Source organism: Eublepharis macularius, chromosome 1 (assembly GCF_028583425.1).
Source record: "Eublepharis macularius isolate TG4126 chromosome 1, MPM_Emac_v1.0, whole genome shotgun sequence".
NCBI classification, from domain to species: Eukaryota; Metazoa; Chordata; class Lepidosauria; order Squamata; family Eublepharidae; genus Eublepharis; species Eublepharis macularius.
In genome coordinates, this window is record NC_072790.1 from 221,873,073 (window position 1) to 221,983,106 (window position 110,034).

The 110,034-nt window shown below is 45.0% G+C and overlaps 1 protein-coding gene and 1 non-coding gene across 2 annotated transcripts; both read right to left on the reverse strand.

Annotated features, from left to right (window-relative positions):
• Positions 1-4,818: 4,818 nt before the first annotated feature.
• On the reverse strand, positions 4,819-80,192 carry EPHX2 (epoxide hydrolase 2). The gene is made up of 19 exons (XM_054988761.1): positions 80,025-80,192; positions 69,664-69,748; positions 67,654-67,813; positions 66,583-66,773; positions 65,055-65,177; positions 61,477-61,548; positions 60,720-60,815; positions 58,398-58,476; positions 55,650-55,684; positions 54,758-54,784; positions 33,720-33,805; positions 32,358-32,469; positions 24,248-24,322; positions 23,260-23,308; positions 21,056-21,158; positions 13,911-13,980; positions 11,240-11,320; positions 10,093-10,151; positions 4,819-6,866 (listed from the first exon to the last, which is right to left on the reverse strand). Exons 1-19 carry the CDS (start codon positions 80,129-80,131, stop codon positions 6,782-6,784), a joined length of 1,695 nt encoding a protein of 564 aa, XP_054844736.1. The 5' UTR covers positions 80,132-80,192; the 3' UTR covers positions 4,819-6,781.
• Positions 76,391-76,463, reverse strand: TRNAA-UGC (transfer RNA alanine (anticodon UGC)). The gene has a single exon. It is a non-coding gene; the product is annotated as a tRNA-Ala (tRNA).
• Positions 80,193-110,034: the final 29,842 nt, after the last annotated feature.

Sequence of the window (110,034 nt, forward strand, 5' to 3'; positions counted from 1 at the left end):
CGGGAACAACTAACTAAGGAATCAGCTTTAGAATCATGTTATGTTTTGTTTGTTTGTCTTTTTCACAATAAAGACAGGAGGAAGCTTGGCTCCCCCACTAGGAGAAAAACAGTAGGGATGTCATGATGTTTGCTGTGAGTAAGTATGACAGTTTCTGAGCTCCATGATTTGAAAAATGTAGGGAGCTGAACCTGAGATTTGCTCACACCTCTCAAATTACTTGCATCTCAAAATTTCTTTGCAAAACCTTTCCTGCATTGTGAAGTGATGACAGAGAGGAGAATGCTGCCCTTTCCAGGCACCTGCCACAGAGTCTTCTGGCTCAGCGGTATAATACAAATTGACTTAGTATGACGGTAATTTTTTTTAAAAGCATGCACAAATCAATAAAGCCCACAATCCATTTTCATAGGCTTCACAATTCAGGAAACACTCTGCTAGCCTAAGCCAGTCTTTTGCATTAATGATGACCCAATGCTACACTGTACCAAGGGACTCGTTCCCCATGGTCCCTCATTTCCCCATTCTCTTGCAAGTTCTGGGAGGCCTGCTGACAAGGTAGTCAGTTGACAGTTACCCCATTTGATCACCTCTAGCTGGATCATGGGTTTATTTCCACTTAAATATATCAATTTTAGCAAGATTCAGGTCCAGTAGCCCCTAAAAGACCAACACGACTGGACTCACATTTTGCTCTTCTACTATAGACGAACATGACTACCTTCCTGAAACTATATCCATTTTAGTGTGCATGCAAAGCATATACATTTTGGTTTACAATCTTCAGCAAATCTATACAATGCTGTGGTCGTGTCACAGGCCAAAAAGAGTCGTTAAGATTATTGCTCTGCCAGACTCCCGTTGCTGCAGCCAAACATGCCACAGCAACTCATCACTTCTTGCGCACGCTCCTCTCCCCTCTACTGGGCTCAAATTTTGTTCTGCTACTAGACTAACACGGTCACACACCTGAACCTATCCTCTCCCTCTAATGTTCCAGCAGCATGACTCCGATTGAATTAAATGCTCAATCTCACAATGTTTTGTTTTCAGTGCCCTTGGATGAAAAAGCATCTGTACATGAACATGTTCCAGCTGCTAGCTAAAAACGTGCCAGAAAAAGCCCGATCTTGAAGGCTGACTGATGCAAGGAAAATCTATCAACTCTTCTCCCCTCCCTCTTTTAGTGCATGCAATTTCTAGAGCCCTCTGCTCCTTCTCAGGCATGCTACAAGCAATGATGGAGAATGATGATTGGGATGCATATTGCCCCAAGCCAGGAGTCAGGGACTCCGCATCCCGAAATTCAGAAAATGTCAGCCAGTGATACCAACACAAATATCTAGGACCAAAGGGTTGGATAGCATGACATACAGAACACACACACACATATAGAAAACTACAACTGATATGAGGTGGGAGAAAAAGGCAGGGGGAAATTATATGAAGCAGGAAATTTAAAACTTAAAATTTTGGTAGGAAGTGATCTTACAGGAAGGGGAGTAGTTGGAGGGGCTGTCCTTTGACCTGAAAATGACATCACAGCTCCCTCCATTCCACCATATGCTCTTAAGTCTCCAGGCATTTCACAAGCCAGAGATGGCTTGGAAGTTGGAGATTGGGAATGACCTGGAAATTACAGACCTGTTAGTCTAACAGCTGTACCAAATTAATAGAAGCTATAATCAAATATAGAATTATTAGGCACATAGAGGAACAAAGCCTGTTAAGGAAAAATAAGCATGACTTCTGCAAAGGGAATTCCTGCCTCATCAATTGTTTGGAGTTCTTTGAGAAAGTGAATAAGCATGTAGATAACAGTGATCTGAAAGACATTATCTGTTTGAACAAGGTTTCTCACCAAAGACTCCTGTGAAAACTTAATATTCATGGGATAAGAGGATGGATTAAAATTGGTTAAATGATAAGAGACAAAGAGCAGAAATAAATGGACAGTTCTCACTGTTCAATGGAGGTAAACAGTGATGTCCTGGAAGGATCAGTATCAGGCCAGTACTTTTTAACTTGTTTATAAACTGGCTGGAACTGGTGTGTGTGTGTGTGTACAGTATAGTGTCCATGCTTGCAGATGACATGATACAAAACTATTTTCTTCATTTTATACCCTATTTTTCTTCTCAATGGGGATTCAAAACAGCTGATGTTATTCTCCTTTCCACCATTTTATTTTCACAACAACCCTGTGAGGTAAGTTAAACTAGTAGTGTGTGATGGCCCAAGGTCACTCAGCAAACTTCCATGGAAGAGGGAGATTGAAACTAGGGTGCCCCAGAGCCTAGTCCATCACTCTAACCACTACACCACACTGGCTTTCACAGATGGTGGAAATGAAAAATTACTGAAGAGCTTCAGGAGGCTCTCCACAAATTGGGTATGTGGGCAACATTGGGGCAAATGAAGTTCAATGATGGCAAGTGTAAGGTGATGCATATGGGAACAACAAATTCCCAACTTCAAGCATATGCGAATAGGGTCTGAATTTGCTGAGGGGAAAAGAGACCTTGAGGTCGCAGTGGATATCTCAATGAAAGTATTTACTCAGTGTTCTGCAACAAAAAAAAGGGAAATTCTATGCAGGGGATTATTAGGAAAGAAACTGAAAATAAAACAGCCAATATTATAATGTCCCTGTATATGTATCAATGGTGCTGCCTCATTTGGAATGCTGTGTGAAGTTCTGGTCACTGTATCTCAAAAAGGACATTATAAAGCTTGAAAATAATCAAGCTATTTAGGGGGATGGAACACTTTTCCTATAAGGAAAGGCTGCAGAGTCTGGGACTTTTCAGTTTAAAAAAAAGAGATGGGGTGGGGGTTATAGAGGTTTATAAACTTATGCACAGAGTAGAGAGGGTGGAGAGAGATAACTTTTTCTCCTCTCATACTATAAACGCAGGGGCATCCAATTAAACTGATGAGTAGACTCACAACAGACAAAAATACTTCTTTACACAATATGTGATTTAAGAAGAGGAATCCATTGCCGAATGATGTAGTGGCGACCACAGGGAGAGTTTTAAAGGGGGATTACGCAGAGTCAGAGGACTGGTCTATCTGTGACAACTAGCCACGGTAATTAAAGAGAACCTCCACATTCAGAGGCAATAAACTTTTGAATACCAGTGCCAGGAGGCAACATCAGTTGAAGGCCTCAGCCTCCATGCCGTTGTTGGTCGCCATAGCAACTGGTTGGCTACTATGTGAGACAGGATACTGAACTAGATGCACCACTGATCTGATCCAGCAGGGCTCTTCCCATGTTCTTAACCTTTCTCTGCCTTTGATCCTGAAGAACTGCCCATCAGAGGAGACCGCAGTGGGCAAGATAGATGTATGGTTGTGACACGGGATAAGGCAGCGCCATCTGCAGCCCTAACCCCTCACAGGAACAATAGAACCAATCCCTACAGCAAACCACGCTAAGAAAAGGGTACTATCCCTAAACTCTACTTTCCAGTTTCTTCCTTGGTCCCAGCACAAGACTTCCCAATATTACAAAAATGCCATTTGTAAACTTTTAATCCAGTTACTGGGTTTCCAAAGGAAAATTGGGTATGTGGGGATACGTGGGAAGGCCTTGCAATGGCTGGTCTCCTTCCTTCATGGTCAGGGACAGAGGGTAGCGCTTGGGAAGCAGATGTCATGCCACCCCTTGGTGTGTAGTGTCCCTCATGGGGCAATTCTCTCCCCAATGTTGTTCAACATCTATATGCACCCCTCGCCCAGATGATCCATAGTTATGAGCTGGGTTTCCACCAGTATGCTGGACACCCAGCTATATCTGTTGATGGATGGCCAACTGGACATCACACCAGACACCCTGGCCAAGGGGTTGGATGTCATGGCAAAATGGTTGAGACAGAGTTGATTGAAGTTGAATCCTCTGAAGACGAAGGTTCTGCATCTGGGATGATGGGTAAGGGGATCCAGCCCCTGCCATTTGACAGAGTGCAGTTAATGCCTACGTTGATGGGTGAGAAGCCTGAGTGTGATCCTGGATGTTACCCTGTTCATGAAGGCCTAGGTAGCAGCAGTTGCCAGTTCTGCATTTTTTCATCCTTGGCAGGTCAGGCAGCTTGCCCCCAATTTCTCCTCACAGTGTTCCATGCAACAGTCACCTCCAGACTGGACTACTGTAACTTGCTGTATGCAGGGCTGCCCTTAGTCCTGACCCAGAAACTGCAGCTGGTCTAGAATGCAGCAGCACATCTCTTTACCTGGACCTTGCTTAGGGCACATATCCATCTGGTGCTGTCTCCCAGGTGAGTTACAGATCCGGTTCAAGTTTTTGACATTTAAAGCCCTTCACGATCTGGGACCAGTATACCGCCTCTCCCCATATGTCCCTCAGAGAATTCTGCATCCTGCCAACAAGCAGTTACTGGTGGTCCCCAGCCTGAGGGACATTCACATGACCTCAACCAGGGCTAGAGGTTTCTTGGCCCTGGTGTCAGCCTGGTACAACACTCTTCAGGTTGAGATCTGGGCCCTGCAAGATCTGTTGCAGTTCTGCAGGGCCTGTAAAATGGAGCTGTTCTGCTGGGCCTTTGGCTGAGGTGATTTGTCCCTCCTCACTGCTCGTGTCCCACCATTCCAGCCCTGGATATTAACTTGCCAGCTGCACTTTACAGCTTTATTCAGCCTTTAGTTGAAATGGACAGCAGACACCTCTTTGTATCTGCAACTGTTAATACTTATATGGTTTGTTTTAACGTAAATTTGCTTATTTTTAATATTGTTGTGACCCACCCTGAGCCTGCTTGTGGGGAGGGTGGGCTATAAATCTAATAAATGACATAAAATGAAAATATTTTATTAGCAATAAAAGCAGTTAGCAGGAACTTGCCTGAAATGAAAAACCCAAACACCCAGAAAGTCCCATGTTCTGCAAGCACTTGGGAGCAATTGCACAGGGGATGGTGTTACTTTGTACATAATAAGGAGAACCCAAGTTCAACATCCAATATTTCCAGTTAAAGGCTGGAAGGTACATTAAGATTCTGAAATCCAGATTCTGCACTGAGGAAAACTGAATTCAGCTACCCTCATAGCCACACCCATTGTGAGCGTCTTTTGATGCATCTAGACAGGGAGAGAGGCAAGTTCGTCCCAAATTACTGGAAATCTTATTTGGCAACTCCTCTGACTGCTGAGATATCAAACACAAACTACTTCTAATGTTGATTGCGAAGAAAACTTGCTGCCGTTCAGTGCTAGAAAACTTTCTAATAGCCGAGATTGACCAGAAACTCAATTCTTCGTTGATTACAACGCTCTTGGTTCCTCCACATGCTCAGCAAAGATCCCAACCTTTCTTCAAGGAGCTCATAGTTCTCCCCTTTATTTTGTCCCCACAACAACCCTATGAGGTAGGTTAGGCAGAAATGACAAGCCCAAGGTCATCCAAGGAGCTTTGTGGCTTAGTGACCATCTTCAGTAGCAATCCATCCACTTAGAGCCCCTGCCCATAGTAAGAAGCAAAATTCTTGGCTGGATAGACCAGTGCAAACTAGATGGGATAGCTAGAGATCTGTGAATGGATTCGGGGGGGGGGCAGGGGTTGCAGCCACGGAGGACACGATCAAGTGCCCTTTGCTCTAGCTTGAGAGTCAATGTCGTACGGTGGTTAGAGTATCAGACTAGGATCTGGAAAGGGTGATTTCAGCTCCTCCTCGTGCTAGTAATGCACTCTCAGCTTCACCTACTTTAGAGAGATGCTGGGAGGATAAAAGAGGAAAAGGAGAACCTGTATGCCTTGAGCTGGGGGGCGTGGGGGGGGGATTAAAAGGCACTAATAGGCAGAGCTGCTACTTCTCCCATGGAAGAACATGTGTGCTTGTGCATGTGATTCCTTTGTGTTTCCTACACAGGGCAAACCGCTGAGATGGGGATCAAAAGTTCAGAAAATAAAGTAAAAAGGTTTAAGCCCTTCCAGCTGCAATGGCGGCTCAAAAAACCCATGCATGCATGACACCTTCATAGATCTCCCACCATCATGTGCAGTTTGGTCACAGCACCTGTTTGCTGAACTCTGGCTTTCATGGCAACTCTCTTTCTGTCCTTCCACACTATGCAGGAAGGCCAGTGAGGAGGGCTACTCTGTCCATTTTCCTCTAGGTAGAAGAAAATGCACCTCTGGTTAACTGGCTAAGCAAACAGCCAGATCTAGACGTTAGTACTGAGCTTAGCAAGAAGGCAGCAGCGCCTGTTCCTTGTTCTTTTTAAGAAAAGAGAAACTGCAAACCAGTGCAGAAAGAGAAAGGCTCTCCTTCACAGAACCCAACTGCATTTCCCAAAGCATTTCATAGACACCGACTTCAATGATGGCTAAAATATCTTGCTGGGACAGACAATTCTAATAAGAAATATCATAGATTACCTGGGATGATTTTCTTAGTTTCTCTTTGGCCTCTAAACTTATTAAGCGTCTAGGAACAAAATGAGCTGATGAGGTCTAGGATTGGTCTAAGATATTCTGTTATCCCAAGCAAGGTGTACCCATTACTGCTCCTAGGTCATCAATGGCTGGGAGAGAGGTGAGCTGAGAATGGGCGTCCTCCCTGAACCTCCCCAAGGACTGGCTTGGGTGGCTTGGTTGGAGAACAGCTCCTGCTAGGGGACAAAAATCTAATCTATATAAAAATACATTTCACTTATGTTCACTGCTTTCAGAACAATTCTCTATAATTCCCCCAACTCCCCGACAGTTCTCAGAATCAACCAGTGAGAATCCAAGCCAGGTGGGTCCTGGGAGACTTGCTTAGAGCTTGGCAGAAGTTTGCGGAGAAGCATTCTTGTGAACTTCCTCCAGCCATCCAATGAGGATTTTGTTAAGAGCTGCAGGCCTGTGGGGGAAAATACACCATTGGCAAAGGAATTATTTTTCTGTATACAGAAAGGCCTAAACTGTGTGCCCAGAGTATATACTACATGAAGGCACATGATACAAATTCATTCCATGCTGTGTACATTTTTAATGCTGCATTTCTCATTTTGAACTGTACCCTTTAAAAAAAGAATATTTATACAATATACTAAGAGCTGGTAAAGCTTAGCAGCTAAAAGTGGGACCTGCAAGAATCGCAAGGTCCACAGATCAAATCCTGCTCTGCTCTGGGTTTGCCAGGTAGCCTCTGGCCTCAGCGACTCTGGCTAAAGTAGGCAGGATACAGCCATTGCCCTACATTACAGGACTGCTATAAGAATTGTTAAGAAAGATAGACCAAGCTGTTGGAACACTTTAAAATGCTACCTAAATATTAGCTATGATGAATTAAATATCTTAATTATGATGCATGTCATCAACAATTGCATAACAAATATATTATGGAAATGACTAGGGATTTGATACTAAGTACAACCAGATAAGCCAGACCATTAAAAGTGTCTATGCTACTAGATTATACATTAGGCAAAAAAAAAATCTGAGATGTATTTGGAAATCTGAAACGTACAAAATATGCAGTTTGCACACACTATTCTGAACTCACCATTCACGGTTTCGTTGGATCCGGATATCTTAAATTTTGCACAGAACGGTACAGTGGGTAAAAGCAAAGATCGAGCCAGAGGCAGGTAGATCACAAAAGCCTGGAATGGAGTCTGCACTTCCACTGCAAGTGCCTTTCTCAGCCTGCGTATTTTCAAACCCTTTCTCTGCAGCCATAAAGGCCAAGGAACTTCTTTTTTTTTTTTAAGTGGGAAGAATTCTGACCCTTATGTCAATTCTCAACTCAGCTCCACATCTCTGGTAAGGGGCAAAGTGTGACCACTAGGATCTGAAGCAGAGATGGGCAGACTTCTCCAGGTCCCAAACAAAAGCAGACCTACTATTTTAAGACCCAACCTTTAGCCAGAAAAGCATTTGAGGCTGGAGGCAGGCAGGAGGGCAAGACTGATTTCCTTCTGTGCTTGCACCTGAGTGGCAAACTAGTGACCCCACAGCCACAAATATGGAAGAGAGAGAAGAAAAGTTCTTTGGGAGACAGAATAAAGAACAGACTCCAGTAGTCTTGTCCATATAAACATGAAAAGGCTTTCTGTTACCTGATTTTACTTTAAATTCTCAAGCTGCGAACAGCACATGGGATAAAAGCCACCTGGGCCACAAGGGCAGCCTTATGCTCCTAAGTACAAGGAACAGCCCCGGGAGCCTGTAGTAAGCCTTGAACTGGTAGAACTAAAAGATGCCACCAGGCAAGGATTACAGATGTGCGCTCCATCCTACATGCTGCTGGCCAAAAGGAGAGGGTCTCTCAACACCAGCATGTCAGGCAATATGCACTGATCTCCGTTAAAAACTTCAGACCAGGCTTGTCCACTGGTCTGAGCACATAGGAGTTGTGCTGGTTCTTGCTGACTACAGACTGCCTTGACCTCCCCCCCTCCCCTTCCACAAGAAGGCACTTCTTTACACAGCACATAATAAACAAATGGAATATGCTGCTACAGTATGTAGTGAGGCTGTAGGCTTTTACAATTTAGCCTCACTTGCCCATTAAAACAACCTCCAAAGTGGGCCCCACAAATATAAGAAGGATATATTTATTAACAGCTGTTAGCCAAATGGAACCTCCATGTTCAGTGGCAGTATACCTTAGAACAGCAGGCGCTAGGAATGAATGACAAAGGAGGGCTGCTGCCCTCGAGCCCCACTAGTAGTAGCCCTCCTAAAAGCAGCTAGCTTGCCCCTGCTGGAAAAAAGAAGTTGGACTAAGCAGATCTTTGCATGGACTATTCTCATCTTTGTTCCATGGGGTCAGACTCACTAAGCTGGGATGGAAGCATCATTCCAATCTTGATCAGGAGGTTCCAAAAGAATTCCTTGCTTGCTCCGTAACATGGAATAAGAACAAGAGCTGCACAGCCACGTTGGATGGAAATGACACCCCCCCCCCCACCCAGGTTCCTCCCACACTCTGCTTATGGACATCACTCAGTTCTCAGTATTATTTTCATGTTCTGGGGTATCTCCTCTGCCTTTGGATTAACAGTTCTACCCTTTACCGCTCCGTTCTCCCCTGTTCATGTGCCATAAATTCAGGACAAAATTCCAGTGGTAGTTTAACCAGCAAGGTTTTAGTCTTCCTTGTAAAATGGGTTTTCTGAGTGTATGTTTGAGTCTTTACCAGGAGCCAGACTACCTCCCCGGCAGTCTTATTTATTTATGTCTCTGTTGGAATTTATCATCCCTTGTGCAGGACGGTGCTGAAATGCAATTCCACCCAGCAGCTCATTTAACTGCCTTTCAGCATATCACTGTTTTTTTTAATGGCTGCTCTGACATTAGAACAAGACAGAGATTGCAAGAAACACAGATGAACGATAGGGCAGAGAGAAGGCGGAGGCAACGAGGCGGGCAGTTTTATGGAGGTAATGAAGTGCTGCTCTCATTTACACATGCATACAGGGAAGGGCTTGATGCACAGAAACTTTAATAAGTGTGGAGCTAAAGGGTCTTAGTACAATTTCCATGGGTGCCTTTTGTTTATCCATCTACGCATTTTTATTCTGCCATTCCTCTAAGGGGCTTGGGGGAGGGGACCATGCAATCTGCATGTACATGTGCTTCTGAACGTGCATCCTGTCCAGAGCAATGCAGCCAGGACAGACTGCGTTCTCCCTCCCTTGGAGGAATCTGATGATCCGCATCCAATAATTTTACTGATATGTAAGAAGTATCTCCATTGCTGGATTCTGCCAATGAACTATAGCTTTCATTTGTTGCATGGCTTTTTCTGTTGTGGCACCTGGAATACAGAACCCCCTCCTTAATGAACTTTACCTTTTCATGGTCAACTTTAGGTGCCAGATGAAAAGTGTTTTATTTTTAGTTTTGTCCAGGCTTTTTTGACAGTCGGTTTGGACTGAGGACATTTGTATCACCAAAGTATTTTTATTTCTTGATGCAGAACTTTTAGCAAAGAGTATGAATGATCTTTCCTGCATGCTTATTAGACTCTTTCATCCCTCCCCCTTCCCCCTGAGCAACCTGCAGGTATTTCTTTGTCACATGCTTTTAAGATATTCCTATGCCTCTCCCATCCTTTCCCAGTAATCAACACGACATACCTCTCCATCTGTGTAAAATGCCCACACTCCTCAATGTGGCCACGGGTCAGGTGAGGGATCTACAAAGGAACAGGTTAAGGTCAGATCCAGCCCAGATCATTCAAGAAGTATGTACTCCATATCACAGAATCATAGGGCTGGAAGGGACCTCCAGGGTCATCTAGTCCAACCCCCTGCACAATGCAGGAAACTATCTCCTCTCCCCACACCCCCAGTGACCCCTGCTCTATGCCCAGAAGACGGCAAAACACCGTCAGGATCCCTAGCCAAACTGACCTGGGGAAAATTGCTTCCTGACCTCAAAGTGGCAAAGGGGCTACGAGAACTAAGCACTGATGTAACCATTCCTGCCCTCCCTCTCATGACCTGCCTAGTTCCACAGAATAAGCATTGCTGTCAGATGATCTTCTAGCCTCTGCTTAAAAACCTCCAAAGAAGGTGAGCCCACCACCTCCCGAGGAAGCCCGTTCCACCAAGGAAACGCTCCAACTGTAAGGAAGTTCTTCCTAATGTTTAGCCAAGAACTCTTTTGATCTAATTGCAGCCCGTTGGTTCTGGTCTGACCTTCTAGGGCAATGGAGTGGAGTGCATGTTCCACACGCATAAAATCACTGGCTCACCCCCTAGCACCCTCTGGGAAAGGCCTTTACTCAAAAAGCTTTGGAGAGCCACTGCCAATCTGGGTAGACAACTGCAGGATTTTTAAAAACAGAAATAGCAGCCATGTGGTGCCCTAAGTTGGACTTCAGCTACATTGGAGCAGAGAGGAAGGGGTTTAACTCTTTCATACCAAGCCCCCGCCTCGTTTTGAAAGAAGAGTCCTTCCTACCCACTACTTTTAGCCTCAGCAAGAAACTGACAATCACAAGGTTCTTTTAAGACCAATGCTAGCGGAGGAGGAGGAAGTAAGAATAAAGTTGGTTTCAGCTGGAGAAAACATGTAGCTGCTACTTTGGTTTTAAAAATGTTGGGACAATCAGTTCATGGGGCTTCTAGTGTCCTGTCCAGCTAGGCTTGGATCTTTCAGTGGGGACTCTCTTCCAAGGGCCAATAGGAAGGCACAGTTCGGTCTGAATGACAACTAATTTTGTGTATTCCCGTTGAGTGTCAGTGGCTGCTATAAAGGTCAACAGCACAGTTCACTTACCCATTCCTCCATGTTTTTGCTCATTTCTGGATGCAGAACTCTGTCTTTACCAGCGGTGACCATCAACGCCGGCACTCTGATCTGTGGATTTAAAGAGACGACAAGAGCGGAGATAGTTCGTTGCAGAGAAAAGCCAACCATTATTCTAAGAGTTGCCCACAGAGGTCAGGAATAATTACACTGGAGAAGTGCAGGGCAGAGAAAACTTGTGTGAAGCTACTAAATCTTTTGCAAGCAACCATCCCCGGGCACAGAAATGAAGTTACATATATGGGGGGAAGGCAGCCCCACTGTAAATCAAAGCATTAGGGCTATGGAGGCAAATCCCAGTTATGCTAGTATCTTCCTGCAAAAATCTTCCTGATTTATTGTAGATGCATTTTTGCCAGAGGCCACAGAGTATAAGGATCCTTCCATAAAACCCAAGAAATATTCAGGGACTGGTGGTAATTGTCTTTCTATACCTAGGAATAGATCCTACCCCCCTGATGTGCATGGCACTTTGACCTGGAGAGAAGGAAGGCAATTTTTTGCAAATTTCCCCCTCTTGCTGCAGATCTCTACATCACCCCTCTTGGTGTTTCTTGGTATCCACTGACCCATGGGGCATGATTTCAGGCACCCCATCGGCTGCAGCAGGAAAGCTCTCCATCTAGCCCAGTTCAGCGTGCACTGGACAGGATTCAATCCTATAAAATCATTATCATCAAAAATGATTATGTCCCGCTTTGCAGAACTACTGCTGCTCTTTACATGTCATAGATCCAGAGGAGTTAGCCGTGTTAGTCTGTAATAGCAAAATCGAAAAGAGTCCAGTAGCACCTTTAAGACTAAGCAACTTTACTGTAGCATAAGCTTTTGAGAATCACAATTCTCTGTGGTTCTCGAAAGCTTATGCTACAATAAAGTTGGTTAGTCTTAAAGGTGCTACTGGACTCTTTTCGATTTTACATGTCATGTCATTCTGGACTCAGAGTTTACCTTTCTTTTGATGCCCTGGTAATATACACCTCTAGCAGCTGGAGCTAATCTATGCCATAATTAGTCTTTTAAGCTGAGACACTAGACATTCATTCAGAGGGCTGGTAGTCTTCTGTAGGGGCAGTGCCCTACCCAATCACAGCCATGTGCTTTGGCTGGGCTATCTTGATGTAGAGAATTTAGATTTTATTTATTGTTTAAATACAGAGTCCACATGGCTCTAGCTATCAGGATAGAAACAGAAACAGACATCCACAGCAGAGCCAGTGTGGTGTAGTGGGGAGAATGTTGGACAGGGGAATCTGGGGTTCAAATCCCCATTCATGTAACACTTTAAAAATATATTATTATTATTTATAGTCTGCCTTTTTCACTGAGCTCCAAGGCAGACTTCACAGTGCAAGTGAAATACAATATAATCAACAGCTAGGACATTCACTGAGCAAAGTACAACAATGAACAGCAGGACATTCAGTGTAACAGATACCACAGGGTACAGTGGCAGAAAATTTGAAAGCTAGCATAAAGCCAAGCACAGAGATAAAGTCTTTCTGAAAAAAAGCATAACTAGATTACATGGTACATTTAGCAACATTGAAACTCCCTAGTAGGAGCAGTACCCAACAGCACGGTGTATAGTCCCTGTCCCTACCAAGGCATCTCTTTGAGCTACTTCTTATGACAGTCCTATAATCAGGGTAGAAAGCTCTCCTGAATAAGTCAGTTTTGCGCAGTATATGGAAAGCCAGGAGGGTGGGAGCTTTCCCGACATCTTCAGGCAGGCCATTCCATAAGGTGGGGGCTACCACAGAGAATGCACATGTGTGGGCAGCTGTTGATTTTGCCCAAATTTGCAGAAGTGGCATAGAAGTGGGATAAATAAAGAACAGGATTTTTGTTCATATGACTGAGATCGAATCAGAGCATTGTCCAAAATACACAAAGCAGTAACCTAAAAAGCTAAGATGGTCACTGCATGTTCTCCTATCCAGGCACTGACTTCAGGAAACCTCCCATCTATGTACATGCCCTTGAGTCCCATAGAAGGAGGCCTGGGTATAAATCGAATATATTAAGACAGCAATGTCTAAGTCAGACACATTCCAAGGGGACAACAGTCTTCTTTCCTTCCTAGACATTCATCATTTTTTTTAATCTCATCGGTCTTCCAAGCAACTCTAGACAACACAGAAAGTTGCCCCCTCCCCATTTTATCTACCCAACAATCCTGAAAAGTAGGTGAGGTTACCAGCTCATGGTTATCCAGCAACCTTCATGACCGAAGCAGGAATTGGAACCTGGGGGCTATCAGTTCTAGGGAGGCGCCAGCATGAACCCTGGAGTAAATCTCTGCCAACAGACTGGGTTAGGTCAGCGAAAAAGGACTTGCTCGCCTTCTGCTGCAGCCTCAAACTTATTTATTTACACTGTTTATTCTCAACGATCTCTCAAGTTGTGCTCCTAGGCAAGGACTCATCCCAGGGAAAAGCATGAGGGAAGAGTCAGAACAGGAAGGGGAAAACGGGCAGAACCTGCCCCTTCTTCCATTAGTGGAAACTTTCCACATCACCCAGCCCACTCTAACCACTATGTGAGAAGAGGAGAGAATCCCTTGGGAAAAGGGCAGGATAAAAATGCATAGACAGTACAGACTTCTGGAATCCCAACCCCCCCACCCCTCCCACCATACCTTTCTGCCTTGTGCAGACGCATTCCAGCTCCAGTTTGCCTCCATGTTCCGGTACCAGTTCACGGGTCCCCTGAAAGAAAGAAAGGGCAACGGCCAAGTGGATTGGCAGCCAAGAAGTTCTTGCTGCTGCTTATACCCTTGTCCAACACACAGCCATGAAGCCCTCACAGAACAGGCTACCCAAGCATAATAAAGCCCTGCCGGGTCAGTGGAGAGTCTCCCTCCTTGCCTGGCATCGTTTCCAGCAACAAAGCTCTCTCAAGCAGGGCATAAAAGAAACGGACATCCTGAGTTCGCCCCAAGTGTCTAGCATTTAAAGATATAGACAACCACTATCTTATGGCTGCAAATGCCGTTCAGATAAAGGTCCATGAGGAAGTAATTCTTAAGCCAATATGCCTCATAGGCATTCAGCCTCAATGGTAACCACAGGAAAGGGGCAAATGTAACCTCTCTTGGGCATCTGCCTGGCCCAGTGGCAACGGGTGCATCAGCTTCTTTGGTTAGAAGATTTATTTTTTTTTTTGAAAATTTTTTTATTGGGTTAGAATCTGTTATTTTTACATTTACATTCAATTTCCCCCAAATTTTACATTTCTAACCCCCTCCCTTTCCCCCCCTTTTATTGACTTCCAACAGCTTTCCAACCCTTTGTCCCTTTTCCCTTACTTCTATTAAATTCCTCTATCTAAAACAAATATATATTCTCCATTATACTAAGCAGTACATCCTTAACTACTTTTCTTATAGTATACCCAAACTGTAAGTCTTTGTTTCCATCTTAAATAAACAATTTATCCCATTTTCCAATTTTAAATATTTCTATATATCATAAACCATAAAAATCTTACACATTTTAAATCAAACAATTTGACTTATTCTCTATATATTACTCATTCTATCTTTTTATGGTAATTCTATATAACTCTCGTCACATAGTCAATCAATTTGATTCGTCTGTACATTCAGTTTGGTGCATTATACAAATCTTATCAAAGAAAGAAAATATTGTTGGTTACTCAATCCTTATATTTAATCCTTATCATTAATTATTTTCTATCAATATTCTATTTATTAACCTATATATATCTATATATATATCAATCTGTTAATCTAACTGCTTATAAATTCACATTTATCTCTTCCCCCCCCCGGTAAAGTCACCCCCCTCTACATTTTATTATACTTCAGTAGTTCTCAAACTGCCACAGTTTTCCTCCCACCTCCCATTTCTTCTCCAGATATTGTTTCAGCTTCTCCCAGTCTGTGTTAAACTGCCCTGAGTCCAGATTTCTCAGTTTTCTTGTCATCTTGTCCATTTCTGCCATGTACAGCAATGTGTAGATCCAATCTTCAATAGTTGGCACTTCTTGTACTTTCCATTTTTGCGCATATAAAAGTCTGGCTGCTGCTGTCATATAAAATATCAACGTCCTATGATGGGCTGGAATTCCCTCCATTCCCAAGTTTAGCAGCAGGAGTTCTGGGTTCTTATTTATTTGAAATTGTAAAATTTCACTCATTTCTCTTATTATTTCCCCCCAGTACTGCCTAGCTACCTCACACGACCACCACATATGATAGAGGGAGCCCTCATGCTTCCTACATTTCCAGCATTTATTAGAAGTGTTCAAATTCCCTAGCGCAATCTTCTTTGGTGTCATGTACCAACGATAGATCATTTTGTAGATATTCTCTTTAATATTTGTACATGTCGTTGTCTTCATTGTAGTCTTCCACAAGTATTCCCATGCCTCCATTGTTATCTCTTTGTTAAAATTTATAGCCCATTTCACCATTTGTGTTTTAACTGTCTCATCCTCAGTATACCATTTCAACAGTACTTGGTATACCTTGGATATTCTTTTCTTGTCCTCCTTAAGAAGGGTCTGCTCTAGTTCCGAATTCTCTATTCGTATACCTCCCTTTACAGAGTCCGAGTTATACAAATCTCTGATCTGTCTATACTGGAACCAATCATAGTTCGGTGATAGTTCCTCTTGCGTCTTTATTCTAAGTTTAGATGCTTCTATTTTAGTTATTTCTTTGTAAGTTAAACATTGTCGTTCGTTATCAACAGCTCTCGGGTCTATCACCTCATATGGAACCACCCACCAAGGAGTTCCTTCTTGTAGGTAAATTCTGTACTTCTTCCAGATTGTGTATAAACTTCTCCGTACAAAATGGTGCAGGAACATCGAGTTGACCTTTACTTTGTCATGCCATAGGTATGCATGCCATCCAAATATTTTTTTATATCCCTCTAGGGCTAATAGTTTCTTGTTCTTTAATGTCATCCACTCCTTCAGCCAAACTAGGCAGATTGCATCGTGGTAAAGTCTCAGGTTGGGCAGTTGCATTCCGCCTCTTTCCTTTGCATCTTGTAAAACTTTCATTTTCACTCGAGGCTTCTTGCCTGCCCATACAAAATCTGATATTTTCCTCTGCCATTTTTCAAATTGTTTAGAGTCTCTGGTGATTGGTATTGTCTGTAGCAAAAACATCACTCTTGGTAACACATTCATTTTAACTGCTGCAATCCTACCCAACCATGACAGATTGAGCCTATTCCATTTGATCAAGTCTCTCTCAATCTGAGTCCATAGTTTTTCATAATTATTCTTGAACAAATCTATATTCTTTGCAGTCAGTTCAATTCCCAAATATTTCACCTTACTTGTTACTTCACAGTCCGTTGTTTCCATTAACAATTGTAGTTTCTGCTTAGTCATATTTTTGCATAGTATCTTTGACTTCTTTTTATTAATAAAGAAACCTGCCAAATCTCCAAACTCCTTGATCTTATCTATCACTTTTGGCATGTTCTCCAGTGGGTCCTCTACAATTAACATTATGTCATCCGCAAATGCTCTGACCTTGTATGAATAGTCCTTTATTTTTATTCCTCGGATTTCCTCGTCTTGTCGTATTTGTATCATCAGAATCTCCAATACTAAAATGAACAACAGTGGAGACAATGGGCAACCTTGTCTTGTTCCTTTGCTTATAGTCAATTTCTTGGTCAATTCATCATTCACCACAATTGCTGCAGTCTGGTCTCTGTAGATTTCCTTAATTGCTCTGATGAATCTTTCTCCTAATTGTAGCTTTTCCATAGTGGCAAACATAAAGTCCCAGTTTAAATTGTCAAATGCCTTTTCAGCGTCAACAAAGAAGAAACCAACCTCTTTATCACAACGCTTATCATAATATTCAATAGCATCCATCACTGTCCTTAAATTGTCTCTTATTTGTCTGTCAGGCAGAAAGCCTGCTTGCTCCTCCTCTATAACTTCCGAAAGCCACCCCTTCAGTCTCTCCGCCAGTATCTTCGCAAAAATTTTATAGTCATTGTTGAGTAACGATATAGGTCTGTAATTTTTCACACTAGTCAAGTCTTGGCCCTCTTTTGGGATCAATGATATGTTCGCTTCAGACCAAGTGTCTGGAATCTTTTGATCCCTTAGAACTCCATTGATCACCTCCTTTAGGAATGGTGCCAGCTCATTGGCCATAGTCTTATAAAATTTAGCTGTAAGTCCATCTGGCCCTGGCGCCTTTCCTAGATTTGCAGATTGTATTGCCTTACTTATTTCCTCATCCGTTACTTCACTGTTCAGTTTATTTCTCCAAGCGTCCGAGATTTCTGGAAGTGTCATTTTCTCCAGATATGACGCTATTGAATCTTTATTTACTTCTTTCTTATTATACAGTTTAGCGTAGAATTTATAAAAGGCTCTACTAATGGTATTCTGTTCCAAATACATTTTGTCATCTTCACAAATTTTATTTATTGTTTTCTTTTCCCTTCTCTTCTTCAGTTGCCATGCCAGGTACTTCCCAGGTTTATTTGCACCCTCAAACACTTTCTGATTCAACCTTTTGAGATTCCACTCCAATTCTTTATTACTCATTGCTGTTAGCTGTTCTTGCAGTATTTTAATTTCCTGGTATAATTTCTTTTTCCCTGGTCTCTTTTTTAACTGTATTTCTTTAGTTTTTATTTTCTCCTCAATCTCTTGTCTCTTCTCCTCTTTCTTCTTTCTTGCTCTACCATTTAAGTCCATTAGTATGCCCCTTATAACCGCCTTATAAGCATCCCAAACTTTATCAGTTGGTACTTCTTTATTCACGTTGTATTGTATGAAAAACTTTGTCTCTCTTCTCAATATTTCCATATTCTCTTTTTCCTGTAACAAATCCTCATTTATTCTCCATGCTTTCCTTTTTCTCCTTTTCCCTAGCTTCCACATAATTGGGTTGTGATCTGAGCCTACCATCGGCATTATTTCTACATCTTTAGTCCATAACGCCAAATCTTTTGAGGCCCAGATCATGTCAATTCTTGATAATGTGGAATGCCTTGCAGAATAAAAAGTAAACTGTCTACTTTTAGGATATTCTCTCCTCCATACATCTTCAAGAGTCTCTTGTTGAATCAACTCAAAAAAGAGCTTTGGTAATAGTCCTCTTTTCTTTTGTGCCATTGTAGTCTTTTTATCCAGTTCCAAGTCTGTCACTCCATTGAAGTCTCCAGCAAGAATTATCTGGTCATATGAAAGATCGTCTAAATGCTTCCTCAAATCCTCAAAGAAGCTCTCTTTTGCACCATTAGGTGCATAAATTCCGACTACCAACACTCTCTTTAAATTCCAAGTACATTCCACTGCTACAAATCTGGCTTCCACATCTTTCATTATGAATTTTGGTTGTAGCTCCTCTTTTACATACAACACCACTCCTCTTTTTTTCTTACTTGAGGTCGCTACAAAATCCTTGCCCAATTTTCCCAGTTTTAAATATTTTACATCCTGTTTTCGAATATGAGTCTCTTGCAAACAAACAATATCACATTTTTGTTTTAGTAGCCAGTGAAAAATATTTTTTCTCTTGTTCAGTGAATTTAGTCCATTTACATTCCAAGATAATACTTTACACTCCATGTTCATAATCTTGTTGGTAAGTCTTTTTCATTGTCCCTTATAAATCGCTCCATCTCCCGCTCAGATCTGATACGCTTTTTGGCACCTCCAAATTCGAAGGACAAACCCTCTGGGAGCTCCCATCTGTACCTGATTTTCATGTCCTTCAGCATCTGGATTAGCGCTTTATATTTTTTCCGATCTAGTAACACTGATCTGGGTAGTTCCTTCATTATAATAATTGTCTTGCCATCGATCTCCAATGGATCTTGAAACTGTTTAGTCACAATCTTCTCTTTCATGTTTCTTGTTGTAAATTGTACAATCACGTCTCTTGGTACTTTTCTCTGGGTTGCAATTCTCGAGTTCACACGATATGCCACATCTAGGATAGCCACAACTTCCTCCTCCTCCTTCCCCAGGTATTCAGCTAACACCTCGGTCATCTGTTCTTGCGCTGACTTTCCTTCCACTTCTGGCAAGCCGCGAAAACGTAGCTGCTTCTCCATGTGTTTAGTTTCTGCAACTGACATTCTCCCCCTCATCAGTCTCATCTCTGTTTGTTGCGTATCTGCTAAGTTCTCCATCGCGTCTTCTACTGTTTTAACTCTCTGCTGCGTCCCTTGTAATTCATTTTGTATTGTTTCCATACCTTTCTTCACTTCTGACAGCTCCGATTTTACTTCTGACAGCTCCGATTTTACTGTCTGTTTGACCTCTTTGATCAGCTCCAATTTCATGTCTTTAAATTCTTTAATCACCTCCAAAAGTTTTTTATCCAGATTTTCTATTGCCGATTGCCACTCTTTCTTCGACATCGTGGGGCTTGCTTTGGCTCGCTCCCACGAGTCCGCTCTCTTCCTTAGCTCCGTGGCGTTAAATTTAGTACCTTTTTTATTTCAAATGTCCCGGTCTTCTTGCATAAATTAATTTTAAAGGGTCCAAAATGTCGGGCGTCTTTTCTCAATGGTCTCTCTATGATTTTATAATCCAATATGGCCTACTTCCTTTTCCGCTGAAGCCGCGACCCTTCCCCTCTCAAAGATGGCGATTCCCTTCTTCCTGCCCTCCAGCAAGGGCCGCTTCTCTCCAGCCGCTCTATTGTTGTTACGCACTTCCTGTCTCCCGTCTTCCCACAGCAGGTCTCGCGATGGTGTCTTTTTCTCACAGCTCCAAAGCCACAGGTATTCAAAACAATAATCCGATTTCTTTAACAACTTCTTTAAACTTAGTCTCTTTTCTAATACAACTCCTGCCGAAGCTTCCCCTCCTTTTCGCTAGTCTGTTGCAGTTTAAAAGTCTACTTTTTTTCCTCTCTGTTTTTATCAATCTGTCCCGTATCGGAAGATAGTGATCTTTACCTTCCCTTCACTTTCCTCGGGTTGTAATCGCTGTTTCGATTTCAAATTCTCCTTTCCACTTCTTCCCCCAATCGAAGCTTGGGTATGTAGGTCTTATGCCAGCCGAATGGGCCCCAAAACTGCCGCAGAGATTGTAGCCGACCCGTCGCAAGGTGGGACCTCAAGGATCGGGAGGGGACCCGTTATGTAGAGCCCCCCCTCGTCCGAGATCTAACTCACCCTAGGGTCTTGAGCGTTCTTTGCCTGCTCTCCGCCTGAGAGCAGTCGGCCGCGGGCTATTTTCACCCCGCCGGCCGCTTAAAACGGCAGTCCGGTCAGCTCCGCAAATGGAGCTGCGTTAGACCTCCATGAATCCCAAACCGGAAGTCCTTTGGTTAGAAGATTTATGATACATATTTGTGTGTTTCAAGGTGGTGGTTGATCTTTTAATGGCGTTTTAAAATGTGCTTTTAGTCTGAGAACTATTTTAAGCAGCTCTTATGTTCTGTTTCTCTTGTGTCACATTTTGTATGCCGCCTCAGGCAGGTTCCCTGGAGATGAGGCATAAACATTTTCTAAGTAAATAAAATATAACCTGTCTGATTGTTTTTATGCTGTGAGCCACCCACGGGCCGTAAATGTGCTACACAAACGTCATTCATGTAACTTATAAAATGAATTTTAAAAAACTAAAAAACAGCAGGACAAAAGCAAGTAAAAAAATATGAGGGATAAAATTTGAAACGTAAAATCAAGAGCCAGTGACCAGATCTATGGAACAAAACCACTGCAGGGAACAGAAATGTCTCAGTCTGCCTAGACTCAATGAAGTCACTTTCACATTTACTCAGAAGGCTCAACGAGGGGCCATTTCTGCACCTACCTGAAACCAGATTTCTTATACTGCTGGATGTAGTACTGGAGAACAGGCTCTGGCAGAAGGGAACTTGGAGGAGGGTTTTCAGGAAGTCCCACCAGCAGCCCTCCTGCAGCACAAGGAGAAGGGATTACAATACAGCCGAGATCAACGTTCTCCATGTTATTCATTTATTTGCATTACTTATAGCCTTCCTTCCTCACTGAGGCACCAGGTGGACTACGCAGTGTAAATCAACAGGAGCAACATATTCAGAGATTTGAAAACAAGCAGAAATTCGATACAGAGCTGAAACACTGAGCTCCGCCTCCTTTATGGTGGAAAGGTGGCTGATAAATGTTTTAAATAATTAATAAACCTGACATTAAAGCAACAGACAGTATACAATAATACAGTCTACAGTCCCTATCCCTTTACCGATGCATCTCTTTGAACCATTTCCTTACAGTACAGCGCTCCTACCTGTGTAAAAAAAAAGGCCTCCTGAGTAATTCAGTATTGCAATGTTTTTGCAGGTGCCACTTCAAGTCCAATTTTCTTCTTGTCTAACATTCATAGCTTTTTCCTACCCTCTTTTGAATGACCAGTGTCTCTCACTTTTTTCATTCTTCAGGGAATTCCAACCAATCAGGAATCATGCTCTGGTTGTATTGTCGCAATGCTATGCAGCCAATCAGTTCCAGCTTTTTGCTGACATCAGTAAAGAAGCTTATTTACAGTGTGGCCAGGACTCCCTAAGTAGCTATCCCATGGGGGAACTTAGTCAATCGTGAAACAAAACATTTTGGCATCACGTTCATATTATCACCCTAAAAACATGTCTATCTTCATGATGATGTTTGTGAAATGTCTGGACTTGTCATAAAGTAAAGTAAAATTGGGTCACAAATTCATATGATAATTCAGAAAATTTTGAAGATTAACTTAAACCAGAAGTATTTTCATTGGGAATAATGGACAAACAGCTGGAAAACAAGAATGGCACCTTTTTTTATATTATATGACTACAGCAGCAAGGCTTTTATACGCATAAAAAATGGAAAAGTACAGCACTGCCTTCAATAGATGACTGGATTGTGAAAATGATGGAGTTAGCTGAGATGGCTAAACTTACAGTGTTGATTAGAGACGGAACATTGTCTACCTTTATAATGAATTGGAAACCCCTTATTGACTTTCTGCGGGAAACGGAAAAAAATTAGCTGATGATCTGTGGATCTGACTTTTAAGAAGACAATTTGGGGAAACTTACAAAGGGGGGGATACATAGAGAAGGTTAAGTTTATGTATCAATAAGACTACAAAATATTGTTTATAAAGATGTTATACTTGTCGTAGAGAAAACTGAAAATGGTCTATTATATATGTATTTTTATTTCTTTATTTATTTCCTGTTTTTTTCTTCTATAGATATCATAGATAGATATCAGAGAGAGAGAGAGAGAGAGAGAGAGGTATAGGTATACATACATACAGGGCTTTTTTTCTGGGAAAAGAGGTAGTGGAACTCAGTGGGTTGCCCTCGAAGAAAATGGTCACATGGCTGGTGGCCCCGCACCCTGATCTCCAGGCAGAGGGGAGTTGAGACTGCCCTCCACACCGCTGGAGTGGCGCGGAGGGCAATCTAAACTCCCCTCTGTCTGGAGATCAGGAGGCGGGGCCACCAGCCATGTGACCATTTTCAAGAGGTTCCAGCACTCCGTTCCACAGCGTTCCTGCTGATAAAAGCCCTGCATACATATTCTTTCCCCTTTAATGGGATTTTAATTTCTGTATTAAAAATAAAAAATGTTAACAATCATGAAGATGTTTGTGAAATGTCTCAACCCAGCCTCAGTCCTAACTTAGTTGTAATGAATGCACCACTGCTGCCATAATCAATTGCACATGGCAGGGCCTGGGGCTTTGAGCAGGAACATTTCAGACTGGGTATACAGCTGCACATTCCCCCACCAGCTCCCATCAACTCACACATTTCATTTGCATCTGTTTGCAAACTGTCAGCATGGCACTTTCTGAAAACTGCTGTCTCTCTCTGAATAATTTTTTAAAAACTGTACTATGCTCTATGTGCAGGAACAGTAGACTGTACTGATCAGCATAAACAAGGCACACTCTTCTCAAAACAAATGAAATGGTTAAGGACCAAATTTAACCCTACAGCGATGGGGGACTGGAGGTCCTCTCCCGTCTCTAGTCAACACTCTTACCTCGTTCTCGTACTTTGCTGACATCAAGCGAAACTCCCGGCAGCCGATCCTGTAAGGAAAGCAAATTGAATTAAAGTGGGATTAGCAGTCAGGTCAGTTTACAGGATGGGATGGTGGGGAAAAAGCTGTGTAGCTCTGCAGACTGTTTAGTGGATCTAAGGGATTTGGAGTCTTTAAACTCAGCAGCTGAAAAGTGAAGATCACAGTGAAGGACAGTGGCTATAGAGTAGCCAAATATCTAAGGGAAGAAGGAAGACGGGGACTTCAGATCAGGGAAAACTCTGGCAACTTTGGAAGTTGACCCTCTAAAGAATTCATGAACTGCTACAGGGAGTCCAGCTGGATCAGCATTCTCAGGGCTGTCAGGAACCCAACGGCAACAATTAAAAATTTGGGAGCCAAGATAATCTCACTTTGTGCCAATATGGGCTGAATTCTGCAACTGGCAGGAATTGCACAAATTAAGTCACTTTGCATTCATTTTCTTAGTTTGAATACTTTTGTGTCTGCTTCTGCTAGTCACAGAACAGAGTTCTTCCTCTTGGAAATCCTATGGAGTTTTCACTCCAGTTTCAGGAATATTGTGCACACATTTAAAGCCCGTCTCTACCCCCCCATAAGGAGAACAAACTTGATTCGCTTTTTTCTGTTTTTAAAAAAAGCCAAAGTTCTCATTTCCAAAACTCGGTACTCTCACTGAAATTTGGAAGGCTTTCCTCTTTAGAAACTGTACTTCCTGAGCTCTGCCAAAGCACATCCCTTACTATGGACTGTGAATCTCCTTGTGTCTGGAGGGGATCCGGTGTGCTTAAAAACAGTGCCAGCAACAGAGGAATCCACCTGAAGGGTAACTACAGCCATCTCCTACAGAACGTGGGTAGAGGTGAGCGACAGGTGCCTGCCGTAACGTCTTCCTCCTTTTAAGCACTGACCACCACTGCGCCCTCTCTTCCCTCTCTGGCCACAGCCATCCATGGAGCCCACTGACCTCTTTCTTGGTTGTCCGGATCATCATTGTTAACGTCCGGCTCAAGTTCTTTTCCAGTTCAGCCTCTGCCACACCCTGTCGGGAGAAAAGTCAAATAGAAAGAACTCAAAAGGTTGTCCTTGAAGCTGGAGGCAGGGGGCTGCCACCAAGAGAGCTGCCACTAAGAGAGCACTGTTGATCACACAAAGCCATCAGAGCACTGTTGATCACACAAAGCCATCAGTTCTTCAAGGTCAATTCAGGACAGGAAGCAGCTCTCCAAGGTCTTTTGCCATGATTTACTACCTGGTCTTTTTAACTGGGGAACTGTCTCTCCAGTTGCAAGTAGAGGTCTTTTTGACATCATTTACTACCTGGTCCTAGGATTGAACCTGGGACCTTTCACATGCCAAGCAGATGCTTTACCACTGAGCCACACAGCCCCTCCCTTTTTCTCAACCCATCACAGTAAGATTCTCTTTCCTTTGGCTGATATAGCCAACCCCCACCTCAAAGTCACCACAATAGTTATGCCAAGTTCTGCCCCACAGCCTCACTTGAACATCTCACGCAGTCCATTCTCAGTGCTCAGATTTCCTCCTGGAATCAATTTTTGCTTACTGTGAGCCACAATGGTTCACGGGGTGTGCGCGCGCGCATGTGTAAGAATTTAATATGCATCCAAAGCTTCAGTTGATTAATTACACCCATTAAATGGATTAAAGCGGAGCTAAAATGCTGAATGACTGGCCTGCCTTTCTGTCTACTTAACAGGCTCCAATTCTCTGCTACATTCTCCCCTCCCAAATCAGGGCATGTAGGGCCTCTAGTTCAAGGAAGCAGCGAGAGACTTTGTGGCCCCGTCTCTCTTCACTTGGGCTTTGTTCAGCTGCTCTCTGAGAAGAAGGAGCATTTTGTCTTCCTGCAATTAAACTGCTCTGCTGATTCCGTTTTGTTTTTAAGTGACTAAAGAGAAAAGGAAACAAAAGAAGAAAAATGTGTGTTTCCGGAGATACAAATGTCTCCATAAAGCAACCCAGAAGTTGCTCTCAGCCTTGGCGCTTCTATTAGTCACGCTGCGTTGTGCTTTCCAATTTCATACACTGGAGCAGCTTTTTGTATCATTTTTGCTGTAGAAGGATGCCACAAGCTTGACTAATTTTTTTAGGATAATACTGACTTGTTAATGGACAGATATTCCCTCCCCTGTCAAGGGGAGGAGGGGCCTAGGGTTATTGTTTTTCTTTTCAAAAATTTGTACTCCTGAAAACTTCAGTAAAAGGTTAAAGCGGCAATCTGGTGGCGCTCGCAATTGGACTGAGATGGAAGATCACAGCTTGAACGATCCCCTATGCTGATTTCTCCACAAGTAGAAAACCAGCAGAGAAAACAAGAAAGGGAGTAGAACCTTCCTAACAACTGTGCTAGATTTCTGCTTGTATGGCATTTTTTTAATGCTATGGAACATTCAAAGTCAACTCCACCGCCTGTAGCCTCAAGCTTCTATGCAACCACCTCAGTATTTTACCACCTCATTCTCGCATGCAGAACGCATGTCTGATAGCAGATGTAAACACTACTTATCTTAAAGGGGACAGAAGTTTAGACTGAACCACTACAGATGAAAGGGACAATCGCATTTTTAGATGTACCTTTAAAAGATCCCATGCAAATGGTAAAGGAGAGCATTAAATTGAAGGGCCTAATATAGTCTTCCCCTGATGTGTGTGTTAGTACATAGGAAGCTTTTTATTGGTGGGAAGAAGCAAAGATATGAACCCCTCCGCCCACATAGTAGAGTGCAGAAGTTCTACCACCTCATTCAGTGTAATATCTTTACTGGCTCTTAATCCAGTGCACAAGTAGATCCAGAATGCTGAGAAAGTTATTCTTACACAGCAGAAATGGAGGCATCCTGCTGATTGTCAGCAAGAAATGCAGACTATAAGTACAAACAGATTAATAAACAGGGGCCATAGCACACACTTTTTATGACTATCCCTAGAATGTGTAGCCTTTGGTCTGATGGAGCTGTCTTTTTTTCTCAGCGCAATTCCCTCAGTCCACTTTTCAGTCTACAGTTCAAAAGGGTACAGGCTCTCTTAACATTTATATTAACTAGCCAGTATGCAGTGATCCTGAAAATGTCCCTCTGTGTGAAAAGTGCCCGGCTGGCTCTGACCCAAGTCCATCTAGCCCAGCATTTCCCCAAAGATTCCTGGTATTTAGTGAACCAGCAGAAACCGGCCAACAGCACCACCACTGGAGGGACCATGGTTTACTTTCTTCCCACCCCTGGGCCAGAGGCCACTTCCTCATATGCAAGAACTTCCTTTCAGGTTGACACGTCTATGTAAACCATCTGCTATTTGGATGTGGTGGGCAGGGACAGGTTGAAGTCAAAGAGTACACAATAACAACAAGTCTTCCTGGGGCATGTGTCATAATATACAGTTATATACAGTTTATACAAGGTATAATGCAACAAGTGCTTTTGGTACACCCAGATCTATTTTGTAATTTAATCTGGAATGTTTCTGTAAGCAGAACTGACTCCTGCTCTGAGTCCTGCTCCTACTGAAATCTGAAATGGTGTCCTTCATAGGATGCAAAATAGCAGAGTCCAGTAGCATCTTTAAGACTAACTTTATTGTAGCATAAGCTTTTGAGAACCACAGCTCTCTTCATCTGACAAACAGAGTTGTGGTTCTTGAAGGCTTATGCTAGAATAAAGTTGGTTAGTCTTAAAGGTGCTACTGGACTCTTTGCTATTTTGCAACTACAGACTAACATGGCTAACTCCTCTGGATCTATCTTCATAGGATGGGCGCTAGTGTTGTCAATTCTCAGGGTGTGATCTAAAACTTGAGAGATTTTCCCATCCGTCTCAGGGGTCTCACAGGAACAGAGTAAAAGTCTTAGGCCAAGTGGCCCAGAACTAAGCAGGGATGCTGCATTCTGCTTACCTCAATGGAACTTCTACTGTTTCCTTTGCTCTGAGCCTCCCCTGTCCATCCTCAAGGCACAGGAAGGCTTTCTACCTAACCAGGCAAATGCCATTTTCTGCGGCTCGCCTGCCCCACCAAGCTCCCCTCCGCGCTGAGTGTTATGAGACCCTTTTTAGGTGGGTAACCATGTTAATCTGCAGTAGAACAGCAGGATTTGAGTCCAGTGGCACCTTAGAGACCAACAAGTTTTTCAGGATGTAAGCTTTCGAGAGTCAGAGCTCCCTTCTTCAGACATGGCAAACCTAACAGAGCTAAGGATACTCTGTTAAAGGTTTAATGCCCTTTGGGTGTGCCTGACACCCAACGGATCCTGCAGTTGATCCTCAGCTGAGCTACATACCAAGAGCTGTGGGTGTGTGTGTTATGGTATATTACATGCACCCGCATTCTCCTTATCTACTCTATTTGTTACTAAGAAACAACCAAGCGTCATTTAACATGGTCTGATTCAAGTCCAGTAACACCTTAGAGACCAACAAGATTTCCAGGGTATAAGCATTTGAGAATCAACGCTCCCTTCGTCAGAGTATTGAAAGTTTGCACCCTGAAAATCTTGTTGGTCTTTAAGGTGCCACTGGACTCATGTTTTGCCATTTTATTGCAGACTAACATGGCTACCCAACTGAAACTGTTAACATGGCTTGCTTTAACCTTACAAAAAGCCTTTCAGACATGTATTTCAAATAAGTCAGACTGTGCAAGGAACAGTCTGCTCCAATTTCCAATTGTCTGAATGTACCTAAACCATCAAGCCTGCTGATCCCTGCTCTTGCGAGGGTAATGGAGCCCTGCTTCACAAAGCTAGATTGGATTACTGCTATAGTCTGCTGCAGTACTAAGCCCCTCAACACTATTTCTTCCTCTACTGGAAGCCAAACTGCTGATCAGCTGGTTGCACCTAATTTGGACGATTGCTGTACAACTCTGTACAGATTGATCAACTGTACTCTAGGAGGTAGGTTTTTAATGGGTGCTTATGCCAAAAGTAATTTTTTCTCCAGCAGTGAGAGGCTTGGCACGTGGTCACATGAATTTTTTTTTTAAAGCACCATAATTCTCTTGACCTTTCACAGAAGATGCCAAATTAGGGTTGCCAGGCCAAGCCTGGCTGCTGGCAGGAAGGTTCAGAGTGGGGACATGGTAAGGGGCCAGCATTGTATGTGTGATGATGTCACTTCCAGGGGAAAGCTGGAAGTGACGGTGGTAGCTGGCAATTCCTAGAGCTACCACCATTGCTTCAGGCTTTCCCCGGAAGAAATGTCATTATGCACATGATGCTGGTGAGTTTTTTTATCCTCTCCTGCTACCACTCCAAGTGGCAGTGGGCAACAAGAGGTAGGGGGCAGCCCTTGCTCTGACTGGGGCTTGGTTTTGCAGGTCAGGATACAGTTCTTATACAACCGTTATACAGTATTTTGTTGCTTCCCCCAAGGCAAAGAACAGTCAACTTCCATATTGAGAGGGAGGCCAGTGTTGTCTTCAGGCAACTGCCCTGGGGACCAGAAATGTGGTGGTAAGAATTTGGCTAGCCCGATCATTTGAAATACTAAATCAGAAAGAGCAGTCAAAGTCTTGCCGAAAGGTTACTGTTTCTTAAGCACTATGATCCCCTGAACAGATACTGACCTACAAGCAAGGACAGAGAGGCTGTGGGCTCTGCAAACACGTAAGAAATAGCTGCTTTGCACATAGACAGAGGAGGACAAAGAGCGGCTAACTGAAATGAGGCTCAGTCTAGGGAAAGGGCTTCTGCTTCTGCACAGGTTGCTGTCTGGGGATCTGATTGCTTCCGGTATCATCTACTTGCAGTGATAAGCAAGTTAAAACAAGTATTGCAAAGATACAAAATTTACAGTGTTCTTTCAATCGAAGGAAAGCACACATGGGAGCATTGTGCTGGGAACTTCTCAGTGCATGGAGGGGAAAGAAAGTGAACCCTACAGTATCTTGTCACCCAATGGTCAGATTCTATTATAAGGGTGCTCTCACATAGCAGTGAGGGCACCACAGATATGGAACACACGTGAAAGTGTGGCACTTCATAAACATATACAGCGTCTTGCTGCTTCTTTAAAAAGTTATTGCCTAGGTCATTTTACAGGCATATCCCCCAGAGAAAACTTATCCTTACAATTATAGCCATGGGAAAAAAACTTTTTATCGCCCCTTTGGTAAGGTCTCAGAGGGTCAGGCTCTGGCCTACATGCTGTCCATCCCTCTTAAAAATATTACCATTCAAAGTGACCACTTAAGATTCCTGGTGCAGTTGGGTCAGCCCTGATTATAGCTTTTTCCAGTGCCCTCATCTGGAGTAAGTGGTATCATTTTAAAGGCCTTCTTACAGTGAGACCCACCCTCCTGCTGCCCCCCCCCACCCACAAATGAGAGTGAAAACTAAGAAGGAGGATAATTTGGGGGGGGGGGATGCATTTACATAATCAACACCTGCCAAAACAAGCCCTGGAAAGCAATAACCTTGAGCGGCAATTGGGCAATTTCAATAATTCATCCCTTTAATTAGAACTACAAGCCTAGCAGGAGAATGACAAGAAAATGCACTCTCTATGCCCAGAAATCCCTTTCAGCTGTGCTGGTTTTACCTCAATGCAGCAAAGCAGCCAACTATTCCCTGCCCAGTGTGAGAAAGCCTCAAGACCTGGTGTGTCTGGATAATGTAAAGCCATGTTCCCCACTGCCAGACTGGGCACAGCCCCTGAGGCAGAAGCAGGGTTGGTCACTGTTCACAGGCAAATGCCTAGTTACAGACACACACACCCCTTTAGCTTCTGGCAAAGAAAACAGCTCTTGTGGTGGCTCCGAGAGGGATTTACAAAGCTAGGGTTGGGCTCAGAGACAAAGTATAGCTCTGTATACTCTGCAGTACATTTTTAAAAGTCTAAATTGTGCAAAAGTCTAAAAGGCAAAATTCTGCAAAGGAAAAGTTTTCCTAGCGTTTGGACAGGAGGACACCGTTCAATGGCAAAGCATCTGCTTTGCATCTAGCCCAGTCTTTCAAACATCTCTTTGTTCTCTGCCTTGAAAAAAAAGGGGGGGGGGGCTTGCAAGTTCCAATCAGTGCCAGGAACCAATAACGACCACATTTGGGTTTTAGGTTTCTAAAAGAGCTGTCAATGCTCCATTTGCTTTTCTGTCCTGGTATGTCTCAGAGTAATTGAAGACCTCATCACACAGCAAGGTTAAAAAATGATTCTGCCAGGAGTGCCTTTATTTCATATCCCATATGAACGCGGTGGAGTTCCGGAACCTCTTGAAAATGGTCACACGGCTGGTGGCCCCGCCCCCTGATCTCCAGACAGAGGGGAGTTTAGATTGCTCTCCGTGCACGGAGGGCAATCTAAATTCCCCTCTGTCTGGAGATCAGGGGGTGGGGCCACCAGCCATGTGGCCATTTTCTCCTAGGGCAACCCACTGAGTTCCACCACCTCTTTTCCCAGAAAAAAAGCTCTGTCTAAAACCATATGTCCTGTATGCTCAGCCAAACTGCCTCCCTAAACTGCTTTCAAATCACACCCACAAATCTTCAAAATAGTTAAGACTATCAGAGCCTTGCTACAAGTGACATTTTACACGTGAAGGATAAAGGATCATTTTCGCAAGTCTTTCTGGGAACTGAAGTTCCTCTCCCCCACCCCTTTTCCTTCTGTTCCTTCTCCTCGCTGGCTGAAGAGAGAGAGAGAGAGAGCCTACGGCAACATCAACTTTTGCAAATCGTCTTGCTGGGGTGGGGGGAATGCTCCGGAGAAAGCTGAGAAAGTTGCAGCTGCCTGCCCCAAAGATAGAGAGCAGGCTTGTGACTGGAGAAATGATTTGCAAAAGTTGCTGTTGCCGCAGGCTTTCTCTGTCTCTTCAGGCAGCGAGGGGAAGGAACAAAAGGAAAAGGGGTGGGGGAGAGGAACTTCAGTTCCCAGAAAGACTTGCAAAAATGATGCTTTCTCCTTCACGTGTAAAATGTCACTTGTAGCAAGGCTCTCAGTGCCCTGACCTAGGTAGCCCAGGCAAGCCCAATCTTGTCAGATCTTGGAAGCTACACAATACCAGGAAACCACTGTAGCAAATGTAAATATATTCCTATCCACATATAAAAGTGCAAAGTGCAAAGTGCGATGTGTTCAAATATACAATACAGGAATACACAGTACAATTATATAAAGCACATATATCATTCAACCAAGTCTTTACAGTCCGTATAGTTCCTTGCTTTCATTTAAAGTGCAACATGCAAAAATTTTTATACGGAAGCCCATGGAGAGAATCACGGAAGATGTTCTAACATTCCCAGTCCCAAAATTCAAGATTTGTCCAACAACGCCGACGGGGATGTGCAGGCAATTGTCATTAACCCGTTTCGTGAGAGAAAGCTCACTTCATCTTGGGCATGAAAAAATTTCAGTTTCCTCAGTCAGTGGCCCATGTTTAGAAAAACGAACAACCCTTTAAAGCACTCTCCTCTTCTGCCTGTCTTTTTCAGCACAGTCTGCAAGCCTCGATCTCCCAAGCCCAAGGCTGGTATTGTGTGGTCTCTTTGCAACAGTTGTTCCAGGGCCGCCCGTGGTTTTTCCAGATCTTGGAAGCTAAGCAGGATCGGCCCTGGTTAGTAATTGGATGGGAGACTTCCAAAGAAGACCAGGTTTGAAGAGGCAGGCAAGGGCCTGCCTCTCTGTTAGTCTCCTTCCTTGAAAACCCCAGCAAGGGTTGCCTAAGCTGGCTATGACTTGATGGCACTTTCCTCCACCACCACGGACTATCAGTACCCCTGTAACAGGCAGAAAGAAAGTTTCTGTTTACCCAATATAGCAACAGCTCTGAGGCTCGATCCAGGAATCTTATTGGCTGAAGCTGGCCCACAGCCCAAAGAACTATCCTGGAGGTAGGCCATACGAAGCCTCTGGTTCGGCCAAGCTGGTTCTATAACTTGGGAGTGCGGTCCTGCCTCCTTGTTCGCCTCTTCAATTTCCTCTACTTTAGGTTCCAGCTCGAAAAGGGCAGTTGCAGCAATGGACAGACGGGATTCTGGACTGAAAACACTCTTCCCAGGTTCAGCGTGGGCACGGCTTTGGCCTGGGTACCGACACAGTACAAATCCATTGGCTTTATATACTCACGGGTTCCTGAAAATAGAGCTGATAATCGAAGACAGGAATAGATCTGATGAGATCCATTACATCAACCTTAGGATTTGCAGGCCTGAAGGGTGTATTTAGGCTGGCCACGGCCCTAAATCACCACAGCAAGAAAAAAAATCAGAAGGGGATGAGATGGGGAGGGAAGGGACCGACCCAAAGATACAAACAGGCAAGTAATTTCACACTAATATGCCACTTTTTTAAAGGGAAGAGGGCTGTAGTAAAATAGAATGGTTCAGGAGGGTGCTTTGATGCTTGTTGTTTATATACTGTCTTTCTCTCTTACTGTGCCCTGACATGGATAGCCTAGGTAGACCTGATTTCATCAGAAGCTAAGCAGAGTCGGCCTAGGTTAGTAATTGTATGGGAGATCTCAAACAAAGACCAGGGCTGCAGAGGCAGGCAATGGCAAAACACCTCTCTTAGTCTCTTGCCTTGAAAACCCCAATAGGGGTTGCCATAAATGACTTGACAGCACTCTCCACCACCACCTGTGCTACCCTGGTTAACCCAGTCCTTAAAAGATTTATAAACACAGAAATGGAGAGGCAACCAAAATTAAAGAGATGAATGGTGGGAAGAGGCTTACAATAAAGTCATGGAAGGTTTGCAGTGAATATGAGGAACTACTTCTTTACATGACATGCATAATCTGTGGCCTTTACTGCTGTAGGACAACATAGGACAACAGCCACTGGCACAAATGGCCTACATAAGAGATTAGGACTACATGGAAGAAAAGATGATCATCATACCAAGAGGTATGATACCCCAAAGGGTCAATCCTCCATGTTCAGAGATAATAACCTAGAGGTGCCAGGAAGGCTAATGATGAAGCCTTGATGTTTGTGAGCTCTTCTCCCAAGACTTCTGATTGGCTACTGTGAAAAAGAGGAGGATTCCAAAAAAAAAAGTCAGAGCAAGTCTTTATTTAAACCACTAGACCTCAACAGGTCATGGCTTGCAAGTGGGTCACGTGTCTACAGTTTTCTTTTTTCTTTTTTAATTTCAAGACAGGAGGAAAAAGAAAGGGAGAAGAATGGAGGCAGACAGAAAGATAGGTGTGGACAATTAAAAGTGAGTGACATACTGGAATCAAAAAGATGGGCTCCATGTCTGAAAAGGCTTTGAAAGACATTATTTAAACTATAAGAGGCACTCGAGAGAAGATCGGCAAGACAGCCAGAGCCTGCATGTTTATTCCTAGCTAAGCACTGAGCATTATTTTGGTTCCACCTGATCACCTGAAACTCTGCTGCCCAGTTAGCAGATTCCATGGAAGCCATAAAGCTGACATGTCCATACCAACAGGAGTTAATCCAAGAAGAACAACCTACTTACCTAACTCGTTCAGGGTAAAAGAGCGCCATGTTCCACACGGTTGCCCCACCCCAGTCATGACCAATGAAGACTGCCTGGGAAATTCCCTGAAAAAATAAAAAAAGGGGAGACAAATTAAAAAGGTAGGCAGAAGCAAATAGCATTTTCTTGAAAGTACTAGCCTTTAGCTAGTGGGGTGCAACCTTTCTGAAGAAGGACTGTGGGAGTAACAGCCTTTTGGAGAAAGGAAGAGACAGGCAGACTTGAGTTCCAGACAAAACCAAAACAGATTGCCACCTGGCACAATGGTCCCTAGACTTTTCAGACTACCGCTGGAGGGTACATGGTAGTATAACTCCCGTATATGAAAAACTTTTCTGAAAAATAAATGTCATGGAAATGCCTAACTCAGACTGCAGAAGGTATTGAGGCTGCAGGACTGAGCTGGTGTTTCCTTTGGCACTGTATGTGAATGGGGGTGGGGGCAGGAGCAGTCTCATTCTTAAGCATAGTTTCCTAAAAAGTGACCCATCCTGGATTAAGGCTACTAAGAAGGATCACTTCACATCTGGCCACAGTCATTTCAGATCCAAGAGGACGCTCTGCCAAGGTATCTTGAAAAGAGGGAGGAAGGAGAGGGGCAGGGAGGAGAGACAGGAAATTAATTCCACGTGGCCAGGCTCTTGCGTAACTTGAAAAAACGGTCCGACCCTTTCAAGTGCCATCTGTTTGCACAAGATACAGCTCCAAACCCAGAACTCTCTCTTCCAACCTCTTGCCTTGCCTCTTCCAAAAAGCCACAGGGAAGAGGCCAGTTCCCATACCATGTGGTGCAACATAAGACTTTAAGTGCTCCAAAAAGCTTGGCTGCTGGGCAAAGTTGGGATAGGTCTGAACTGAGCAACCATCTTTAACAGGAGGCAGGCCTGAGCATCTGCCTAGGGCCAGTCCTCAGTCAGGGACAAGCATTTTGCTAAAGCTTCCCCCCCCCCCAAGGGTTGGATCCAAAGCAACAGACCAAAAATGTTCCTGCCCAACCACCGAAGGCCAAACCACTGAATACCTGCCTTTTCTGGTACAGACAATTCCTTCTCTGTAAGATTCCTTCTGACCAACTAAACTCCACAGAGCCTGGTCCCACAGCCTTCCTCCCTAGTCTGGGTCAGCCTATTCACCTTTTGGTGTCCCAGTGAACAAAAGCAGAAATCAAACCCCGGCATTTTCACTTTAAGCGGCTTAGGCATTGGTCCATAATGGTTTGAAATTAAGCTGGCCACCACAGTTTCCTCAGTAATTATACTTTCAGAGCAAATACACCAGTGTCCCAAAGAGGAGCAATACCTCATCCCTTCACTGGGGAATGCAAAGATACATTTTTGCTCATGAAGGTAGTTCCAGGTGGGTAGCCGTGTTGGTCTGCAGTAGAAGAGCAAGATTCAGGTCCAGTAGTACCTTAAAGACCAACTAGATTTCCAGGGTATAAGCTTTTCAGAGACATCTGTCCTGCTACAGTGCTGTGGATCTGGGAGCACAGGCTATATGTCCAATGCGGAATATATGCTAACTGCCACTCCGAGGACATGCGTTACCATACAGCCAGGCTTGGAAGCTTGCATCAGCTTCTAGCTGCGTGTGTCTGAGGATCTCAGCTTCTCCCTGTGACTGGGCCCCAGTTTACGCCTCCTCGGCTAACGCTGTCCCAGCCAAGCCTGGCGTGGCAAGTTTTCTGTTGTTGATGATTGAACAGGCTTCTTTGCTTAGTTTGCCTAAGCCGTGTGCTGCAAGCGAGATGTGTCTATCTTCTGCAGCAACAGCAATAAAAAGAAAGATCAAAGGCAGCCAGGGGAGAAGAGAAGCAGGAGGAAGCTCAGGCTCCGGAAGATGGAGAGCTTCACAAGAGCCAGCCGGGAGGGGGGGGGGGGAAACATAGCAAATGTACCCTTTCCTTAAAGATCTGTATCCCAGAAGTTCTCCAAGGCCACTTTCCAGAGAATGAGTTTACATGGTAGAAAACCATCCATAAGAACACTCTTCACATATTTCATGACTTTAAAAAAGGACACAAGAACCGACATTACATTACAGTGTTCAATAGCAGATTGAACAACTGTCACGTTTAACAATGGACAGCCAACGTCCAGTCAGCAGAATTTGAATCCAGTGGTACCTTAAAGACCAACAAGGTTTTCAGGGTATAAGCATTTGAGAGTCAAAGCTCCCTTCTCCAGGTCTGGATTCAAACCCTGCTGTTCTACTGCAGACCAGCATGGCTACCTACCCGAAACCTGACTGCTCAACAGGTATCCTGAACTGGCAGCTGCTGTACTTAAGATGGATCCAAGACCACAAAACGGAGTCAAAAAAGTACTGAAATGGAATTCATTCACAAATTCAAAACAAGGGACCCACTGCCCCGGGGGCTGAACAGAGATTTAGGATTCCTATTTCATTACAGATGCTAAGTTCTACTCTAATCTAGTTGCATTGTACCTTTACATCCTGATACCTTCCCTTGTAACACCCCACCCAACTTCAAGCTGGGATATAAAGGCTCAGGGATCTCAGTTCCTACTTGTGTCTGAAGAAGGGAGCTCTGACTCTCAAAAGCTCACACTCTGAAAATCTTGTTGTTCTTTAAGGTTCCACTTTTTTTACTAGGGCTGGGGAAAATGGGCTGCCATCTAGAATAGTTTTTATGGCTGAACTGTTATTTATTGTGGTTTTAATGTTTACAACTTTAATGTAAATGTAATTTTGATGTTATCCTCTCTGAGCCCGTTTGCGGGAAGAGAGGGCTACAAATGTAATCAATCAATCAAAATCACTGGACTCAAATCCTGTGCTCTACTGCAGAGCAACATGGCTACCCACCAAAAACACATAGCGTTCAATTTTCTTTATAATGGAGGCTGAAAATTTATTTTATCGTTGAGACATTTATAACCTGCCTTTCCAAACATGCTCACAGGAGTCATAAGAATGATAAAATCATTGTTAACCAAACTTGTAACATCAACAGGAACAGCTCTATTTTGACCCCCCCTCCCACAGACCTTGATTAAAAACAAAACAGAACCTGTATGAGAACCTCGCTTTAATGGGCATGAGAGCTCAGCAGTGGGTCAGATGCTCTCAAAGGCACAAACATATCAACCAGCCTTATACAGAGCCAGAAAATCTGCTTCACCACAGTTTCATCTGATGGGCAGCATACACCCCACTCACCAGGGCCCTAGGCAAGGAAGGCCTTCTCCCAGCACTTGGCATTTGAGAGCCTTTTAACAGGAGATACCCAGAGGGCCTGGGTATCTTATCCCAGGCCCTCTGGCATCTTCCACACACAAAGCGCATGCACTATGCCACATCCATTGCTAGCAATGTGCATGCTTTAAAGGGCAGCACCCAGCACCTTGGAACTGGGCCCAGAAAGTATAGGATGGATAGCCCAGAAAGCAACACCATGACAGCTGGTAGGTTCAGGCATGCAAGAGTACGTGCAGTCTTTAAGGGTAGCCTCACAAGGAATGTGATGCTGCGGTCCATCCGAAATGTTACAAAAGGGCATGATTAATTGTTAACGCCTTACAGTCTACGCAATACATTCACTGCATCAGACTGAAATCACTCCTGTCTATCTGATGATCTAGGAGAAGCCATAAACCCACCAGTACACTCAGACCATCTACCTGTCCCAATAGCACGTTATGCTCTCCACTGATAAGAGGCAAACCTCCTTTCCGAATACCTTTCAGCCAGTATCACTTCTTGTCTTGCCTTGAGTCATCATCTTCAGCGGGATCACCCTCTCCCACCTAATCTGGGTGTTGGTTTAGTCCTGACAGCGATAACTAAATATGGTCAGGTGGTGTCATCCACATACAGATCCTAATGCCCTGGACAATCTCCCCCAGCCAGGCTTTGCCAAAATCACTCCGCAGGACAAGTGCCCCAGCCTTGGCCAAGGGCCTATACAACACACTTGTTAGATGAGGGAAGAGAGGAAGGGTTTCTTACGTGGAGCTGCTGAGATCTGGGCCAGGCAGCAGCATTACAATTAAGTCCCAGTGCTTCCAGCATCTCCAAAGCCCAGCACAATATAAGCTTCCTCCACATTCTCAGCCACGCTTGGAGGACAAGGCATTCTTCCATAACAATGCCTGTAGAGGCACACTATAGCTGATCTCCCCCCCCCACCACCACACACACACACACACACCGTTCTTCAGCAAAAAAATAACTGCAAAGGGAAATTCCAGAGGGAAACGGATGTATTAGAATTCATCAAGAAATCCAATAAAGTCTCCTGAGGGCTTAAAAAGGATTTGGGGTTATTCAGTCATTACAGGTGTGAGCTAGTTTAGCAGAGCCAGGAAGATTAGCAATCACTGCCATTGTGAATGGTCTCTGCACTTTTCTTGATTACATTTGAATTTTATGTAATTACATCTCACCCTGTATTTCCTGCATACTTATATGGGCTAGACTACTAAGATTTTATCCCATGAAAGCAAATGCTAGAATACAGCCCACTCACATGCACTTTACATAGGAAAGTTAAGAACATTATAGAATGATAATTATAAGGGAAGAGCCTTAAATATATCCATGGAGGGCCAACACCAGTGGCTACCCTCTACCACCCACATGTGTTTTCCCAAACAATGCTCAATGCTGTATCCAACTTCCTTTGAGGTAAATCTAACAGATCACAATGTCAGAAGGGCAGTAAACTTTAGTTGATTAATCACACCACTTAATTGATTTAAAGCTTGAACTGCAGATTTTAACAAAAGCATTTCAGTTAATTAGCCAAGTCACTAGCCTCCATCCCTGCGAAACACATTTACATTTTTCTTTAGCAGAAGAGTAGGGAGCTGAGCCAACCTCTCCCCTCTCCGCACCAAGGCCTTGTAAGAAAAGCTGTTTAGAGAGCCAAGATCGCAGGCTTGTTACATGGGCCTCTCCACACGGCCTTTGTCAGCAAGGGGATGAGTCCAAACTCACAACTGAAGAAACCCGCCTGGCAGGAAACAGATAAAATGCTAACACCATCAGCTTCTGGGACCGTAGCTGGAGTCACAGCACTTACTCGGTTTTCTCTAGAATATAGCCAGATTTGTGAAGAGCAACTCTGCTGGGTCACACTAAAGATCTATGAAGTCCACTAACCTGTTCCCCACAGGCGACAAGTCACCTGCAACTGGGAATCAAAGGTACGGTACTGTCATGACCCTCTCTGACCAGCCCTGTGACCCGGACGGCTCAAAGGAAGAGCCTGAGGAGCCAGGGCCAAGGAAATAGCAGGACCAGTGTGGTCAAGGAGGGCGTGAGGCTGCAGAGGCCTCTGCTGACCATACTCCAGCAATGCCCGAGGCCGCCCTGCCAGAGCCTGCAAGTGAGCCCCCCGCTGCTGGCTTCTGAGATAATCAGTAGGCCTCTGCCAGGTAGGACCCAGGCCAGACCTCCCAGGACCTTCTTCCACTCCACAGAAACAGCGGCGACCCAGGCTGAGGTGGCACAGAGATGGTGAAGTGCCAGGCTGGTTGCAAGACACCTTCTGCAGATCCACAGCAGAACACGGAGAGTGGCAATTCCATTCAGGATCCTCAAGAGCCTCTCAGCACCTGCCAGCAGAGGAAGCGGAGCCCCATCACCGCGTAGTCTATTTAGGCTGAGGCTTGAGAAGGCGGCATTGCTGGATCGACCGGTTCAGAAGGCACAAGCCCAGTGCTCCGAGCTCCAAGTGTCCAGCTCCCAGCGTAGGCCCACTGCACCTCTGCACTCCTGAGCCTAGCTGGCCAAGCCGGTGGCTCTACTCCAGCGTAATCCAGACCAGGCCAGCTTGTAGGGAGTACTAATTTGCTTACTACCAGCGCAGTGTCCTCCCAAATTTTGTATTAATCTGATAGCTAGCCACCTTGCCATATAGATTTGTTAATGGCTGATGGTGCAATGTGTGTATGACGGTTATTTTACTGCTTTTTAAATTTATGCTACCATGTTTTTATTCTATTGATTATATTACTGTGATCCTCTGTGAGCCTGCTTGCAGGGAGAGCAGAATATAAATTCAATTAAATACATAGTGAATTAAATTAAATAAATAGTGCATATCAAGTTCACAGCTGCGCTGGTCACCTTTGTTGGGCTTCAACAATTGCCCTTTGGGGAATAAGTGATACGAACCTCAAAACCTTCCTGAAACTCCAGGCTATAGAGGTAGACTGTACCTGTGGGCAGGCTGTCTTTCTGGGAGTTTACTTTATCTCTATTGCCGTTATTAACCTTCTTGTTCATAAACTTGCACATTTCATCTTTTTTATTACTCTGGTGTACTAGACACACAGTGGAAAGTGCCTGCATCATTCGGCAAAAACAAATAAGTATAGGATTCTTTACCTCCTGTTTGCAGCCAGCATGCAAGGAACCAATCAGGCCGGATTTTTGCAGGAAAAAGGTAAGAGTGGGATGTTTAATCTTTCTCCTGCTCACTATTAATTTAATTTACTATGCATTTAATTAAATTTATATTCTGCTTTAAGCATCCAATCCCATGCTCCTTTCCGTGGAAACATCTGACCCACTTTGCACATCGGTGGCAGACACTGTTGGAATATATGTTGCAAGGTCTGGCATTCAGTCATTATGGGGTTAACGTGTTTACCTAGTGTTTCTATTGTTTGTGTTGACCTGGAAGAAAACCTGGCACAGAGCCAATAGTCTTATCTATTGCAAAGCCGTGTTTGTAAACTGTTACTGGTCAATAGGTCAGGTGACTTCTTTCCCAAAAGGTCAAGAAGAAGAACAACAACAAGAAAAAGGATCTCCATTATCCAGGCTTTTTAAGTTTGTACTCCATCATGTCAAGATGTAGCTTATAGTTTCTCATTTTGTAGGAACCCGCGTGTACCTTTTTCCTTTAGAAGTAAACTGTTTTTAAAAGCAAACAGGCGTCTGACCCTCTATTGATTTAAGATTCATTGCAAATCAGAGTTTGAACTATTTTTAACCCATTTTTTCCCAACAGACACATGTAGAAGAGCCAGTAGATCTAAACACACCAATCTACCCGGATAATGAAGGAGAGCACCCCGGTTCAAATCCACACTGTGTCGCCAAACTCACTGGGTGACCTTGACCAAGTCACTCTCTGCGATCCTTTCAATGAGGATACCTGAAGAGGGGAGAATGATATAAACTGATCTCTGCAGGAAGGATAGAAGTGGGACAGACAATATTTTATGCACAGGAAATCATATTGAGCAGATCTGCTCAGCGAGAATTCCGAGGGCACAGTAGGGAGTGAAAGAGTTGCAAGTACACCCCGATGCTGAACTGGGGGCTTATCAACATTTTAGCACTATACCTTGCTTGCAAAATACCCTCTGAAAATGGAGGGGAGGGGGAGACCTGGATTCTTCAAAATAAAGAGAAGCACCCCTCTCATCGTGTTTCATTCAGTGCGATGCTTCCATAAATGGTTAGTGCCAAAAGCAAACTTCGTTTTGCAACCAGCAATATTTCTGAGGGAGGAGGGCCCTCTCTTGGCAGAGCCCTAAGCTATACTGTGGGAAATTTATGGCTGAGAGACAGGGACTCTCTTTGCCAAGAGGCACATCAATATCAGCTCAAGCCACCCCAGAATATGAAGCAGGGAGGGCTGCCAAGATTTATTCCAGCCTCTTGCGAGGGAGAGAGAAGATAAATTCACTGGATGAAGAACCCAAGAACGTAGTTAAGAGAGCTTCCTACTTTCCTCGCAAGCCACAATGAGCACGTCGTTTAAAAGGTCACTTTAAAAAGACAGCCCAAATTGGCCCTCTTACATTGCTTCACACCCAGCAGTCTTTCTAGGCTCACCCCCCCCAATCATTTCTGCATTGATCTAAGCCAATGACTACCTAACAGCACCCACAGAGTTGCTCTGAAACACACAAAGGCCAGTCCGTGCTCGAAAGAGACAGGATGGATTCAGACAAACAAGAGTCAGAGATTTCTAGGGGAAAAAAAGACACTAAGCATATGCTATTTCCCGCTACCCCAAATGCTTATCTGTTCAGATTTTGCTTTTACGCTTTTGTCACTTCTCTTCCACTCAACTATCTCCATTTTCTCTTTCAAACTGCTCCTCTGCACCCACTTATGAAGCAAAAACAGGAGGGGAAAATGTCTTGTTGCCCTGTAAAAATGAACTCCTTTTTACCCTCAGCTAATTTTTGGCAGAGTAAAGCCCTCTTCAGAGACAAGGTACCTAGTCAAGAATTTTCTGGAACAGCAGAACATCATGTGGAGATCTTTCATCTTTCACCTAGTCCAAAGGCCACTGGCTAAGTGTAGGGCAGTTGGTGGACGCAACACCCCAATACGAGGCAGGCTATTTACACTGGTCCAGCCAGCCAACTCATTCTCACAGCTGCAACTTTTAAAAAGTCGATGTGAAGCATCCCCTAACACTATGGCCCTGTGCAGCATTAGAGTACAGACTGGTGGTCCACAGCAGTCCAGGTTGAACAGGTAAGAACAGCAGTACCTGCAAAAGGAAGGGGATGACTGGGCCAGATAAACATTTAATGGGTCTGGTAGGTAAAGAAAGTGATGTGCAAAACTTTCTGGCAGGAATTTACATTTTGTTTTGGTGCAGCACTTAGTAGAAATTTAAGCACTTGACAGCAACAACTGAAGTTATTTTTAGTCCACCTTTCTCACTGAGACTCAAGGCGGATTATACAGTATAAGTCAATATGATCAAACATTTAAAAAACAAACACAGGCTATGAATTGCAGAAATCTGAATACAAGCAGAAGCTAATAAAGAAATGATAATAATGCTGAAGAAAATCATAAGCAATTTAACATGACATATTAAATGATGCAGAAGCTACTCAGTAGGTAAACAGTAATATAATCCATAGTCCCTGTCCCTTCACCATGTATCGCACGATTTCCTTACTGGAGTTCTCCAACCTGTGTAAATAAGTCCTCCTCAATAATTAAAGTTTTGAATAGTTTGTGGAAAGCCAGGAGAGTGGGGGCCCCCCCTAACAGCAGCAGACAGGCCGTTCCATAAGGTGGGGACCACAACAGAGAATCTGCATTTACATACAGTTGTTGATTTTACCCCTTTGCAGCGTGGCACCTGCAGAAGGCCCTGTTCAGATTAGTGAAGCTGCCGTGAAGCTGCATAGGAAGAGAGGTGGTCCGGTAGATATGAGGGACCAAGGCCATGAGCAACTTTATACATGATAGCCAAAACCTTGAACTGAGCCCTGAAACTGATAAGTAGTCTGATAAGTAAATAAATAAGGGACTTGTTAAATTTCCGCTGGGCCTGTAAGACAGATGTTCCGCCAGGCATACGGTGAAGGCTAGGTTGGGCTCCCACTGGCCACACTAAAGATCTGTCCACCACCCTACATATGAGCCAGGGCTTGAAAAGCAGTATTTTATCATCGCCATCTGAAGAGAAGCTGTATTGTATAAAGTTGTTTTAACGTTTTTTGTATTTAATGTTATTTATATACTGTTTTAATGTTTTTTGTATACTGTTTTATCTGTTTTTAACTGTATTTATGTAAACTGAAATGTTGTACTCCGCCCTGAGCCTGCCTGGCAGGGAGGGCGGACTAAAAATCTAATATAATAAATAAATAATAGTCAATAGAGTGACTGCAGAATGGGAGCAATATGCATGCTACAATTCGCTCCTAATGATAACTGAGCTGCGGCATTCTCCACCAACTGCAGTCTGAGTTTCTCAAGAGGAGACCTATGTAGAGTGCATTACAGAAATCTAGTATTGATCCATGGTACAAGCAAACCTCGCATGCTTAAATTTCCCACTTTAACAAGTGGAAATCTTTGCACCCACACACAAACCACCTCTCTCCATCCAGAGATTTTGGAAGGGAAGAAAAAAAAAAGCTGCCTCCCTACACCAGAGAGCATAGAGCTGGAGGCAGAACATGAATGGCTGCAATGGCCATCTATACAAGGCTGAGAAGAACCCCAGAGGGGCCCTGCAGAAAGCACCAGTGATACATTGCACCCCACTAATTAAAACCAGCAAATGCCATTTGTAAACAGTTCAGAATTACTCACCCCCAAAAGGAGATTTGCTCACTCAGCTCTGGGAGTTGAGCAAAAACAGGCCACATTAATTAGCAGACTAATTACTAAATGCACACAGAGAGGCAATAAATTAGCACTGATTTTTTTTCCAAGACAGCTAATGTTATTTAACAACCACCACCAAAAAGTATCTATGCTATTTAAAGGCTTTAAAATGTTGTCTCTCACGAAAAGTTAAGATTTAGAGTGCACCCTGAATGCATTGTTCCCCATGAATCCTCTCCCAGGACCAGGGTCACCGTTCTCAGCATCCCTCCATAATTATTGCCAGGCAGCAGATGGGGTGAGGGACATGGAATCAGCAAGTAAATCAAGCCACAGAGGCGCAAAAGCGCACTTCCCTACAAGCGGGCCATTCACACCAATTCTTCTTGTTTGCACTTATAAAGCGCTTGCCACGTTCAAAGCCTTGCCCTGGAAAGTTAATTTATTTCATTTAAAGCTGGCTCCTGCCAGAGCACAGGCACTGAGAAAAGGGAGATGGCGAGGGAAAGAACCGTAAGGAAAGATATGCTCATCCTGCAGCAAAGGACACTGAACAGTGGAGTGAAAAGGCAGGCCACATCAGGGCCGAGAGCGCCTGAACAAAAATGCCACTCTTTATTGTACACAGACACTCGATGCAGCCAAGTCTCCATCCTTAAAGATGCTGCACAAGTAAAACCTGATCTATTGGCCCCAACTATAAATTTTTTTACAGCTACACAGGAAGAAGCAGGCAGGGGCATAGCTGCATCTGAATGAGCAATAGAGAAGGCATCATCTCTTCCCATCCTGCACTAGCCAGGGAAGATATTTCCAAGAGCTAAAAATATGACATATTTTAACAGTAATATCTTTATATTGTCGAAGGCTTTCACGGCTGGAGAACGATGGTTGTTGTGGATTTTCCGGGCTGTATAGCCGTGGTCTTGGCATCTTAGTTCCTGACGTTTTGCCAGCAGCTGTGGCTGGCATCTTCAGAGGCGTAGCACCAAAAGACAGAGATCTCTCAGTGACACTTTTGGTGCTATACCTCTGAAGATGCCAGTCACAGCTGCTGGCGAAATGTCCGGAACTAAGATGCCAAGACCACGGCTATACAGCCCGGAAAATCCACAACAACCATCAGTAATATCTTTAATGGAAACACAGAATATTTAACCATTTACGACTTTCTTGTGAAAGGTGCAAACAAAATCTGGGTTTCAGTCACTGAGTAGCTCAGGCTAAAGGGGCTTTGAGAGTAAGACTGGGGAAGGTCTTTCCCCACACAAGGCTACTCCGTATAAGTCAGTGTCACATGTTTATAGGGCTGTCTCTTGGGATAGCATATAGAAATGGTCAGATACATGACACACTCAAACCAGGACATGTTCTGAAATGTATTCTGATGCTACAGCAAGAAGTAGGAATGTTGCCATTGAGAGCTTTTGCACATCTCAGATGAGTGCTTGGAAAAGCTTCGGAAGTTGGGTACCCAACAAGCACACAACCATGCTAGATTTGCAATATCCAAAAGAACCAGTCTTTTTTACAGGACTGTCCCTAAAAACAGAAATCTGCAGTTATTTCTTACAGCAGGATTATGAGAATACACACACATTTGCGCGTGCGCGCACACACACACACACAATTTAGCAGAAGGCAAAACAACAATAGCTCATCAGTACCCCAACTGTGGTGAAGTCTGAGCCAACAGCCACAGGCTGTTTTGAAGCAGGCGGAAGATGTGGAATGATTTTCAAAAGCAAGGGAGCAGGAAAAACAGCCAGAAAACAAAGAGAAGTTAAAGGTTTTCAATTGTACTTGCATTCTCTGCAAAGGCCTGGTCAACACATGCAGCACAAGAAGGTAGAACAAACTGTGCTATTGTCTGAAAAATACATATCTATATTGGTGATGTGCCATGACCTGGATAGCCCAGGCAAGCCCAGTCTTGTCAGATCTCTGAGCTAGGAAGGGTCAGCCTTGGTTAGTAATTGGGTGAGACCCCTTCAGAGATGACCAGGGTCACCCTGCAGAGACAGGCAATGGCAAACCACCTCAGTTGGTCTCTTGCCTTGAAAATCCCAGCAGGGGCTGCCATAAGTGGGCTGCGACTTGACAACACTTTCTACCACCAATGCTCACATACGTAAACTACTCCCTGAAATCCAATACTAGCAGAAAAGGGAATGACACACTAACTTTTTTATTTGCCGGGAGAAGAGCATTAAAAATGTGACAGCCCCCTTCACTCACTGCCTGAATTTAGCAATTATTCCTAAACTGAAGAAACGCATTTCCAGAGCCTGTGGTGCATCTGTTCAGACAACGTCACCACAAGCATGCAAAGAGCTTTCAGTGGCAATAATTCCACCTCTTCCTCCAGCATCAAAACAGATGTTTTGCAGATCAAGGTCTCAGTTGCCTTGTACAACACTGAAAGACTGCTAGGTAAGATCTGCAAGAGATCGCTTACCTGGATTCATCTGACTTCACTTTGGAACTGAAATGGTCAGCGTCACCCTAATTATCTCCATTAGGAGACAGAGGAGAGTGCCGTTCAGTTTGGTTTTTCTGGGTCTCTCAATAGCATTCAATACCGTCATCCATAGTATCCTTCCAGACCAGTTGTCCAAGCTGGGAATCAAAGGCATCCTGCTTGGGACGGGTATCAGAAAACAGTGCAAGGGGAGGGGACTACTTGGGCCCTTGGGGCTTGTCCTGCAGCATCTTGCAGGGTTCCTTCTGATGATTGTCCTCTCCAGCATCTCCACAAAACTACTGAGAGATCATCTAGAGATTTGGAGTTGAATGGTATTGATCATGATGACATGATGGCTTTCCTTCACAACAGAGTCCAGTGAGACAACGGATGCTCTCTCAGTAAGATTATTGATCTTTTATTATTGATATGGGCCTGAATGTTCTAACTTGGGCGGGGGAGGGAGGAAGTGTGTTTATTTCTGATATGAAATAGACTTGCCACTGTTCTCACCCAAGAAAACTTGGAGCTGCCCAGACACCACAAGCTCAAGCCGCTTGCTGAAGGAAAAGTTAGGGATGCTTGAGTCCAGGGAGGGTTTATTTGAAAGGAGCCTCATGAATGTCTATTTCAAGAAGGTTAAGACTGACCCTTCCCTTTAGGAAATACTAACAGCTCCTAAGACCTCACCCATGGGTAATTAGCCAGGATGGGCAAGGCAAAGACCTGGTGCATATGGCACACTGTCACAAGCAACTGGTCCACATCAGCGGGCTGAACTAACAAAACTCATGCAGCTAGCTGAAGTTTTCAGACTCTTACCATCAAGCTCCTGACTTGCTAAAACAGCGGCCCAAGTTCTGCTAGGTAAGACTTTACCTGTGAGACTGCCTTGATTATTTAAGGTCACATTGTTTTATTTTACTGCATTATACCTCATTTTTCTCCCCAATGAGAACCCAGAGTGTCTCACATCCCCACCCTACTCCACTGTATCCTCACAGCAACCCTGAAAGGTACGTTAGGCCGAGTGAGCGTGACTGGCCCAACATCACCCAAACGAGCATCGATGGCAGCATGGGGATTTGAACCTGGGTCTCCCAGATTCTAGAATGACACACTAACCACTACACCAAGCTGGTGCTCGGCTTCAGTTGCCTGTCTCTTGCTCCTTTGGTTCTGCTGGCCATGTTTATTACCACCCTTGATGGTGGTATGGTCTTAACTCTGGCTCCGCCTCTTCCTCTCATGTGACTCCATCATGTACTTGCAGCTAGGGGGTCCTAAGCTGCTGGGCTGAAAGAGGGATCTGGGTCTGGAAAGACTGGAGACTCCAGCAACATTCGGCCATGCTTCAATACAAACTGAACTTTAGACATATGGAGCATCACTGGGGCAAACCAACTTCTCCACTCCGGTCTCCAAATGTTTCTCACTAAATCACACATCTGAGCCACCAAAATGCTTCACAACAAATTCAAGGTCATAGCATGAATTTGACATTTAACTCTGAGATAATTGTTTGTTTGCTTGTTAATTCTATTACTGCCTTCCCCTACTCCCCAGCATCAGGGGAAAGCAGATGCCTGAAAGTCCTTGATGTGCAGTTGCTGAACCTTCACTCCTCTAAACAAATTATTCCAGCATCCGGTCACACCAGCACGTCTCATTCATTCTCCAACCGCCTCTGAACAGCTAATGTCCTTAGCAAGGAGGTGCACAAACAGACGTCAGAGAACGCTTGCTATCACCGGGAGAGGACCCAACATTGAAGGAAACAATTCCATGCCATGGGGGTAAGCTACCAGGTGGCCAGAGACAGAGGCAGATGGATACAAATGAGGAAAATTATAAAAGCTTCCAGGCAAAGAAGAATTCTCACAGATTTTGGACCTTCCTTCCCAGTTCCCAAAAGTTCAGGGTCATGGACAAGCTTGAGAAACAGGGAGTTAAAATGCTTTATGCTGGTCTCTCGAAACACCCTACTAGCCCATTTGCTAAGCAGCAAATATGAAATGGATTTATACTGCATCAGTCCAGAAGCCAGCAAGTTAGACAAGGGCAGACTCAGAACTTCAGGATCTTAAGCTGCCACCACCACCCCTCCTTTAAGATGGTAAGGTATGCCCCAGAAGTTAATCACAGAATAAACATTCAACAAGCCGTCTCATTGCATCTTACCGGCTTCACAGATAAAGGCACACCGCCATATAACAGGATTCAGAGCTTATTTACTCCGAAGCAAATTCTACTGTGCTCCAAGGGACTTGCTTGCTACAGCCTGCTTCTGAGGCCCCTCTGTTGAGCCTGTGAGCCAGGGCCCAGGAACCTCTGCTGCAAGGTTGGATCCAGATTGCATTAGTTCCACTGGCCCCTCTATCCCAGGGCTGTCTATTCTACCCAACAACTTGGAAACCCACTCCTAGCCCAAGATGTTTTCCAGAAGAGACCCTAGACTTGGAGTTATGTATGGAAAAATGGTACAGGGCTTGTATGCTTGCCCTAGGTAACTGCAGACTCAGAACTTCAGGGCCCCACAGTGTGGTTGTTTCAGGTTAGGAAAATTTCAGAGGGGGGAAGAGTTCATTGCTCCTTTCCCCAGGCCCAAGCTGTGCCTGGTCCTGTGTGGTTCTCTCTTTTCCTCATATTTGCACAGGATATACGTAGAACAGACAATAAGAGAGAGTCTGCCATGCATGGCTCTTTTCTATCTGCAAAAGCAGCCTGGGTAGAAAGTTGGGACAAATGAAGCCTCCACTGCCTCCGTGTACACACAGAAGCCCTTTTCCATTCTCCTAAACCTTTTTGACAGTGAATGCAGTCAAATGTTAAATTTGAGTTGGGGTTCCCACCAATCACATGCCGGTTTAGCACACATGTTAACTAGACTCTAGCTACTTAAAAAGGAAAAAAAAAATGCTGGCAGCTCCAGATAATTGGAATGCCCCACATCTGATCAGGTTTTGCATTCAGCCCATTTGTGCTAACTTTGCTCTGGTGGATGAAAGCTAAAGCAGCTCTTGTGGGTTATTTAGCCACACATTTAGCAGTTTCCTGCCTTGCCTGTAGGAGTTTCTTACTAGCTGCTTATTATAAAGAGAAAGGATGCCTTGCACCCACCCATTCCTCAAGCCAAGGTATGGCTGGAATCACTGGGGCAAAGGCTTGGGGATGTACTGTGGGTAGGGGAAAGATGAAGCATTTCTCACCATTCCTAGAATCGGAAGGGTTTGAGGATGCATCTTGCCCAACCCCAGGGCTGCAAGGTGGGATAATCTACTCATCTCTTATCAGCTTCTGCAATCCAGACAATGAGGCACAAAACATTATTAAAACAAATCCTACACTAAAAGGCACCTCTATGAACCCCTTTCAGGAGAAGTGGTGAGCAACAGTAGTTTAGTCGATGGTTGCTGTGGGTTTTCCGGGCTGTATTGCCGTGGTCTTGGCATTGTAGTTCCTGACGTTTCGCCAGCAGCTGTGGCTGGCATCTTCAGAGGTGTAGCACCAAAAGTGCTACACCTCTGAAGGTGTAGCACCAAAAGTGCTACACCTCTGAAGATGCCAGCCACAGCTGCTGGCGAAACGTCAGGAACTACAATGCCAAGACCACGGCAATACAGCCCGGAAAACCCACAACAACCATCGTTCTCCGGCCGTGAAAGCCTTCGACAATACATCAGTAGTTTAGTCATTGCTCTAGGGTGGGCACAGGGTGAAGCTCTCTCAGCAAAGATCCCATTGCTAGAGAGATGCACATGATCTCTTTTCCAACAGCTCGTCACTGCTCAGTCAGAAACTCACAGATTTTTGCTTCTCTCCCCCCCCCTCCCCCAGTTATGCTGGTCTCATGAACCCTAGGCAGGACAGAGCCTGTCTTCATAAAAATGGCTCGTGCTGTGTAGTCAACGGAGGTGGCTTCAGAAATATTGTAGGGTGGGGGGGCCGGGGGAGTCAACAGTGTTTTACCTGGCTTTAATGAAATTTCTTTCTCTTGTTCTTCACCTTCCTCCCTGCCACCTCTCACTGTGCTCAAAGTTAAAAAGATTCCTTGGATGAACAGAAAATATGGGGCACTCTATTCTAGTTTCTGGGGCTCACTCTTTAAACATAAACGGGAAGCAAATGATATTTTCCGGCAGTGGGGTATTCTTGCCTCTACACTTGTTCCATGTTTGGTTCTGCTCATTTTGCCTTTCTAGAGTTCCACAAAGCCAAATACAATGCTGAAAGAGAGAGGATGGCAGGAGTCTGTCTACACGAGATGCCTGGGAGCGTGTTCATCAAGTGCCGGGAGATGCAATGTTAGCAGGGAGGCGTAGTTTTAAATGACAGAGCCAGCAGAGATTGCTCCAGAGAGGATGGTTTCTCTCACAACCTTCCACTGCCTCTGGTGTGCCTGACTGTCTTCCCTTCCAAAGCCTTTGCCTTGCCGCCCTCACTGCTTAAAACTTCAAATTAACCAAGCCTCAGTAGGGCAAAGGCTCCAGAAGGAGACAGTCCAGCATGCCAAAGGTGGTGGAGGGCTGAGAGAATCCGTCCCCTCCAGAGTGATCTCCGCCAGCTCTGTCATTTAAAACTATGCTTCCCAGCTAACATTGCATCTCCTGACACATGAAGAACACATACCAAAAGTCTTGTGTAGAGAGACTCTTCGCGTACCAAAGAGCAGGAATCAAAGATCGGTTCAAATGAAACATGCAAAATTCAATTCTCATCCCACCAGGCCTCTTGAAACCAAAGTCTCAGCCCAAGGCTAAGAATATATTTGCAACAGCACATTTGAAAGAGATTTGTGTAGCGTGTGGACTGTCTTTTATTTTAAGATAAGAACTTCAAGAAAGGCCTCCTAAATCTCTTGCAAGATTTTATGCTTCAAAAAGAAAATTGCAAAACCTGCGAATGCTGACATTGCAGCATTCTTCCCCTTCCCCACACCAACACTTTAAAAAGCTCTCTCTCTCTCTCTCTCTCTGCCTACCTAATTTTAATAAATCCTGAATTGATTCCATTCCTTTCATTGGGGCAGACAAACTGAACTACAGCTCTAATTATATTGTCAAGCCAGATTAATGTCCTCAAAGAGGTTAAAGGAGGAATTGTTAGTTTAACGTAGGGAGGTGAGGATCTGGTGACCTCTTTCCGGCTTTCTGTTTGGGGACTTGACCATTTATCAGAAGAGTAAAAGGGAAACCATTTTGTCAGGAAAGGTCAGGAAAGTGGGGATCTTGGAGGAAACGGATTCTTGGAGGAAATTCACTAGTTTGATCAACAACATCTTAGATCGGGAAAGCATTACTAAAACAAATTTGAGAGATAAAAAGAGGCCCGGTTTTCATGTGGAGAAAATCCCATCAAGAATGAGTGTCCTTCACAGGAGAGTGCATTCAAAAGGAACATAGTGTCATCCATGCCATACTTAATGCAGACCTGTTGTTCTGAACCAATGTTTCATGCTATAACTTGATGTCATATTGCCAATGCCATAACTGTTTCCTTTCACAGGCTTATTGAAGCTCCAGATGCCTTATCTAACGGACTGTAGAAACTTTCAGTGCTTCTGACCTTGTATACTGCTCACTATCATGCACTGCTATGTCTCAACTCTGATCTTTTGCTTTCTCAGTGTCTTGACTTGATAGTACAAATATGTGAGACGTTCTCAGGACGAGTTCGTGCCAAAAGTCCTGTTTTACTGTTGGGAGGGGGAAGGAGCAAATGTGTGGGTTAAGAGGAAGGATTTTCCCACAGGTCACTATTCCTGTCAACCTGTTCTCACTGCTTAGATGCTTACTTTACTTCTGAGTAATTCTATGGACATATCTGTGGAAATGATCTGATTCCTGAATAAAGCCATTTAACCAAGAGCTTGGATTTCTTGTTGCAGTGGTACAGGGATCTACCTGCCATAGCCTGCCATCCATAGCCTGACACAGTCATAAAAACAAGGTAATAAAAATACTCTCAGAGCAACTTGATATCAATAACAACAACAACATTCAATTTATATACTGCCCTTTAGGACAACTTAATGCCCACCAGAGTGGTTTACAAAGGGTGTTATTATCATCATCAAGACATGGATCAAGTTAAATTCATTCATATACTGCTTTTCCTGTTCACTCAAGGCAGTTTACACAAAAAATTATGGCAACATCCAATAATCAAAATTGTAAAAAGGCTCCAAAACCAACAGCCACTATTTATACATACAACCGAGCCTAAAAATGCAAGCACAGAATCTATAGAGTGAACCTTCAACATTCACAAAGCCCATTTGATTGATCAAAAGGCTTTGAGACCAAAAAAAAAAAAGTTTTACTGAGAGCCAAGCTACAAGTGACACCTTACACAGGTTGGACACTTGTCAGCTTCCCTCAAGTTTTGACGGGAAACGTAGGCGTCCTGGTTTTACAGCTTGGCTCTCCATTATAGCTGCAAGACCAGGACGCCTACATTTCCCATCAAAACTTGAGGGAAGCTGACAAGTGTCCAACCTGTGTCAGGCGTCACTTGTAGCTTGGCTCTGACTACCCAAACATGGCAGGGGAGGTGGCTTTTCAGATAAAGCTTTGCAAATTAAAAAAAAAAAGGAAAAAGAGGAAACCCACAAAGGAAAAGCCTTTTTGGAAGGCCCTCATGGGCTGAACTGAATGGGAAGCAAGGGGATGCTATGCAGTCTTTGCGCCCCATAACTGCCTCAGGAGGGAGAAAAGCCCAGCCCAGCCGAAGGACAGTAAATAGCTGCAACTTTAGAGTCCATTAACCGCTCTTAATGGGCACGTGGCAATATTCAGCTTCAGGCATTATTTCTCTTCTGCATTGTCTTTGTTTTCCTAGCCAGTCTTCTGTAAAACCATAAGCATCAAAGCCACCTAGGCACAACTAACAATAATCAATGCAAACAGCTATTCCAACTACCATTATGAGAGTTAATTTGACTCTGCTTAGATCATATATCAGAAAGGCCAGTGCAGTGAAGTACTTAGAAAGGTGGAGTTAGACTGCAGAGATTAAGCTGCTGTTTTTATGATTCTATTGTCTCTTTCCTTACTGCCTTGGGTTGAGGTTACCAAATAAGCTTCGTGACACTCACTGGATCCAGCCGCTTTTTCACTCAATCTTGCTCAATTCCTCCTTTTGCTATTTCCCCCATTCCACAAACCTTTTATACATGCAGGTCCCATTATAGTCTTTTTTGGTAATCAAAAGGGACCCCCTCCTTCTGTCCTCGCCCATAGAAAAAGCTGGCTGGATCCAGCCCACTCTATGTCAGCTCTGCTTCACAGAGCTTCACAGACCTGTTGACCTGTTCACAGAGCTTCACAGACCTGTTGAGAAGACGTCACAAGCATTGATGGAATATACCTCTTTAAGAGGTGGTAATTTGAACAGATAGCTGATCCTGGGGAATGGAGCAAGATACATAAGCATATTCAAAATCGAGGGCTTAGGCAGCACAAATGTCAACACACTGTGAAAATCATGGTTGCTAGAAGGGAAGGTGGTCATAAGCAAACCCCCTCAACATTGTGTGTCTGACCAAGCATGAGCGAGCATGAGAGCACACGCGCAAGCATGTGCACATTATGTGCCGTCAAGTCACCTCCAAACTATGGCGACCCTATGAATAAAAGACCTCCAAAATGTCCTATTGTTCACAGACTTGCTCAGATCTTGCAGACTGGCCCCATCATTATGCTGGGATGAAATTGGAACAGGAACCTCAGAAGCAATCTAATTTTGTAGCTCCAAACAGACCTAAGGTTAGTTACAACAGGATATATGTAAGCGGGGGGGGGGGGGGGGTAGTTTTTGGTTGGCTGACTTGACTCTTTTATCTCTTACATAAAGCATCCCTCTCCTGATAGAGAATGCTTCTGATATGAAAGCTTTAACCGAGAGATAGAATTGATTAAAACATTCATTCCCGTGGCTTGGCAAGTCACTGGGGATCTTCTTTTACTCCTCCTCCCCTCCCAAACCAAGACACACTCCAAAATTACAAGGCCGAACTAATAGCATTTCCATTTCATTTGCCATCCCTTCCTAGACAGTTCTAATCAGAGGATAAAGAAAGAACATGCCGAACTGCTAAAGGTAAAAAGAAAAAGAGATGCTGATGTAAACAACGGCACTGATCGGAGTCACAGAACATGGGACACCAGAACTAACCTGAAAGATTTTTTAACAATGTTTCTTCCTTCTTCAGCCCCAAATCAAAAGTCTGGGTAAAGTAGCTCCCCATCCCTTTACAGGAGCACTGAAGAACCCACGTCGACCGCCCTGTGGGTCCAGACCATTTTTGTCCCATTAGCATCACATTCTGCTGTGCCTCATAATAAAGAAAGGCAAGTGGGTGAATGTGACTAGCAGAGAGGAAATGATCCGTGAAAGCATCTCATATTTTTAAACGAGACTGTCACGGAGATGCACTGCCCAGAATATAAACAAACATGCTTAAAGCTTTCCAAATGCATACCATTTTGTCCAGGAAGACCACCAGATCCTAAAGGAGGAAAAGGAGAAGAGATGGTCACAGCCCTTCAAGTCTTTTCTAGCAACTTGCTGCCTCTTGTGTTCTGCAGCCTCTCTAGTAGCTTCACATAGGTCAGCACAGATGGTGTCTGGCATCGAACCTGCTGGGGCTACACGGGACTATTAACGGAATTAGGCCACTTCAGGGAATGACTGGCTTTCCGAGCTCATTAGGGCAAACACACGCACACGGGGAGGCCGGTGATCCAATGACCCCCAGAGCCTTCAGCCCCTCAGGCTTCAACTCTGATACTTCCTCCATAACTGGAACAGCCCGCCCCCCGCCCCCGCAATCACTGCCTTTCAGAGCTCTTTCACTCAACCACCCAGGCCTCACTCTTGCTCACTGCTAGTGCCATAAAAAGAAAAGCGGCAGCCACCTCGTCTGTTCACTTTCCTCGCAGCCACACAACAGCTGCAGGGAATGTCATTTTAGAAACCGACAGGAGCCTTATTTGACTTGTAAGCGTGGTGTGGGGGAAGAGGGGCTTCTCCCCCTCCCTGCATTTTTCCAGGCTGAAATGGCTCCACGGGGAATTATTCCCCCACTTTTTGCAAAGAAATGCAAGTGGCCCAGTCTCTTTAAAAAGCACTGCGTCTAGTTTGGCCCTCAGAAATACTCAATTCAACAGTATTCCCTGAGGCGGAGATTGCTGCCAACGTTAAATGCCGAATATTCACTTATACATCCTTAAGCCCTCCCTTCACCCAATCTCATCACATTCCCACATCCAAGCTTATGGCCACTTTTAAGTGTTTGGGCAGGACCGCTGCGAGAGAAAATACATCTGGCATATACAAAACAGAGCACATCCTGAGCAGCGCCACTGACCTACCTTGCATATTTCTTCCTGGGAATATTCTTTTATGTCTGCAATAACAAAATGAATTATGTAAGTCATTACAGCGTCCTTAAATTTATTTTTAATGTTCAAAAGCTGCCATGTGCCTCTTTACATCAACACCACACATTCCACACAATCTGCAGGAGCTGCTTAAGCAGCTGGATTCCCTGTTTTCCATGGAAGTGCCTGGCACTGTGTGAAAGGAAGATGCAACTACGGTCCCCCCAGAGGTACTCTAGGGGTCAACAAGCAACCACAAGAGGGAAGCAAAATGCAAGGCACGGTGCCCTTGAAAGTGGAGGCTCCATGAAGCCCTTATTCATAGATAGGCCTGCCCCCTACGATGTGGCTGACCTGTGTTGCACTTGTGTCTGGTCCTTCTAACATCCTAGGATCACATCTTTTTAGGCAGCTTGTCTAGATCAGGAAGCAACATTTGGATCAAAATCTTCCCTCCTTATCAAATCCAGCAACATGTAGCATGCAAGTGCGTGAAAGTGCCAACCTAAACACTAAAAGCAGTCTCTGGAGGCTGCAATTTTCAGTTGAGAGGTGCTACTCCAACTGAAAACTGAGTGCAAAATTTCCCCTCCCAAAGTCCTTGCCCCCTGAGTTCTTTTCCTCCAGTAAGGTTCCAAGATGCAGTTTTGTAAATTAGCACCAAAAAACCCCAAAGGGAGAAAAAGCAGACAGGGCCTGAGCAAGATTTTGAGCCAAAAAAAAAAAGCTACTCACAAAGAAAGGGTTAAGCATCCCCCCCTTCTCCTCTGTTCCATTCATAACTGCAGCTCCCCAAGGCTTTTTCTTTGTTAAAAAGAAGCCTGCCAGGACTTGTGACTGCATTTACATGCAAAGTGAAACTTGCCCTAGGCAGGCAATCCCATAGTCATCAGATATTATAAACCAATCTTCAGTTATAAACGTCCTCTCCTCAGTCAGCTATTTCTCTGGATACAAGCATGCGCACATGCATAAACTTCAATAGCCTTATCCAAGGGGGCAGTAGCTAAAGATGCTGAAGGTTTTCAGAGCAACTGTTTAAGCAAGCTTGAGTATAATGCACGTCTCCTGCACCACCCTGAAGGAGCTTTCTGGCACTCAGCTACAGCCAGGGAGGTTGGATTCTGGGGCAGCACATTTTGGATTAAGTTTCCATTTGGGATTAGTCCATGTGGCAAGCCTAGGAATTATGAACTCAGATCCTGTTTGTTGTGCATCCAAGCTCAAAGTGCTCCAGGCTTATTTCAGCTCTGCTCTGTTTGCGAAAGGCATGCAAGCCCCTGGTATCAGAACAGGCTCTTGTGGACAGAAGTGGAACCAGATCCAATAGGCAGAAGTGGGAGATAAAAGACTGGATATGACTGCCTTGCCTTAGCAGTGAAACATAACCTAGTACTGGGCTTTGCTTTCCATGAGAAGCAAGCCAAGGCACTAGGAATCTTCATGTCACAACTGGACAGCTTTACCCAGATGTTTATTCCCAATCACAGTCTATTTCCCCACCCCAAGAGCAGCAATTGCTGCACATGAAAAGCTGTTCCATTTGATAGATTCTAGCAAAACCAAGAAGGGAAAAGCCCAGTGCAGGACAGTACTAAGAGGGTTGGCTTGCTTTTCAGATGTTCCCACTGTATTCTATGCCTGGGTTGAAGAAAATGCTCATTTGCATCTCACCAGGGACTTCAAGGTCACCAGATATTAGGAGTTATCACAGTTAACCTTAACAGCCCTGCAAAATAGACAAGGCTGACAAAGAAAGGGGAGGGACTGATTGATTGTCCAGGGTCTCCTAGAGAGCTTCATGGGTGATCACAGACTGGAACCCAGAGCTACACACAATACAAGTGACTGTCAGAGACACGGGTTTGAATTCTACTGACAATTTCCAGATACAAGGATTTCAGTCTGCAGAGCATGACTTCCCGGTCTCCTCCCTTCCACTGCAGCCCAAAATGCCCCAACAAAATGCTGCTCCTGGAGTGGGGCAGAACAGCTTTGGAGGAGAGACTTGAACGTCTGCCATAGGAAGGGAAAAAATCAACAAAATTTCCCATGGAACTTGTAGGCTGGACCCACATCAAAACTTCTTCTGTTACACAGCCTCACCTGCGGGCATCCCTCCCTGCACCTCACAAGTTGCAACTCCTCTTTTGAGCTTTAGGTCCCAAGGGAAGACAGTCTTATGCTCCCAGGCATGACCAATGTCTTTTAAGAGACAAAAAGTGACGAGCACCAGAGGACTGCCTCCACAAGGAAGAGACAAAGGGGAGCCCAAGCAGAAAGAAGACATACAATCCAAGCTCTAGAAGTCTTTACCGATGTGCATTTCATCAAAACCTCAGCTTTTAAACTATTCATATTAATTATGCCCTAAGAAAACAAGATCTCAGAGATAGAAAATTGAGTAGCAGTTGTGCCCAAATCCAGACACGTTGTTGGAAACTAGCAGTTCCTGGGGGTAGCTGTGCCACGATACTGCAAAAGCCAACAAAAGCACCGCGCAAAGCAAACAGTGCTCCCACGGATTTTCCTGGCGTTGCGAAACATCCCAGGACACACCTTTCAGGCTATAAGTCTGCCTTGAAATGATCACAGAAAGAAACAGAGCTGCACTTTGAACACTGGAAGGCTCTGCAGAGAGCCGCTTCCTGACCATACCCAGCTAAGTGGAGCAGTGGTCTAGCTCTGTAAGTGGCAGCTTCAGGAAAAGCCCGTTTCAGGAGCAGAATGTCACTTCACCTGGTGGTGCTGTGGAGACCCCATAGCCTTTCATTTCCAAGGCCAGGACACGGAAGCCGGCATCAGCAAGCGCTGGGATCTAGGGAGGAACAATAGTGCAACAGTTGCCACAGAGGGTATCAAAGCTGGATTCCTTATTTCTCCCAGCACCTCCACCATGCACTGCCTGGCTTCCTCCCAAGCCCTAAACCCATGCCCACAACCATTTCACACAGTTTGGCCTCCATCTCCAAATCAAGTTATCAACATTCATTGGTTACCTGGGGTTATAAGTCTCGTTGCAGACCAACCACTGTACGGTCATGTCTAGCAAGACAAAGCGCATCCTAGATGTTGAGTTTAGCACAGAACAACAAGATCCCACTCACAGGTTCCATGCAACCTTCTCCAGCCCCGCCCCCCTTTGCAGGTATCCAAAGATGCTCCCTTCATCGTTCAACTGCTCCTTCCACTGTTCCTCTCGTCTCAGCCGAGTCCCAACTTAACCTTCCAAAGTGGTTGGGAAGCAGGAGTCGATCACTATCACTGGGAAGATCCAAGTGGCCACCCGAAGAACACTTTCTGGGGAGTAAGATCCAAGGAATACAATAGGACTTACTTCTGAGTAGGCCTGCTCTTTTTTTAAAAAAAAAACCACTTAGCATTGCATTGACTTAGGAACAGGAAAAGCTGGATTTAAAACCCTTACAGTGCTAAGAAGCTCTCTGGGCGATTGCAGGCCACTCAAGCTGTCTCAGCCCAAACTATTTCACAAGGTGGTAATGAAGGTAAGAAATCCAACCGCATATGCCATCACAAGTGTCTTGGAAGAAAGGCAGATAAAAATGTAATAATTAAAGCTTTCTCCAGACTTCATCTTTACTCTGCTTTTCGGCTACCTGACCTGCTCAGTCATGTTCTTGTCTTAAGCTCCTCCCCCTTTTGCCTGTTCCCCTGCTCTGTACTACTTCCCTGTTCTTCAGACATCAGTGCAAAGACATACAACACAGAAAGCTCTCAGACACAGTGACAGATCAACAGTCCACTTCAGCTACAGTTTATCCACACTGCTTAGCAACCCTCCCAAGACTCAGACAAAAACCTGCTTTTCAAAACCCTTTAGCTGGAGATGCTAGTGCAGGATTCCCCGCAACGTGGCATGCACCAGCACCAGTACTTGTCCTGGTGCCAACTGAGCTTTTCAGAAAGTAGACGGGGTCGCTCTAAGGCACAGCTTCTTATTCCTTCTTTTCATTTTTCCTTCTCTTTCACCCTTCCCTTCCACCTCAGGGTTCCATTCCCTCCTTTTTATTCCTTCTATGATTCTTTTGCAAAGTGAGAAGAGAGCCACTTGAGGTTTGCCTCCACCTCCTGTAGCAGCCCCATTCTGGGGTGGCGCTCATCCCCCCTCAAAATCCCAAGGACGCCTGCAGGCTCAAAAAGAGTGAGGACCCCTGTGCTGAAACTCTCTCACTGGAGGCAGGGGGAAGCTCGCAAGCAAGACTCAGACTGTCATATAGATGCACAGACTGAGCTGTGCCCAACCCTAATCCACTCTTCTCAGATCAGTTAACTCCCTTCCCTCCACCTCACCTCACTACCAGCCTCCCTCTTGCTGCTCAGTAGCTACATATTAGCTGAGCTTCTTCAATAAGCATGAGGAAGTCCTGACACTAGTTCAAGATAAGTCCGGACCTGGGCATTATGTGGACACCTGTGAACTCCACAAGGGAAGCCCTTGCCTGGCCATATGCAGATAGAGCCAGCCAGATGAGTAGCAGGAAGGAGGACAGGTTAACCATGGTGAAATGTTCTTATTCTGGGAAAGAGGCACCTGGCCATTTGTTTTCCCCTGAACACGTCCTCAGGAAAGCGTCTTCAATGCAATTTCAAGCATCTACTATTTTTGTTTCAGGAGCAATTCTTCCCCTTCCATGTAAGAAAAAGGGGTTATTAGTTACACCCCAATGTCTTCTAGATCAGAGTAACTAACATATGTTGTTATCCGCCCTGAGCCTGCTTGCGGGGAGGGCAGAATATAAATACGATAAAATAAAATAAAGAAATCCTCTCCCCCCAAATAGGGGCTCTCCCTACCTGCGGAGCTGTTGATTTCCCCCCCCCCTACTTGTCCACACTTTTTTGGCCTCCTGATCACCCTTTTCTGAAACACACATGAAGCTGCCTTGTACTGAGCCAGACCCTGATCTATCAAGGTCATTACTGTCCATTCTGAGTAGCGTTGGACCCCCAGGGTCTCAGGCAGAGGTCTTTACATCACCTCCTACCTGATCTTCTTAAACTGGACATTGCCCTCCTCTCCAAAGGCACAAGCTGTCTCACCTGGTATCGCCAAGAAAACCAGGATTCTGGAAAGCCATGGCAGAGGCAAATTGCAGGGCCATTTCCCATCTCTACGAAGTGAAGCTGGGTACCAGGCTGGGAAAACAGAAGACTTGGGTCATACCTGTGTGATGCCAGAACCACCCACTTCCGCAGGTCTCCAGGTTAGTTACAACATGAAGACGGCAGATATGTATGAAAAGTCTCCCAATTCAAAGCTTATGTTGCAGTCAGAATTAACAACAACAATAAGAATGGTGAGGGATCAATAATTCCAGCCCAAACATCTGGTAAACTGGAAAATAGAGATGATGATGATAATAACAACAACAACACAGTATCTTTGGTGAGCCCTTGAATTTCAGATTTCAGTTGATTCTATGTGGAATGAAAGCACTCAGTACAAGTAGCACCAACTAGTTACAAAATGGTCTGTAAGCCCTAGGAAAGAGAGGGAGACGAAGACAGGTACAATACAGACTCTTCCCTTTCCCCTTCACTCAGGGTTTAAATGCACCAAATTAACAGTGTCAGTTACTGCTATGCAGCCACATCTCTTACAAAGGAGATAATTTAGAATAATTTTCCTCCACCACTAAGCATGCTTTAGCACGTGGCAGAGGCAATAAGGAAACTCAGCTTTCTCCCGTTTATTTAAATGTACGTGGCAAAAATGCATTATCAGTTTGGTCTGTTAAAAGTTCATCCATACAAAGAAGATCCAAGTACAAAGATCCAGCTTAATAACTGCTCTTACCTTGATGGTCACATAGCCATGGACCACATTTTCTGGCTCACAGGCAGGTGGCAAGTGTTCTTGGCCAAGAAGCTGCGCAATGGACAGTTTAAAAGAGAGGGAGACACATTTCAGATGTCATTTGCATACTACAAGAGATACAGTGTTTAGCTACTGTCACCATGAGCTATTTACGCTAAGAAAGGGAATGGTTTCTTCTTGGGTTCCGTCTCTTCCAGACAGCACGGGTTGGCAAATGCTCTGCTCAAGTATCCTCTCGCAGAGAAGATCTGCACATGGGTCACTTTTGGGAGAGCAACTGAACTTGGAGCAGAGAAGGAACTGAACCTATGCAACTGTGTTATCAGCTTACTGGCCCTGCCAGCGGGCAAGAGAGGACGCCCGCAAGATCCTGCTAGCTGGCAAACAGCACCTGAAGAACATCTAGTTGAGTTTGTTTCTGCTCCGCTTTAGGAGCTTACAGCCTGGCTCCAGGGCCCCTGCTCTTAGCCTGGGTGAGGAAGCCTACAGTGGGCACGAAGACCTGCTTGCAGAAGTGGGAGGGAAAGACCTGTTCTGTATTTTGAAGACTTTTCTCTTCCTCTCCTATTAGTTTGTGTTTTAAGCTGCTTTAGCCCCCCCCCCCTAGGGTGAAAAACAGAATATAAATTAGTCTTTATTTACTTCATTTACACCCCAACAGGGACTCAAAAAGCCTTACATCGTTGTATTGTCGAAGGCTTTCACGGCCGGAGAACGATGGTTGTTGTGGGTTTTCCGGGCTGTATTGCCGTGGTCTTGGCATTGTAGTTCCTGATGTTTCGCCAGCAGCTGTGGCTGGCATCTTCAGAGGTGTAGCACCGAAAGACAGAGATCTCTCAGTATCTGTGACACTGGCGAAACGTCAGGGACTACAATGCCAAGACCACGGCAATACAGCCCGGAAAACCCACAACAACCACCTTACATCGTTCTTTCCCGTTTTATTCTTTAACCCATCCCAGGAAGGGTTAGGCTGAGGGCACAACTGGCCCGAAGTCACCCAGCGAGTTTCCATGGCAGAACGGGGAGTCAACCCTGGACCACCCAGACCCGTCCGCTCTGCCTGCCGTGACAAGCAATTACTGCCCCACCTCCCAGATCTCAGGCACAGATCTACTCCAATGCTGGAAATTAAGCGAGCTTCAAAGATCATACCCACAACAGGACGTTTAATACCCACGGAGAAGGGGAGCGATCTCCTCCTTCTATTAAAGTTCTTCTACAGGGGCCCTGCTCGGTGTGCTGCCACCTTCAGAGATAATGAGGCTGGCGACCAGAGCCAGGGTACTCTCTGTTGTGGTACATCTGCTTTGGAGGGCCTTCTTCAACTGGCCACCCAGTTAAGACTTTAGGCACCAGGTGAAAATATGGCTCTTCTAGCAGGCACTGGTGACTTTTCTTTCCTATTCTATTTAATGTGGCTGTAAGTCATTGTTTTTGCAGCTGCTGTATTGGAAAAATGCTTAATTTCATTTTCTGCCAGTTTTAGATTCTGTTGTGATCCATTATGTGTGGTACATAAATGTATCAAAGTAATGGTAATAGTTGCAGCTGCTAAACAGAGACTGGAACCCAGGATTCACACACACAAAGCAGCCTTATACCAAGTCTACTCCGTCTGGCAGTAGCTCAGGTAGAGGTCATGATTATAGGACATGCAGGGAGGGGAAGGAGACTAGAAACGATGAGCTTCAGGAAAGGTGAGTTAGAGAACTACTTTCAATGCATCTGCAAGAGGCCGTGGTCATGCAGAATACATACATTCCAGCCCTGGGCACATTTCTGCAATCACGGAATTTCTGTAAACATTTACACAGCCATGAAGTCTGAAAGCTGGCTTTTTTAAGAGAGAGAGAAAGATCATGGTTCCATTGAATTCCACATTAAAAATTCCCTTATTGGAAAATAAACAGTGCAAGATGATCCAAAGGGCTAGACTTAAATGTCCTGCTCTACCGATGCCTATTAACCAGGAGGACCAAACAAAGCTTCCAGGTTCAGGAGGAGTATACCTGTGAATAGTCATCGCCTTCATTTCCTGTTGGCCGGCTACTTCTGGGATGCATCCCTCTGGCCACTTTGGGAGACAGGATGCCAGTCGAGTGATCCAGCAAGGCTCCTGGGAAGCCAACAATCCTGCCATCCGAAAGCGCCCTTGGTATTTGTTTTAAAGAACGTAGCACAAACCCCTGCATTTCTCAGAATGCAAAGGCAACGCTCCTTGCAAAAGAGCCAACGCTTCCACCGCTGAGTGAATGATTAGCCACAGAAGTGAGTTCTTCAGAAAAAGCAGAAGGCAGAAACCAGCAGCGGGTGGAGGAGTGTGGAAAGGATCCACTTTCAAAGAATCAGCGGGTACGTGAGCTCCCTTTTACAGGCAGAAAACACTGCAGCTTATTAGGCTACCGGCAACGGAAGTGCTCCAGACAGGCTTCGTTCTAGCACAGTAACAAGATCCCGGTAGGCTTCCGTCAGCTGGCCAGAGGGGAACATTTGCAAGGTTAAGCTGCCAGGCCCTGCTGCAATCAGCAGTCCCATCCAGCCCTATGAAGCAGCTTCCCCCTTACTCTCTACAGAGTGCCCAACCATTAACCTCTTCCCAGGCTCATCATGACATTCTTCCTCACAGTGCTTGAGACACTGGTGCTAACCAATAGGCAAAAGGTGTATGTTGCTGAATTTGTGTGCAGACACGACACAGAACTCTTCATCAGCAAGATTGGGGGGGGGCAGTTCTCATTTACACAGAGTAGAACTGATTACCAATAGGCATTTTACTGTCAAATAGTTCAAGGCCATGACTGTTTTATATTGTAGTTTAAATATATTTACATGCCATGTTCAAATGCAAGAGCATCACCAGAAGATCAGACCCAAACCTAATCCCGCCATCCCACTTCCCAGAGTGGTCAGATGGACATATTTGGGAAGTCCAAAAGCAGAACACGAAGGCAATAACCTGCGTCAGCTGATTCCCAGCTGGGGCAACTGGTACGAAGGGGCAGACTGCTTCTGAACCTGGACATTTCTTTTAGTCAACATGGAGTACTTATTGGTAGGCCTCACTAATCCCTTTTAGGAGGTATCTAAGCCGGTGGTCATCTAATTCCATTATTTTATCTCAGCTTGCGTCAGGAAAAGTATCCCCATTTTGCCTGATCTGAACCCAATCGATCAATAATATGGAGGAACACGCAATGCGACCCTAAGCAGAGTTCTGCCCTCCTTACGCCACTAACTCCAACAGTCTTAGAAGAGAGCAACTCTGCTTAGGACAGCCCTGTTAGAGTTTTAGAACTATGACAGAAAAAAAATGTTTATTCTCTTTACGATAATATATTTACAAACCTCTCAAAAAGAGACCCCTCCCCTACCCCGTCAAGACTGCAGCCCTTAAGCATTGCAATTTCTTGATCATTTTAATTGCTCCTTTCCCTCCTTCCTTCAGGATCTGGAAAGGTCCCCCCCGCCCCGCCTCAAGCTACTACCTGAACCAATCTCGCATAAGATCCAAAGAAGCGTCTCCATACTCAGGGCCACGCACTCCACCCACTTACCTGAACCCCGGTCAAATCTTGCAGCTCCTTTACAGCAGAGTCAGCGTCTTTCACGAGGATGGTGGCTATTCCCATCTCCCGAGCAGGCTTCAAGTTTGCTCCAATGTCATCCAGAAAAATAACCTGGATTGAGGAAGCAGTCAAACCCCGTCATGAGTTGACAATCTTCCCTGAACCGCTATACAGTGGGCTTCCTTAATGCACATTATTCAACGCTCACATAGTCCAAATATTGCACTTCAGAAAACTGATTTCCTAACCTGTGTAAGTGATAATTTATTGTAATTCATCACAACCACTGAGTCTTCTATGCGAAAAATGGGAGAAAGGCATCTTTAATTCAATAAATGATCCAAGGAGCCCTTCGGGTATTTAAGCCTTCCTCCCCAGCCCCTGGATTCGACTCCAGTAGCACCTTGAAAACCAACAAAATGTTCAGGGTGTAAGCTTTTGAGAGCCAAAGCTCCCTTCGTCAGATTTGACGAAGTGAGCTTTGACTCCTGAAAACTTGTTGGTCTTTGAGGTGCTAATGGATTCTAATCGTCCTGCTCAACTGCAGACCAACATGGCTATCCACCTGAAACTCTCCCCAGAATTTTATTCTGATATCCTTTCAGCTTGAGATATCAGTAGACTTTGCCCACAAACATACAAGCCTATGCTGTTAAGCCACGAGGACTAGAAACTCACTCTTTTTTCAATTCAAGTTTTCCAAGAGGCTGAAATAGATAACCCAGCCTTTTTTGGCATTTCTGTAAAACCAAGGAATATAGTTGACAATAGCCAACTAAATCTCACTACAAGAAACGGAGAGGACATCTTACATAGGCCAGGGTCTTCGAGAGTCTTGAAGTCAGTCATTACTATGCAATTTTACAAAGGGGAACAGGCAAAGCTGGCGCTGCAGACTGACATGGCAGGAAGCCCGACTGCAAGCACTGGGTGACTCCACCATTTCACAACAGGAGAAACTCCTAATAGGCGTAGAGGAAGCAAAATCCAAAAGAGTTGCACCTCTGCCCTCTTCTTTGGGCACCCTTCCCAGGCAGCTCAGAGGCTTCTGGGATGATCTCCAACTCCCCATAAAGAGCAGAGCGGCAACTCTTCCACACTTTTTTGGCAAAAGGAATGTGAAAAAGTTGCACTCCACTTCCTCCAGGGTAGCTACAACTGAGATGCAGGTAGAATCATGTAAACTACTTTGAGCTGCTTGACACTAAACAAAGATAGTTATAAGGAAAAAGCCTATGGACACTCTGGAAATAACAGAAAACATACAGCCAGGACATACACTTGACAGGAGGATTTGAACCCAGATCTCTCATCCACAAGCCCTGTTCTCTGCCCAGCAGTCCACAGTAGATTCACTCAGGATCTCAAGCCATTCCTAAAAGTTTATCTCCCACTATATCTCCCACTATACTTGTTTCTTATGAACAACTCCTTGTAGCCAAGTCACCCAGAAAGGTGACCCACCCCGACCCCATCTTCAGGAATAAACTTTGACCTAAAACAGCATGGAACTTGCCTCCTGGGGTTTTGCCTTCAGCACCTCTAGGGTGTACTCATAGATCTTGGGATCTGGTTTCTGCAGGCCAATACGACAGGACTCAATCACTGCGTCAAAGTACTTCTGCAGCAGACAAAAGATGCGCCCCGTGCTGTGTCGCTGCGGGCGATCATCAATCCAGTTGTTTGTAAGGACAGCAATCTTGAAACCTGAAGGAAGCACAGTCAGCAATTCAACAGAAATGAAGGACTGGGGAAGTATACCCAGGGTACTGTGCAATCTGGGAGACCGCGCATTCTGCACCATAGAAAAGGTATTGTTCTTGTCATGTATGCACATGCAAGGTGTGCTATGCTATGTTCTAACTGCACATCTTGCATGTAGGTGCATATAAACTATACAAAAAAACACCATGATGCAACTGAACCACACCTCTATTGCATCTTCAATATACGTTTTATCAAACTGTTATGCAATTGTTTTTTTATAACATTTCCAGAGACATTATATTACATAAACCTGCAGTTTACTGTATTGCCCCACAGTGTAAACAACTGCTTTAGCACCATCAGTCAAATACAATTCCTTGATGATAAAATAAACAATTTTTTTTACCTGCAACTAAGTGCCAATAATTAAATCGTACAGTTGAAAGTTCTTGTCTGAGCTGCAAGTCCTTGTTTCATTGTAAACAACTTGATTCCAATAAAAAACTTGTAACTGACTTGACTCGATTCTACGAGCTTTGGGTTAAAGCTCGTTTCACGTGTGTCTTCCTTGGAAGTTTTTTCGTTTGCTTTATCATCAAGGAATTGCAACCTCCCCAACCAATAAGTCAAAATTCAATACATATCCTGATCATATGAGGAGGTGTCAAGAAAGACACCTAAACCACTAGAAAAGACTGAATGCAGAATAGTTTATACACCTCTTGTTCAAAACTTCCACAACACAAATGTCAGCTTATAAAAAATCCTCTTTGCATCATTATGCCTGTACTCAGAATAATAAAGGACAAAATACCAGAAGACCCCCCACCCCCACCCCAGCTCTCCCTCTAGCAGCTCCTTCTACAATGGAAACCATTACCATTGTTCTTCAGAGTAAGGGCAGCTTGCAGAAGAGGCGTGTTCAGGATTTCTTGGTCTGTTATCTCCTCAAAAGCCTGAGCAACTGAGAAATTGTCAGGGAGGGAGAGTCCAGAGGCAGCAGCTGCCTTCTTGCAGTCTTCATCTAACTCGGCGATTAGCTGAAATAGGCACACCAAATTAAAATCCATGAGAACAAACAAAGAAGTGGTGGGAGAAATACAGGAAGGTCCATTCTCAGGCATTTTTAGGTTAGGAATAATGACTTTAAATAATAAAGTTCTACACAAATGGCATGGCCAAGCAAGAATGCCACGCAAAGACTTGCAAACACTTTGAAGTTTTTGCCATGAACTACATGACGACACTGACTTGCCATATGCTACCATGTCCCGGCTCATCTAATGCATAGCTTTCGAAAAGGCCCTAGGAAAGGTATGCAATTGCTAATATCGGAAGATCAAGGAAAGAGAAAGTGGGATTTCCCTCAAAGACAATAGATCTTGTATGTTTTTCATCCTGTTCTTTCACCAGGGAGCTCAGGATGGCATACTTCCTCTGTTTCTCACCCCAATCTATTTCAGAGCATTGTGAGAATAAAACATGGACACGATCTAGACCAACTTTCATTAGGTGTTTGAATCCTTTTATTGAACTCTGGAAATTAAACACTTCATCGAAATATTGATGTTTATAACTGGGCTGTCCTTATTTTAATTGTAAATGGCTTGTGACCTCTCATTCCACTGAGCAAATTCTGAAGGTTTCCTCCAGCTTAAATGGCTCTTCCTCTAATGGAAGGAAGTTCTTAGTCTGGAGCGAAGGCTCCTTAGGGTAGAAATGTTCCTCTGTCCTAGATACCACCCATGTGTTTGAAATGTATATATTAATGTTCTGATTTTATTATATTGCATTCTACAAAATCAGAATTTAAGCAAAGGTTAGGCAGAGAGAATGTGACTGACTCATGGTCACGCGGCAAGGTTTATGGGAGAATAGGGATTCGAACCCAGGTTTCCCTGATTCTAAATCAAGCATACACTGGGTCTGTTAGTGGTATAGACCTCACCCAAATATCACTATCACAGGCGTTCCCAACCTTCTGGAGCTGGTGGGCACCTTTTGAATACTGACACAGTGTTGTGCACACAAATACAAATTACAAAATGTCAGGAATTGAGGTCATGCATATCTCTAATAGTAACTCTTCAACAGTTCAAGCAGAAGCTCTGTTTAGCAAGGTGCCTTTTAAAATGAAGATACGGTTTAAAAACATTTTCTTGCACAAACACAGCTTATGTTCACTCGAGCTGTGAATATCCTTGTGCTGTGGTGGCAGCTGCTGCGGAAGCAACTCTTTAAAAACATCTGTCAATCATTATCTCCAATGGCCAATGAGAAGCCATGCTGGGCAAAAGCCCTCCAGCCCACTCACTTTCTAAAAACATTTGGTGGGTGCCAGGAAAGGTGCCAGCTGGCATCATGACACCTACGTGCACCACACTGGAGAGTCCCGCACTATCATACAGGCTGATCTGGAAAGAGAGCTTTATCAATTCCCAGGACTCCAGGTGGGCTGTTGAGACGAGTAAGCGTGATGGTCCACCAAGCTTGGTATGCTTTACAAGAGCTGCCTGCCTCTCCTTGGGTCAGTATTGTGCCACCCAGGCTGATCTGGGAAGGGCAAGCTTATGGTCTACATACAGATAGCAACCTAGTAAAACTTAGGAAGAGTTAAATAATTTTTAAAAGATGCATTAACACACAAATACAACAGGCATGAGTAAGGTGGCTGAAATGCCTTTCAGCTTTGATTGCCACCTAGTTTTGCCTGACTCCATGAGCCCGTCCAATGGTCCATGCAGCCAAATACCATCCAGCAAATCCCAGCCTGCTATCAGAGATCCTGCAAAACTAGAGGGGTCAGGAGGTAAAGCTAGAACCACAGCATAAACAGCAAGAGCTCTGCAACTGAGCTTCTGCCCCCTTCTACCCCAAAAGACAACCTTACCTGCATCAGTCCGATCTGACCAAGCATTGCTTTGGAGAAAGGCCCATCCAGGCCTCCTTTCACAATGACATCTTGGAAGAAGTTACTAGAAGACGAAAATTGAAAAACAAATTTAGACTGAAGAGGGCCATGCTTCAAGTGTTGCTTAGGAGCTGTGGACAGAGCTAGGTAAATGGGGGGTGGTAAATGGAGGCATTTCCACATTTTATTTAGCATACAGCTACAGGGATACTAGCACACCACCAGCCTTTTCTACAGCAGACAAGGGATGTACGGGCAACATGCCTGCACCTTTAAAAGCACGTCTATGGGAACCCTGTTTGTACACAGATGCATCAATACCAAAGTTGGAAAAAGCGAGAGTGGGGATAACATGTTTCAGGTGGGTAGCCACGTTGCCCTGCAATAGAACAGCAGGATTGGAGTCTGGTAGCACCTTACAGACCAATAAGATTTTCATGGTGTAAGCTTTCCAGAGTCAAAGCTCCCTTCTTCAGGTATCAAGAGCTTTAACTCTGGAAAACATGATTGCCTTACTATATAGTGAGGGAGAGGATGAGTGAAGGATACATGGAGGCCATTCCTTTTTAATAGGAGGAAGAGAATGGCTAGGGGAAAACCTTGCATTAGGGCTTAAAATAAGAGTTGTATGTGGATAGCAGGAAAGCAGTGGGCAGTAACAGTTCGGAACTCTGAGTGTGGACCGGAAAGAACAGCCAGATGAAGGGGTCAGACTATTATGTGCCCATAAAAGAAGTTCCAACCAGCTCTGCACCGTGAACCGAATTTGAACTCCAAAGCTGCGAAGATCCATGGCATCACTAATCTCATCAGAAATACTTTAGCGCGCACACAAGAACAACCCAGCTACATCAGACCGTTTTGTTTCCTGCAGGGACCACCCAGGGGCCTCCAAGCCATTCGAACAGAGCATGAAGTTGCTCCTCACAGGAAGTGTGCTCTATTTAGGCACTGGATCATTTGGTTGTCATTTTCTGCACCTTTTCCAGCTCTGTGATTTGAAACAAGGTGACTAGAAATTGCATGCAGTATTTGAAATGCAATTCCACCATAGGTTTATACAAGAGCGCTACAATATTCGCAGTTATAGCTTTCAATGCCAATAATGACAATCCAAGCATAGAGTTTACTTTTTTCACTATAGCCAACACCAAAAGAACACTTTAATTACTATGACCTCAAGATTCCTTTCCTAGTCATCTTGTGTCATTTCACTTCCCTGTATCAGTAAATTTATATAAATTTACAGCGAACCGCATTTGCAACAATTTTTTTTTGTTAAGAGCACATTAGCTAGAAGAGTTCGGAATTTTTCTAGAAGTACAAGATTGACTGTTTGCAGTGGCAAAAAAAATGACAGCCATACTTCTTCCATGCCCCCCCCCGCCATATAAACACTTCTTCTAGGACTAGCCAATGTGAAAAGCTTCCGTCAACAAGGGCTCTTATATAAAGGAAAGATGGGCCACACCTCTAATTGTCCCACACACCAAAATAATCCTTGGTAACTAAGGAAGTATCACTATTAGTTTGATCCAAGATCTGCTCATGCGTACTTCTTGGCTACATTTATTGTTTAGAAAACGTATATGCCATCTCTCCACAAACTTGCTTGAGACAGCTCATGGGGTAAAAGCAAATACAATAAAATATAAAAACCACGGCCATATAAGAGTTTCTAGCCTTTCCACCTGAATTTAACTCCTAGCACCTGCATGAACTTTTTGGCAACTTGGTGCTCAGATCTTTTGTGGACCTTGTGAAAGCAGAAGGGTGGGGACAGACAAGAGGAGGGAAATATAACTGCCTGGTCTTGTTGCTTTATATCCTACCATTCAGACAAGTATTGCTTGCCTAAGTAGTTCATATCAATCAGCACAGACTTGTGCCTGCAGGGTAACAAACCCAAGAGACAGGGCACACAAGCGGAAGGAGCGTAGAAAGAGAAGAACAACATGTGGCCAATGCAAGACAGACCAGCATACTCTGCCAGCTGAAGGCTAAACTAGACATGAAATCACTGCCATTTTGAAGTGATTAAAGGGGATTGGGTCCACAGCACGGTAGGCTGATGTGCCCTGAGTGCAGCCATTTCAGAATTTGAAAAGATGTGGGGGAAACACAAGAGTGCCTCAGCTAGGTGCATTGCAAGCATGATCAGGATCAGACTCTCTTGGCATCTTAAAATCACTTTAAAAGGAGAGCGGCATCCATAAGTCCAATCTATGGATGATGTCTCATCTAGTTTGGCCCTCAGCCAAGTGCTATCCTAGCCAACCACGTAAGCTCCCACCCACCCCCACCTTTACACTAATAAAATATTTTATTTAAAGGATGAAGTTCACCATAAAGCAGCTCTGGTAATCAGAGCAAAGGTTCACCGAGCCTAGTATCCTATTTCTTCCACCAGGCAGGCAGATGCAAATGGGAAGCTCACACATAGGCCATGGGCAAGAATTTAGTCCCTTTGGCCTCCAACAATCACAGGTATGATATAGTCTCTGATAGCAGCAAATCCTAGACAGTGTGATCTTTTATGCCACCAGGGCCTGCGGGCACAAAAGCTAACAACGTTTATTCCCAAGGGCTACAGGGATTTCTGCAAGGGTGCACAGAACTTCAAGTATTTACTTGCCTAGACATTCTATTTAACACACCTTCAAAGTGCTTAATTGCTGTACCATAGAATGCTGTACCATGGAAGCTTAGAGGAAACAGCCTAGACTCTGATCTTTAAAGATCAAGGCATAATTCCTACTTGTCAGCTCATATGAACATTACCAGAGGAAACTTCTTATTCCACTCCATCCAATGTGCCTTGTCAACAAGGCTAGTATCACTGAAAAGGACTGACCAGAACAATTGAATTGATGGACAGAGAGCTCCTGAGAGAAAACTCAAAGCCCTCAAGCAAGGAAGTCAATAGCAGTTTGACATCACACTTGTCTAGACTGAGACCACAAAGACCATGAGAAACAGGTGGCCATCCCATCATAGTTAAGCACAAGTGCTGGGTTGTAAGAAGGGGCGTTAAGGTTTCAGGTATAGAACAGCAGCCAAAGCAGATGCTATATTCTTGGCTGTTTCCTCTAAGGATGGTGGTGGTGGAGAGTGCCTCAAGTCATAGCTAACTTATGGCGATCCCTGGTGGGGTTTTCATGGCAAGAGACTAACAGAGGTGGTTTGCCATTGCCTGCCTCTGCAACCCTACTCTCCAGTGGAGATCTCCCATCCAATAAGGCCAACCTTGCTTAGCTTCTGAAATCGGACAAGATCAGGCTCTCCTGGGCTATCCAGGTCAGGGGCCCTCTAAGGACAGCAGACTGGACTGGGACAGACCAAGACTGACAGACGCAGCCCTTTCCAAGGGAAATGGGACGGTCTGTCTTGACACCCACACGGGCTGGCATTCTAGGGAAGCCTTAAGAATCAGGTCAGCTGGATTTGCATTCCAGCCTCTTTGGGTGATCTCGTTAGGCAGCAAAAAATAAACAGGAGCCTTGCTGGGCAAGGAAAGGCTATAATTCCTCTTAAGGCAGCAGATAATTCTGCCTTTTGCTTACATCCTCTCTTAGAAGACTTTATTCCGCTGATGAAACTTTCCAGGGTCATGAAGTCCTTCAGGGTGATGCAGGGGAAGGGGTGATAGGACTGAGCCCAAAATCCAACACCAGCAGGGGATTTACTTGACGGGCTGAAGGCATACCAGTTCTCTCTCCATCGTGTTCCCATAATGAAACAGTAACACACAGCACAGGACTGACGGAACAGTGAACGAGAACAAAGGGGCTTCAGTGACTACTAAAGACGCTTCTACACGCAACTCCAACAAGGACCTTTTGTCTCCAATTTGGGATTCTGATACAACACAGAACACAACACAAGATAACCGTGACCCTTGTTTGAAGTAAGGCAACCTGGGGGACCCGCACTTTCCTTATTGCCTGTGGACAGTTTTTGACAGGTGTGCCAAAACTGTTCTTTGGCCACAGACAGGCATGACAAGAGGATCTTTTCCCCAGAGGGTCACAGCCTGCCCGCCTCCTGCTCAAATACGGCAAGAAGGGTATATTGCTTGATGCAAATCTGCTTAGAATCTGAACCGGTGCACCGGGAGTCCAAGGGGATGCCATCAATGCACAGCAGTGGAAAACACAAAGCACTGTTTACAATGGCTCTTCTCGTTACAAAAAACAGGAGAGGATCGTACCTACGAAGACACTTGTCAGACCCTTTCGAGGTCAACTGGCAGGACGCAACTCATAACTAGGTGACACAAGTTGCAGCACTTTTTTGTTTAAACAGAGAGAGGAAGAAAGAGGAAGGGGGAGGGGAGCAGAAAGCAGCGGACTTGAACTAATTTAAACCTCATAATTCTTAGAGAAGCTGTAATGGGGGTGGTCCCCTTTGGTATAACCACACAGTCTGTCCAAAGAGAAGGTGGACCTCTATGGTCCAAAATTAGAATCGGGTCTCTTCACCGGATGGAATAAAGAACAAGGCTCTTCTTTCACAGACTTGCTATTGGAGATCCTTTCAGCCGCAGTTCCTAGAGACTGCACCCAAAACCTCTGTATGGTTTCAGGTAGGCAGCCATGTTAGTCTGCTGTTGAACAGCAGGATTTGAGTTCAGTGGCACCCTGAAGACCAACAAGATTCCCAGCATAAGCATCCGAGAGTCAAAGCTCCCTTTGTCAGATATGAAGAAGGGAGCTTTGACTCTCAAAAGCTTATACCCTTAAAATTTTGTTGGTCTATAGGGTGCTACCAGACTCAAGTCCTGCTGTACCTCTGCATGCAAACTGTGAGCACTCATTGAGCTGTAGCCCATACCATCTACCATCAATTTTGTAGACTGACATTTTAAGCTGCTTTGAGGTATGCATTATGACAGGCAAAAATTGAATATAAATTATGTAAACAAATGAAGCAAAGCTGTCAAATGAACAAGCTGATCAACATAAATACGCACTATGTTAAGTAAAGGTCAAGCTTAAATGGAAAAAGCAGAGTCAGTCTTTTCCAAGACTGATCAGTGGAAGCAACTGTCAGGCTGATGGAGAACTGACCTGCAACTCATAGCCATGGAAGGCGCAGAAAAGCTTTGCAGAACCAGAGAGTTTAAGAAGGCTCCTGAGGAGCAAATGACACAGAAGCTGTTCTAGTCATGGGCTGCAAGGCAATGAACAAAGGGGATCTCAAAGTAGAGACAGAAAGAATGGTGGATTAGAGGGTATACGTTCCAATTTAGTCAGAAGGCAAAAAGGAGCCATAACCAACAGCTGACTTGAAATGCTGAAGTCATAGCAAAAATTTAAAATAATCTTGTAAAACAGGCCATGCAAATAGGTCTAAAGAATGTGCCACCGAAGCGGTTTGGGGAAGGTGGGCAAGGAGGAAATGTGCAAGTACAAGCTTGAGAAAACACTCAAGCCGGAATCAACATATTGCTCCTGCGGTTGGAGCCCTGCCAAAGCTAGCACATGATGCTGTTGCACCACCCAGCTTGGGTGACTTTCCTGTCCAAACTAGGTATAGGAGAGGATCCATTGCTCACTTGCAGTCTGCACGCACAAGGTCTCTGGTTCAAATCACTGGCCTCGGCAACCAGGAAAAAGCTCTACTTGAGGCCACTGTCAAGAGTAGAAAATACTCATCTTGCCGGACCAGACATATTCTGAATGCAGCAGATTTGCATGTTTTCTGGAACTCTGCACACCTAATGTGTGCAGAGTTGCTTACAAAGAACATGAAAATGCCTTTGCCAGAGGGGAGAAGGTGCAAAGAGAGAGTCAGTTGAAAAGAGGCTCAGACAAACTGGTGAAATAGAATCATGGATGTATGGAAGGAACTCCCTGATAGCATGCAAGGGACTGCAAATTCAAGAAACAGTTTCAGAGGCAACTTCACTCAGCTCACTCAAAGGAGCAATATTAGTCCCTCGCAAAACGATTTTCATGTTACAATTCTTCATTTATTTTTCAATATCCATAAATAGGAAAGCCAACTTGGTGTTGTGGTTAAACTAAGATCTGGGAGACCTGGATTCAAATCCATGCTCTATCACAGAAGCTTGCCGGGCAACCCTGAGCTCGTCTTTCCCTCTCAGCCTCATGTACCTCGCAGGGCTGTTGCTGTGAGGGTAAAATGGGAGAAGGGAGGAACAATAACATAACCTAGTTTGGGTCCTCAACTGGAAAGATCAGGTACAAATACACGGCTATATTCGCACCACACTTTTGTCATAATAATTCCTGTTTCATTAATATTCCATCAAAAGATGTCATTTCACAAAAGCATGTTTTGCATCTTTGATTCTAACAAGTTATCCCTCTCCGCTTATTTTCTTCAACTTGGCATAGAAGCCCCTCACTGCTACAAATGTCTACAATGTCAATTCTCTATCTTTTTCTGTTTTTTGGATTCAGTTAATAAAAACTTATGTTGTCATAAGCCAACTTATTTGTCAACCAGCAATATTTTCAACTGTCCCTTTAACCTAGAGCAGGACACAACCATTGCAAGTTTTATTTTTGAGAGCTACTTAACTTGCTTCATTAAAGCTTGAAAAGACTTGGCGTGCACGAAGCCGCCTTACCAGAGCAATTAATCCTTCAAGGTCAGTATTATGAGCTCTGACCGGCAGCCGCTCTCCAGAGTCTCAGGCAAACATCTTATACATCACCTGCTGCCTGGTCCTTTTAACTAGAGATGCCAGGGATTGAACCTGGGACCTCCTGCATGCAAAGCAGAAGCTCTCCCACTGAGCCACAGCCTCTCCCCAGCTGACCTGTAAGGCTCTTGATGTATTTCTACCAGAAAACATGTGGGAACAGGTAAGCGACTAAAGAAGAAAAAAAAATTGCACAAGAACTTTTGGATTTTTCAACCCCTGCTGGTCCCACCTTGCCTCACTGAGTGGCTGGAAGCTTCATTACTCTACAACCTGCAGCTGGAGGACTGCCAAACAGTCCCCCTGAGAAATGCTCAAATCATCTTCAGTCTTCTTGATTATGAAACTCTACCAGAAGTTGCACTGCTACAGGAGATGTTTATTATATGCTCACACATCTTATGAAGCAACGCGTCAGGTTGCAACACACTTGATGCATTGCCTCAAATGCACACGTTTACAAATACCACATTAATCCCCACTCATTTAGCAAACACAATGCCTTTGCAACAGCCCTTTCCATACCACAGAGATGCCATCCGGCAGGACTCGAGATTCTACAAAGAATGAGTTAGGCAGAAGTGCATAACCAAACAGGTGTATAATCCTTCCAAGAGGATTTGGTGGAAGGACAAAGACTAAGAAGTGTGGAAAGAAAAGAGAAGATCAATATTGTATTTTAGGTTGGTTTTGATACGTTTGCCGAACATAATGGGGGGATCCAAGGCCAAGTTTCTGTGGACACAAGGACTTCTACCTGCAGACCACAACTTTTGTGGCATCCCAAATAACCTCCCCAAATCTTACTCCTGGGAGAGTGGGGATCCCCAAGGCACGATTTCAGAGGTCATTTCATGCTACTGCAGAACAGGGAAGTTGCAAAAGCCACCCTCCATGGGCAGAAACAAGCTGCTGAATCCACTCCACAGTAGGATGCATGCGGGGGGGGGGGGGGAATCTGAAGAGTGTGTAAAGATGAATACCCTATGACAAAAAAGCAGCTATCATAAACTGATCAGCAAGGTAAGTGAGAATTATGTAAATAACAAGTGAAGTCACAATTCAACCTTCTCCAATTCTGAGTTCCTGTAGCTAACCTTCAGAAACATACTCTATGCACATTTTTGGCACAAATGTACTGTAATAAAAGTCAGAAGGAGTGAATTGTTACACACAACACATTTATGCTGTGTTTACATATTGCTTTAGTGTCGTTGAATTAAAACATCCCAGTGCGGAGTTTTTGGAAGCAGTATTTTTCATAGCAAAGCACTACTGTGGTTCTGCTCAAAAGAATTAAATGGCTTTGGGAAACAGTATTTTAAAATGTATTTTACTTCATCCCGAATGGAGATCAAAAGCAGCTTGCCTCATTCTCCTCTCCATTTTATCCTCACAACAACCCTGTGAGGTAGGTGAGGCTGAGTGTGCGCAACTCGCTCAAGATCAACCAGCAAGCTTCCATGGCAGAGCAAAGATTCCCATCTGGGTTATCCCAGATCCCAGTCAGACACTCTAACACTGGTTCGCTATATTAATAGAAATCCCAGACACTTACAATCCAATCCAAAAGTCAACCTGCAAATTGCTTAGTGTGGTAATTAGCGCCCCCCCCCCCCACTCTGGCACTGAGTATTACCACAGCACCATGCTAGTATAAAACGAGCATGTACAGCAGTGTCCGCATAGGGGCCAGAAGTCAGGTACTGCCAAGAAAAGATGGAGGCTTAGTTGATATGCTAAACTTCCTCAGCCCATGTCTCATCAGCACAAACACTGACAAAAGTATAAATATACCCAATGAACTCATGGGGAGTGAAAAAGATCCCCCCTCCCATACCTATATTACACAGGACATAAACTAAATCTGTAGTCAGAGCTCTCTTAAGCAGTATATAAACTTCAGCCAAGACACCCACCTCTCCTGTGCAGCAAGGGGCTACAATCTCTCTGTTATTCATGTTTGAAACATGAATGCACACACAAAAGTGATGGGAACTCTAGACGAAGAACACCTTGCAGAAAATGGGAGGACTTTGCACAACAGCCAAGAAGGAAAACAAGCATTATTCAAGAAAAGCGCTAACAGTCTTCTTACACCTTACAGGTGCTCCACTCTGGACACTATTGCTGAACTAGCAGTTCCACTCATCCAATTGGGAATGTAAAAACAATGCATTCCATACAGGCAAGTAAGCAAGAAAGTGCCCCTGCTCCAAGCTTCTCCACATACACACGTACCAACTGCGCTTTGGCTCAACTAATATTCTTTCAACAATGGCTAATGGTGTACCCCCACCGCAACACAAGTATGTACAGTGGGGGGGGGGGCGCTATGCAATGCCATGCTGGTGTGATTCCCACTTGCAAGAAGGAGAAACAGGAAGAACAATTCAATTTCTAGGTAATTACCCCCCCCCCCCCGCTCCAGCCACCTGCAGGCCCAATAATATTCACGACACTCTTAGTCTTGAAGGCTCAAACCCCCAGAGCAGCACCACTTATAAAGATGGTTACTTATAGGCTGAATTATTACACTATCCAACAGGTGAATCTCAATCTGTGAAAAACACCAAGGGGAAGGTATAGGAAGACCATTTAACTGATCTGGTTTTTGTAATTAGAATAAACATTAGACCTGTTACTAAGTCAAGGGGTGTGGGGGGTTTGTTCTAATTAAGCTAATGCTTGAAAGATATTTGGCCAGTACTAGGTAGTTTTTAGCCGGCCAATGGACAGATTTATATACTTAATTTATTGAGGAAAGATTCTGACCCAGCAAATTTATTTAACGGGGACCCAAAGCAGTTTACATCATTCCAGGAGTGTTGCATATGATTCCATACGAAACCAGGAGCAGCAGCTAGTCTACAGTTCATTAATAAAGAGTTGACTGGGAAAGACTGACGTAAGACTTGCAGATAATTAAAAGATCATCCCAGATAGATAGATTTACCAGATAGACTACCAGACAGAGATTTACCAGGTCGATCTCCTTCATTCCCATTTGTTTAAAGAATTTACACTTCATTCCCAAGCTTTTCCCTTCCAGCCTCACCACCCCAACAAAAACACCTACTGTAAGAAAATACAAGCCTACTTTGCAAGGTCGTTGTGAGGATAAGAGGGCATATAGAAAGCGTACTGAATACTTAAAAGCACTACTGAGAAGTCCAAAGCAAAGGAGCAGCCTACATTCAAGGGGGCAGTGGCTTTCGTGACCCTCCTCTACCTAAATTCCAAATTCCAGCCTGAGCCCATAGAATCTCCCTTTCCTGGGAACACGACCAATCCTCCCCTCCCCCCTTGCTCTGTCCGCCTAAGAGTAGACTTTGGGCTCTGTCTGAACCAGCTTTCAGGTCAGGTCGAGTACAGGAACGGCCAAACAGCACAACGCCTCTGAGCATATGCAAGTGCATACATCAAAAGCAACAACGGGACGCTCCTTCTTTCTCCCAGACCAGCAGCAAAACTTAAAGAAGTTTCCCAGAAACTTTTCCCGCCCCAACCTCTGCGCAGCAGAGCTCCCAGCGGAACGGCTAACGGGCGGGCGCAACAGACACACCAGCAACTCTCTCACGATTCTATGGTTCACGGTGGCCAAGCATGAAAAAGGGGTGTCGGGCGGGCCAGCCACCGACTCGTCTCAGCCCCTCCGGCTACCCACCCGGGCAGGCCCAGAGACCCCTCGAAGCGCCGGAAGACTTCCTGCGCGCTGGTGCCGTAAAGAACACCGCCAAGGTCGAAAACCACAAAGCTCCGCTTCGCCGCCATCCCCTTCCCCTGACTAGCCGACAACACCTCCGAACAGGAGGCAATGGCAGCTTGCCCTCAGAAGAACCTTTACCCAACCAAGCCGCACCCCACTCCGTTCGGCCACGCCCCCTTGCTCTAAAAGCCCCTGACCGCGCTCCTCCCTACAGATTCGAGAAGTCACGCCCCCCAAATCCACCGGGTCTTAGTGCCGTTTTATTCATCGCTTCGAGGAGCTGAACCTTCTGCCTCCGACGTGGTGCAGCGCCTTTCGTGTGAAGGTGATGCACGTATGTGGGGGCCTGAAAGAGGTTTCTAAAATGTTGCACAGGGAAGTTCAAAAGGCCCAAGAGCAAGCCAAGATGAATGGCTACTCCCTGCTGACCTGACCAGCACCCATAGCAGGTGTAGGGTTGCCAACTATGGGTTGGGAAATTCCTGGAGATCTGGGGGTGGGTCCTGGAGATTGCAGGGTTTGGTGAAGGGAAGGGCCTCATCCGGACAGAGTCCGCTCTCTGCAGCTGCCATTTTCTCCAGGGCAATTGATTGAGATCAGTTGTGATTCCAGATTTCCAGCCCTAACCTGGAGTTTGATAATCCTATGTATGTGCTAATGCTCATAGTAGGCCCTGCTAGCCATGTCTAAGATGAGATATTGGGTAGGGATGCAAATTTTGGCGTAGAAAATTCCTGGAGATTTGGGGAAAGTGGCAGGGGAGGGGGAATTTTTGGAGGGGATGGCCCTCAGTTGGGGGTGTGATGTCACTCTAGGACGTCTGTTTCTTTTAGATGGTACAATATACCATAGAATCCACCCTCTGAAACTGCTATTTCCTCCAGGAGCATGAACCTCTGTAATGAGGACGTCCGTTGTAATTCTGGGAGGACTCCAGCCTCCCCCCCCCCCCCGCTGCAAAAAAAATCAGTAGGTCTGCTACTGGGCCTTGGGCCTGCTTGATTTCGTCTGCCAGTGACTCAATGGGAATTTTCTTTGTAAATCAAATGGCCAGTCTGTCCCATCACAGGGCGGAGAAAGAAACTAGAGAGAACTTTTTCTCCCCTCCCCAACATATTAGAATTTGAAATTATCACCCTTCTCCCATACAACACATCTCAGTTAACATATAACATTCATCGCTACAAAAAGTGTTGACAGCCACTGGTTTTGCTAGTTTTAAACTATATAAATTCAGTCTCTCTTGAGCACAATAGCTTTTAGGAAGCATCTGGCTGACCCACCACTGGAAACTATGCCGACTCAATGGACCCACAATCTGATGCCGTAGAGCTCTTCTTATGTTCTTAACAAAGAGTTGACATGACACCTGCCCAGAAGGCTCTCTCATATAGCATCCTAGGGCATATGCAACTCCATGAGCCCATTATGATTTTTCCTCCACTAAACTGAGGGAGAGGAGGCAGCAATGTAGGCCACCATTGAAGGAACGAGCATGGCTATCATGATGAGGGACACAAACCTTGCCCACCACCCATGTAATAGTGTTCGTTGCTGTGCCTTGCATGACGCACCCAGTTGAGTAACCCATGATGAAAAGTGATTAAAATCTGTTATCTGATGAGCAATCTATGGTCAGCAGTATTGTAAGCCCTGACGAATGCAGTCCGATGTGCACACACATCTACATAAGCATACAGCCTTCTTTTTCTTAAGGCCATTGCTTTGTCTATGGTTTTCTTGGGTACCAGTTTACGTATATTAATTTTAATGCCACTTTGATATTTTATCGATCATATGCTACTTCTTATCTTTTTGTGGGAAAGTGTTATTTAAATATTGGAAACAAAGATGTCCGATGAGGCTTCAATAGGAAGACATTTGAGTTATAACTAGTGTTGCCAACGAGTCTGGAAGAAAATGTCCCTTTAACAGAGACTTGCTCACATCTGGATAGCCCAGGCAAGCCTGATCTCGCCAGATCTTGTAAGCTAAGCAGAGTTGGCCTTGGTTAGTAATTGGATGGGAGACCACCAAGGAAGTCCAGAGTTGCTTGCTTCTCAGTCTCTTGCCTTGAAATCCCAGCAGGGGTTGCCATAAGTCGACTGTGGCTTGATGGCAAAATAAAAAGAGGATTAATGGGAGGTTGTTTTACAGTTAAATGTTCTTTACCTCCATACCATTAAAAGTGCCCATTTCCATACAACAATGTGTATTAAAAGAGCAGGATATTTTTCTCCAGACCTGTTGGCAACCCTGGTTATAACATAAAAGTGGTATACAAATATTTTAAATCAATACATTTTTTTCTAAACTCCACTCCCATCTTTTCAGCCTGTTGCTTCTTCATCTATAGTGGTATATGTAGTCAAGTTGCAGCCAATTTACAGCAATCCTATAGGGTTTTCAAGGCAAAAGACTTCAGAGGTGGTTTGCTATTTCCTGCCTCTGCATAGAGACCCTGGTCTTCCTTGGTGGTTTCCCATCTGAGTAGTAACCAGGGCTAACTCAATTTAGCTTCTGAGATCTGATGAGATTGGGCGAGCTGGGCCATCCAGGTCTTTATCTACGGAGTGATGAGGAGTACCATCAAGTGCTAGCTGACTTATGGTTGCCCCTAGTGGAGTTTTCATGGCAAAAGACTATCAGAGGCAGTTTGCTATTGCCTGCTTCTGCAACCCTAGTCTTTGTTTGAGATCTCCCATCCAATTCTTAACCAAGGCCAACTCTGCTTAGCTTCTGAGATCTGATGAGGTCAGGCTTGCCTGGGCTACCCAGGTCAGAGTGTTTATCTTTGAAAGAGGAGGAAAGAGGCCAATGAATCTTCTTTTTTCTCCAGATGCTCCGCAGTTGGATCCTTTCCTGAACAGCAAGGTGCACATCTGCCAAAGTGGACAACTGCTTATCCAGTAGAACAATCCTAAAAGTTGCACACTGCTGCTTGATAACCAGTGCGGAGCCCCGTTGGTGACAGCAAGAGAGAACAGCACGTTCTCTTTCAGCTTTTTGCACGTTTGTCCAGATCTCTCTCTCTCTCTTTCTCTCTCTCTCGTCTTTGGTCGGTCATTAGCATTCCACAGAAGTTAAGTAAATTGAAAACACACATTGCCACAGCGCCGGAAAGGAAGCAGCTCTTCCAGCAATTTGTACACACTGAGAATCCAGCATCCATTCAGCATGCAAGTAGATGGTCCTGTGGTCTTTCACCGATTGCCTGGCAGGGAGGGAAGCCAGGAGAAGATTTAGGGTAGAAGGTCTGCTGAGTTGTATTAAATCGCACTTTTATCTCACACAGTGGACTTCGGAGAACGGCTGTATCTTCAGCGCACCTCTTGAGCTTCTGCTGAAGGCTGAGTTGGGCTCTGCAGAGAGATCTTTGCCATGGTGAGTTGCAGGTTTAATTCATGCTGTGATTTCTGCAAGAACAAGAGAGTCCCATGGCACCCCAAGTTAAAGCTCACTTATTTTTGTAAGCCTTTTAGATGTCACCGGACTCCACGTTTGCTTTTTGCTATAATGATTTTTGCTTAATTATTCCCAATGAAACCTACGAAATATTCAAATAGGTGAAACTGAATAAGGAATGCGAATTGTCTTGTATGGCATAAACTCGTGGTTAAAGTTTCTGAGCGCGTACCTTGAAATATCCCCAGTCGAACCTTCCTTCGAGGTGGGGCTGCTCTATTTCACGGTGGGGCCAGACCCTCCCCAGTCGATTTGCATGAGATTGGAAAGTAGGGTTACCAACAGGCCTGGAGAAAAATACCCTCCTTTAACAATAATAACTGTGCTTACATACCAGCCTTCTAGACAGATTAGTGCCCCACTCAGAGCAGTGAACAAAGTCCATGTTATTATTATCCCCACAATACAGCTGGGGAGCTGGGGCTGAGAAGAGTGGCTTGCCCAAGGCCACCTGCAGAGCTCATGGCAGTAGCGGGATTCAAACCAGCAGAGTGCTGATTCACAACCCACTCTGCTACAGCAGCTCTCTTAATATGTGGAAATAGGTAGTTAAAACTTTTCACGCGTGGAGGTAAATAACAACATTTTTCTCCAGGCCTGTTGCCAACCCCACACCTTGTGAGAGGGAGAAATATCTGAAGACTGAAGAAGTCTCATGCCTCTCTGCATTAAGTTATTGCTCACCCCCTTCTTTTTTATCATTTAGCCTTAAGAGTCTTTAGAATTCTCTTCAATGTGCACAGGTTTCAGCCATAAGTGATGCTCAGAGGTTTCTTGGCAGTCTTAAGGAGGAGAAGTTGGGAAACAACTGGAATAAACAACCTAAAAAAAGGCCAACACACTGCTCTTTACTTTTGGATTTCTTAATCTAGAATAACTGCAATTTGTTAGTTGTCAGGGCAGCTCAAAATAGCTACAGAGCTCATTTGGAGAGCTGCACCCCTGGATTTCTTGCAACATCAGCTACCTGGGCTGCTTATTTGCTCAGGTTTGCTCTGGCTGATTGAGAGGTCACGCCATCACAAATGCAAGGTGGTTCATTAATTCATACTCTCATTGGAACTGTTGGAGAAAAAAGCATTTATCACACTGGGAGAGATGACTGAGGTTGACCATGTGATAGGAAAGGCCAGTAGTCCAGTACAAGCTGCACAGGTTCCCCCACTGACCCATCTATGTAGTCATTACTTACTACCCTGAGTGGTAATGGCTCTCTAGCAGTGAAGGGTCTTTCTCAGTACCAATGATCCTCTAATTGGAGATCTACATGAAGCTGCCTTATTCTGAGTCTGACCATCGGTCTATCAGTGTTGTCTGCTTTGGCTGGCAGCAGCTCTCGAGGTCTTTCATACCACCTATCAACAGATTGATGCCTGGGGATGGACTTGGGACCTTCTGCATGGAAAGCAGATGCTGTACCACTGAGCTGCAGCCCATCATGCTATGCTACACTGTTCTTTCACCACACATTAACCCTTCAAAACCTCAATCATCAGCAAAATGACATTTTGAAATGTGCATGTTAATGACCTCCAAGTGATTCCTAAGAACTTTATTACTGTTAACTGGAGAGGAAAGGATCCTCGCTCCCTTTTCAGAAACAAACAAGTGTGAGTGTATTGTCGAAGGCTTTCACGGCCGGAGAACGATGGTTGTTTTGGGTTTTCCGGGCTGTATTGCCGTGGTCTTGGCATTGTAGTTCCTGACGTTTCGCCAGCAGCTGTGGCTGGCATCTTCAGAGGTGTAGCACCAAAAGACTGAGAGATCTCTGTCTTTTGGTGCTACACCTCTGAAGATGCCAGCCACAGCTGCTGGCGAAACGTCAGGAACTACAATGCCAAGACCACGGCTATACAGCCCGGAAAACCCAAAACAACCAAGTGTGAGTGTGTTTGTGTGTTTGGAAATAGACTGGATTTCAATAAGCTGAGGGAAACTGGTGGCTTTAGAAGCTGAGTACATGTATTTCACCTCTAATACATGGGAAGAACTGAGCTATCCCCAAAAGTTGTGGTCTAGTTCTCCCCACCTGCAGGTAAGGTAGTAAACCTGTACCCAAGCTGTATCACCCAAGGGAAGGCCTACATGCTACGTGTAATCCTGTGATTATTTTTCCCCATCCTTAAAAAAATGAAAGCAGCCATCAGAGCTGCAGTTTATAGGGATGGGGGATGGATAGAAATGCTGTTTCATCTCTTGCCTCAGGCACCTTTCTCCCTGGGAAAATGACCACCCCAACAAGCTACTTTGGCCTTATCTTGGGGAGACAAATACAGATAGTGTAAATTTTCCCCAGCAGGGATAAAAGCAGCTTCCTGGTGGTGCTAATTCTCAACAGGGGAAAGACATGAAGTCACTCTCTCTGCTGTACTGATGTGCTCCTGTAAATTGCAGCCCCAATGGCTGTAATCTGGTGGTTTATTTTTAAGGTGCACAAGGAAAAGCGGGAACCACCCTAAACATGAAATCCGTGAATAAATTGCTGGTGAGGTTTTGCTGGGTTGAATACACTTCTACTTGTAAAACACAGAGAAGACCACCATATCAGGGAGAAGGCTAGGCTTAGAACCCCCCCCCCCAACAACAACAACAACAACAACAACCGATTTATATACCGCCCTTCAGGATGACTTAACACCCACTCAGCGGTTTACAAAGTATGTTATTATTATCCCCACAACAAAACACCCTGTGAGGAGGGTGGGGCTGAGAGAGCTAGAAGCTGTGACTGACCCAAAGTCACCCAGCTGGCTTCAAGTGGAGGAGTGGGGAATCAAACCCGGCTCTCCAGATTAGAGTCCTACACTCTTAACCACTACACCAAACTGGTTCTCTAGGGTTGCCAGCCTCCAGGTGGTGGCTGGAGATCTCCTGGAATTACAACTGATCTCCAGGTGACAGAGATCAGTACCCCTGGAGAAAATGGCTGCTTTGGAGGGTGGACTCTATGGCATTATACCATTCTGAGGCCCTGCCCCAAACCCCGCCCTTTCCAGGTCCCATCCCCCAAATCTCCAGGAATTTCCCAACCTGGACCTGGCAACCCTACTGCTCTCTGATATTTATGTTAATATTTTATTTGCATAACTTCACATTTTTCTCCAAAGCAACTTATATCATTCTCCTCTCCTCTATTACCCTGTGAGGTGGGTTAGGCTGAGAGAGTGTGACTGGCCCAAGGTCACCCCGTGAGCTTCCATGGCAGAACAGGGATTCGAACTCGGGCATCACCGATCCTAGTCTGACATGCTTGATTTCTATGTGGAGAGAAGTTAAACTCACACACACATCCAGGCAGGGGCATTTAGTCCTGTGAGCCCTCACTGCTGCAGTTAGTTGAGATTGCCTCAACTTGAAACTGGGAGAGAACTAGGCCGGTGTCTTTCTTATTTGTTCTTTCCCCCTCCTTTTTAGTTTCAGACACTGTCTATGGAAGTTGAGGGAGACACAAGGATTGCAGCAATACAGGAGACGTGCATGGAAACATGATAGTGTGTGGGTTATGACTCTGTAATGCTAAAACAGATGCTGGCCAGTAATTTAGTGCCCATTTCAACTGAAAAATGTCCCATGTCAGTGCCAGCTATGAGCAAAGGATACCGCTGTCTGTGGTCAGGTCTATATTGAGCATTTATAAGGTTGTTTTCAAAAGAGCTCATTGTCTGGTATTATACGCTCAATATTACAAAGCACAGAATTTTGAATGTATGTTATAAAACTATGAGGTGTGGACAACAGTACAGCACAGGATCAGATCTGGAGACAGGAAGCAAACAAAAGACTTGCAGGCCTGACTCTCGGATAAAAATGAGACTTGAATTTTAAGAAAGATCATATCTCTGAACCGTTTATTTGTTTACTGAAAATGTAAATAGCTCCCCCTTTCTCCCATTACACTGGGACCCACCACAATTAAAAACCTATAAAATCCAGTGATATCCTGTATAACAGCAATAAAGCCCTCAGAAAGGTCAACTGTAGAAAAAAATAGCATTTTCTCAAGAAAAAGTTCAGTGCATCTGTCACCAAATGCCCTCTGATGACAACTTGGGGTTGGGAAATTCCTCAAGATTCAGGGTAGAGCTTGAGGAGGGCAGAGTTTAAGATGGGAGCTCAGTAAGGCTGTGATGCCAGCGAACCCACAGTCTAAAAGGAGGAACGGTATAATAAGCTTGTCTTCATGAGTCCATCTGAAGGAGTGAGCTCTGATTCATGAAAGCTCATGCTGGGATAAATTTTGTTAGTCTTTAAGGTGCCTCAGGACTCCCCATTTTATTAGTGAGTGCAGGCTTTAGTCACCAAGTTTTCACAAATGCCCGTGTCTGGATCGTACCACTTCAGACTGCAAATAGGTGTATGCTGTTTTCCTCACATATCTCAAAGTTTTGTTTCGTGCTAGTCAGAGACAAGAAGAAACTCCTGAGATGGCAGGGTATTAATGCAAGCGAGCCCGTCACGTTGCTTTCTTGCATAGCTTTAAGTGAGCCCACAAGAACTAGTTTCTGTTTTCTCCTAAGGACTGTCCAGGAGGGGTCTCTGGGGTCTTGTGTCTGGTGTTGAGTTTGTACTAGTGATCTCCACCGGTAAGTGCTATCTTCCAGTTGGGAACAATAAATAGAAGTTAACAGGAACTCCTGTGCTTTGGCTCCAGAGCAGGACTGGAAACAGATAGGAAAGCTCAGCCATACCCCACCAAGCCTCAGAGGATACAAGACTGTGAGGGTGGTATGGTGGTAAAAGAATGGGGAGGGAATATCTTTTTAAAATATTCCAAAATGGTACAGGGGAGGAGAGGAGTGTGCCCCTCGCTCTCCTTCATCTTACATCCCTCTCCAACAGTGCTCCCAACAACTACACAGATTCCGGTTGTGTTTCTAGGGAACTGTTTTCAGCCTTTTCTGTTTGCTACCAACAGTGCTACAAATTCTTGAAAACCCAGTCTAGTAGAGATCAAAATAGAACACGGGTGGGAAAAGGCATTTGTGCTGCAGGCTGTAAAAGGAGCAAAAGAGTTCTTCTAGGTGTCTGCAAAGACATAAGCTGTACAAGCCCTTAAGGGCAGTCTGTAGAATCTCTGAGAGGGACCTGCCCAACCTAATGGGCTGACAGCCAAACCCTGAGGCAGCTTAGTTGAAATCTTTATGGAGGCATGCTAAAGAGCCCCATTTCTATGCCCCTGCTTCTGGGAGAATCTGGAGGGTTGCCGTGGGAAACTGCAGGCATGCCTGTTTGGTTGACCACGTGTAAAAAGAACTTGAGGAGCATTCCTGCTCTGTCTTCCCACCTTAGACCAATATAGTTGATGTTAAAAAAATTATTTTAATAAAAAGATTAAAATGCCATTGAAGGGAAAAGAGGAGAAACAAAAAATAATTTAAAAAGTTTTAAAAAATATATAAAACCCCATTTTCAGTTTTCTCTACGACACATACAACATCGTTACAAACAATATACTTGTAGGTAAAGGTCACCTTACACCTTACCCTATAGATCCCCCCTTTTGTTTAAATTTCCCCAAATTTATCTTCTTATAAATCAAATCCGCAAATCATCAGTTCATTTTTTCCTGTTTCATGAGAAAGTCAATAAGGGGTTTCCAATTCATTATAAATGTAGACAATGTTTTATCTCTAATCAAAGCTGTAAGTTTGACCATCTCAGCTAACACCATTTTCACAATCCAGTTATCTATTGAAGGCAGCATTGTACTGTTCCATCTTTGTGCTTATTAAAGCCTTGCCGCCGTTGTCATATAAAAAAATAAGGTACCATTGTTATTTTCCAACTATTTGTCTATCAGTCCCAACAAAAAGACTTCCGTGTTAGTCTTAAAAATTTTCAGTGTTATCATGTGGATTTGTGACCAATTTTTTTTTTGCTTTATGACAAGTCCACCAAAGGTGATAAAATGTAGCTTCATGTTACTCACATTTCTAACATTTATTTGAAGTACGTTTGGGGAGCATTCCTTCTCTGTCTTTCTAACTTAGACCAATATAGTCACAGGGAATACTTTGGAACCTTGAATCTTGAGGGTTGCAGTGGGCCTTGGGAAACTGCAGCCAAGCCTGTTGATCACATGGAAGAAGAACTTGGGGAGCATTCCTGCTGTATCTCCCCATCTTAGACCAATGGAGTCATATAGGAGATACTTTGGAACCTTACAGATTCTTTCCACAGGATCGAGCAATCACACCCCAACATCGTCTTCAGCATGTGGTCAGCCACACAGGAATGGACCCACTGCACTCCCTCCCAATAGCTGTCTCATCCCACAAATCAGAAGGATAGCACGGATGATGGTGTCAAAAAGTCATGAGAATCAACAGGGTCAAGTTCCTCTTGCCTTTCTCCTGGCAAAGGTAACCTATTGGAGTGATCAAGCTAGTTTCTGTCCCAAAATCAGCTTTGAAGCCAAATTAAAATGGTTCTAGCCAGTCTTTCTCATTCAAAAAGCCTGAAGTTGTACCACCAATAGCTTCTCAAACACCCTATCCAAAAATGGGGATATTACCAACTGACATACATTTTAGACCACCAGGGTCCAAAGGCGGGCTATATTCAGGATAGGATCGCCTTTTTAAATGTGGTTGGAACACCCCACTGTACAGCAAAGCAATATCAACTTTCTGGCCCCAGCCAGGCAAAATCTTTTTTAGCTACACCTAACAAGCATAGACTGGCAAGGGGTATGCCACAGGGGGTGTGCCACACCTCTCCATGCAATTTGTCAGTCAATGTTCAGGCTGTAATAAGGGTAAACCCTCCAAGCCATTGCAGAGCAATGATTCTATGCATCTTTAGAGTGAAACTTTTCAGTTAATGTTGACTTGTGGAGATGACAGCATATCATGATCTTCCATTTCTATGTAGCTTGTAGCTTGGATCTCTTGGCAGGATGGATGATTGCCTGTAAGACAAGGTGTCAGCAAAATCCTGCAATTAAAAAGCCAAATGGCATCAAAATTCAGAGCAAGAGATCAACAGAGAGCTACTGTATGTTCCTAACAGAAACATTACTGATAATGGACATTGATTTTTTTAAAAATCCACAATTTCTGCAGCCCAAACACTGGTGACTACACGTGAGATCTTGCACTAAGTATAAATATAAATAGGCACACCCTGTGCAATTGTTTTCATGCACTGGCATAAGCCTGTGCATGGCTTGCACTTGGATTACTGGCGACTGTTCACCCCTCACATTTCCCGTCCTGTAAAGCATCTCTAAGAAGCCCTTTAGTCCCATAAAAATCTTTGCTTCCTCTTCCTTTTCCTACTGGTTATTCTAGGATCCAACCTCTCATCTCCTCCATTCATACCCTAACTTAAACATTTTCTTTTCTTTTTTGAAGAGCCATATTTCGCTCCAAACTGAACCATAGCCTGCAGACCCCCGCACTGGAAAGAGACATCTTTGAGTCATGCTATTAGACACGTGCTTTTGACATGCCTGGGCTGTGCCGAAGAATGGTTCGCTGCCAAGGTGACAGTGGGTGACCGTATCCTTGCGGCTCTCTTAAATGAAGTATGCCACTATGCTTTATGCCCCTCAGTGCATTCCTCTGCACGATCGATCAGTGGCTACTAGCCTTGGTGACTAAAGGGAAGCTCCATATTCAGAGGCAATTAGCCTCTGAATGCCAGTGCCGAGAGGCACTTGCCTTGGCCTCTATGCCCTGTTGCTGGCCCTCCAGAGAAGCTGGTTGGCCACTGTGTGAGACAGGATGCTGGACTAGATGGACAACTGGTCTGATCCAGCAGGGCTGTTCTTATGCTCTTGCTCATAATCTCTCTGGTACTGTGCACCTAGATTTATCTCTGCTTGCCTGCATTTGCTATTTCTGTTTCCATGATGGTTGAAACCCTAAAAGGTTTGAGCTGGGAGCCTCCACCCCCACACACTTCCTGCATGTCACCTAATTGTGGCACAAGGGAACCAAACTCTGCCTTTATTTGCAGCTGACTAGGATCATTCTGAGAGAGAGAATGGGGAGCGGGAAAGGGAGTCTTTGCACAGCAAGGAAACCTGAGATGTTGAAAACATCCCTCGGAGAAACAGACACGCTGAATCAATCAAGGAAGGAAGCAAGGCCAACCCAAAGAGGCCTCTGCAGCCCAGCGAATTTCCCCACAAACTGGGGTCAACTGTGCATTATTTCTGGTAGGGATGAATACTGCCTCCTTTTGCAGCACGTACAGGAGAAATGTCAATGGCTACAGTGAACTTCCTGCCAGCTTTAAGTCTGAGTGATAACCACCACTCTAAATGATATGAAAAAACCCTTGTGGCAACTTGGGTTTGGGGCGGGGGAGTCACTGGATGGAATGTTTAGAGTTCCTTTGCGGAAGCTAAAAGAGACAAGGAGAGATCCCCCCCCCAATCAGCTGTGGCACAATTGCCACCAGTCATACACCCAGTGGCAACAGTGGTTTCAAACAATGGTTGCTTCCACATGGAGCTCTTGCTCCACATCGCCCCTGCTCAAAACCCACAGTGGTTCTTATTTGTGCTTCTGTACCATCCTGCAGATGTCGCCTTCCAGGTTTTCCCTGGCTGAGCTGTGGATTCACCCAAACCTAGGCCGTTCCGGAGGCAGGTAAGCCGTCTGGAAACGGCCCTACTGTGATATGATCTTTCCTGAAAGAGCATAGTTAAAGTGGGTTGGGGAAAAGTGGGTATAGGACGGTGCAGATTTCTGTACCACCTCCCCATCCATGTCCAGTGCCGGTTCCTCCCGATTTGCCCTTTTGCCTGCCATCCTCTCTTTCACTCTCTAGTGGGCTTTTTGCTGGTTTTTAAAAACATATCAGTAGCAGATATATCATTGTAGCTACTGCTACTGCAAACACTTTTGCATTCACAGTGGCAATAAAAGCAAAAGTGGGAATCCTCCACCACCCCACGTGGAAGCCACCCCTGTTAATAACAATTGGATGTTTTCCTCTTCTTTCCTCATTATACTCCTGATTTTTTTCCCAAGAACCCATTTGTCACAATATTTTGTACTGTTTTGTCATTTACAGTCCATCTTTCTAACCAGGAATTGAGGCGTGTTGCACAGTGTAAGTCATCAACAGAAATGGCTCGTTGAATAAGCAGTGCAGTACGGTTTGGGTTGCGGAATAAGATGCTCCTTCTCTGTAGTACCTGGATGGTCTTTCCACTACTGTTTTGTCATCAGTGCTATTTCTCATCTTATTTAGCAGTTCTTGGTGTTATATCACCATTCAGAATTAGTGCCGTTTTGCAGTGTCTGGTTCCCAAGAGAGGGGAAAATGTTTGAACCTGAGAGTGAGAGCCTTGAACTTCTAGCTAGAGTTAGCTGAAACTGGGCTGCAGCCCTATTAGAGGGGAGGGGATGCTCTCTGAGTTGGATGCAGAGCTAGCAGATTTGCTGCTTAATGGCATTACAGGAATGGAGGACTTGTGATGCAGTGCCAGGAAGTAAGAGTGTGAATTGGCTCAAATGCTGAAGAATAGTAGGTCACAGAGGCCTGGGTCTCCACTGCCATTGGTGAAGAGTGGGAGTGGTGGGGTCAGAGACAGAACAGTTCTTACTGTGGATGGGAAAATCAGGTTGGTGAATTGTTTCAGTGGCAAAACATCCAGTGACATGTGGGTCTTCCTTCGATTCCACATCCATTTAATCCTGGGAGGTGCTGTGGAGTAGTGGTTAGAGTATTGGGATAGGAGCTGGCAGACCCTGGTTCAAGTCCCCACTGACTGAGCCATGTAGCTCATGGGGTGATCTTGGGTTATTTTTTCCCACTCTTGAGAGCACATGATTTAGTGGTTAGAGTGCTGGACCCAGATCTGGGAGACCCAGGTTTGAATCACCATTGTGCCATGCAAGCTTGCTGGGTGACTGTGGGCCGGCCACACACACTCAGCCTAACCTACTGCACAGGGTTGTTGTGAGAATAAAACAGAGGAGCGGAGAAGGATGTAAGCTTTGGGTTCTCACTGGGGAGAAAGTCAGGGTATCAATGCAATAACTCCATCTCAACAGTCTGTTGTGTGGACAAAATTGGGAAAGGGAGTCCCATGTAGCCTGCCCTGAGCTCCTTGGAAGAAGGGCAGGATTTTAAAAAATGAATAGATCAAGGAACTGACTAAGATGTGTATGCATAGCTCCTCTTTGTTAATGTTTTAAGCAGGGGTTTTTTTCTGGGAAAAGAGGTGGTGGAACTCAGTGGGTTGCCAGCACAGGGGGCAACTCTTGGCGGGAGGTGGTGCCCCTGTACCACATGTGCGTGCGCAAAGTGCACGCATGCTCCCAGGGCCAATGACGTCACTTTGGGTCAGCTGGAACAAGGGGGGAGTTTTTTAAAGTTTAACTCGCCCTCAGCAAAAATGGTCTCATGGCTGGTGGCCCCGCCCCCTGATCTCCAGATAGAGGGGAGTTTAGATTGCCCTCCATGCCAGCAGCGCAGAGGGCAATCTAAACTCCCCTCTGTCTGGAGATCAGGGGGCGGGGCCACCAGCCATGTGATCATTTTCAAGAGGTTCCGGAACTCCATTCCACCGCGTTCCTGCGGAAAAAAAGCTCTGGTTTTAAGCAGGGGTTTTTTCCTGGGAGAATAGGTGGTGGAACTCTCAAGAGGGAAATGAGGAAGAAACGTACAGGATTCTTTGAAATAATATTATTTTCAAGCACTATTTCCAAGTATTTTCAAGAGGTGCCGGAACTCCTTTCCACCACGTTCCCCCTGAAAAAAAGCCCTGGTTTTAAGTAATCTGGGATGGGGAGCTTTAGCTACTGTCAAATGAATACTTGAATTCTTGTATTCATTATAAGAGGATATAAGCTTCTGAAGAACATAAGAAGAGCCCTGTTGTATCAGACCAGAGATGTGTTTAGTCCAGCATCCCACACAGCAGCCAACCAGCTGCCCTGGAGGGCCAACAAACAGGGCACACATGCTGAGGCCTTCCCCAATGGTACCTCCCAGAGGAGTTTACAACTTAAATATAACTGTTCTTGTCCAACTAATACATTTTTGATGTATTAAGACACAGGAACTTGGGTTTAGTGAGAATGTTCTGGAAGTTTCTAGTTGCTATGAGGTAATCTCTGATTCCCTGTTCATTTCTTTGGTGGCACATCTAGAAATGGCGTAGCCACACCTAATGATGAGGAAAGCCAGCTGTGGGTTGTGGGTTGTGAGGATAAGAGGAAAAATTATATTCATGTGAAAAGAAGACTAGGCTTTTTCCCAGGAGTGCTGTCAAGAAAAATAGGTGGTCGTCTTAAATTCTCATACACTTATGTACAGTAATAAAAAATGTTTTGTATATAGCCTTTTTTGTGGAGGGAACTTGCCTTCAGGGATGTCTTCTTTTTGGCAAACACTGCAGTTTTATTATCTCTGGCTGGTCCCTAGCTCTCTGCCTCAAGCAGCTGGTTAACTCCCTTGCCCGTAGATTATCAGCTCAGGTAAGGAATGTTGATGTTCTCAGCAGATAAAAAAAGACTGTGCCAAATGGGCCCAGCCACAGGCTGCCAAATCCCACTCATTTGGATTAACAATGAAGACATCACACAAGCTGGCAGTGGAAGAGTTTCTGATTAAGCAAATGGACAGCAGTGTCTTCTAGCTGGCCCTGCATCTTCTTGCGCCCAGATATTGGCAAGCTTAATTTACAGAAGGCTGGGGAATTAGTGTCCCATAGACATTCAATTCACAACCATGCCAGTTTACCCTATGGAGAGTTCTGTGTTGCTCAAAAGTTTGCATTCTTCTCTCTCCACAGAATAAAAAAATTGTGTTAAGGGGGGGGCGTGGCAGCATGGGGGATGTAAATATTGTTTGATTTGGGTGGTCCTAGCTGTCTCTGGTTCTATCTGGTCTCACGGATTAATTAGAGCAGAAATGCATTTGGCTTCCGAAAGCTGCCTTGGAATATTATGCTGGAGGTTGTTCTGTATTGTGGCAATAGAAGCTAGCCAGGCTCCTTATTTACCAGTGCCAAAATAGCTACCATGCCAAAGATCCAGGCAGTGAAGGAAGGAATAAATGCCTGATCTCTGGTGGCTGGTGCCCAGTTTGAAGCAGCCCCAAGAAAACTGATTGGGCACCCCCAAACAGAGAGACATCTTGAATTTAACACTGGGTTTTCCTGACTGAGCACCAGAAGTATGCATTTATGGATGATATACAATTTGCACAACTGTTGGGCTGAATTAGTTGCAAGCCTGCTGGGCAAGAGATGGTGAAGGGCAACTGGGAGATATCTTGCCAGAATTGTCCCTGCCACTCAAAGTAGTGACAATGCACTTTTAAAAACTGCGTGGGCCAGAATGGATCTAGGCTTGAATTATTAGCAGCTTTTCCAGTAGAAAAGGCAGAGCTGTTTGGGTAGAGAGGGAACTTATTACAGTTTGCCTCTTCCTGTAGCAAAAGAGTGGCAAAACGGCAGATTTCCTCTTTGCATCCCAATGTACACATTATCTGTAAAAGCATGAGTTTTTGTAACAGCCAGTTCAGTAATGACTGGTGGACATCACATTGCTGGGGGTGGGGGCAGAAGGGAGGTAACTGCGCAAGTTCTTTCCATGATCTTTGGTCTGGGGTTGCGTCACGTCCTCCGTATGGAGGTCAGCCCTTTGCTGATGTTACAGCAGCCCGTGGTTGATGAGCCTGCAAAAACTAGCCCTAACTTGCAGTAGTATCTGTAGGTGATTATTATTGCCACTGAAGTACTGCAACTCAAGCACATGAAAGTAAAATAAATTGTGACGATGAGGATGATGAAGCCCGTTGGTGGAACGCTCTCAAAGCTTCTGTAGCCCTTGCCCTACAAGAATGGCAGCAGAGCAGGGGGGAGCATACCTAGATCAGGTTATTTCTCTCAGATGTAGCTATCATTTTACAAAGTAACTCTGTGGTGAATGTTTTGGGTGGGTGTGGGAGCCCTGGCAAGATGGCTGTCAGCTCTCCCAGATCCTAGTCAGACCCTCTAACCATCCTGGCTGGCTGCGGTTTGGAGATCAGTTGTAATTCCAGGAGAGCTCCAGGCCCCACTTGGAGGCTGGCAACCTGACCTTTGGTCACTGTGGTCATGGCTCTGATGGGTACAATCGGCAGAGCCAGGCCTGCTTTTGCAAGCGCAACTCTGCTCTGTTGCAGTCTCTGAGATGGAGATGCTGAGATGGTGAGCAGAGGGGTGGTGCAAGAGGGAAGCGAAGTGGCAGCATGATGGGAGATAACAGCATTGAATTGGGCGTGGGATGGAGTCTGAAGCAAGGGGGCTGGAGGCAATTGGGGACAGGGCATTGGCCTTATGGGCACGAGGAGAGCCCTTCTAAATCACACCAAGAGGCTATCTGCTCTGACATCCTGGTATCAGCAGGGACCAGCCATCTGCTTCCAAAAAGTCCACAAGTGGGGTGTGACATCAGTGGTCCAAGTGTAACAGGTGGAGAGGGGAGGAGCAAGGGGTGGGGCAGTAGCAGCACAGGAACAGGAGTGTGTGAATGATATTCCAGGCTTGTACCCAAGCTGCTTGCTGCTATAGCGAAGTAACAAGTGGGGATATATAACATTGCCAGATCCAGCTTGGGAAATTTCTGGAGGAGGTGCATGGGGAGAGTGGAGCCTGGGGGACAGGAGGGAACTCAGTGGGGAGTTAACACCATTAGGGTTGCCATTTGAGGGCTGGTAACCCCCAGGAGACTTGGGAGGGCTGGAAGTACCCGAATGGCTTCTGTCGAAGCTGGGACGTCATTTCAAGCTGTGTAATGGGAAGTTATATTGCTGTGTTGCAGGTGAATCCTAGAGTGTCCCAGAACAGGGTGACATCAGTTCCCATTCTGCAGCAAGAAGTGAGGTTGCAGCACGGACAGAAGCCATTTCTCTCCCACCATTTTTCTCCTGCTGCTCTATGGAGCAGTAACACAGGATAGAAGTGACTGGAGGGAGATGGCCTGTCTCTATGCCATACAGACAACTCTGAAGCTACCATTTCCTCCAGGGGAACTGATCTCAATAGTCTAAAGGTCAGTTGTAGTTCTCCTAGTTCTCTCCAGTCCCCAGCTGGAGTTCAGCAACCATACTGCCATGGCAGCAACACCCATTCACGTGTATTTGTGGAAGCAGCCATCATTAAAAGGTGTCTTACCTGCTTATGACATGGTAGGCTGTGCCTTACTTGGCACTTGGATGTCCGTGCATCTGTATGGATCTGTGTGTATAATAGAGCAACAAGATGCCTCTGGAGTACCTGCAGGGTGGAGTGGGGGAAATGAACCGTGACGAATGCGAATTTTAGGCACTTACACTAACAATGCAGTGACAAGGCCGCTGTATAAATTAAACAAAACGGGGCAAAATAAGAATGATGGTTTTATTAAAGTAGGTGACTGATGCCTACCTTTTCTGCTCAAAGAGCACTCAAGGCAGGTTACAGTAACAGTAGATAAAATCAACAGCAATAATAAAAGGAATAGCTACACAATGAAAGCAGCAGACCCAAAATGCTCCATTGAAAACAGCCATGGAAAGGAGCATACATAGCACAGAAATATTTTAGCAGTCCACTGAAGACAAAAAGACCAAAAAATAAGGACCGTCCCCAGGAATTAGGGACAGCTGCAATGTATGTTTTGTCCTCTGTGGTTTGGCCTCTCAACTCTGTCTTCAGCACCTGTTCTAGTCATGATAGGAGAGACCCTGGTTTTGAAAAACCCTCCTCTGGTCTGGGTTTGAATATAGCTGCCCCACCAGCCAGGCTTGGCCCTGGAAAGCTTATGGACTAGCAGCTGCTCTGAGATGGTAACTCGCGTTTGTTTTCTTCTAGCTTGTCACAAGACAACTCTGTACTTGGACTTTCCTGCTTGGACTGTATGTTTTTATGCCTTTCCATTTGGCTCAAAGCAAGGAACGGGAGGTGATGGAAGATGCGGCTTCAGGGCTTAGGACGGAGCAAGCAAAGAAAGCCCCGGATAAACATGGAGCTCCCTCAGCGAACCCAAGCTTTTGTGATTTCACCTTCCACATCCCTGGGTCTTTCAGTGCATGCACACCAACTGCCCCGATATCCCCACTAGCCTCTCAGGAAGATCTGGACCATCTGAAGACCCTGTTGGAAGACACTGGCAGCATCCTCATGAGCCTTCAGGATGCTGCAGCTCTGGAGGCCAGTCAGGCCAAGTACCAGGACATTGTTTCCGAGCTGCTTCCAGGTATAAGAGAGGCAAATGCAGAGTTTCATGAGATCCTGCAGAAGTCCTTGCAGGAACTTGAGGACCACATCCAAGAGGATGACCATCCACGTGTGGCGGATGAGAAAAAGAAGTAGGTGTCTTCTTATAGGAACTGCTGTGTGCTGGACTCATTGAGGAAAGCAACATTCGGAGCTTCACAGTGTGGAGTGTATGGGTAGGAGTGGGCGGAAGGGGAGAGCCCTCGCTTTGTATACAGAAGGTCCCGATTTCAATCTCTGGTATTTCCTGTTAGAAGAATTTCAGGTAACAGGTGCTGGGAGAGACCTTATTCAGCCTGAGTCCCTGAAGAGCTGCTGCAGCTCAGACCAGACAATATTGCACTTGGTGGATAAATGCCTCATTCAGGATGCGTCTGCATGGCTGTTTGCTCTGCCCTTGTCGGAGCAGGGCTTCCAGAGCATTGATTCTCTGTCATCCTCCAATGTGTCTCCTGTCAGGGCTTTCCCTGATTTTCTCCAATGTTTTCCAAATCCACATAGGTACGCTCTTTCTGGCACAATCATAGTCGGAGGGGTTTACCCACTGCCTGAACGGGAGGATGTGGATGTCCAAACCTCTCTACCCTGAAAAATGAACAAGAATTTTTCCCATCAGCAGCCTCAGAGCCTTTCAGGCCCAGCACATACCTCAGAAGGGAGGCAGGGCTCAGGCAGCAGACTGTACCTGGGAACAGGCCTGAGGAGGAGACCACCAGCAGCTGGGGCCTCCTGGGGTCTGAGCAGCTTCTTAAAGCCTCTGGGCAGGGCGGGGAAGGAGAAGGGAGGCCCCAGCCAGGGAGGCCATTGACCCAGAGTCCCTTCACTCCCCTTTGACCTACCCCTGAAGATAAGAGCATTGGGGGAGTCCAGGGTCAGCCCACCCTAGGGTTGCCAGATTTCCCTGACAACTGGGGGGGGAGGCGGGGGGTCCCAGTACTTACCAAAGCTTCTTTCTTTGCCTCCGTGCAAAGTGTGCACACGCGCCCGGCCAGCAAGTGATAATATCACTTCCAAAAGTGACATCATTGTACTGGCTATGGATAGGGTTGCCAGGTCCCTTTACCCTCCCAGTTTGTGTGTGTGTGTGTGTGTGTGTGTGTGTGTGTGTGTGGAGGGCGGGACCTGGCACTTACACAGGTAGAGTTTTCACTATGTTTGGGGCCATTTTTTTAAAAAATCAGCCCTGGAAAGCCCATTGCTTCTGAGTTGCACTGGAAATGATGTAATTGCCGAGGGATGCAGGTGCATGCCCATTTCAGCTGTGTCCCCACCCCCAGCACGGGGCTGGCAACCGTATGATAGAATTAGCTGCTTCCAAATGGGTGCACCCTGCAGACACAACGATGGTAAGGGAGGAAAGCCATGTTTGGCTCTTTCTTTGAGGAAGCGATGCTTTGGGGCAGATGTGTGTCGAACATATTAGTGGACATTGGGGTTCCCCTGGGCACCGTCTTGGGGACCACTGGGCAACTGAAGCAGTGAGGAGCAGTGATAGATCTTGACATTTGCTGTTGTCCCCCCTCTCCAGCACTGGGCATTCAGGGATACACTGCCTTTAAATAGGGAGATCATATTGTCAAATTGTCAAGGAGTTCAAGGATGTAGGGTGCAGGAGAAGAACAGCCAGGAATATGGCCAGAAGGCAATGAATCAACAGGCTCTCTCTCCTCCCTGGGATGTGGAAACTCTAAAACACACAGAGTGGCAGGACTGCACAACCCTGAGAGCGGCAGCCAAATTACTACTCAGATGTGAAACTGAACCTGAGCAATGCGATTTCCCCAGGAGGAGCCCCTCAGTGTCAGCAGCAATCCACTCCGCTGATCCCAGCATTGACACTTCAGGCTTAGTGTACATTTTTCTCTCCTTGAAACACGTAATGGTCACATTTTGCTACTCAGCCTGGGCAGGGAGAGGGAGCGTGGAGGCTTGTTGCAGAAAGCCTGGCTCAGGTAAGAGGTCTGAAGAGCCTTTTGCTTCGCTTGGAAAGATGAGGGTACAGTCCTAACTTGGGGAATAATCCTTACCCCCATTCACAATCTACGAAGCTTGTGCAGGAGAACTTCCCAGGCCACCATTTCTTAATCATAATCACATTTGATTTATATACTGCCCTTCAAGACAACTTTAACACCCGCTCAGAGCTGTTTACAAAGTATGTTATTGTCCTCATGACAATCACCCTGTGAGGTGGGTGGGGCTGAGAGAGCTCTGAGAGAGCTGTGACTAGCCCAAGGTCACCCAGCTGGCTTCAAGTGGAGGAGTGGGGAATCAAACCCAGTTCTCCAGATTAGAGTCCCACGCTCTTAACCACTACACCAAACTGGCTTATTATAACACTGCACTTAGAATGTGACATGCTTCTAGTCTTGTCACATCTTCAAGCATCCCCTTTCTCTCTAGAAACCTCTTGTGTGGGAGTTCTCTTAGGTAGCAGAAAACCCTCTTTTGATTCATAGTATGGTGTTATCCTCGAAGCAGCCTGCACTACGGGTGGTGTCCCTTTGGGATATCCTATATGCCACTTTAGGTCCTCTTTTTCTAAACTCTCCCTTGCTTTCTTAAGAAATCCTCAGGATTTGAGTAAATTGGGATTACCAGCCTTTACTTTAATGAGAGCTATTTCTGAATAATGAAAAGTATCCCAAGTTACTGCCTCCCCCCCCCCCAGCATGGTACCAAGTTAGGTGAGCTGGGTGAAGCAGTGCAAGAGAATGATTGTCAGTCAGTGAGACCCACTGCTGAATGGTGGTCTGAATTAGGGTTGCCAACCTCCAGAGGGGGCCTGGAGACCTCGTGGAATCACAACTGACCTCCAGACAATGGAGATCAGCTCCCCTGGAGGAAAGGGCTGGTTTGGAGAGTGGACACCAGGGCATTATACCCCAGTGAGGTCCCTCCCCTCCCCAAACCCTGCCTTTCCTGGGCTCCACACCCACAACTCCAGGAGTTTCCCAGTCCTCATCATCTGAAATGTCATCTGAAGATCTCTCCAGATCCCTTTCAAGTTTTTATCCACTATGACATACTGACCCCAGGACCCTAAGAAGCATTTCTCTGGGCCTGGCACAGACCTGTCATGTGCCTCATACAATGTCATGGGAAAAAAACCCTTATTAAACAGTGGATGAAGTCTTGGACTGAGACCTGGGAAGCCCAGGTTCAAATCCCCGCTCTGCCATGGAAAGCACTGGGTGAGCTTGGGCTAGTCGCTCTGTGTGTCAGCCTAGCTGACATCACAGGGGTTTTGTGTGGAGAAAATGAAAGAGGAATCATACATACTGCCTTGCGCTCATTGGAGCAAAGGAAGGACTAAAATGTACTTAATAAATAAATATTTTAGTATTGTAATGGGCTTGCAGCCAGGAATGGGCAAAGTGTACCAGTTTGGGGCCCCGATGCCTGGGTTCTGACTGGCTCTTCTCTAAGCACCTTCAGGGCATCTTTTCCTTGGCCACTGCGTACCAGTAAAAGTGGTGATAAAGGCAGCTCTGAGGTGGCTTTTTGCAATGAGAAAACAGGTTAAAGAGCCCCTCTGTTCCTTGAAAAAAGCTGCCCCGGTGGCTGCGTTTGCATCTGACAAAGTGATCTTTAGCTCACGAAAGCTTCTGCCATAATAAATGAGTTTCTCTTTAAGGTTCCATGAGTCTCTTATTAGGGCCGATTCCAGATGACTAACCTTAAATCGCTTCATGCCGCCCTCTTCCGGATCGCGACGGGGAAAATGCGAAATATCGCGTTTCCTCGTGCGAGTTTTGCGCGACGACGCGCAAAACTCGCGCGAGGAAACGCGATATTTCGCATTTTCCCCGTCGCGATCCGGAAGAGGGCGGCATGAAGCGACTTAAGGTTAGTCATCTGAAATCGGCCGTTTGGCTACAGCAGACTAATACAGCTACCGCTCTGGAATTTAAATGCCACCATGTAATTCTGCCGTACATTATCCTTCCTTCTGGCTATATAGGGCATGTTGTAAGTTATTTAACGCGGTAATCAGGATGGTGGTGGTGAACTTCAGTTCTTGTTAATGTGGTTTTTGATAGGGCTGCCAGCAACACATGCAATTAAGCAATGAAAACAGCATTCATGGCAAAACGTTAAGCGCAGGTTCTGCAACTTCAGAAGGCCCTCGTGCCATGATTAAGTTGCCCCCTTGTGTCCATTCTACCATGCCCAAAATTTGATAAAGGCGGCACCTGAAAATGGATGGGCTTTTCCTTTTTAAATCCAAAGCTGGCACATAGATGATGCTAAGGCCTAACTACAGAACTGCTGCAGCACAGTGGTTAAGTGGTTCGGCTGCAAATCAGCACTGTACTGGTTCGAATCCCACTACTGCCATGAGCTCAGTAGGTGGCCTTGCATAAGCCACTCCTCTCAGCCCTATTTCCCCAGCTGTATTGTGGAGCTAATAATAACACTAACTTGCTCACCGCTCTGGGTGAGGCTCTAATCTGTCTAGAAGAGCAGTATATAAGTGCAAAATAGCAAAGAGTTCAGTAGCACCTTTAAGACTAACCAACTTTATCGTAGCATAAGCTTTGTCAGATGCATCTGATGAAGAGAGCTGTGGTTCTCGAAAGCTTATGCTACAGTAAAGTTGGTTAGTCTTAAAGGTGCTACTGGACTCTTTACGTTTGCTACTACAGACTAACACGGCAAACTCCTCTGGATCTATATAAGTGCTGTTGTTGTTGTTGTTGTTGTTGTTACAGCAGCCTCCTCCTCACTGACCACTGCCTTCCTGCCAAAGCCACTCTGGAAGAGTGCAAGATCACACAGAAAACACTCAACGAAGCTCCACGCACATGCATTCACATCAGCCTCCAGTACACGTGCATGTGTAAATGCATGCATGTTGAAAATAATCATATTTAAAATATTTTTTTGAAAAATGTATGGGGGTGTCAAACCAGCACGAGCAGTTTTCCCTCTCTTTTTTTGGCCACTGGCCCAGAGACCATTTGGGACTTCTGTTTTTCTCCTCCTGGAAAGTTTGGCAAGCATAGTAATCTGGAAGGTTTCATGTGGAGGGGCTTGTGTTGCACAGGGCTAAACAAGCACAGACCCTGATAGGTTAGCCGGCCATGTCAAAATCACCGGTCTTTGCAAAGTTGCCAGTTCCAAGTTTTAGCATCCCTGATGGGGTAACACTAGCCTGGCTCTTCTCATTAAAAATTGAAAGCCACTGAAAGTGACAATGGTCAGTTCAGCTGCTGTGATCACAGCAGTAGCGGCTGTGGTTTACACCCATGAACGGTCCAACTAAGAGAGTTTTCTTATTACATGATCTTGTACATAGGAAGGATCAGGTAAGGAACGTAAGCTGTAGGTCCCAGTATTGGGGAGAAATCCGTCACCTTCATACCACTAAACCCAGACTTCCTCAGTACTGATGAATTTTGAACTTGTTTATTTTTGAAAGCTCTAATACTTCTTTTTAACATTTTTGAGATGATTTTTGCCAATGAAAACTTGCTGTTAAAGACTTTGGCCAGCTTTCCTTTATCAGATTCAGTCCTCTGAAACAATTCTGCCTGATCTCCCTTTCACTCCAGGTTTTATAATTCAACATTGTCTGTAACTTGAGAATGCTGTAAGAGAAATCAGTTTTGGATATACACTTTTTTTTTTTTTTGCAATCCAATTTGTATTAGTAGAAGTTGCAAGATAATTGATTTTTTAAGAAAAATCTTTACCTCTAAGAGCTGGTGACCATACTTAGAATTTTGCATGTAAATTGACCTTTCAACAAGGATAACATATGTCCTTCCTGCTCTGCTTAGGTTACAGGAACACTTACGGATGATGGATCACCTCTTCAGGTCACCAGCCGCCTTGCCGACCAGTTGGATCAAGTATCCCAACACCTCCTGGTGGCACTAACCAAACCCCTGGAGGATACGGTTGCCCTTTTGTATAAAAGCACCCTGCAGCCATCTTAACCATGAACATGTTCCACGGTGAAGGCACCCAAAGCTTTCATGGACCCAGCTGCTATGATGTTTTAGTATTTCCATACATGCAGCTTGCTCCTTTGCCACAGTGTGCATGGTTTATCATGCACAGAATCTTATTTTGTTGAAAAATTGTTATCTCTCTTTTTCAGTTCTGTGCATAGAATTCTACACAGAATGTCAGGCACAGGCTTAGGACATCTTTAGACAAGATGGCAAACTGTTGGTGGGGGTGGGGCAGGAAGTGCAACTGACCATGCTGTTCTTTATCGTCCTCTAATATCAACCTTAGGCAGCATCCCTAGCGGGAAACTGAACAAAATCCATCAAGGAGATCCAGTGTATAGTGGATCTCAAAGGTCTCAAGCAAGGATCTTTCCTAATATGGACTTTTTGAACTGGAGATTGAATGAAAGGCCTCTAGAATGCTCATTATATTCCCTGTTGCAGAGAACCAAACATGACATGGTTATGTGACCAGATCTGTGTGGCGTAAACATGGATCGTCCTCAGCTGTATAGCAAGAAGGGGCAGGAGTCTAGTTCAAACAGTAAAAGAGGAGTGGAGGAGAAGGGGCACTCAACTGCCCTCCTGCCCACAGCTTAGCTCTCTGCACTTTCTCCTTGACAGGTGCTTTTCTCTTCAGCTCAGTTCCAGCATTGGAGCAAGTGACCTGGGCTGGGAGGGGAACACTTAGGCAGAAGGCCTGGGGTGAAGTAAATATCAGGTGTGGGCAGGATTTCTGTGCCCCTTACCATGTGGTTAGGGAGGGTCTGTACTTGAACAAGTGCATCTGCTTGGACTTCCTTCCTCCATGGGAAGTTGTGTAGCTCCCCTGTGCCCCTGGAGGGCTGATTTTTGAAGGTTTTTTTTTTAAAAAAAACACTTTAATTGACATATTCATATAATGGTATTGTACTTTGGTCACATCATGAGAAGACAAGATTTTCTGGAAAAGTTAACAATGCTAGGAAAAGTGAAAGGCAGTAAGAAAAGAGGAAGACCGAAAATGAGACAGCTTGACTTAATAAAAGAAGCCACATCCTTCAGTTTGCAGGATCTGAGCAAGTCTGTTAATGATAGGACGTTTTGGAGGTCTTTCATTCATAGGGTCACCATAAGTCAGAGGCAACTTGATGGCACATAACACACACACACACACACACACACATAATGGTACATTGGGATGTCAATTACTGGTTTAAAAAAGTCAGAAAAAGCCCCCTCCCCTGTGGCAGGGGGAGGAATGACCACAACAGGGACTGGGGAAGGAAAATGGGGGGGGGACTCTGCATCTGGAATCCCTCTTGCCATGGGATTGCAGCCACATGGCCCCCGTTTCAGATCAGAGTTCGGGGGAGAGTTTAAATCTCTCCCCCCTAGGCATTTTTCCTCCCTGGAGCTATTTGCCCAGTTGAGGGAAACCTTAAATTTGCCTTCATGCTTCCCCCGGTATGGCAGATAGCAGCTTGGTTGGGGGGAGTGGGGTGTTGAGTAGCATCTGATTAGCATTGGAGTTGGGAAACTGGCGTGTGTTTGGGAAGAGTGGAAAAGTTACAGTACAATCATATGCAGAGAATTCAATTGTTAAATTCCTACCCCTCCCATTTCATAGCCCCCCTCCCTGATCAAAGTCCTCTCTGGGTGGCTGTTATGGAGTAATTAAAAAAAAACATGCTAGAGATCCAAACATGATTCCCCCAGAGTGTCTTCTAATTTGGCCCTTGAATGTGCCTGTTTAATTTTGGCCACTTGGTGACACACACGTTTCATTCTTACGGCTTAGAGGATCCATCTGAGCATCTGGCATTACCCAGATGTGGCAAATATTTCTCCTTTTTGGTGTGCCTATAATTTCTCTCAGCCTTCAAGACCACCTGTCCTGCATGCAGCAAAGCTCAACTAGACTGGCAGGGATGGACTGGCCGTTGAACTTACGGGGAGAGTTCCTGGTAGGAAGCAGCCCTGGAGGACCACTGGCTACCAGGAGCTAGCAGGGTCAAGGCCCGCTATCTCTACCATCATTGCAACGGCACCTTGGCTTGGACCCACCAGCCTCAACCATGATGTGTGTCATCTCTCCAGTCACCTCTGCTGCTTATTGGTGGCAGTGCAGGAGGAGGCAATGGGAGAGCCTCACTCTTTGTCGGTGCTGCTGGCCGGGTCTGAGCTGAGCATCTCCTGCACAGTGCTGGCTCCATGAACTTCAGCTACCCACGAACTTGGCTTTCTCCTGAGCCCTTTCAACTTCTCAATCCTCCCCTATAGATCAGGGCCCTTATGATTAAGCATTGTCAATATGATGAGGAATCAAGAACCATTCCAGAAATGGAAGGTGGTTCTCTTGGTCTCCAGCTGAGGCAGCACCAGGGATCTTGGCTGGGGCAAAAATCTGCTGGAAACCCAAAGTACATTTCCGCAGCAACCCAGAACACGCAGAGTCCCACACATTCTGCTCAGACACAGCCTGCCTTTGAAAATGCATCGTTGTTACAGGGGGGAGCAGACCAAAGTGGAGGGTTGGGGGAGGGGGAGGCAGAAGCTGATTTCGGCTGTAATGTCAGTATCTTGTACAGAAAAGTCCATTCCAAAGCTGCTTTGGAATCTCTTACACATCCACTTCAAAGCTGGCTCTATCCCTAGCAGAAATCAACCCCCTTTTCACATTTCTAAAAATCAATTTAGGGGTTGTTGGGTTTTTTCCCCCTAATTAATTCCCCAAGGACTCAGTGTATCATCCTTCCTTTGTAATTCATCGTACATCCTCTCTCCGTGCTCCAGCAGAATGATAAAGATGAATCAATACCGGCTTCAGTACGTAACGGGAGGGGACAGCTCTCTATTCTCACAGACATGAACAGAGAGGCATTCGGTTGACTCCTACGCCCCCTAGTGGCTACGTTTTATTACAAATTTGGTTATTTTGTAAGTGTCCTCAAGCCTGATAGTACCCAAGAAATGCATCACCTTACACTCAGCGGTTGGTTTAAATCTCTTTACTTCATCCTGGGATGCTAATAAAATTAAGTCAAAGGATCGACGATGTGCTGTGACATTTTATATAGGGTCATGAAAAGCCACCTAATACTGAGTCAAGCAATTGAGCCACCTAGTTCAGCACGAAATGGTAACAGCTCTCTAGTGTCTCAAGTAGACAAGCATCTTTCCCAATACATGCTGTCAAATCCAGCAAATGGAGATGCCAAAGATTAAACCTGGCTCTTCAGCATGCAAAACATCTGCTCTGCCACCGAGCAACACACTGACAACAACGCTTTAGACGTCATCGTGCAGCCAGGGACTCCTCCTGCACGAGCCCCATTGAAATGAATTGACTAAAGTACAGTATTTGGATCTGGAAAATTGGGCTGGAGTTCCTCACTTCTGCCATTGACTCGATGCTTGGGCACGACACCACGTGCCAGCACAAGTTCCCCATCTGTGGACAAACACAACCCCCGCCCCCCCCCCCCCCGCAAACTGAAATGGCTGCATTCTTCAGATAATGGGGGAGATGTTTGAGCAAAAGGTTCCCCATTACTCAAATGCCAGTGTGGCTGGAGTTTCTCAAACTTTTTGTCAAGCTTTCTCCCTTGCTGCCCTTTAAGCCGAGAACTCCTCCCTACTACACATATGTGGAGCCTCATCTCTCTTGGTCCAACCTGAGCTCCAAACGCACCTTTCCATGCCTCCATCATCTCCAACCTAAAATCTGTTAGCTCACCTTCATCCCTTTTCTGTCCCATCTCCTTCATTCTGTCCCAAGAACATATAAAACCTGCAGACAAAAGAGCCACCTGGTCCCGCATCCTGTTTCCCACAGCAGCCAACCAGATACCCTGGCAGGCCCATATGCAGTGCACAGAGACCAAAGCCAGCTGCTTTTTTATCCCTCAGCAACTGGCCTTCAAGAGGGATGCTGCTAATAGCCATCAGCAAGATCTTACCTCCTCCACAGATTTGTCTAGTTCCCTTTCAAAGCCATCTAAGCCAGTGGTAGCTGCATCTTGTGGCAGGAAGTTCCCCAAGCTCTTTGTTTATTATGTGGATAGTTTCAGGTGGGTAGCTGTGTTGGTCTGTAGTAGAAGAGCAAGAATTGGGTCTGTAGCACCTTAGAGACCTGCTAGATTTCCTGGGTGTTCTCTTTTGTCTGCTGTATAGCTACTGCCCATTGACTTCAATGAATGACCCCAGGTTATTTTAGGAGAGGAAGAAAAAGTTCTTGCTGGCAACTTTCTCCATACTTTGTGTCATTTTCTGAACCTCTTTGGTGCCTCCTCTTGGCCAACTTGTCTCTTTAGCCTTTCCTCACAGGAAAGGACTATTTGGCTTGCCCTTTTCTGTGCCTTCAGCTTGCTCGAGGATATTCTTTTCTGAGATGGAACTAGAAAAAGAGGCACTATATTCTAAAAGTGGCTGCGCCAAAGATCTATCCATGGCATTATAAATGGCCATTTTATTTCCAGTCCCTCTCCTTGTTCTCAAACTTCAGACAGTAAAGTCCTTGGGGCAAACTCCTATTGTTTCTCAGCATGCCTTAAAATGTCATATGCAATGACAGTGCTTGTATTATGATTCATATCTAATTACCTCCACTGGCATTGCTAGGAGGATGAAAACCATTAAGATCACAAAGCTTTCTGCACAACAGAGATGAAGTTCTCTAATAGCCGAGCATTCCAACTGAGTACAGATTGCTCTCTCATTGGGTGCTAATGCTACTGTATCTTGAGATGCTGTGCAGGGAAAGTGACTAGGCAACTCATGTTTGGCAAGGGTAAGGGCTGAGTCCTTTTTGATATGAAAGACAAGCCACCTGATACATGAAGGGCAAGACTGATGGCTGAATAATGGAACAAACACTTGCCTTTTCAGCTGCAAAGCAGGGAGATGGGTGGGCCGACCTCCGAGATGCCTCCCAAGGTGTCTCTGATCTGGCTTTACTTCACTATTCCTGGCCTTGGAAGCCCCTATTGATCACACACAATGCTTTTGATTCCCATTTTTCAACTATGAAAACTGAGGCTAAGTGGGAAAGAGATGTCCAAGTCTACTCATAGCTGGCCTGAGCTTTGGACACAAACCCTAAACGTTTACTACACACTGCCTCTGTTAGGCTCCTCCCATCCAAAATTCATTCATTCTCTCATTCATTCCATCTGTCTCTCTCGTTTTCTTGAAACACATTTTTTAAAAAAACATTTACATCAAAAGATCAGAGAGTAAGCCCACTGTTTAGCAATCTAGGGAACTGCCTGCATAACCATTAACGACTCCAGGCCCCCCAGCCCTTTGGGTGCTGGTCTTGTGGCCAAACGGAACCTCCCAGTCCTCCTGC

Excerpts from the sequence above, each read along its gene's own strand:
- EPHX2 (XM_054988761.1), bottom strand. The coding sequence starts at position 80,131 with ATGGCGGCGAAGCGGAGCTTTGTGGTTTTCGACCTTGGCGGTGTTCTT. Across the intron at positions 67,814-69,663 it reads GTCAGATCGGACTGATGCAG|CTAATCGCCGAGTTAGATGA; the intron begins GTAAGGTTGTCT and ends TGCCTATTTCAG. Across the intron at positions 60,816-61,476 it reads ATGGCTATGTGACCATCAAG|CCTGGTACCCAGCTTCACTT; the intron begins GTAAGAGCAGTT and ends CTGTTTTCCCAG.